The sequence below is a fragment of the Triturus cristatus genome, chromosome 1_2, assembly GCF_964204655.1.
Source record: "Triturus cristatus chromosome 1_2, aTriCri1.1, whole genome shotgun sequence".
NCBI classification, from domain to species: domain Eukaryota; kingdom Metazoa; phylum Chordata; class Amphibia; order Caudata; family Salamandridae; genus Triturus; species Triturus cristatus.
The window spans coordinates 695,699,681-695,843,859 of NC_140580.1; the positions used below are offsets into that span (position 1 = coordinate 695,699,681).

The 144,179-nt window shown below is 44.6% G+C and overlaps 1 protein-coding gene across 1 annotated transcript; it reads right to left on the bottom strand.

Annotated features, from left to right (window-relative positions):
- Positions 1 to 35,157: 35,157 nt before the first annotated feature.
- Positions 35,158 to 92,594, bottom strand: COMTD1 (catechol-O-methyltransferase domain containing 1). The gene is made up of 8 exons (XM_085608558.1): positions 92,381 to 92,594; positions 77,036 to 77,169; positions 73,106 to 73,211; positions 60,286 to 60,404; positions 56,003 to 56,057; positions 39,651 to 39,787; positions 37,094 to 38,063; positions 35,158 to 37,025 (listed from the first exon to the last, which is right to left on the bottom strand). Exons 1-7 carry the CDS (start codon positions 92,460 to 92,462, stop codon positions 37,911 to 37,913), a joined length of 786 nt encoding a protein of 261 aa, XP_085464684.1. The 5' UTR covers positions 92,463 to 92,594; the 3' UTR covers positions 35,158 to 37,025; positions 37,094 to 37,910.
- Between the last annotated feature and the right edge of the window lie 51,585 nt (positions 92,595 to 144,179).

The window sequence follows — 144,179 nt, forward strand, 5'->3', positions numbered from 1 at the left end:
CTCCAGGTTTACCATGCACCACAGGGCCACGCAAGGTGGCTTTGCGTGGCTTGGTAAAGGTCATCTAGGTTTTGAGTTGCCCTTGCATTACCTTACGTGGTGCAAGGGAGACACAAAACTTTGATAAATATGTCCCCATGTCCAGTATTTTTCATGCTGAAGATTACTAGTGAGCCCTTTTTCATTCTTCTGACTATCAGGCTTGTTATATCTCGTCTGGTTTATTCATGGCGATCGTTCTTTTGCTAATGTCATGTGTCTAGATTTGCACAACTCTTACTGCACTGTAACTACCCAAGCAAAGACTCCTTTATGTCTTCTATACACTCCTTAAATAAGCCAAATGTGTCACAAGCTCTCGTCTCATTCCTGTTCTCTGAACAGCTAGACGCAATGCTGAAAATGATAGTCTGAGACTAGAGATTGTCTAAACGCACCATTTCCATCAGGAATATGCCATTCCTGGCATTCCCAAGCATTGCATAAAATGATATTAAAAGGCCTGTGTGTTAGGCGAATACACTACCTCCCTTCAACATTCCCCCATATCTCCAGATTACCCCCTCAGCATTCCCACCATCCCACCAGGAGGTGATGCCCTTGCCATATGTTAGATAAAATGCCCCAGTATGTCTCCGAAGCAGGGTCGTACCCGGACAAAAAATAGGCCGGCACCAAAATACAAAGTGGCCCCTATTTGAGAACCAGGTAGCTAAAAAAATGCCCCATATTTGCAAATCAGCCCAGTTTTGAATTTGTAAAGACACACTGTATGGGTATTGCAAGGTATGGGAGATGAAAATCAGGGAAACTAAAAGTACAAAAATGGCCAGTCTAGTCATATAACAGGCCCCCAAACAGCCAAACAAAATGGCCTACGCCCTAACTTGTTAGACCAGCTCATAGGGCACTCCCTGATTGCCCTACAGGCCAGGCCCACCCTGCTCCCAAGGTGCCATAGGTTAAATGACCTGTAGACCTTGGTTAGGAGATGCTGTTACCAAAATGGCACTACTCCTGCCAAATGGAGCTAATGATCTTTAAAATGTGACAGGTTAGCCCACCTCACAGAAACACTAATGCCTTGAACTGAACGGGGGAGGGTCGACACCTGCAGGGCACAGCAGAGTCCAAAGGGTCACCGTATATGGAGCTAGCTGCAGGTCAATATCCTTGTCACACCTCACCTCTTTCTCCAATTGTATTGTATTATATTATAGCATTTATATAGCACTTTTTACCCTGTTGGGGTGTGCTGGCACACATTTTCAGATGGGTACTAGCCTTGGCAAATGAGTGGTTGGCAGAATGTTTTTGCTGAGACCTTAGGAAGCCTCTTGGTGTAGTGTGTGAATGTGTGGGAGAGGTGCTCTTTTCAGGTCTTGCTTTGGTGGTGCAGGGCCTAGAAATGTGTTGGAGGAGGATGTGTGAGAGACCAGTGTGCAAATAATTGTAATTTGGACTGGAGCATGTTGACAGCTATCCAGCACCGACCTGATCAGAAGGGCAGTGAGGTGCTGCAAGCACGAGCGCCAGAAAAAGGGAAGGGGTATAATAAGCGTTCCCAAATACCAACATGTGCAAGGCTGATGCTGTTAAATATGTAAAATTGTGCCTAATGCTCAAGAACGGGAGTTACTTTCAGGATCAGAAGATCCTTTTTTACACGTCATGAACAAGGAAAGAACTGGCAGAGCAATCAAGGCTGGCAACTCGAGCACAGACAACACAATCACATTTTACCTACTCATGCTAGGCCAAAGCAAGCCAACATTTTGGCCATGAGTTTGCGCCCCAACCCTCCTTGTGCGCCCAAAGACTCGCTTGTGCACCAGTAAGGTTAGTCCTTCCCATGTCATGTCCCAAAACCTAACAAGAATGGCACCCTTCACGACATAAAGAGGCGAAGCACCAGGTAAGTTGCTGCTATGATGACACAAGAACAGGCCAGCCTACACTATGTTAAATTTCGATGTTGAACCCAGTACTATTTCTTAGCTTCCAGAGACCTTTGCTGTTTCAAGTGTTGCACGAGGAGGTAACCTGCTCTTCTACAATTTCCCCAGACAACTTTTACTTTCATTATTGGAAGGTAAAAAAGAGCCAATATGGTGAAAGGAGGCCTGCCTTGCTTCCATTGTTTTAGCTAGGTCAGCAGCCTGGGGAGTTTTCTGCAGCCACTTTTTCAAATGAACAGGAGGTCATCAGAGGCACAGAACACATGCGCTTTCAGTAACTAGGAGCTAAAGAAGAGAAGAGTGAAGTGAGAAGAGTAGGCCAGTGTAGTGAGGAGGGCCATGCATTTGTGGTACAGGGCATCTTGAAGAGAGAGAAAGATGGGGGAGGAACCAGCAACAGCGAAGGCAGTAGCGGCCACCACTAACAAAGGGTGGTGGGCGGGTGGGGGGAGTGCAGGGGGGGGGGGTGTTGAGGTGTGTTAGCGCGCGGGATGGGTTAATAATAATAAGAAAAACTTACCTGACGCTGCCGGCCGCCTCCCACATCACATCGCTCCTGCTGGCCTCTTAGTCAGACTCCCATTCAATCCCCGTGCTGCAGAGCAGTGTGAGGATTGGCCTGAGCGAGCAGGAAAGAGGCTTCGCTCAGGTCATGGAGTCGGTGGGGTTTCGCCAGTCAGGCCGCTGAATACAGCTGGGCTGGAGAAACCTAAGTACGCCTGTGTGTTTTGGTCAGCCTGGGACGGCCAGCCAAACACATATGCATACTTGGGGAGTGCACAAGCACTCCTCCCACCCATGCCCCGCCCCTCCCTGCGCAAGCTGGCTTAGAGCCCAGGGTGCCTACAGTTTGAGGGGCACACAGGAGGCTGACCTCCCAAGCTGTCTTGAATACATCTTTTATTCCAGACCACCTTTAGTTCATTGCCTTCAAGCTGTTTATAAAATGATGTGTCCTTTAATTTTCTTGGTTTCCCTCGATTACCTCTCTCCCACTACGCCTTTCTTCTCCCTCAGCCCCCTCCCAAGGACTCTCACCTCCAGTTTGGCAACTGAATAGGTGATTAAGGTGAGGGGACAATTTGCAAATGCGTGCTCACAGGCTGGTCACTGCTCTGAGGTATTCAGCCAGGGGAGGTGGGTAGATGGGGAAGCAGTGGAGGACTGGGATGACGATTAGGGCAGGAATGACATTTAGGGGAATATGTACAAGGAAGTGGAGGAGAGAAGCGTTAGCCTTCCTGGCTTAACACCTCTCTCCTCCTCTTCTGAAGAGCAAGACTGCACAATATTTAGAAGAATGTGGTGCAGCCTTGCATATCCCCCTGCGATGGCGCTAAGTTCAGCAACTTAGCGCCAACGCAGGCACCCTTGCACCAGAGTGCAAGGGTGTCTGCGTGCAGGGGAGGATTTTCATGTGTAGGAAAGCGCCCCTTCCTGCACATAAACAATTCTAGAAATGCCATTCTGTCACTTTCAGGTGTGCTGCTTAATGCAGCACACATGAAAGTGACAAAATGGCAGTGGCGGCTGGTGAATTTTAAAGGTGGTGAGGCGTAAGACCAACCCCACAGGCTATACCCAATCTTAGAGGGCTCGAATTTGTAATAAGTGAAATTTATCACACACTTTAAATTCTGTACACAGGCATATCGGTTTCAACAAGTGTGTTAACCCCTTCGATGCTGCGCAGATTCCGCCGCTGTGCTGACGGAATCTTGCGCGGGTGTGGTCATGACGGAATGGTTCCGTCATGAGCACAGCTCAACCGTGGGTCATGACGGAACCATTCCGTCATGAGCACCGAAGGGGTTAAATATCACCTCGTCTAGGCACACTTAATTGAGGCATAATGTATCCCCACAATTATAAAAACATGTGACAGGCAGATGGATGCATTACACTAAGCAATGTTCATTTTATGTTCAGCCCTTGAGTTTAGGCTCTAATGTGTTTGAAATAATAGTGAGTGTGCTCTGGAATTTTATGAGCTGTTTTTATTCAGCTTTTAGTTATTTACTATTTTGAAAATAAAAGTGTAACCCTGCATTATGCGGTTGGCTGGAATGTTTGTACAATTACAACAGTCTCATCAAAACATTTACCACCAAACAGTGCATTAAGAATGTTGCGTCAACAAATAAATCTTCCATGGGAGGGTGACCAGTTTGACGAGAACTGTGCATCATTCCCATCAACACTTGGAAACACACTCACTTCCACTGTGGGAAAAACAAGACTGCCATTCTGTTGCTCAGATACAGTGTGCAAGTACTGGAAGAGCAAGTAGTCTGAACCCCTGTATGACAGTGACAGGCATTATGAGTAATTCCCATGGCTTTTAGCTCCAACCATAGCACTCTCAGTCATACCTCGCAGTGTGAGCTGTAAAAACGAGTATGTTGCAAGAAAAACAAAGCCAGAGAAACTCCTGTTCGGAGGAAATAGGGACATATCCACACCGTACAACGCGAAAAGTGGGAAAAGTAGAAGAATGCATAAGCGCGCTTTCCAGAGAGAATAAACACTGAGTTCAACACCCCTGATCCATTTCCGTCATTGGTAACAAACTCACAACCCATCATCTCCCAGAAGACAGTCCGAGTCTAATTGCTCAGCACAATGGAAACTTAAAAAATGTTTTTTATTATTTTTATTATTGAGGCTCATAAAAGCAGGCTCATATGAAGGTCTGTGGTTGCCAGAAAAGATGGGATTGGAGACAGAGAAGCGCGAGCAAACCGAATGCTGGAGCCAGGCTCAATCCAGAAGGCTGGCTTTGGCTAAGTTAGAGGTCCTTTTCAACCCCCAACATAAAACCAGATGAGCTCTCACAGGAGGCGATTGGGCCTAATAGCTACAGCTGTTGACCATATAACATGGAAACCCAGGTTCAAATCCTGGCTTCAGTTTAACATTGTGTGACTCCTGGCAAAACATATCCTCCGTCTGTTACAAAGCATCTGTATTGCCTTAGGGAAGGCCTTTGTTGCTATTTAACACTGCCAACAATAACATGTCTGCCTGTCACCCAATGCTCAAATCACATCCTTTAAGAGTTAAGGACAAAGCATTCATCTTAAGCGTCAGAGAGATATGAACTCTCGTGACTGTACTGCACAGAATGAAACTGGAAAATCTAGGATCGACCCTGGCTACCCTGCTGCACCAAAGTATGTGATCTTAGTCAAACACTTTCTTTCTCCGAGTCTCCTTTTTGCTCAATGTCACATATTAGAGCACATGACTGTGCACTATAAATAAAAGTCTCTTTTGTTTACTGTAGAAGACTGCCTCCGAGTTCGCTAACTGCACTGTCATCTAGGTCAGTCCCATCTTAGAACTCCCACTCTCAAACAACACTTATGGATAGAGAAATATAACGTGATATACCAGGGTGAAAAGCTTTCACTGCTAAAGAAATACACTTTTGAGTTTTGATGGCATCCTATCAGTCTCATCAAAACATTAACCACCGAGCAGCGCAATAAGCATGTTGAAAAGACCAGAGTTTATTGCTATCTGGCATTTTTATTGCATGATTCATTTACATTTCAAATATTGCCAAAGCTCAGCTTGTGGCCGGCTGTAAGAGCCAGAGATGTCCCTTAGCTTTCACTGGGGCATATTATCAAGCACGGCGATAAAATGATCGCTGCTTTAGCGGCAGAAAACTGCTGCTAAAGCAGCGATAATGGGCTTGATAATATGCTCTGGAGAATTCCAATAGAAGCCCATGTTGACACCAGAACCTGGGCTTCTATTGGAATCCCCAAGGGCATATTATCAAGCCCATTATCGCCGCTTTAGCGGCAGTTTTCTGCCGCTAAAGCGGCGATCATTTTAACGCCGTTTGTTGATAATATGCCCCACTGTTACTTACGTGTAGGCTCTCCCACTTCTAATTGGAGCCCTTGGAGCGGCAAGATGGAAGACAATCAGTAAGAGAAGGAATTATATTAACAACAATAAAAAAAACATAACTGTTTCCTCGCCGACCCTGAAAGAGCCACGGGGAGCTTCTGAACAATGGACATTGCCAAGGCACGCAAGTATTGTTCTCATCTTTGGCACGCTCACTTGACAGACCTGTGCGATGTCTTGTGAGGCATGAACAGTGTGAACAGTGACACTCCATGCCAGGGGATGGTCTGGGGAAAGGAGGTGAGGTGGAAGGTTCTAGAGGGGCACGCTCCACCGCATCAGTGATTGCTGCTCTGTGCTGACATTAGTGGGGAAATCTCACAGGGAGTAGTACCCCTCAACATCTACAGCCTGCATGTTTCTATAAAACTGAAACATACGCACTGTATTTGTTTGCAGCGTGTGACCCGGCGTCCGTGATGATGCCGATCACATGCCCTGCCTCCAAACCAAACCCTCGCTGATTGACACATTGCTGTGGGAAGCCCAGGCTGCAGTCCGAAGCGCCCAAGTGCAATCAGTCAAAGAGGGTGGGGTTCATCAAGGAAGAGGAGTGGCCCTTCGCTCCGGCAGGCCACATAAGCAAGGGCTCAAATCAGACAAGCCCTGCAAATCCTGCGACATGCTCATGCGCAGTAAGTGCATGAGCATGTTCATGCTTTGACTGCCTGACCCTCGCACCGAGCGAGGGTCAGAAGTTATGCTGTTTGCTGAGCAATCAACACTTACTGCAGGTAGGATATATGTAATTAAAAAAACGAAAGAGGAAAGAATTATGGGAGGCGTAGACCCCAGGCCCTTTAAAAGAAACCGCCCCTGCAACATGGCATTTAAAAAAAAAAAGTTTGTTTATGTACAGGAAGGGACACCTTCCTGTACATAAACAAACAATGGCATTTTGCTTTTTCCATGTGTGTTGCACAAAGCAGCACACATGGAAAAAGCAAAAACGAGGAGAAATAATGCATTTCTCCTCGTTTAGCCATCTTAAGACCAGTTTTTACCTGGTCTTAATTTTGGCTCTGCATCCTATGTACGCCACCCTTGTACATAGGGGGCAGCATCAAAATGAACGGGTGTTGCGGTGGAACGCCCACCTCAATACCCACTGCCCACCCCTTTCACGCTAACCATAGCGTGAAAGGGGGTCTTACATAAGGCGCGGTTTGACGTGGCTTAACACTTTCTTATACATAGGGCGCAGCCCCTATCAACACCACAACGTCACTATAGGTGATGTTGTAGTGGCGATAGGGGCTTATACATATGCCCCTTAGATTCGCCCGGGGCGCTGTCTGAGGAAATAACAGCCCTGATAATAGCCATGCCCTTTGCCTGGCAGAGGGCAAGACCGTTGTGCAAATGAAAATGTTGTTCTAGGGTTAGAGGTAAGGTTAAGATTATAGGTAAAACAAATACAATAGGGTTGTCTCACCCAACGTTTGTTCTACAAAAAAGAAATGTGCATTCTGTTTGTGGGCTGTTTACGAAGTCCAAGTGAACTATAACCATTTTTTCTTGAGTATTTTCCAACCATCCAGAAATTTCCCAGCCCTCGGTTGAAGTGGGGTGTGCCCACCCTTCTCTCCCACAGACCAAAGGAAATTTTTTCCACGACGCCCATGAAATTCCAGCAGTACCTGGACATCATGCACTACTACAAAATGGCGGATAGGGTAAAATGCTCGCCTCCAAACATTACATACACCCAGTAGTATAACCAGGGCCACGGGAATTATGCAGCAGCAGAGGGCCAAATTATGCTGTGGGGTTGAATAAATTATGCGCCATGCAAAGGCAAATTATGCGGTACATTTTTTGATAGTATGATTTCAGTAATGTGTCAATTGTAAACTTTTTGACACTGGGCATTAGTTGCACCTTTGTAGTGCCAGTATAACATCCAACAATAGCAATAAGCAACAGAAACGTGAGCAGTCAAACTTTGCAAAGGGCCTTCCCCTGCGCTGCAGCACGTGTCGCTGCGCTTTTAGTAACTTTTCAACCGTTTGAGCTAGAAACACATTTTCTTTAGTTAAAATCTGAAGAATATGCAGCAGGTGATGCATTATGTGGCAAATGCGGCAAATATATAATTATGCAAAAATCGCCGCAGCTGCACAATTGCATTATTCCAGTGGCCCTGAATATAACTGTGAACACCCGCGGATGGATATGTTTGACGTCAGAGGTCTGTACAATATAGTCAGACTGTGGTTTTACTTTATTTTAGAGGCATAGCTATTATTACATTTTTGCGGTGGCTCTGTTATAGTTAATAGCTTAGTTTCAACCGTATGAGGTAGTTATAGTGTGGCTGTTAGTATTATGTTCCCAAATTGTGCACATTCTTTTAGGCTACCACTGTGCAAGAATCATGTATTGTGCGTTGCATAGGTTGGGAGGCAGAGGTTGAAATTTCTACGGTACATGTGCACCAATTTAGTAATGTTTCTCTTGTAATTCAATATACACAGGTCGATGTTAACGTTAATTGCAGATGTAGTAGAGTGCTATTAACATGTTTACATTCCCTGCACCCCTCTTTAAGTAGAAGTAGTTCATACGTTGTATTTATTTGTACTGAGAAGGTAATGGAACAAGGAGACTCTTATTACCTTGACTAACTATGGCCATCATTACGAATGGTCTGTTAAATTGCAATATGTGTGACAACTCTTGTAATCACACCTACCAGAATTCTGAGTTCTGCGGCATGTAATGCACCCCTACAATTTTCCCCAGATAACTTTTAAAAGTCAAACTGGCACAAGTTTACTTCGAGAAAAATTCACTTCAAACACCGGGACATGATTATTTAAGTACACTAAGCACTAAAAACCCAGAGTAGGGGCAGATTTTGAGACCTTCGCAACACTTTTGCCCCACCGTTGTGTCACTTTTTGTGATGCATCGGCGGCGTAAACAATGTGCTACTTTGCGGACCATTGACCATGTGACACATCTAGGGAGATGCTTCACCTTGTAAAGCCCTGTGCCACATTACACCTGTGTCGGGTATAATGTATACAGGGTGGGCATTCCCACGCGGAAAAGCCTTGTAGAAGTGACGCAGTGAAATCTACAAGATTTCACTGCGCCACTTCTAGGATGCCACTGTGTCAAAACCTTTCGGCTGCTTGGAGTAGGCGTAAGGAGTGACGCAGTCTATTAAGAATAGGACTCCCCATGCATTGCTGGAGTCGTGTCATGCTTACAATATGACTCCAGAAAAGTGTGACTTTTGCGCCAACAGATGCATCACATCTTCAGACACATCTGTCAATCCTTGGGACATGGTGCGCCGTATTGTAAATACAGCGCAGCCCTGGTAGCGCAAGGGTTTCACACGCAGGCGCAGGGAAACTGATGCATCTATATAGATGCGTCAGGTTCTTGTAAGTAAGCCCCTATGAGTTTTGTAATAATGTCTGCACACCTGAAATTTTCACTTAATAAATTGTAGCAGGTGAAACTGAGGGCGAAACTACATTTGGAATCCGGGCTTAGATAATCATGTGTTCAGTTTCTTGGAACCAAAGAAGGTTTACAGTTAGATGAATGGGACATGTGCACGAAGGTCATTTCAGGCTTATTTACTGAGACGGGGTATCAAACATATGTGTCCCAAGGTGGAAAAGGAAAAGGGGGGTTGTTCCCCAGATGTGCAGGTGAGGCGGTCAGAAGTATGTTTCATTTCCCGATTCTGTCTTTTTGACATTGAATTACGAAGGTAATTTTTTTGATTGAGGTGTTCCAATCTTTTATCCAGATGAAGTAAATGAGAAAAAAACATTTTGCCTTTGAAGAATGGAACGGTAACATAAAATAATTACTGTAACGCAAGCAGAGAAAAACCTGTTTCAAGAGGTTATGGTGTGTGGTGTTGAGGTGTAACAATGGTGTTGCAAAGTCTCTGCGTTATTTGTTTATGTAATGAATTAAACATTTGCTGCTGTGCTAATTGGGTTGGTCAAAGTCCACATCTCTACCTGCAAGGCCATGGACTGATCCTGAGGTTATTAAGTTGTGTGTCACTGTCCACTGACAGGTCATTCTGTTGTCATGTATTCCTATAGAACATCCTAGTGCAGCTGGAGAGAGAGCTGAAGAAGGCGCAGCAGGAGGTGGCCGGGCACCTGCGGGAGTACCAGGACCTGCTGACGGTGAAAGGCGTCCTGGACAAGGAGATCTCTGCGTACAGGTATGGCCACTGAAAACTTCCCCGATGGCCACTTTGAATTCATAAGCCAAGGAACTAAAGCAGGTCTCTGCTATGAAACATGGACAGGGCTCTCACCGCGGTCCAGGAAGCGAGGTATCCACAGTGAGACGGCGGGGTTAATTCACAGTTACCCTGTATCAGTGGTACAGACCGAGAAGAACTCTCCGATCCATGGCTGCCCATAAATTAGAGGTCAACAGAGTTAGACTCTCAAACTGGGGGGGAAGAAGCCGATAAAGTCTTCCTCTCCAAATCAGAACCATGTCAGGTCTGCTCTCCTTCAGGAAGGCTCTTAAAACCTGCCTATTTGCCAATTAAAGCCTCCATCAGGCCCCATATCAGTTCACCACAAACTTAGCGCCTTGACACCCATGGCTATTTGTCATGCTCTATAAGCATTTATAACATAACATAACATAACATATTCCAGCAACACCATAATGGGTACTTCACAGGTATCGATCTGAATCGTTTCATTACTACACAAGGGTCCATGAACAAATAGGTAGTCTACTAGAGCTTTTGGTGCTGGATAAGGATCTGTCTGCCTATTGGTGGACTTTCAACAGGAAGCAGGCAGACACACAGCAGCCAGCCTGCATGTGGCATTGGCACAGGTTCTGGAGGCATCAGACAGACTGCAGCGACATCTCGTGGCCAGTTATATTATGACTGCTGCTGAGATCTAGTAAGGATTAGAGAGACACAAATATAACATCATCCAGTAGCTAGTCAGTGCGTGTCAGTGGCAGAAACATTATACGGCTCAAAGAGGCACGAGTGCAGTAGAACAACATAGAAGGCAGGGATTGTATGGTAGCCGTCCAAACCTGGAGGAGAAAAAAGACACCAGAGCAGTAGTGACACCAAGTGGTCCACCTGAGATTGCATTTACTTGAAACATTTTCTTTTAATTGTATTTTTTTTAATGTATTGCTTGGAATACAGTACAAAAGTTATGCCCAAACAATGAGCACCCACTGCCTCGAATAGTAAAAAACATTCATTGTGTGCTTACTACCGCATCTTGTCAAGAACGAATATTAACAATTACAGACACATTTATAAAATGGCAGTGTTAATACAGTACACATTTTCTCAGTCTCTTCCAACGGTACATAATACCACAAAGTATGTAAAGCAATAAAGTGACAGTGTAAGGACAGTACTGGGATATAATCGGAAATCAATAAAGTGATGGTGCAAAACTGAACTCATTACCTCAGTATTAAGCGCTGAAGAGTAGAAACAGATCGAGAAAATATTCAACAAAGTAAAATGGCAACGCAAAATTCGGTGCAAATATGAATGATTCAATGGCCATTGGAAGCAATAGGACACCCGTGAGGGAAGGGCCTAACATATGCCAGATAGCTCTTAGTGAGGCCATGGAGCAAGAAGGCAGGCACCATTGCAGTGGAAACAGGTCTGTAGTCATTTATTTGTCACTGGTAATTGCTAGAGCAGAAACACCCTGTTACTCATAACATTTGTGCCGAGTTTTGGGTGTGTCCTTGCGCATGGTTGGTATCTAGGCATTCAGAAATGAGGAATAACGTGCGAAAAAGTTTTGGACCTGTTAATACCTTATTTTAGTAATTTTCAAGGGTAATTACCACTAAAAGCTGCTCATAAATGTCATGGCAAAACTGGAGCAATTCCAGTTTAGGATCAGCTCCTAATCGGAGAAAGTGCTAACTAAAGTGGCGGCAAATAGGGCTACTGATTGAAAGGCTACTTCGCAACTGGTTCGGAGTGAAGCTCAGGTCAGTGGCTGCAATCTCCATTTCTGCAAGCAGAGCAGGGTAACTATAAAATGAAGTTTCTTTCCTACACATTTCTCACAAAAGAAATAACATACCATATCCCATAAGAGACAGTTTATCTCAAGCAAGGTGTCCCTACCTGCACATAAACAATTGCTCCTGCAACGCAGGCACCCTAGCAACATGGCACAAGGGTGCCTGAGCTATTATTATTATTATTGCAGGTTTATAATGCGCATGGCTGCCCCAGCAACGAGGCGTCCCAGCGCAGTACAAGGACCAGAGACGAGAACCAAGGCAAATCGAGGCAGTTAAATAGTAGAAGTGGGAAAAAGCCAAGTCTTCAAGGCCTTACGAAACGGCAGATGGTTAGAAATGGTTCTGATAGGGGTCGGGAGTGAGTTCCATAATTTTGCCGCCAGCCAGCTGAACGAGCGCCCCCCTGCCCTAGCCCTCCACACTCGAGGGGTGCAGACCATAGCTAGGTTAGCGGAACGCAGAGGGCGCTTGGGTGTGTAAACCTCCAACAGCTGGAGAAGGCCTGGCGGGGCCTGTTTAGACAGGATCTTGTGTGAGATGCACAGTGCTTTAAATTGTATCCGTTTGTCCACTGGCAACCAGTGGAGTTTGGGGAGAACCTGTGCAACTGAACAATGCTTGGGTAATGAGACCAGAATCCGCGCCGCTGCATTCTGGACCCTCTGGAGGCGCTTTACGCTGGCTCTTGTAGCTCCCAAATATAGGCAATTGCCGTAGTCCTGTCTTGAAAGGACAGATGCCTGGACGATAGTCTGGCGCACTGAAGGAGGGAAAAACCCGAGCAAAGGCTTTAGACCCCGCAGGAGTCCGAAACAGACCCCCGCAACCGTTTTAGTTTGTTTCTCAAAGGTTAGTCCCTGATCAAACCATACCCCAAGATTTTTTACGGTTTCCTTCGGAAGTGGGGCAGGTTTTAGACGATCCGGCCAATATAGATCTGACCACAGCTCCCTATCCTTTCCAAATAGAAGGATCTCTGATTTGCCAGAATTAAGCTGAAGGCAGTTAATTGCCATCCAATCAGAGATAGCTAACAGATCGTCCTTAAAATTATCTAAACTGGAGAAAAGGATATCACTAATTGGGTGTCGTCTGCATACGACACCAGCGACAGCCCCCTCTCTTTCGCCAGCACTGCCAGAGGGCTGACGTATAGATTGAATAGTAAAGTGCTCAAAATGGAGCCCTGTTGAACCCCCTGGTGTAGTGCAAATTCCTGTGAGGAAAAGGGGGGTGCCAGGACCTGGAAAGATCTTTCCGATAAAAATGATTTAATCCAGGCCAAGGCTAAGTCCCTGATCCCGATATCCTGCAGACGCTTGAGAAGTATATTATGGGACACCGTATCGAAAGCGGCTACTAGGTCCAAGAGGACCAAGGCCGCTGAGTCCCCATTATCAAGACTGCTCTTAATGGTTTCTGACACAGCTAGAAGGGCAGATTCAGTGCTGTGTCTGGGCCGGAAGCCGTGTTGAGTAGAATCAAATATAGCATGTTGCGCGACAAAATTGGCCATAATGGAATTCACATGAGCCTCCACAACTTTAGCCAGAAAAGGCAGTTGGGAGATAGGTCGATAGTTGGCCGGATTGGCAGCATCCAAAGAAGGTTTTTTTAACAAGGGGACGACCTTTGCATGTTTCCATGCCCTAGGGACTGATGCCGACCGCAGCGACAGATTAGCCAGATCCAGGCCCACGGCTGATATGGAGGAATAGAGCTGGTGAAAATGGGTAGGGGTTACTGGATCGGCCGGGGAGCTTGATTTGATTTTTAAACATAGTGCCTCAAACTCCTGAGGCGAGAGGGGAGAAAGTGTCGCCAAACTACGACCCTCCATGTCAGCTCCCCCCCGCAAGCCATCTTCCTCCGGCAGTGGAGCTGCCTTAGGGAGAGCCAGATAAATCAGTTCCACCTTTTTAACAAAATACTGGGCTAGCTCATCACATTGAAGGTTAGAGGTGACAGGCGAAGCCCCAAAGCACCTGTACTCTTCATGTCCCCCAACAAAGAGAAAATAGTCTTGGCCGGGTTGGAGCTACCCAGAATTTTGCTGGCCACAAAATCCGCCCGCGCTCTTCGAATACCCTTATGATATTGCTTAAGGGCCATTCGATACTCAAGTTTTGCTGTTTCATCATAAGAGCGTCTCCAAGCACGCTCCAGTCGCTTACAGCCCTTCTTTGCTAGGGACAGAGTGTCGTCAAACCATGGATTAGAAGGTCCGCGACCTTTCCTACTCCATCTGGCTGGGATATAATTATTCAAGCCGTCCGTCAGACAATCGTGGTAACACTGGTTAGCCACGTCAACATCTGAAGATATCTGAGGTAAATGGCCAGATAGCCAGGCAGAGAGGACCTCAGGATCAAGCCGATACCAAGGGTGTTTAAAAACCTTAGTAGGGCAGATAGGGTCTGTCCTAATCTGCAATAGTAAAGAGAAGGAGACCAGGAAGTGGTCCGTCCAGACCTGCGGGATTGGAGTACACATTCGAATCCGAGGAAGGTTGGAAAAAACAGGGTCCAGCAAGTGGCCTGCTACATGCGTAGCTTCGAGCACATGCTGCCTCAATTGGAAAGCTTCTAGATCTGCCAAAAAACCACCGATCTCCGCTCTCTTTTCATTTTCAAAATGGAGGTTAAGATCGCCCAGGATAGTGAAATTTGCTGCCCTGCTAGCGAAGTGTCCCATTTTATTTAAAAGATCTTCCCTAAAGCCGGTGGCCGGCCCGGGAGGTCTATATATCAGAAGACCCGTCAGTGTAAAATTGTGAGCTAGGCAGCTTTATTAGTGCCAGCACTAGGTAAACACAGGTGTGTGCCATAGTTTTGTAAATATGGAACATCCCAGCGTTTTTAAAATGTAGGAGCGCAGCGTTACCAATTTTGGCGTAACACCGCGCTTCGACATTTTGTTGTAAATATCCCCCTACATCTCTAAACAAAACAGAATGTAAAAAATAAGAGACTAGAGAAGGAAGAAAGAATAGTATGTAAAAAGATTAGTTGTTTAAAAGCCAGGTTTTAACAGTGCTCGCCATGTGAGTAGGAAGGTGTTATATAATTTAGCACCTGATACTGCAGCCATACAGCCCCTAGCCGGGCTGTACGTAACTTGGGAAGGAGAATTATAAAAGCAGTGGGAGATCTTAAAGCTCTAGCTGAAATATAAAACTTAAAAAAGTCATTGATGTCTATGGGAGCTTGAACGGTATGCGGCAATATAATTGTGGGTGAGAGTCTTAAATTGAATTCTCTTTAAAATTGGAAGCCAATGAAGGGTCTTCAATTTAGTTGCAATAGAACAGTATCTGGGAAGATGGAGTAATAAACTTGCTGCAAGTCCTGCGCTAGCTGAAGTTTGAGTATGAGTTCCTTTGGTAAAGCAAGAAAAAGATGAGTGGAGTAATCACGTCTAGTGGTTATAAGGGCATGGATAACCATTATTCGAGCGGGACTGTTACCTTTGGGCACAGGGTCAAGACAAATTTGCATATGGCTGGGTTCAAACTGGAATGGCATGGGGAGCAAAAAAACGATGGATTTAGGCCTAGATCTTTGTACTGGGGTGAATGTATGACATTGTTCTGCATTCTGTCCATCAATTGTTTTTTTTTGCATTTGTCACCTCGAGTGGGACGGGTATGCCCAGATGTGGGTCCTAGTGCTCTCCATGCCACTGGAGTCAAGCTATCCTGGCTGATGAGATGTGAAAACCTCACACCGGTCCTAGGATGCTTGTTTCCAGTCCAGGGAGGACCTGGTCTGGCAGTTCGGGCTGGAGTGTTCCCATTGGGCGCAGGGTTAAGACTGATTTGCATATGGCTGGGTTCAAACTGGAATGGCATAGGAGCAAAAAAACGATGGATTTAGGCCCAGATCTCTGTACTGGTGTGAATGTATGACATTGTTCTGCATTCTGTCCATCAATTGTTGTTTTTGCATTTGTCACCCAAAGTGGGGCGGGTATGCCCAGACGTGGGTCCTGTGCTCTCCATGCCACTGCAGTCAAGCTATCCTTGCTGATGAGGGGTGAAACCCCGAAACCGGTCCTAGGATGCTTGTTTCCAATCCAGGGAGGACCTGGCCTGGCAGTTTGGGCTGGACTGTTCCCTTTGGGCACAGGGTGAAGACTGATTTGCATATGGCTGGGTTCAAACTGGGATGGCATAAGGAGCAATAAACAATGGATTTAGGCCCTGATCTCTGTACTGGGGTGAATGTATGACATTGTTCTGCATTCTGTCCGTAAATTGTTGTTTTTCATTTGTCACCCCGAGTGGGACGGGTATGCTCAGACGTGGGTCCCGTGCTCTCCATGCCACTGGAGCCAAGCTATCCTGGTTGATGAGGGGTGAAACTCCAAAGCTAGTCCAAGGATGATTGTTTCCAGTCCAGGGAGGAGCTGGCCTGGCAGTTTGGGCTGGACTGTTCCCTTTGGGCGCAGGGTGAAGACTGATTTGCATATGGCTGGGTTCAAACTGGGATGGCATAAGGAGCAAAAAACAATGGATTTAGGCCCTGATCTCTGTACTGGGGTGAATGTATGACATTGTTCTGCATTCTGTCCATCAATTGTTGTTTTTCATTTGTCACCCCGAGTGGGACGGGTATGCCCAGAAGTGGGTCCTGTGCTCTCCATGCCACTAGAGTAAAGCTATCCTGGCTGATGAGGGGTGAAACCCTGTAACCGGTCCTAGGATGCTTGTTTCCAGTCCAGGGAGGACCTGGCCTGGCAGTTCAGGTGGGACTGATCCCATTGGGCGCAGGGTCAAGACGGATTTGCATATGGCTGGGTTCAAACTGGAATGGCATAGGGAGCAATAACACAATGGATTTAGGCCCAGATCTCTGAACTGAGGTGAATGTATGACATTGTTGTTCATTCTGTCCATCAATTGTTGTTTTTGCAATTTTCACCCCCAGTGAGACGGGTATACCCAGACGTGAGTCCTGTGCACTCCATGCCACTGGAGTCAAGCTATCCTGGCTGATGAGGGGTGAAACCCCAAAACCGGTCCTAGGATGCTTGTTTCCAGTCCAGGGAGGACCTGGCCTGGCAGTTCGGGCTGGACTGTTCCCATTGGGTGCAGGGTCAGGACTGATTTGCATATGGCTGGGTTCATACTAGAATGGCAGGGGTAGCAAAAAACAATGGCTTTAGGACCAGATCTCTGTACTGGGGGAATATATGATGTGTGTCCAGGAAAGTGGCTTTGCCGTTTGGTGTCCCACAGGGCTCTGCGCTATACCCCCTGCTCTTTCACATCTATCTTCAGCCACTCTTGGAAGCATTAGCAAAATTAGAATGTCAAGTGTTCAATTACGCTGAAGATACACAACTAATCTTGCGGATTGACAATTCCACACAGTCTAACGTACAGAACATTCTTTTGTTTACTATGAATTGGATGACTACCAACTCACTGAAAGTAAATTCTGATAAGACTGAGGTACTAGCTATTACCACAGGGAGCAACCCCTGGTCCAATGCCTTTTGGCCACAAGAGATAGGCACCACTCTGATACCGGTGCCAGTTGTGAAGAGCTTAGGTATTAAGTTGGACACCAAGCTAACGCTGAATAACCAGGTGACCGCTGTGGTAGGGAATTGTGTGGGCCTTATGAGGCAACTCCGGAAACTTGTAACCCTCCTGTCATTCTTCACCATGCGCACCGTAGTGTCGGCACTAATTGTGTCACGACTGGACCACAGTAATACACTATATATTGGGCTACCTGACAAAATATCAGGGAAGCTTCAAGTGGTCATGAGCGAGACTGATTTTCAAACTCCCTAGAAGATCACATGCCACACCATTGCTGCAACAATTACATTGGCTCCCAATCAAGCAGAGGGCTAGGTTTAAGGGTCTGTGTATTGCACACAAAGACCTGCACGGAACGGCATCTGATTACATCAAGGACCGTTTGAAGAGTTATGTGCCAGGAAGATGCCTCCGACCGTTTGAGGCAAGGTTGTTGTCATGCCCATGGTTTGACAAAGTCACCATGGGGTGGCCAAGCTTTTTCAGTTGTGATTCCCTATCTCTGGAACAAGCTGACTGAGAGTCTGCGCAGGGAAGCCACTCTACTTCCCTTTAGGAGGAAACTAAAGACCTTCTTGTTTATACAGGCTTTTGGACAAGCACCACCCTAATCGACCGGACATTGTGATGGGTAACTCTGGTTTTGATTTATGTTCCCTCACAAGCGCTTAGAGACTGCTGGTGATTTTTGCGCTATATAAATGGCAATTAACATAACATAACATAACATTCTGTCCATCAATTGCTGTTTTTGCATATATCTTCTAGTCTCTGTCCATTGGTGTGGGATATGGTGGCGAGTGCTACTGACAGATCCAACAAAATGAGAGCAGCAGTTCAACCATTGTCCATTATGTGTTTGTCTATTATATGTTCAAATACTGCGAGAAGAGTGGATTAAGTGCTAGGAGCATCACAAAAGCCAAACTCTGATGGCTCCAGTAGATTATGAATTTCTAGATACTGTGATAGCTGACGGTTAATATGCATTTCCAGCATCTTGACAGTTGCTGGAAGCATAGAGGTGGGTATGTAATTCTCCGGTATATTAGGATCAGCATTACACTATTTAAAAGTTGGTGTAACATAAACTAATTTCCAGCTGTTTAGTAAAGAGGCTGAAAAAAAGGAAGAGTCAAAATCTGATGAAGAATAAGGGCAACCATGCTACTTCCTAGACTAAGAATAGAGAGGGGGCTTGGATCCAAATGTGGTCTGACTTGCAGTAACTAATGAGAGTAAGAATTTCTGGATATGCGATTGAAAGGAAATCTGTGAGGCCAGGAGCATTGTTAGGTCATGTGCTGGCCAAACCTAGGTGAACTTTCTTAGTGGAAGAAAAAGACTTCTGGATCGCAACAAACTTATTTTTCAAAATGAAGCCAGTGTATTACACATATCTTGAGAATGTGTTATCTCATGACATAGGAAAATGGGATGGGTCATTGATTTGTCTACAGAAAATATTTTTCTAGATGAATGTTTAGCGGATTCAAATTTTGTAGCATATAAATAAGATTTTTTTCTGATTTCTTTGTGATAAACTTTGATAGCTGTCTGGTACAATTTTTATCTGCCACACATTTAATTTCAAATTGGCTGGTTTTTCTTTTCAAAGGTAGCAAGCTGGAATTAAACCAGGTAGTTGGCTTAGATTTAAATGAACCTTTCTTGTTATTCAAAGAAGCAACAATATCAAGGGCAGATAGAAGGCAGTGTTGATATAATTCAACACCTGTATCAACTGCCCCGGTCAACTGTAACTGATTAGTCTATAAGACAGAGTTACATCCCATCACATCAAGGTTAGGCCAGGCTCTGCATGCCGTGGCAGTCATAGCATGTTGCCTGTTGGTTGCTGGAGGCTGGATAGTAAAAGGGACTGCCATACGATCAGTCAAAGTAAATGGTATGGCAATGGAGCAGTTCAGATATAATTCAATAATAAAAATAAGATCTAAGATAGGTCTTGCTCTATGTGTGCCACAAATGACTACTTGATTTAGCTGGAGTGTAGACAGTTTTCAAGAAATTAGCTAGTAGGGCCATCAGATTCATCATCCACATGGTAATTGAAATACCATATGGATTTAATTGTCATTGAAATATCTGAGAATTGTGAAGTTAGAGGCATAAACAGGTAATAGCAATAATGATATTCACACAAAGGAGAGGTAGGAATGGAGAACATAGTTATGTGATGCTAGTGGGAAGTGATCTGTGTGAAAAAACTGCCCTCACTCACAATTTGTGACATGCTTCATCATTGGGCTTGCTTACTAACACCCTGTGCAGACCAATACCTGCGGTGGAGCAAAAGGGAGGGCAAGACAATACAAAAACATAAAAATAATAGCGGGATCAAGAAAGAAAAATGTGCAGCTTAGTGATATTAAAACTAGCTTGGATGTATTACCCTTTATTCCTGGATTACCCAGTCAGGATTAAAAGAGAATAAGATGGAGGTGAAATAAGCTTGTTAGTGCCCATTCACCCCTCCTAACTGCATGCGTGTCAACATGTTTCAGCTGAATTACAAAGCCCTCAGTTTGAAGGTCTGCACGGCTGTCTTCAGGACCTCTCGATCCTCTATATTTAGAAACCCCTCCTATACAACCTCAATCCAGTAGGTTAATTTGGGGGTATTTCCTTCTTTCCTTGTAGGGGGATATGTAAGTCACACCGGTGATATTTGTGGATAAAAATCAAACAGTATATCCCACCATAGGTCAAATACTGTGGATTCATACAATATATCCCCGTTATCTGCTGGAGTCTCACACTGACATCACTATGGGGCACATGCATCGAGCATTTTTGCCTTTGCAAACGGACCGATTAGTGGTGCACACAAGACCCCATGAAAAAGCACAAAATCGAACTCAGGGCCTGTGGGGGAGCACTCCAGTGATAGGTCACACTAGATGTGGCTCTTGTGATGTATGTGACCTGTCAAGAGACACAAAGAGCATAGAGTGGGGCTAACTTATCCATGGGTACACAAGTTGCACACGAACTGCAATTCAGAGAATGTCATATACTTGATAGAATGTCAATGCAAAATGCGATATGTAGGTATGGCAACCCGAAAAGTAAAAATACGCATCATGGAACACAGAAGTAACATACGCTGCCAGAGAACAAACACAAAGATCACCACACACTATCTGGAGAAACATCATTCAGTGGATGATATAGTTTGGACAGTGTTGGATAAACCCAACATTCATAACACCACCATACGTGCATTACCTGACAATGACATGCACTACAGTCCCCAGAAAGCATATGCTCCCATCGATAGGGGTGATTTGCATCCATTTCACAAATTGTGAGTGAGGGCAGTTTTTCACACTGATCACTTCCCACTAGCATCACATAACCACGTTCTTCATTCCTATCTCTCTTTTGTGTCAAAAGTGATAGTCTTGGAGGTTGGGGCAGGAATTTATCCTCTCCCCCCTTTTTTGAGTGATTAGAATGGCAATAATGAGTCAATTAAAACTTTAGTGAATGACACAGCATAAGCCGGCATTCTATACATTAACGGACCTGATGGAGTGGAATTAGGGTTTAATATAAGTAAAGAAGGGGGGAGGAGCCAAGATGGCGATCGGGACGGCAGCGTAGGCTCCCGGCTCCGTGAACCTCCACATCCCGCACAGATATCCTGCATGAGATCCTTAGCCTGCGCTATCTGCCCGTGTTGGTGGCTGAGAGCGGCAACCGATCGTGTGATTCTGAAGTTTCTGGCGGCGGTACCGCCGGAGAAATGTCCATTTGAAGTTTGCGGCCTGTGCAACCCTGGAACCGGGACCTCGGGTGGACAACATGGCCGGGCGGCAGTTCAACAACAGCGGCCATTGGTGACTGGGTGGAGTCGGAGTACCGGAGCGGTGCGAATATTGGCCTGAATTTCGCTGTGGTCATTCCTACCACTGAGCGTAGCGGAACGAGTGCATGCCCGGGGTGGTATATATTTTTGTCTGCCCCCGGAACCCTGTTTCCAGTGACATGGAACTTGATGCGCCTGTGCCTGAGTCCCGGTCCCAATCTGGGATGAACCTACCCGGCGGCCATCTTGCTAGGATGGAGTCTATTATCCTGTACACTGGGTCTCAGCAAGATTGGGAGTGTGTGCCTAAGAGGAGCGTAGCGGAGCGGGCGCCGGGAGCTGGGCTGGGGTACGGTGATCTTCTCGAAGCTCTCGGTGCCCTTCATTCCACCCTGGTTCACGGCGCCTCGGTATTGGGGAGAAAGCTTGATAGTGTTGCTTCAGCGTCGGAACAGTTGCGATCTGCCGGTCCCCGGGCACACAGGGACTTGTCACACTTCACACAGGAGGACAGTGTCGTGGCCGCCCCTGTGAATAGGGGAAAGCTGGAAACTTCGGACAATGTGCCAACGTGTGATCAGCTGGCTGTGGGTCCGGTCTGTTCTGGAGGTTTTGGATTTGAGCGGGGGTGGTGGCTTTGTCCCACGCGCAACCTCCGGCGACCCAGGCGGTATTCCAGCGGCAGTCGCCTGCTCTGGCTGGTTCCGCCTTCCTGGACCTTGTGTGCAGTGCAGACCCTGGGGCAGTACTGGGAAAGATGGTCCTCCATAATGTTGACTGTGTTGGTGTTCAGAGACGTCCACCCTACATGTGTGTGTCGCTTCCTGGTCTTTTTTGGAAGCTCCTCTTCCTTGTAACATTGGACATGGCACTGGGTGGATTCGCAAAGAGTGGCCAAGGATAAGGCTGATCCTTCAGAGGTTGTCATCTAACAGGCGGGCGGGCACAGGGGTTGCGTGCTCTCGCGACGTAACTAATAGTGTAATAGGTGCATAATGCTCCCCATTTTTTCTTTGACATGGTCGAATTTGTGTTTGTTTACTGTTTGCTTTGGGGAGGAACATATTGTGCGGGAGGGAGAAGCCGGGGGCATGTTTTGAAGGCCCTCCTCCAGTTTATTAATACTCTCTTTACTCCCCCGTCTGGTGGGGTTTCCTTTCTTACTCCATTTTCTCTGTTTCTTCTATATTTCGGGTCTGGTTCCGGGGCGACAGGCACACTGCTGGGGGGGGGGGCATACTCATCTGCAGAGGTGCAGGGTGGGGGGTTGGGGGAGGGGATTCTTTAGTTTTTTACTTTGTTTCTATGGCCTCCTTTTTCTTCTCTTATTCTTCTTTGTCTTCTTTTCTGGGGTCAGCACGGTAGGTCTCCTTTGCTGCCAATCACTGCTTTTTTATGTGTGCCTCAATTTCCGTGGTGATTTCTGGGTCTTAGGGCAGGGGACTGCAGGCGCAAATGGCCGTGATATTCCTCCACATCCTGAACCTCCTGTTTTAGCGCCATTGCCTGGATACATTGCTGTTTATTGTCGACGTTTACTATTCTGCCTGCCATTTTTTGCTGCTGGGAAATTGTTTGGCACCTGATCCTTCTATCCCTTATTATAAAATGAAAACCTTTTGTATCCTGGTCCCTATTTGGGCTGTTCAGTGGCCAAGAGTATGCTAGCATGGAGAATCTGCTCCCCGAGGTGCTGCCTGTGATTAAAATTTGCTTCTGTTACTCTTACTGCTTAGCGGCCGGCCCCGGGGGTTGTAGGCCCATACTTGTCTTTTGTTGAAATGTCAATAAAGGTTTTTACAAAAAAAAAAATATATATAAGTAAAGAAGTAGAGCCTCAGCATTAGATATATCAAAGATAGGGGAAATGGAACACAAACAGGCTTTGAAAAAAATTATAGCCAAGCCGCCTCCATTTCTCTTCTCGTGATTTGAATGAACTATTCAGAAATCATCAGGAACCGTCTCTCTAGTGCCTGGCCTGAGCAATCTTTATGCTAGGTCTCAGTAAGAAAGAAAGCACCAGGATTTAACTCTACAATGAGACCATAGATTTCATATTTGTGTTTGGGGAGCGACCTGGCGTTAATAAGATAGAAGGCGAAAAGTTTATCTTTCTTAGAGGCCACTCACTTAGGTACCCAAGGGAAAAAACACTTGGGAAAAGGACAGACCAAAGGTCGCACAGTTATGAGTCTGCCAAGGGTAAGCACTTACCCGGAGGGCGCAGTGAGAGGAGCTCTTATTTGGAGTAACGAAGGGCATCTGAAAACAGCTGACCAGGTGTGGGGGGGGTGGCACTGGACGCAGTCCCAGCATGGACAGGCACAGACGGGCTAGCCTTTGTCATGTCAGCGGCATGCCCACTGCATGCGTGAATGAAGTCCTCTGTCCTGGCAGGGGGGCGTGGCCAGAGAGCCAAGGAAACTAGAGCACTAATGCACTTCTAATATGCCAAGCACAGACCAGGGGGGGGAACAAATAAAAACTAAACTGGACCACAGCAGATCCTGTGTCTGAGGACAAGCTCCCCTTCCAATACTACAAGGACAACAACATAGTTACAATAATAGTGTAAAACATTCAAACCATAAAAAGAGACAAAATACTCATGCAGCTCTGAGCACCTCACACCATACAAGGAAAATAAAACTCAAAGGGGAAAAGTCATGCAGGGTGCAACGCCGCTTCTTGAGTGTGTGTTTCAATTTGGAGACATAAATGACACACAGCAGCATTCTTTATGAATAACTCCATCCTGGCGGGGGGAGGGGTGTGTGTCCAGACAGCAAATTAAACTAGAGTGCTAGTGACCTTCTAATTTGCTAATAGTTTATTTTGAGGTAATAAACTTCATACCAATCAATCACACAGCAAAAACATACCTAAAATTTAGAAAGGTTCAATAACAATATCGTAGAATTAATCACTTACAATAATATGTGCAATTTGTCTTTGAGTTTAAATGCTGCATAAAAACAGAGAATAAAAAATCATGACCTGCCAATGGAGTGGAACAGGAGTCCTGCAATCAAGAAGATGAACAACGGGTGATTAAACAGATTAGGGAGCATATTTGGGCATTGGCGGGCTGTAACTTGTTTTGCCAGGGCAGCTTAAAAATTTGCTCTGCTGCCCTGGTTTACTACAGTGTGTCATATTTGGAAATCTTCGCCAGGCTGGCGGAGATCTCTGTGCCTTCATCGGAGTATCTGCCACGGTAGCTCCTTTGAAGGCTCTTTAGCTGTGCTGTGTGGGTGCTTTGTTCAAAACAAACACAAAGAAAAGTTTTTTCAGTTTTACAAAGAAAAGACCCCAAAGAGCTTGTTTTCGTAAAACAAAAACAAAAACAAAAAAAAATGTTCCTGACATTCTGGGAGTTTTTTCCTAGCGTAAGAGGGTCATGTATCTCCTGTTCTGGAGCACCAGGCTTCCCATGGTGGCCCCAAACAGTAAACAAAATGACGTTGGAACGTCTGCCCTTGATAGGTCATACCGTGTCGTGTCCACTGACCGACAGCCCAGTGGATCAGTCAAAGGTTTCCACCACAGAAGTTAACGGAGGCTCTACAAGAGAACCATAACAATTTCCCTAACTACAATAGGTCCGGGGGGCAGGGGGGTCTCGTGTTTTGGAGACTGGTTACTTCTTCATTGTTGAGCGGGGTACATGGTTTGCCAAACTATAAATGAATTCCTCAATAATTTAGGTATGCACAAAAAAGTATGCTGTTTCATTTGGTAAGATGACTAAGCGAGAGCTGAGTTACTTGGCCCACACCTGATGATGCCCACCCATAAGCATCTGCTTGTATTTATCGTTAATGTCAATGATACATTTTACTACATATATATTTTATGAAAGAATCCTTATCTATTGCATAGTACTAAGACAGTGAAGGGAGCTTTCTGATGTTTCAAACTTGTAACTAGTTCAGTGGTCTAAATGCAAACACAACAGTATGGGAACTGTGATGTAGGATGGGAAGCTGTGGGGTTGGCGGGAGTGAGGACAAAGAAACAGGGTCAACATTGGTGGCACGAAGAGAAAAAACCATGGGGCATATCAGCAACAACCGGCGATAATTATCGCAGGCGCACTTAGCGCTAGGATAATTATCGCCGGCTAGCGTGGATTTTTAGCGCTGAGATAGCGTGCTATTAGCAACGCTTATCTCAAAAGCGATAAAAATCCTAGCGCTAACTGCCAAACGTGAGATTATCGCTGGAAACCCAGCGATAATCCCACGAAGTTTGGCGATAGCTTGCTGATAGGGCCTCACATACTTAGCCATGATATCCACCTTACATAGGATATCATGGCTAAATCAGTTTCCAAGCAGGCGTAAGGAAAGTAGTGATAACAGAGGTTATCGCTACTTTTCTTGTCGCTATGCTGCTTTGTGTGAGGCTTGATAATAGGAGAAATGTCGCTTAGCGACATTTCTCCCATTATCCTGGGGAGGAACGCCCACTTTGCAACTCATTAGAGATGCCAAGATGGGTGTTAGGAATTCAGGCGCTAAGGCAAGGTTTCACGCGATAGCGTGACCTTGCTGATATAGCGATAAAATTATCGCCGCTTTTTGGCCTAAAACGGCCGCAAAAGCAGCGATAATTTTATATCGCCGCTTTGTAGATATGCCCCCATGAGCTTTGGTATTCACAAACTGAAAACTATACATTTAAAACACAAAAACGACATGTACCAGAATGCAAAGCGGTGTTAGCAAACATCCAAACCTGACTTAAGGTGTCACACATGCCATGAGTTATTCTGGCAGCTTACATTGATTTTTACATGTGTAACAAACAGCCATAAGGCCTCATTTACAAGCCCAATGTCCCGCCAGGCTCTCTGGCTACGCCCCCCTGCCAGGACAGAGGACTTCATTGACGCATGCAGTGGGCATGCCGCTGACAATGTCCCGCCAGTGCGTCACTTTATCACCACTTTAAGCACCAGTAGCGCAGTGTGCTTTTACGGCCTTGGAAATTTGGGCCCCTTTCACACATTACTCTGTGTGAAAGAGGCGTTTCATGGGTGTTGCTGTGTGTGTTTCCACGCAACATCCATAGAACATGACACAGTCCCAGATTTACAAAGTGTTGTAAATCAGGGAATGAGTCAGAATCCTACGCCTCCTCAGGGAAGGCCTAGGAGTGGCGCAATGAGAAATACTTTAATTTCTCCTCGTATTTTGCTCCTTCCGCGTGTGCTGCATTCTGCACCACATAGAAGGAGCAAATCGCCTTTATTTCATGTTTTTGTGCAGAAAGGTGTCTGTTTCTGCATAACAATAATCATCCCTGCAACACAGTCACCCTTGTACCATGGCGCAAGGGTCTCTGCGTTGGCGCACCACTGCTGTTTGTGCGCCGGCCCAGGGGAGAAGGACAGTAACACGCCCTATCTTGTAGATACGGTGCATTTCTGCCCCTTTATTTTGACGCACGGAAGCACAGCAGGAAGTCTTGCTGCGCTGCCGTGTATCAAAATATAGTAAATGAGGCCCATATCTTGTAGGGAAGTGATTGTAATCCAGCAGAAGTTGGGAAATGGTAGAAAAGGCCCTTCAAGTGCAGATGTGCACATCTAAATGCTAATGGTATAACAGTTACAATAATCTGGGGGAAATTGGCTTGCTCAAAAGCCTAATAGCCCAGCACAATGAAAGACCTAGGGACTTTGACACAGCATAAGAACTTCCTGTAGCCCACTCCTCCTGTGATAATGTCTGCAACAGAAGCAGAGTGGGCCTAAGGACATATTTTTCTGTGCTGTCATCCCTTTTTCCTGGGCTTGTAGGGAATTAATGATCTGCACCTGCAGGAGTTTGATGCAGTTCTGGAACACTTTTTCTTTTTACAAAGATTAGGAACCGATCTGTATAAAAGGGGAAAGTGTAGGAACACCAATTACATGAGGTCCCACCCACTTCAACTGCTGCTTGTAATCATATCAATTGGGCACAATAACCATTTATAACTCACTAGAGTGGGTGGGTAACATGCCACAAGTATCAGTCCAACTTCTTATGGGAGATTGCATCATATATACAAGTAGCGAGTGTTGGTTTTAGTCTTCCTCCCCTAAAGCACACACTTGAAACCCAGTATGGATGTTATTGTGTTTATCCTATTTTTGCTATTCATTAAAAAGCTTTGATTTCATATTAAATGTGATGCTGTATACATGTGGGTGAATTGTCAGCAGTACATTATCAGTCTAAAGCATGTTTGATAAATGGTAAACATATCTTCTTTTTTTGATCAGAAATCTCCTTGAGCATGAGGAACAAAGACTTGCCACCGTCTCGGCACACTCCGCCACGTATTCAACACCTAAGAGACATGGCCCACCAAGGTTCACGCCAATCCGCATCCCACCGCATTATAAGTTTGTGGAGGAAATCATAACTGAGACAAGAGAGATAGCCATGTCAGAAGCTGGCGACACTGAGGAAGATGTGATGTCCGCAGAAGAACTGGATGATACCTGTAGTCCAGACACAGGGAAGCATCCTGAGGAATGCTGTGAGCCTGACACAGCAACAGCGGAACAGGTCACCGTGGACACAGGTGAGACTGTGTGTTCAAGTGTTGAAGAACAGCAACAAATGGCAAGAAGAGGAAACACAGCTGATAATATGAGAGAAGCAGAGAGAAAGGGATGTATTTCTACAGGAGAGATAAAACTTCTAGGGCAGAAGAGTAGCAATCTGGAGAAGGATGGAGAAAAGGAAGATGACAGACATTCTCCGAATACTGCCCACATACCAATGTCAATGACATTGACTAATCATGATAACAAATCCACAACAGAGGTGCTCCAACTTCAAACCCAGCAAACAGAGGTGTTAGTCAAGGTAACAACTAGAACAACTCACAGATCTGACACAGATATGCCCGAAGACAAAGATCTGGTTTCAGAAGAGGAAGAAAAAAAAGACTCTCAATTAAAAAATGGAAAGTCAGTTGAGAAGCAAGTGGAAGAGTCAGGACCAGGAAAAAGAACTAGGCAAAAAAGTATGGATGCGCACAATGGTGCAAGAGTTACAGCTACACATATAAAAACACACACAAAAGTAGAAGGAACTATGGTGGATGCCAAAGTCAAAGCAGACAAAGAGGATGGAAAAGTAGGAGACAGCGCAGATCTGTCAATAGAAACTTCAAGTCTTCTAGAAGAACATGACAATCTTAAAGAAGGAGTAGAGCAAGAGAAAACACATACTGAAGACCAAAAGAGTGTGCTTATTCCAGTGACAACCTGTATAATTCAGAAAATGGCCACACCAGAACTTATAGATATTACAGACAACTCTCAAGAGAATACTTGTGATGAGAAGGTAGCAACAAACATGGCTGAGATAGCAGATGTTGAAGACGACATTGTGGAAGAGTCAGAAATTGACAAGTACCAGTCTTTCAAAGAGGATCTAAACCAAAAAGACTCTCGGGAAAAATCAGATATTGACACAACTACTGAAAACGAAGAAGAAACAGACAAGCATGTGTGGCTCATGGATGTATCAGATCACATTAAACCTGAGGTGCAAAAATTTGTTTTTGATGGAATAAAATTAGACACAAGTGGTGATGCAGAAATCAAAGAAGCAATAGCTGATGTTACTGAAAAGGAAGAGAAGCACAGTGACAATAATTGCGGCAAATTCACAACAGATAAAGAGAGTTTCTTAAATGAAATCATCATGCCCATAGGTGATGAAAAGGAGGAAGAAAACAGCACAAAACAAGAACCTGCATCTAGCAGTCTCACTCCAGAACTGAAAACTACTTCTCCACAACCGGCAACAGAAATTAATCTGAAGGAATTTAGAGGAGGTTTGACAGACAGGATTGAATCTCCTATTATCCAGGAAGTGTTAGGAGAAATAGATTACACAGGGGGGCCAAAGAAGATTGTTTCTCTCCCAGTCAAAGGTGCTAGTGATCATACGGACTCAAAGCAATTAAAGAATGCTAGCAGAGTAATAGTACATGGTGACATGTTAGAAGACATAAATCTAGAAGTTAAGGAAGAAGAACCAAGTAAAAAGCAGAAGGTATGCGCTCAACTTCCACCTGCAGTTTTGTATATGAATGCTGGTGATTCCGTGCATGTCGAAGAGAAGCAGCAGTCTTCTGAAAAAGATGCAGATGTACCTTTCGAGTCTTCAGGCACAAGAGGAGAGAAGTCAAATGAAGTAAAGGGAACTACTGGGGAAGAGTCAAGGGAAACATGCAGTATAGAAGAACAAGGTAGACAAGAAACAATGGCTTGTGAGAAACAGCAGAGTCATGATTTATTGCCACTAACTTCAGATAAACAAGCAATCAGTGATGTATATAGACCAGCTCAAGAAGAACAAGCAAGTCATGATCTCTCTACAGCAGTTGAAGAAGAACAAGTGGCCCATGATGTATCTATACCATCTCAAGACATAAAAGCAATCAAGAATGTATCTACACCAGTTGAGCAACGACTGACACCTGATGTATATGTACAAGGTGATGAAGAACTGGACACACAAGAGGGACAAGTGATCAACAATGTATCACCTCCTAAAGAAGAGCAAGCTACTCATGATTTATCTGTATCAGTTCTAGAGGGACAAGAAACTCATGGTTTACCTACAGATGCTGAATTATATATACCAAATCAAGAGGAAAAAGCAACCAATGATGCAGATACACAAGATCAAGAGGGAATAGTGAAAAATCTGAGTCATGATTTATTGCCACTAACTCCAGAGGAACAAGCAATCAGTGATGTATATAGACCAGCTCAAGAAGAACAAGCAAGTCATGATCTCTCTCCGGCACTTGAAGAAGAACAAATGGCCCATAATGTATCTGCAGCATCTCAAGACATAAAAGCAATCAAGTATTTATCTACACCAGTTGAGCAACGACTGAAACCTGATGTATATGTACAAGGTGATGAAGAACTGGACACACAAGAGGGACAAGTGATCAACAATGTATCACCTCCTAAAGAAGAGCAAGCTACTCATGATTTATCTGTATCAGTTCTAGAGGGACAAGAAACTCATGGTTTACCTACAGATGCTGAATTATATATACCAAATCAAGAGGAAAAAGCAACCAATGATGCAGATACACAAGATCAAGAGGGAAAAGTGAAACATCTGAGTCATGATTTATTGCCACTAACTCCAGAGGAACAAGCAATCAGTGATGTATATAGACCAGCTCAAGAAGAACAAGCAAGTCATGATCTCTCTACGGCACTTGAAGAAGAACAAATGGCCCATAATGTATCTGCAGCATCTCAAGACATAAAAACAATCAATTATTTATCTACACCAGTTCATGAGCAACAACTGAAACCTGATGTATATGTACATGGTGATGAAGAACTGGACACACAAGAGGGACCAGTGATCAACAATGTATCACCTCCTAAAGAAGAGCAAGCTACTCATGATTTATCTGTATCAGTTCTAGAGGGACAAGAAACTCATGGTTTACCTACAGATGCTGAATTATATATACCAAATCAAGAGGAAAAAGCAACCAATGAAGCAGAAACACAAGATCAAGAGGGCAAAGTGACACATGATTTCTCTACACAAGAGCAAGAAGAATTATCTGTACAAGAGGAAGAATTAAGCCACAATTTACCCTCACCAGTTCAAGAGGAAGAAACAACTCATGATTTACCTACACAGGACACAGAACATGTTGCTCATGAGTCATCCACACTAAGTCAAGATAAAAAAGTAATACAGGATTTATCAACACCAGCCAAACAAGAACTAGTAACGCACAATTTAAATACACAAGATCACAAAGACCTTTCACTCCATGATTTATCTGCACCTTCTCAAGAGGAAGACATGATTGACTGTGTATCTTCCCCTCCTCAAGGGAAATCAACGAGTCATATTTTACCAACACAATCTCAAGAGGAAAAAGTAGCAGAGAATTTAGCTTCACAATATAAAGACGAACAAGTGAGCCATGATTTATCGGCACCAGCTCAGGAGGAAATAATGGATCATCATTTATCCACACAAGCTAACGGTGAGGATGAGTCCTATGACTCTACAAAACAAGTACTAATGGGAGAAGTGATGCCACAAGAATCATTGCTACAAGTTCAAGGTAAAGAAAACTCCAATGACAATCCTGGACAACTGGAAGAAGTAAAACAAGAAATATCCATAAATGTATTAGATAAAGAAGGGCCCCATGATTCACTTACACAAGCTCAAGAGAACGAAGTGCCCCAAACATTATCTATGCATGCTTTAGGAGAGGAGGTGTCCCGTAATTTGGCTATACATGCTCTGGAAGAATACGTAAACAATGATTTATTGAAACAAGTTCTAGAAGAACAGTTTATAGATGATGTATCTGCTCAACACCAGGAGGAAAACGTAACACATAATTTATCAACACAATACCATGAAAGGGGACTGATCCTTTCTTTGTCCCCACAAGGTCAAGAGGTACATGTGACCAACTTGTTATCTTCAAAAGATCAAGAATCAGAAGTCAGCTGCAATGTATCTCCTAAAGGTCAGGATCAACAGAAGACCAATGACTTAACGACAGCTGTTCAAGAAGAAAAGACAGCCAATGATGTATCTTCACCAGCCGCGATGGAACAAGACAGACATGAATTATCTACACAGATGCACACAGAAGAACAGTTGCCACCACAAACTCACGAGGAAAAACTGCACCAAGATTCACCCATGCAAGTTGTATCAAGTGGTAACGAGGCTCTACCTATAACCGATACTAGCACAACAAAGATAGAAAATACGGAGAAGGAAAGCATTGATGGCAACGTGGTCATGGTGACAAACTCTGGAGTGGAGCAGGCTCCTGGAAAAAAAGTGGAGGCGACCACACAACCTACAGATAGCAGCAATGCTTTGTTACAAACAAAAACAGAGCAATGAAGGTGAGTGATACTTGTAGTGGAAGAAAGCTACACATTGCCTGTGATGTTTCTGCACTACTGCCTGCTGGATCCTCAGAAATACTCAAGTCATTCAATGCTTCCACTGGACTTCAGAGAAGACTGTCCAATAGCTACCGCTTTCGACAAAGCTTGAGTAATATGATGGCATTATGTATATTTAGAAACTAAGGTGGAAACAATACTGTCTGAAGCAGATAATGTATATTAAAGTCAAATGTTATAATCATTTTTTTCTGAACTGGTTAACAATAAAGAAAGCTTTATAATGCTCAAAATGTTATTTTCACGTTTTCAGTCCAAGAATTTTACAGCGATGGTGTCAATTCAGCATAAACAGGATGTTTTACTCCATAGAACACATGCTACCAATGTGCCTAAGCAAATACATCTATTTACAATACACATTTGGTCAAAAAGTGAACTTTGGGCCCAAAAATCCTGAAAAGCCGAATAGTAGAGGTACAAAAGATAGAGAGTGCACAACTTGTGCTCTCCACAAATAATGGGTCACCTTGAACTGTTCTTGTCATCTCCTTCCAAACCAAGGAGCCTAATAGGAAGTCCGCCTGCCGCCATCCCTGCTGAGGTGGGACCACCCGCCATAGGTGCGCCGTTCCCGCCCGCAGTATTAGGATGCGCCAGCCAGTGTGGCGGGCGCATCCTGGTAGGTTAACATTGCAGATGGTGCTGCTAGCTGCAGCACTGTATGCAATGTTAAAATACCATATTTTGCATTGCGATGCAAAACGTGGCAGACACCGCGCGGTGTCTGCCACCTTGAGCACGGCAATGTAGGGGGGTACCATAGGTACCCGCCAAGTGCAGCCACCCCTCTACCCCCCCGTGCATCGCCGCCATGGAAAGGCCGGTTAAAGCTGGCATCCTAATCTGGTGGATGGTGCCTGCCAGGCACCGCCACCATTTTGGGCTCCCTGGACCATCCGTCAGGCAATCGGGATGATTGCTGGCGGCGGACGTTCTTTGCGCCTGCTGCAGACACATTCATGTTCCCACCACCATCCTAATCTGGTGGTGGGAAATATCCATTCAATGGCGGAAGGACCGCCGCCGCAGTGCCGGTGGTTGCCACAGCCGGCCCTGCGGTGGCGGTCCTTACGACATCCTAATAGGCCACCAAGTAATAATGTAACAGTGAGGGCGGAGTTAGCAAAACTTTTCTGGAACCACAGGCACAACTTCTGAAAGCAAAATAGGAGGCTACCCATAAGGCACTGATCTTTGAAAAAGAGGTGAACGACGTGATACAGCAGGATAACAGATTGATTTCTTTTCGCCTCATTGTGAAAGTTAATAGGAAACCATGGCCCTTATCACAAGTTTGGGGATGAATTCTGATAGGTGTGTTAACTGCTGTTACTGCAGATATTAGAATGATGATCTTTGCTGCAAACTCCACACCACTCCAAATTCCACAGAAAAAGGGGACATAAACTCCAATCATTGAAATACTTGATTCGTAACTCACCAATTCCGCCTGTAATTCATAATTTTCCTGGGGAATCTGAGCTATTTACTGCAGCTGGTACATTTCTCACACCAGGATAATAGAAATAGAATTTACTGCATGTGATAGTACCCCACCACATTCCAGTGCACTCTGGAAGTGTCATCTCATATTGGCAGTGCAAAGGCCAGGCTGTGTCTGCTGTGATGTCTAACAGGAATAGTGGAACAGGAATCAACACACCAATATCAAGGCCAGGTCTTTACATCTCCCAGAGTCTCCTGCAGAACTCAATGCATCCATGCCCTGTGCTGGCTAACACAGCTTGTCTCCCCTCCTCATCCTTTACACAATGACCTTCAGCTGCATTACACCTGTTAACATTTGTGGTACTTCAGAGAAAATGCACAACTTTATGAGAAAGTCATAAGCCCATGCCCCCTTCTGCTACCTCACCTTCTTAGTTTGTTGTTATCCATCCGTTTTTAATTGATTGCCACCGTGAGCCCCAGCTGCAGCACAATCATTGCGACAAGTCTGGAGTTGGTTGGTTGATTGGTAGACGCCAAAGTAAAGTTTATGTTTAGTTCTATAGCTCTTACCTACACTTAGTACTGACGTAGTTGAGGATAGGCTTATTATAATGAGCCCTGCTTATTTTGAAGAACCCTCACTTCTTGTCATTTCAGAACTTGCACTTCTCAGGAGACCTCTAATGATGCAAAACATACCTATTGTCACTCTTTGTACTCCCTTTCTGTCCTGCTAACACAACAACACAGACTTCTATGAGGACACTGTTCCTTTCCTCCTCTTTTCTCATTCCCAGTGCTAGTAACCGTTAGTTTCTGTGTTCAGCACCCTCTCCTATAAATTCTTTCTATGTCACCTAAATAATGATCTCCTTCTATAGACTTTGATCCCACTTTGGTATCTTTTCAGTTCCTTCAAAATGTGTCCTCTGACTTAATGGAACCGCTAATCAGAAACATGCCTTGGCCTTCTATGACACCCATTAGGCCACCTTGTATCCCATGCCTAATTCTGGAAAACGTGGATTTTCATGCTATGCTATGTCCAGGTCAGATCACCCTTTCAACATCTGCACTATTTATTTTAGCCTCTAACCACAACATTTTCCAACTCTTACGCCAGTTGCTATCTATCGCCTTGTCTACCTTAACAAGTTTACAATGTATCTATCCCCCTTTGTTTTGCACTAAGTATTTAACATGAAGCCTTCTGCTCTATACCAAGATTGACCACTAGAGGTCATCAATAGCATGTTTTACACCTTTATAAAGAAGCAGCCTTGTCTCCACGACACTAAATGTTAGCTGTCACTCCTCAGTGGGCTCACTATTGTCTCTTTTAGCAACATTTGCCCAACTGATCCCTGTGCATCCAGTTTCATAAATATACAGACACATATTTGTGCAAAGATTGTGTTATTTTTATTTTTCTATGAAAATTACAATATCATCTGTACAAAAAATCTTTAAAAGGTCGCACAGCAATTGTATCTTGCCATTTAATTTACCTGGTTGCATAGTTGGATGAATCAGTAAGACTATAGTTATATACTGCCTAGCAACAGGCTTGTTTCTAGGTGTCGGCCACTTGGGATGGCTGAAACATAAAGAACAATTCTTTTCTGATTAGCCTTTCAGAAGCGGGTAGAATCAACAACAGCCAATGCGTTGTTATCTGTAAACATAAGCATGACATGGAGTTAAGTCTTGACTAAGTGAAGTCATCTGTGGAGGAACAGAGACACAAGCCTGCAGCGACAACTTGAAGTCCCTGAAAAGCAGACGTCTTGAACAGATACATACACTCTGCTGCAGGGCACACATGCAGAACGCTTACACTTGTGTACCTGAACTCCAGTAGTAACCTTGGCCTGCTTCGAGATTCTCAGTCTGGCTGTCTGCCAACCTTTCAACATTGAGCGCAACACTTCTCAGCCTTGAAAGATTCATCAGCCCTCCTAGGCCTGATGACACCTATCGTGGACCAAGCTGGACAGCCATTCATTTGTGTGCAATAACAATGGGCCTCCCCGCATCAGCCCCCTATTTCTTCTTTATGTTTCTTTCGCTCATTTCCATTGATAAACGGATGCCAACTTTTTTTGACTGGTTCTGCAGTGCTTCCCTTAGACCATGGGTCTCGAACCTTTTCTGTAGTGAGAGCTACTTCTGCTCAATGAAAGTCGCGTTGAGCTACTAGCATATTTTATCACGGTAAAATAGTGACGACATGTGTTAACATTATAATATTAGCAGCCTAAGTAGGATTATCAGTAGTGACCACCACAGTTTTCCAAGCAAGGTTACCACTACAAATGCCATGAAAATGTATATCAATAGTAAACGCCTCCACATGGAGTAACATTTAGACCTATCTATTTCTCTTTTGTCGTATTTCATTTTGCTAATTTCTCTCATTTTTTCTTTCTGATCTCTTGCCTGCTGTTTTCATAATCTCCTCTCTCTCTGTTTGCTCCCTGCTCTCTACTGCTCAGCACGAGAGCGTCAGTACATTGTGTCTCATGTTCTTGCATTTTATATTCTACTCTATGCCAATGTGCATGTATGTAAACGTGATCATTTCCTGCACTTTCAGTAGTTGTCCCAGTGCGGCCACCTTTGTTAAGGCCTCTTAAGACATCACAAATAGTTTTCCTCTGTAGATAGAAACACATTTGGTTTGCCTACATACATTGTGGCGTCACTTTTGATACTGCAACCCTCTAAATCCAAGTGCTAAATGCAAATAAGATACTTTATATTGTTAGTTAACTGATCCTGCCTTGTGCAATCTGTTAGTGTAGTGTTTTTCTCATAGTCCTAGGTTGCTCAGATGTATTTAAATTAATATTGAAGCTTAAACAGCAATTCCCATCAATTAATCAGGACTTATAAAGCACGGCTAATCACCTGCGAGGGTATCCAGGGACCGAGACCCCTGCAGAATGGGGGATTTCGTTAAAAAGCCAGGTCTTGAGTTCTTTTCTGAATATGAGCAGAGAGGATTAGGGGATACCCATAACCATAGAGAAGGGTGCCAGGCAGAAAATACTGTGAATATCCTGCAAAATATGAGCAGGCCTCGCATACTTCTATCTACAGTGCAATAGAACATTTTACTGTCTTTCGGCTATTGAACAACTTCCAGCGAAGGCAGAAGTGATATGAATCGTAGCTGCAACATGTACTGCTAGTAAAAAGTCGACAAGAGTACAAAGTTTTCCAACCAAAAACTTATGTTCCAGGAGAAAATTCTTGCAGAAACAACTTTCTTGCAGGGATTAGTTAGTTGAAAGAAGATTTTGCTGGATGTTTTTCCTGCAACACCTACCTACCTTTGGCAATTTTTCTCTCCAGTTTTTACAACATCCCCAACATCATATGGTTCTTAAAATTAGCAGCTTTTTTAAATCGAAAACTTAGAGCATGCACATTTTGCCCACTCCTTAGGGCATGCACCAATAAACAAAGCCAGATCACAATGCTGAACTCGCATGGACGTCCAAGGTAAATCCGTGGCAGCACAAGGACACTCGAGGATGCTCCAGGAACATACAGCTGACAAGGTGCACATACATGTTCATGGCAGATATAGGTTCCCAGGAAGATGGATTGGTGGACAGGCTACCAGAAGAGTCGTTGGTGGATGAGCCTCATGGCACAAGCTACAGCCTTTACTGAAGACTAAGCAGTAAAAGAAATGGGCCACAATAAAGAGTTAAAGCACACAGGTCCTCATTAACTAAAATTCTGTGTGGTTGCCGGCTCATGCGATGCTAACGAGAGCATCAATTTACTTTACCATTTTAAAAGCTCATATGTGCAGCATCAAACTGGGATGCGTTGTGTGTGAGCCTTAGTAAATGAGGGCCATTGTGTATGACAATTCAAGCAAGCCAACAATGGCATGGCCAGTCATAACAGTTCTCATTGCCTCTCAAATCCTGTAGGCCTGTGCAAATTTATTTGTACATTTTCTTGGCTTCTGATGTGTTGGAGGACAATCCTGGATGTCACTATCACTCAGGTAATGGGGATTAGATCTCTGTTCTGGCTCCTGATCAGGACACAAGCAATGTTTATGCAAAAGAAATGTTTCTAGGTCACCCAGATCTGTTTCCTATAGCCGCACCCACAGGGGAAAGGGGCCACTCACAGCTTGAAGGCCAGAGTTAGGCCATCTCCCAGGGGGAGTATACTGATGTTCACCCGATCGTCTCGTAGAAGCTTCTCATTCAGCTCATGGATTTGTACGGCCACCACGTCACTTTTCTTTAGATGCAGCACTCTCCTCTGACATAAAACCTGATGTCAAAAACAAGCAATAGTGCCATCAGTCACTTTAAACTTGAAGAGATCTAGTTCTGAGCACTACAGTACTCAGAGATCATATTACATACAGGTCAGTCAACCTTTCCTCAGTCAACAGCGATTGCTGATACTGGCCGTATCACATACGGCCCCATTGAACTTGCAGACCCCACTGATAGTTAAAGAAATCTGGAAACAGTTCCTAACATTCGTATAGGTTTATTTATGGCATACCTAATAAAACCATTTAAAACATACAAAGAGATTTGGGTATATTTATGAGCCAGTTTGCGTCGCCCTTGAACCACGCAATGTAGTATGAAAGTGACTCAAACCTTGCATGTTATTTATGAAGCCACGCAAGGTCACTTTGCGAGTCCCCGGGTAGCTCCATAAATCTGGAGTACGACAACACAGTGAAAATCACTGCACTGCCTTATTCTGCCTTGGGAAGGCATTCCATGGGTGCTGCGTGGGTGTTCCCACGCAATTCCTATGGTTTTTGATGCATTCCCAGATTTACCAGAACTGGTGCCTTAAATATGGTATTTTCCTTCCCGTTCCCTGTAATGCAGTGAAGCGCAGCAAGGTGACTCGTATATACACATTTTCAATGGTTATTTTCAACTCCTAGACTATCCCAGAGCGAAGAATGGATAATTATCCTTAGCGTGGGGTCCAGATTAACAAAATATATAAATATGCTGAAATGCAAATTGACTGAAAATCTAAAAAGCACCCAAACATTTGCTGCGTGACCTCTAACAGCTTCAACATTTTTCTGAGAATTTAGGTTTTTAAATCCAAATAAGGAAACCCACTAACTTGGACTATCCAGTAGAAACAACTGTCGTTCATGCAGCACTAGTTGCTCATCTTTGTATATAATATAAATGTAATGTACCTCTGCCACCTAGTGGAGAGTTCGAGCATAACTGAACAATGCTGTTTCTTCAACAACCTACATACCCATGATAGTACTATCGAATGCTGCCCAGCATGCCGTTAGGGGCTTGTGTAGACATCCTCCACTCTTTCTAAGGGCTGACAATTCCTTGCACAGTATATTCATTGCGTATGAGGGCCAAGAATCCACCAACATTCCTACTGTATGATCAATAATCAATGTGCATTCGGATCTACACCCGTCATAAGGATAACTGAATAACTACTCCAGATCCTGCTCGGCATGCGGGCCTCCAAGCCTGCAAGGATCTTAAAACATGGCAAGCTATGCTGCACTGGACCAATAGGGGGCTCTGCCTCGTTGGCGGGCTTGCGAACCAACTGCTGGGATCTAATTGGCCCTGTAAGTATTACAATACACTTTGAAGTAGTGTATATAAAATGGACAAAGACATATCACCTATAAATAAAAGCAGCAAGAGAAAATATAAACAGGAGATAACATATAACAATAAATAACCAATGTAAGGCATAGTTCTTGGTATGGAGTTCCTGTACTTAATATAGCGCTTATCCTGCATTAAACACTGCATAAAGCACTCTTAAGTACTCCCCATAAAGGGCATGTTGTGTTGCATTTATTAAACCATCAAAGCCGTTTAAATGCGTACTCACGCCATCCAGAGCGATGACTCCCCCCTTCCTCAGGAGCCGTAAAGCCTTCTCGTAGCAGTCACTGGGGTGCAACACGTTGTTAATGTTGATGAAGACCATGTCGTAGGTGCCAGCTTCACCGGTCTGCAGCAGCTCATCTAAATATAAGACAAACAAGCATTCGAAATGAAATCAATCTCGCATCTGTTTGAGTTAGAGCTATTGGCATTGTAAATGGCAATGTCTTTTACCTATTTGTTATGGAGTGTCTGTATGTGGTGTGTGGTAAAATTATGTGGGTTGAATTGGATTAGTTAGCTTTGTAATTGTGTGGTGTGGAGTGGATTTCTGTAGTGGAATTATGTGGCATGGTGTGCTGTGGAATGATGTGAATAATAATTATGTGGTATTGAGTGTATTGAGTTATGTGGAGTGGGACTGTGTGTTATGGAGTGGAATTATGTGGAATGTTATTTTGTGTTGTGGAGTGGTATGTAGAGGAGTTTAATTATGTGGTGTACTGTTGAATTTTGTGGCACAATGAGAAATTGTAAGGTGTGGATTGGCTGTATGTGTTCTGTTGTATAATTGTGCTTTTGAGTTGTATTATGTGGTTTTGTATCAAATGACGTAGTGTGGATTGGAAATGTGCAGAGTTGAATTTTGTGGTGTGGAACTGTGTGGATAGCTTTGCCTTTTTGGTGACGAAAAATAACAAATAGGTGGGAGCTAAACTCAAATCTGTGTGTTTTGGAGTTAAAAAAAAAATAAAAGAAAGGTAGTTAGAGCTATTGGCATTGTAAATGTCTCTTACCTATGTCTTGCGGATTGGAGTGGATGTATTTGGTGTGTAGGTGAATTATGTGGGTTTAATTGGCATTCTTAGTTGTGCAATTGTGTGGTGTGTAGTGGATTTGTGTAGTTGAATTATATGGCATGGTGTGCAGTTGCATCATGTGGATAGTAATTATGTTTTTTGAGTGAATTGGAATTATGTGGAGTGTGATTGTGTGATGGAGTGTAATTATGTGGAATGGTATTGTGTGTTGTGGAGTGTTATGCAGTGGAGTTTAATTATGTGGTGTGCTGTTGAATTTTGTGGTATGATGTTGAATTATTTGTTGTGAATTGGATATTTGTGGTGTGTAGTGGAATTGTGTTGGAAGTGGAATTGCCGCCCCCCCCCCTAGCACTGCAATTACACCACTAGATGAGACAATGGCAAGAACACACATGGGTGAGCATAACAGAGAAGGGGGAGGGCAACAAAGAACAACTGCAGAGGGGAAAAGTATAGGAGGGAAACCACACTCAAACACACATGACCGAGCACAACAGGGAAGCTGGAGGGCGACAAAGACCAACTTAGGAGTAGAGAAGTACAGCAGGGAACCCGTTCTTAAACATATGGGGTGCTGAACATATGGAGTGCTGAATTTCAAACAATTCATTTACCTTACAGATTTGAGATAGATCCATGTAACAAAGCCAAGCTGCACATTATCCTGGGTGTTGTGTTACCAGGGATTGAAAAGATACACAATTACTACACACTGGGTCATGCAATGTGATTCAGGAATATATGATTGCATCAGGAAACATTTATGGAAACATTCCACCGTGTTGAAAGGTGACATACTGGCTAAGTAATACAACTTTTTTAGTACAACATTGCAGCCACAAAGTATCCATACTCCCTTTTCCAAAACAAATATGGTAGTCTAAAAGGAACGCTTCTCTTGTACCAAAGGAACTGAGAGACAGGGAGATAAAGTCATTTACCAGGCATGGATCACACAATGTGTTCACACAGGTGAGCCGAGATCTGACATAACTGCCTCACTGACACCACTGCAAAAAGAACAAGTGATGGACAGAATGCAGAACAACGTCATACATTCACCCCAGTACCGAGATCTGGGCCTAAATCCATCATTTCTTTGTTCACCATGCCATTCTAGTTTGAACCCAGCCATATGCAAATCAGTCTTGATCCTGTGCCCAATGGGAACAGTCCAGCCTAAACTGCCAAGCCAGGTCCTCACTGGACTGGAACCAAGCATCCTAGGACGGGTTTCGGCGTCTCATCCCTCATCAGCCAGGATAGCTTGACTCCAGTGGCATGGAGAGATTGGGACCCACGTCTGGGCATACCCGTCACACTCGGGGTGACAAATGCAAAAAGAACAATTGATGGACAGAATGCAGAACAATGTCATACATTCACCCCAGTACAGAGATCTGGGCCTAAATCCATCGTTTTTTTTTGCTCACCATGCCATTCCAGTTTGAACCCAGCCATATAAAAATCAGTCTTGATCATGTGCCCAATGGGAACAGTCCAGCCCGAACTGCCTGGCCAGGTCCTCCCGGGACCGGAACCAAGCATTCTAGTACCAGTTTTGGGGTTTCAACCCTCATCAGCCAGGATAGCTTGAATCCAGTGGCACAGTGAGCCTGGGATCCACGTCTTCCCTAAGTGGGAAGTGTATGCCCAGACGTGCGTCCCGTGCTCACTACACCACTGGATTCAAGCTAGTCTGGCTGATGAAGAGTGATGCCCTGAAACCGGTCTCAGGATGCTTGTTTCCGGTCCAGGGAAGACCTGGCTTGGCAGTTTGGGCAGGACTGTTCCCACAAGGAACAGGGTCAAGACTGATTTGCATATGGCTGCCTCCAAACTGGGGTGGTATGGTGAGCAAAAGAATGATGGATTAAACGCAGATCCTTGTGACTGGGGGTGAATGTTTGCATTGTCCAGCATCCCGTCCATCAATTGTTTCTTTTGCATATGTCGCCCTAAGTGGGAAGGGTATGCCCAGACGTGGGCTCTGTGCTCACTACACCACTGGATTCATGCTAGCCTGGCTGATGAAGCATGATGCCTTGAAACCGGTCCCAAGATGCATGTTTCTGATCCAGGGAGGACCTGGCTTGGCAGTTCGGGCGGGACTGTTACCACAAGGAACAGGGTCAAGACTGAGTTGCATATGGCTGGGTCCAAACTGGGGTGGTGTGGTGAGCAAAAGAACGGTGGATTAAACCCAGATCCTTGTGACTGGGGGTGAATGTTTGAATTGTCCAGCATTCGGTCCATCAATTGTTTCTTTTGCATATGTCTCCCTAAGTGGGAGGGTATGTCCACACGTGGGTCCCATCCTCACTACACCACTGGATTCTAGCTAGCCTGGCTGATGAAGGGTGATGCCTGAAACTAGTCCCAGTATGCTTGTTTCCGGTCCAGGGAGGACCAGGCTTGGCAGTTCGGGCTGGACTGTTCCCACAAGGAACAGGGTCATATGGCTGGGTCCATACTGGGGTGGTGTGGTGAGTAAAGGAATGATGGATTAAACCCATTTCCTTGTGACTGGGGGTGAATGTTTGCATTCCATCCAGCAATTGTTTCTTTTGCATAAGTCGCCCTAAGTGGGATGGGTATGCCCAGACGTGGGTCCCGTGCTCACTACACCACTGGATTCATGCTAGCCTGGTCGATGAAGGGTGATGCCCTGAAACCGGTCCCTGGATGCTTGTTTCCGGTCCAGGGAGGATCTGGCTTGGCAGTTCGGGCTGGACGGTTCCCACAAGGAACAGGGTCAAGATTTATTTGCATATGGCTGGGTCCAAAATGGGGTGGTGGGGTGAGCAAAAGAACGGTGGATTAAACCCAGATCTTTGTGACTGGGGGTGAATGTTTGCATTGTCCAGCATTCTGTCCATCAATTGTTTTTTTTGCATATGTCGCCCTCAGTGGGAAGGGTATGCTCAGACGTGGGTCCCGTGCTCACTACACCACTGGATTAAAGCTAGCTTGGCTGAGGAAGGGTGATGCCCTGAAACTGGTCCAAGGATGTTTGTTTCCAGTCCAGGGAGGACCTGGCTTGGTGGTTCGGGCTGGACTGTTCCCACAAGGAACCGGGTCAAGACTGATTTGCATATGGTTGGGTCCAAACTGGGGTGGTGTGGTGAGCTAAAGAATGATGGATTGAACCCAGATCCTTGTGAATGGGGGTGAATGTTTGCATTGTCCAGCATTACGTCCATCAATTGTTTCTTTTGCATATGTCACTGACACCACTGAGCATTATGGGACCTACACCAGATTCCTGTCTTTTTTTGAGCGCTTTGTCCAAGTGTTTTATATATAGTGCCAAATGTATAAATGTAAATGGCTCCGAGGAAAAAAAAAACAATGAAATTGTTCACTGAAGACATGTTTCCTTTATGAAACTAGTTTGATAATGAAGATTTTATTTGTGAGAAAGTCTCTGTGATCTTGCATGCAGGCAAAGTTATTATCATATTTATGACCACTACAAAAGCCTGAGAAGAGAAACAGGCGGGAAATGCTTGTGAAAGAGTGACTGAAAAAGCAACTTTTTAACTATCTACTGAATTACTTCAGATATTTTATTTAATGTTTCATGGACATAAACGCAGCTAAAGAAAGAGAACTGCCACACCATGCACCTCTCAGATGGTTTCTGGATAATGTACTTCACATTTTGGGATCAATTACAAGTCGTCCGTCCTATGTGTCTACAACTTTGTTGATTGGAGATGGTGCAATGTAAAGAATCTTACTGAAAGGAAAGCACAAACTGCTGATCAATAGCCAGCGTGTTAATCGACTCTCTGCTGGGTATAACTAAATCCACTTTCGGAATTAAACTGATGATTATCATGTTAGCCCGCAAAGATCGTACTAATTCACAATAAGGGATACCAAACTTGTTCAGAACTGGAGTGATACCCACTAAACTCATTTCACAGAGCGCCTCAACGTAGCTGGGTGATGATTCAAACAACTATGACTAGGGATGAATAACTTGCAACAGTGGCAATATTTTCTGATTGAACTCTACAAATATCCCCAGGATCAGAAGTCTAATACAATATTGCATTTAGGGTTACACCAAGACTGGCATCGGACTACTATGTGGCATTCTTTGAGTCAGATTAGGTCAAAGAGCACAGTTTGGGTGAACGAGTTGCTTTAGAAGGGTGTGTTACTTTATTAGGTATAGTTAATTCCAGGGTAGGATATGTTCTATAATCACCATCTCTTAATATGAATCTAAAAGCCTCCTGTGCTGGAGAATTGTAATATTTCACTCCACATCTGAGCTATTTTAAGCACCATCTGTCTCTGATTGACTGTGTCACATGCCTCTGCTTCACAGCGAAGACCAGGCTGGCAGGAGACACTAAGAAGCATCTTAAGAAGCAGAGCTGCACAGAGGTTCTGGCTTCATTATCACATCAATACCATCAAAACCAACGAATAAGAGGAACAGTGAACCACAGGCACGAGATAGGGCAATACAGATGTGGGTTGCATGAAAACACACAGCCTCATGGAGCATGGGCTTTACAGAGAAGCCCATTGTGCGAGAGAACAACTAGGGGGGGGATGTGCAGAGAAGCACGTCCGAGTAATATGGGTTGCATGAAAACACAACGCCTCATGGAGCATGGGATTTACAGAGAAGCCCATGGTGTGAGAGAACAATTAGAGGGGGGATGTGCAGAGAAGCACATCTGGGTGATGTGGGTTGCATGAAAACACACAGCCTCATGGAGCACGGGGTTGACAGAAAAAGCCACGGTGCGAAAGAACAAAAAAGGGGGGGCATGTGCAGAGAAGCACGTCTGGGTAATACTACTTATTTAATGGGGCTCAAACAGGGCTGCTCCAGCGAGATTAGACGATGGGCATTCGAGTTGCAACAAAGGCTTAACATAATAAACAAGCGTTGGCATAGCCAATAGGTCTCGCCTTGGGGACCTTATAAGTATTTAGTTATGCAGCACAATATCCTTACTGCAACAACATTAACTGTTGCATGGCTAAACACTTATAAAGTCCCAAAGGCGAGACCTATTGGCTATGTCAATGCTTGTTTTTTTTACTTCGTGGTAGGTGCTGGGTGTGTAGAGGTCCATGCAAATCATTAAAAATTGTGGCCGGCTGCACACCAGACCACGGATGCAGTGCACATCTATTGATTTAATTACACTGCTTAACGAGCCCTGTCGGAAAAGCGTGAAGCTACCACTTTCTTTCTGCAGATGTTTGATGTATGTTTGGTAACCAGGTGTTGGCTTTGAGAGTGTAACGGCGGGCAACGATAGAGTAGCTGAAATACTGACTCCGAGATATTTATTGCTATTGTGTAGGCAGTGATTTTCCAGGTTCAAGCTTGTTTATGTGCTGCACAACTGGCTCAACTGAGGGAGCAGCTTATATTAGTTTTTGTGTCTGGTGCGAAAATATTTATTTATTTTCCAGTCACGCTTGCGACTTCAAAATTTTGAGTTTAAAGTTGAATTGAAAAGTACAGTTTTTCCATTTAGATGGTCACATCCTACAGTCAATTAAAGGTAAACGCCCTTGCTTCCAAAAGTTAATTGCGAGAGAAAGGGGGAGCAAGAGGTGAGCCCGTGAGTGGTGCGTGCGCTGGGGAGAGCAGTCTGCTCTTTTTCGAAGCACATACTCGTGCTTATGGCGCACCCCTGCGCGCTCCCGCAAGGTTTATGCCGCCACAAGCATGAGTATGTGCTTCGAAAAAGAGCAGAACGACGGCTAAAGGTCCTCCTATGCAGCGCATGCACGCTGCGTAGGTGAGACCTAAAAAAGGAATGTGCGGAGAAGAAACATATGGCTGAAAGTGAAAGGATCTATGTAGCAGGGGCTGTCTGCAGGGTGGGAACAAAACAGCTAAAGGTGCGACAAAAGTAAAGCATTTACCAAACAAACCTCTTCAATTTGGAAAGGCAGGCCAAGGAACGAATGAAAGCGATGGGTGGGTGATGGGCGTGGTGAAACCCTACAGACGCAGATACAGTGTGTCAAAAGACAGCACATGCATGCTGCATAGGCTCGACCTAAAAACACTCATTTTGTAAACTGGGCTTTGTGTAACCCATGCTCCTTTATGCAAGGGAAAAAGGGTGAATGCAGATAATGAAAGTGAGATTCTATCCGGGGAGTTGTGGTGCTGTAGAACTACCAGCTCCCTGCAGAGAGGGATCTGGCTGTCTCTGACACGCAGGCATAAAGGACGAAGGACGTCTATACATTAGAGATATGGAAAAAGAAGAACTGAAAGGACTTTGGTTAAACAGAAGCCTAGTGCTCTATAAAGATGGTTCCGGGTGTTGCTGAGTAGACAGATGTGCACCACGTTTTTATTGCAGACTATACCAAGAGAGAAGGGACAGGACAGCTAGACAGGACAGTTGGGCAGACTGCTAGCCAGGGGATCTACGAGACAGATGATACCTGGCCTCGTTGCGGACACAGGAAATAACAAAAAACATATTAAAGAGTAAGGTAATTAACACAACATTTGCGAATAAACACACATAGATATAAAAATAAAAGAAAGACATCCATGATCTCATGCACTATAGAAACAATCATTGGCATAGCCAATAGGTCTCGCCTTTGGGACCTTATAAGTGTTTAGCCAGAGCGAATGGTTTTGCCAAAGTCTTTAAACTAGGTTGTAGAGCAGTGTGGCTGCTGTGCAGCATGTTGAAAAGTTATAATAAAAACGTGTTATAAGCATTTTTTTTACCTTATATATAACCAAGAAGACATTATGTACAACTGACAGACACAGACAGACACACACAGACACACACACAGGGTATAACGGACCTGCGCCTTTTAATAGACCATGATAGTAATACTTGCTTGGCCATGGAGGAAGTGAGAGTTTTCCAAAAGGATGCATATCAGCTCAGAGAATAGACTGGGTAAGAAAGCAGGCTCCTAAGGAAATCATGACACCCTATACAGGGGTTATCCTGGGAGGCCAGAATTACGAAGCAGTGTTGACAACATTGTGAAAAGAAAAGACAGATGATGGATCATAATGCGCCACAATTTGTGACAGTATTAGGATTGTCACTTCTGCACCTAGAAATACGGGCAGGACAAAATTGCACCTCACTAGTACCAGTTTAAAACCTGAACACTGCAATCAGCCACCAGCTGAAAGGACACCAGTTAACACTTGCAAAGAGTCTGCCATTGCGCTCTTTAAAAACCTTTAATCAGTTTGAGATTAAAAATATATATTTTATTGGCAAAGTCTGCTAGTGGTGCAGAAGATGCTGCATTACGTGATGAATCCATAATCATGCAGAAAAGGGCCAGTTTTGCAACATTCCAGTAGCCCGGAGTATAGTTAAATTACAGTCACGTTGCTGCCAGTGCCCGTATTACTTACTATCGATCCCTCCTTCACAACTGGTTGAAGTGTGCCTGCAGTTTACACAAAACTCGAAAATGCAGGTGTCTGAATGTTGTCGCATTAAACGATGGAGAGCGGCTCTCACAAGCATTGCTCCATGCCACACATGCGTCCAAAACCACATCCACTGTCAGCAAGTGGAGCCTGGAGCCCTGCTAGTGCTCATGGTTGTATAGGTGCAGTGAATCTGCAGGCACAGAGACCAATGAAGCAGCAACAGCAGCATTGTTACTCAGAGGGAAACTAAACACACAGCTGAAGACACCAACAGAGAGGGTAACATAAGCTCAGCCATGTTTAAAGCACAACCATTTCACTGACTGTCGCGGCCAAGCGAGACAGTGAGTGCGCAGACTGGCACTCTGTAAAACTTGTCCTGCTATATGCTGCATGAGCGCTAGTCACAAGCTGCCACCACGCAGACTCCACAGCAATGTAAACAAAGTGATGCCACACGCAAGCAGCATCGCGATTGGCGGTCTTCACTTTTGAAGCACTGCACTCGTGCTTGTGACGGCATCCACCTTGCGGGAGCGAGCAGCGGCCATATGTTTGTAATTAACGTGGCCGCGCCGCTGCTCGCTCCCGCAAGGTGGTTGCCGCCACAAGCACGAGTTCAGTGCTTCAAAAGTTAAGACCAATGGCTAAAGGCCCTCCTAGAGCAGCGCGTGCGCGCTGCCTAGGCGGGCCCTAAAAACGAGTTAGGCAGCACATATAGACATATGTATTCAGTTCTGTGTGACAGACAGTAAGGAGCAAGTTGTAAGATCTTTGGCACTGTAAGTAGTGCTAATGTACACCCACAGACTGCCAACTGAAAAATAATAACGCGCACGAGGATTGGGTGGTGGCGAGCTGGGCTAGTATTCACAGACTTGCAGGAGATGAGAGGCCCGACACCAGTAGATGGCAGTAAAAATTAGGTGAGACTCCTGTTCATTTCATCACATTGAACTGTGCAATAATGGGCCTGCTGCCAGTTGTACTACAAAGCCAGACTGTTCACTGCAGTGATGACTGAGTAGAATGGCACAGGAACAGTTTTGCGCAATGGGTAGAACGTCTTTCACGATTGTGAAGTAGTGGTTGAAATATTTTTCCGTAGAACTTTTTCAAGGTTGCAAAAAACATTTACTCTCACCCAATGACCACACCTTGGCAAAATTCGTCAACTGCTCATCCCATGGTTTCCTTGCCCAGTAGGTCTCCCGACTAAGAATGTAAATATAATTGTCTATGCTTATAGTTTATGTGACAAGTTACTCTTGGGATGGTGAATCATCCCTGGGCCACCAGGCATGGTCCAAGCAGTCAGAAAAAAGAAGCCAACCTGTCAGTGACCCCTTACCCTGTCCAAGGGCGTAATGCAGGCCCCTGCAGCTCATAAAGTGCAGGGGGGGCCGCTCTGAACCCGATAGGGGTGCCCTAACCCTTCAGGGCCCCCCATTGAGCCCAAGGCCAATGACTATTTGTGAGATTTGGGATACACAGTGACCCCTAATCACATTCTCTACCTTTATCCCAAACTTGATGTGTGGGGAGAGATTCTCTATATGTGTGTATATAGGAGAGTCGTAAAATACCGCCTACCTATTTCACTAGTTCATCACAAAAAGTATCCAACCACCTTCTTGACTCTGTTCGGACATCATTCTCCAGAAGGGAAGACATCCCAAAGGGGTTATTTATGGACCCTCACACACCCTATTGGTGTCATGCTTCATCATCGGATCTTACCATGGTCATATAAACCCCCCTTTGGTTTGCCTTCCTTCTGGAGAAGAGCATCCGATTGGAGTTAATAAGGTAGTAGGAAATAATTTGTGATGCCCTAATCACATTCTGCGGGGAATGGGCATCATTTTGCATTACGCCACTACTCCTGTCAGAGGGGTGTACAGGAGCAGGTGTCCCAGTGTGAACTGAAAAGGGACATGCCTTTTCCAGATACACTCCTATAATGTTGCATGTTGAGAATGACCCAGGCCTGAGAAGAAAACAGCAGTATTAAGGTGATTCATCATCAGGGGTACTCTAAGAAATCTGAAGGAGCCCTCATAGTAGGCTGCTATGAGCAAGTCTCTCCCCAGAGTGACTGTCAGGTCCACCCATTTAATCTTTAATGGAGAAAGAAACTCCAAGCAATGGATGTCGTAGATACTTCATAGAGTGCCCGCCCACTCACTTCATTGTCAAAGGGATGTCACCCATATAACCTCCTCTAGATTACCAATAGTTTACTAGCGCCTGTCTCCATAACAAGTGCAGTTACACTGTTATGAACCATTGTAAGGAAATCAGGCTACTAGTTGTGCATGATGTGTGGCCTGCGCAAGAAATGGGTCCAAATTTTCCTTCTCATTGAGAACCAAGCAGCACATTGTAGCACTTGATTCTCTCAGGGTAGCGAAGCAGAGCAGTTCAAGCCCTACTTCGGGAAGGTGATGTGGGCTAGTAATCACATCTCGCTGGCACCCAACAATGCCACTCAATAAAGGATTGTCCAGTCTGTGCTTTTTCTTTGGAAAAAAAAGCACATTTATTACACACACACCACTCAATACTACACAGTAATTCACAAATAATACATAACAGTGGTCGAAATATCTTTGGTTACCTTCTGAAATCACATTTGACCCCTAAAGGGTCACAACGCAAAATAATCACAGTATCTTCCCCATACCAGTAAGCATATTACTATACAGGAATACGTCACTTTAAATAATGCAGGTCTATTGGCTTTATAAGACCACATTAACAGACCAAGAATCACATGTTATAAACCATCTCTCTATTACTGACATCAATACCATGTTTTATCTGCAATCATTATTATCAATAAAGCATTACAACGTTTATGAAAAATCACTGTCAGCAATACACCTTTTAAATAAAGCACTGTCAAAACCATAACATGGGTCTTTGTCTTTATTAAACCAATTTAGTCCAAAAGTCTGTAAAACAAAAGTTCCAGCCTTGGGAGTACTTGAAATGCTGAGGAAAAGTAAACACAGGGTTACTTTTGAAATTCCTTTAGGTTGGCTACTGTGACTCCTGCAGGCCCCCAAAACTCTCTTTCAAAACGCTGGTGGTGACCATGCTATCCTGGGGGCATCACAGGAAGGGAACTTATGCAAATAAAGCCCAGCAGGGCATTACCGGGCACTCGTAGTGCAGCTGTGTTCTATGTTATATCTATGGGCGGGGGACTGACAAAAGTGAATCAACAGCATACATTTTTTTCGACCTTGAACATGCTGTGCAGACGAGGAGCACAGTGTACAGCTAGATGTGTGGAAGGCAGACAGTTCTCATGTGAAAAAGCGCAAGCAGAGTATTTACAAGAACAGAGCCATGTAGTAGCGCGTGCAAAAGGGGCAAAATGGCTGCCTAGCATCTACCAACTTACGCTAACTTTAGCAATGCCTGCAGTTAACCCCATGTCCTCACTATAATTCTCTCTCTCTATATTTTAAGTGCCCAGTCAAAGGAAGCAAGAAATAGCAGAACAGAGTGAGATTTATTAAGGTAAAGTTGCCAGAGGAGACTGGCTGGGCAGCCACACAGGAACACCACTAGCTGCATTTCCCAACCCCACCCCACTCACGTTTAGCGTGCTCCGATCTCACAGCAGTCTGAATTCCAGAACGCTTCAGGAGATAAACGTGCACCAAAGTAGAAGTGAAGAGAGTCACTTCAGTGTTCCTCACTTTCTTTTTCCTATCTATAGCTCTAACTCTCTGTCTCCCTTTAAGAAGCATAAAAGCCCACAAAGCCCTGCCCCCAACACACAACCTAATCTTTACATCTGATAGTCAAATTGAAGGGATGCAGGTCCCCGTGGTTTGCTGTCTGCTGTGGACATCAGCTTGCCTGCTTCGGCTGTTATGTCTGACAAGGAGGCTAAGCAGACCTTCTCGGGGCCCCACAGCATCTGTATCGGCTGGGAGGCTTTGGTGCTGGCCTCTAGTGGCCAAATTATGATCTAACAGGGTGGCTGAAGAAGTCAGCGGCATGCACTAGTGACCATATCCCTCCTGCCAGTGTATTGCTATGGACAAGGTCCAGAAGGCTTTTACACCCTCTCCACCAGTCCTACGGCAATTAGGTGCGGGCAGGCAGGCCGGCTTGAATGGCATGAGCTCTATGGGGCACGGTGCTTCTTTGTCATCGTTCCACCACCAGCCTGTAGAAGTAGCGGAGGTCGCGGCTTGCAGTGGTGACATGGCTTTTAATTTTACCAGAACTAGCACTTAAAAGTTTCTAGACAGTAGACTAACTACTCTCACCTAGAACCAAGGCTTTAAGTGGGATGACAGAAGTGGGGGTCTCTAAAAGGGACGTGGCCGATGTATTTAAGGGTATGGTTTAAACATGTACACTGAATTTCTGTGAATTTGACAGTCTGCCACCTGACTGGTATTTGGTGCTGCTCTGATATATAACTCAACTGACATACACGTAAAACCAGCCAGGACTATTGGCTTTGCCAATGATTTTGGCTGTTTAAGATAAATGAGTAACAAGAATGATTTTGTTGTAAATAATATTGAAAATGTTTTAATTATGGAACAGTGAATTAAATATTACTGAGGACTGGAAGGTGTCTTCAGAGTGTCTTGGTCACTACGGCTATTTTCACGCTATGTTAGACATGTATGCCCTTTTTCTCTCCACATCTCGTCCATCGGCACTTTGCACAGAATCACAATTGAAACTGGAATACATGACTATTGTGCTGAGCGCTCTGCAGAGAGGCCAAAGATTGGATGACCATGTTTTTTTAATAACTTTCTGATCCAGCCGTCAGCCTCAACTCCAGAGCTCTCAACCGGAGCCCTTTATAAACACCTGGAGGCGACTCAGTACAAAGTATGCACTATATAAGAGTAGTGTCACATACAAAAAAATACATAAACGCATCCTCCTGGAAATAGCAAACACTATTAGTGGATGCAAGATTAACTAAAACATGTGAAACATAAACATGAATTAAATCGCTGACATGTATCACCTTAAATTTTTTCCCATTCACTGTTAAAAAATCTATCAGTACTACAAAAAGCAGGTCCCAGAGGCACCGGCCTCCCGGTCTCCTCACCTTTAGAGGATAGGCCCCTAGAGGACTATATGGAGAAAATAGCGCTATCATTGACATATAGGAAAATATTGAATAATTGCGACAAAAATGGGTGGATAATGTGGGGGATATGGGCGATGAGGAATGGCAGGGGGCACTGGCGTCCCTTAGAGAGGTGGCGATACGCTCACATTTTAAATTGATACAATAAAAAATTCTACATAGGGCCTACTATACCAGCACGGCATTGGTCAAAATGGGCCTGTCGGTCTCACCATTGTGCCCCAGAGGGTGTGGGCAAATAGGGACATTTATACACCAATGGTGGGAATGCTTGATTATTAAAACGTACTAGGAACAAATAACAACAAGACTGTTAGCATTGTGTGGGAAGGATGAACGGGTCTCACCTAGATGGTGTCTCCTCAAGATATGGGCGGAAACAGACCTCACGGCGAAACAGATAACATGGGTCGCCCTGGGATGTATAGTGGCTAAACGTAACATTGCAAGAACATGGAAAGGAACATCCGATCCCAAGTTTCCAAACTGGGAGACAGACATGGACTGGTGTATGCAAGCTGAAAGGGCAGTCTATAAAGGGAGAGGTGGTCCGCATAAATGGACCAAGATCTGGGGAGAATGGAATCAAAGTAGAGGTATCAAATGTACACCGGCATCGGACCCCCGCACCAAAGGAGTAACGCCATAAAAATATATCTGTGTCTGATGGATTAACACTGTATTATCATTGTTCTCACCTGTCTTAAATAATTATATAGTGGAAACTATACACATGCATGGCACAATATTAATGTCTTATGTTTCTTTTGTAGCTTATGTTTAAATAAAAGAGTAAAAAAAAAAAAATCTATCAGTGTTTTTGCCTGTATAGTTAAGGACCATGAATATAGGGCCCGATAGGGACCACTTTAAATTTCTGTTTTTAACTGCTACCGGCTCTAAGACCCAGGGGTTCCGGTTCACCTAAAGTCATGCGTAGAACAGTATCTCACACTCCTCTTTGGCAGGGTGAGGAGCGACATGCTTGTATCAGAACTTGATGCAGTTTTGCAGAACACACATATAAAGGTTCTTCTCTTCACATGCCAGATTTGTCAAATGTGAGCATAATACAGCAGTGGGGCTCTCTCTGGCCCATTTAGAGGTGGGTTTGCAGCTTATGGAGCTGAGGGCCATGACGTTGCTTCTTTGGGACTAGGATGCGCGCTGGAGGCTAGTTTCAGTTCCAACTATGACTGGCATCCCTCCAGGGTGCATAATATCCTCAAACTGCCCCACTAGCTGGACAAGTGAAGAGAAAGCTGCAGATGTCCCAGGAGGTTTCCTGAAACACTCTTTAGAGAGAAGCAGGTTTCTGGCTCTGCTTGCGGGCGATAATTTATACAACAAGAGCAACCCTTATGTCCATGCAAACAGGGGTATCAAGTAATCCTTGACACATGCGTTCACATGGAACTCATTCAGAAAACCATTTATGAATAGCAAAGATATTACTATGCAGACTCAATCCGAAAGATAACAATGTCAAAATAAACACGTCTGGAAAAAGTACAGATAAAAAGCCGGCACGTAACACGGTTCATCCGAACCGAGTTTTATTCAAACAAATAACAACATTTTGCAAAACAGGGACAGTGAGCCATATTATTGATAATGTGCAGCCCCCAGGGTATCTGTGAATGTTACGCTGTCCTTTGGCCAGCACATTAGTAATAGACAGATGGCTGAGCACAGTTCCATCCTTTACAGTGCAGGTGGCACCCGGCCTTCACTTTCAAGGAGGATGGAGACCGCCTGTAGGCTTGTGCAGTCAATGATTGTACCCACTTGCAGAGAGATGTCGGGGTCCATGGAATCCCCTTTCCCCACTCCAGATGGGCCCTGACGGAGGGTGCACTGACTGTGTAGTGACTGTGCACCACCTTTTTGTGCTGCACAGTCAGTGCATCTCCTGACAGCCTCTTTGCCTCTGCGCCTGTGTTCACAATACTTGCAGTCATGGAGACAAAGTTTTCCCTTATTTGCATGGGGACAATTTACAACACAGATGAGGGGACATGTGTGCTGTAATATTTGTATTACAGATGGAGCCATGCACGTATATGTGGCTACTTCTATAATACTAAAGTTGCACTTGGCACAGGAAGAAAGCGCACATACCCATTGTGCTCTTGGGGCACTTTCTGTAATATGGTCCCTGAAGCTCTATTACATTAAGGGTGCAATGTCATTCTTTGCACCACAGCGCACCTTTAACTAGGAGCCCCTGGTGAAAAAAGTGTGCCCTGTTATTGATAATGCGCTACTCCAAAGGAAGCCGTGAAATTGCAGTGCACCGAGAGCAGCCCTTTAGTGGAAGACAGGCCAGCTTTTTGAAGCAGCCAGTCTGTCCTTCACAGTGCAGTAGGCTTCCAGCCTGCATCTCAAAAGGGGACAAAGATCACCTTTCAGGGGAGTGTAGGGATTGACTGCACCAGGTGGGTCATTGGTCCCTTGTTCTCTTCCTCCAGAGAGAAGCACTTGGGGCCACACTGACTGTGCTATCTCTGTGGGTGCACAATCAGTGCATCTTGTGGCAGCCTCTTTGCCCAGGGCCCATGTCCATAATATAATGCCAAAGCAAATTGTTTACCTCAATCGCTTGGGGCTATGTGCCCAAGCAAATGAATGAACGCTCCTTTATGATAGTGCATGTGCTACATGTGCACTAGGTTGCATCTGTGGACCCTTCTGTGATACCAAGGTTCTCTGGGGATGCACAAAATGGAATGCACATCCTCCTGCACCCCTAGGATACTTTATTTAATACGGCCCTGGTGCAGAATATCCAACAACGCCGAGCAGGAGGCACTGATAACATTCATTTGAAATTTGAAGGCACTATTTGCTTAGGAGTAACTGGTGGTTAATATGGTATCTTTTCACTTTTAAACATTCATTCCCTCATGCACGGAGGTCTTACAAAAAGTGCTGTGCACGAAACATTAGAGGAAGCAGGAACTTACCAAGGATTTGAAGAGTCGGCTTTATTCGCAAATCAATTTTCTGATGCACATCAGCCTTAAAGGAGAGACACGAGAAATGAGTCTGAGACTGAGTGAAGTGAACGCTGGGAAGAGATGAAGAAGCAGTGCCGGCAATTGGGAGGGCTGCATGTGGGACAGAATGTGGAGACAAGAAGATCAGAGATAGAGCGTGAAAGGGAGAAAGAAACAAAAGGGTGGAGAAAGCAAGCTAGCAGGAAGCAAGGAAGGGAAGAATGAAACAAAGAAGAAATGGAGGGACAGGAGGGGGGACAACAGAAGGTAAAAGGAAGGCAGCAGAGAAGGAAGGAAAAAGAAAGAAGGAAACAAGGAAGAAAGGAGAGAAATAGGGGAAGAATGTAAGACTGTCCCACTAGACTAATGCAAGTAATCCAACATGTCAGATCAGTGAAGCATTTTGCCTGCCCCATAGTACACAAAAGGTCACCCCCGGAAAACTGAAGACACAAAGAAGTGTACTCTTGATGGTGTAGTATTGTTTAGAGAAGATGCTTCAACAAACTGTGGGGATTATGTACCAAGAGTTGTGTGGATGGTCATGTGGTGCTATACAATAATGCCCCACCGAATTTTATAATGCTGAGTATATTGATGCATTTGTTTCTTTGCACCAGGTGAGCGCAACAACTTTAATAAATAACCTCCAAAATGATGAAAGACAGCTGTTTCAACATTCAACATTTTGCTAAAGTAGCGACTGTCAGTGACATGCTGCATTAGATATGCTATGGGGAGTAGTTGAAAGGGAAGAGGTAAAAAGGTTGGTTGGCACATATGTTAAGCAGGAAGGCATCAACAATAACAGAAAAGAGAGACGGATGTGTGTGATCTGGGGGCCTATGGGGAACTCCCTTATAATGAGGTGGTTTGATTGAAATGCAAGAGCAGAGAAGGTCCTCCCACCACATATCAGGACTTGAACTTCAGAACAGATGACTTTGGACTTGCCGCATTAAATCAATCTACAGAACCCATAGCGTGTGCTGTGCATCCCATCTTACTAGAGTAACACGGACCTGTGAACTTGGTGTTCCTACTTCTGTGGTAGGTGCTTTAGGTGTGCCAACATACCGTGATCTCAAGATACTGATGGGTACTCCACCTTGTCATCTTCTCTTGGTGCCTCCTTCATATTCCATGGGTAAGCTAAACCTTTTTTTTTTAAACTCATGACTGGGAAAAAGTAAGCTGTGTATAATTGGGATCCTCTACTGCACCTCTTCATGCATCTCTAAAAATGGGAGAGTCTCCTATTGTGCTAGACATTACTTTCTGATGCAGGGGCTGAAAGTGTCTGCTTTTTCCCTTTACAAGTGTGGGGCATATTCTCAAGGAGCGATCGCGTAGTTAATGGCACTTCATTGCAGCCTAAGTTGCGATAAATTTTTCGCCCTATTCACCAGCTGGTGTTATCAGCCGATATCACCAGTTTTCCAGCAATAGAAACCTCAAAAAACATCGCCACAGATGACCCCGGCAACTATCGCTAATGAGATGCAGAGTAGCCATTCCCGAGCAGAAAGCCATGACAACACCACACCCCAACATTCTCAATGACCAGCCACATCGGCGATACGACCGCAAAACATGCCATAAGGCACGTTAGCACCAGGAAATTAACACCTGCTCTGACCTGGTGCAAAGCCGGCCGGCAGCCGGCACCACAAAAGTGAGCCCAGCACAGAGCTACACCTGAAGGGCAAAAGACGCCATGGAGCCACTGATCATGCGGCCCGGACACCCAAGAGGGCCACAACACCCACCGTCACTACCCCCAGGACCCCAACCCCCGCCCGGAACCCCGCCCCGCAGGGCCTCTACTATTTAGTGCTTTGTGCACAATATAACATATCTTAAATCTAACCCGCTTACATATTGGAAGCCAGTGTAAACATTGTTATCGCGAGAGAGAGGCTGTTCTGGCAGGAGAGTTCGAGACAAGATGAGCCGCAGTGTTTTAAACTACCTTAAGTCTATTTAAAGAAGACTCACTAGTTGAAATCAAAAGGGCATTACAGTAGTCCAGGCGGCTTATCAGCAGTGTCTTACGTACGATAAGGGGGAGAATGGGAAATACTCTCTGTAGGAGGCGTAACATATGCAAACATGATCCCACGGTGGTTGTAACTTGCTCTTTCATTGCGAGATTCTGGTCCAGACGTATGTCTAGGTTCTTGACCACAGTCTTTGGGACCAGGACGGTGCCTAATTCGGGTGGCCACCACTCTGGGGACCAGAGCAGGGGGGCTTCTCGGAACAGCATGATCTCCGTTTTCCCAGCATTTAGCTGTAGGAAGTTAATCCTCATCCAGGTAGTGATAACAGTCATGCCTTCCGAGAAAACGGACTGAGTGTTGTTGGAGTTTTTATCAAATGACAGTAAAAGCTAAGTGTCATCAGCATATGAGATCAGAGTGAAGCCCAGCTTTCTAAGTAATCCAGCTAACGGAGCAACATAAATGTTGAACAAAGTGTGACTAAGGCAGGATCCCTGAGGTACTACTTTGGTGAGTTCCATGGTCTGTGATAGGAAGGAACAAAGATTGACGGTCTAAGTCCGATGCGTAAGAAAGCACCAGATCCACTGAAAGGCTTGTCCTTGGATTCCAATTTCTCTGATTCTCCTGAGTAGAATGGAATGGGATACCGTGTTGAAAGCCGCTGAAAAATTTAGCAGCACTAGTAGTACTGCCTGTCCGTTGTCAAGGGAGTGTCTTATATTGGCAGTAACGGCAACCAGTGCTGACCCCCTGCTGTACATAGGCTTAAACCCAAACTGAGAGGAGTCAAGGCATCCAGTGGATTCAATATAATCAGAAAGATGTTTATTAATATTTTTTTCCAATAACATACTCATAAGAGGTAGAAGAGAAATCGGGCGGTAGTTGGACAGATCCTCGAATGGGGCATTAGCTTTATTTCAGATGGGAATTATTTGTGCGGCCTTCCATTTAAGCGGTAGTTGGCCCTCTCTCATGGAGAGATTGAGGATTGAGCAGATAGATGGAGACAACTTTTTATACAGTAGAGAGGATATTTTAGCTGGAATAATATCCAAAGGTGAACCCGATTTAACTGTTTTCAATAATGTCTCCACTGTATCTACTGTAAGAGGAGAGAAACTTTTCAACAGGTGCACATTGGTCAAAGATGGAGGACAGAGAATTGAAATGTCATTCGAAGGGCTCCTGTCTTTAGTGGTTTTATCATAGATGAGCTCGATTTTTTGTTAAAATGGTACTGATTGCTATCCATTAACTTACAGGGTACCTTGCTGGCTTCCTACTTTAAGAACTTGCTATAGAATCAGAAAATGAAGAAGAAAAATAATATATATATATATATGTATAAACCAACAAAACAGCCCTCAGCGGGGAGCGCACAATCCAGCTGATGCACACTGCGAAAATAGGATCAGTTTTCGCAGTAATATTCTCATCAATTGAAAATACAAAGTAAAAGCCGTGATCAAGACCGAGATGGTCGAAACGCGTAGGGAAAGAGGAGAGTGGTGAGAGCACTTGGGCTTAAACGCTTCTCTTGCAAGAGTCAATCATGACATACGAATTGACGTCTCCCAATAAAGAGAGAGCATGCTTGCAGTGCATGATAGCGAGAAGTAAACAATAGGGATCCCACTGTAGTGAGGAACATGCAGTGGTCACTGAAAATGAAAAGACATTCCTTACAATGAGGAGGGTACTCAGGATCCTTTTGGCACTGCTTTGAGTAGCCCTTATACAGGCAAGAGTAGTCTGGGCATTTAGTTATACTGAAAAGGGTGCTCTGGGCATTCAATGATAAAGGTAAGGGCACTCAAAGCTTCAAATGATACTCGAGTGGGGAGGCATCATGGGTATAACATGATACTGACCGTGTTATTCTGGGCATCCTATGATTTTGAGAAGAGAGCTCAGGGCATCCAGCACTACTGACAACAGTGCTCTTTTCATCCCGTGAAACCAAGGAATGTAGTCTGGGTGCCCAATGATATTGAAGAGGTTGCTTGGGGTATCCCATGATATTGATGAGGGTGCTCTGAGTTTCCCATAATGTTGAGCAGTGTCCTCCGGTTGTCCCAAGTTACTGAGGAGGGTGCTTGTGGTGTCATATGATGCCCAGGAAAGTGCACTTGACTTCCTCTCATAATGAAGGATTAGTAGGTAAGGTCCATTCAAGAATCAGCAAGGTCAAGAGAGATGCATACAAGTGGTTACATTAAAAGTCGGGGGAATAAACTTTACCTTTTTCCAAAATGGCTCTCCAATCTCTGCCTCGACTGCAGCTTCATAACAGCTGAGCACCCTGACGTCATCAGGTAAAGCCAGGGCCATGCTCAATGTAAGGTAAGTCACAGAGTCACCTGCACATGGAGAGGCAGAGAAACATAAATAATAGTCACTGAGAACAGTGATATGGTACTTTAGTGAGTCAACTACAATAGATTACAGAGGCGAGGCAAATCAGAGCATCATCGTCACACCTCGAATCCATTTGGGCTACCCAAACCTGTTCCAATTTCAGAAAGCGCTCAAAAGACACCTCTTTAAAGAGCACCACATCATGCAGCAGTAATAGTCCACATTCGCTCTCGGATTACAGCTTCCCCTCCAGTCACGCGTTGACTGTATCTTTGCTTTGACTCTGTACAGTGCTCCTCTGACTTCCATCTAGGTTCCCTCTAACAAGTACCACATACATACATAAAGTCAACTGCACTGAAGAAAGGAATTAAGAGGTCACACCCTGTTCATGGCAACAAGCAGTGCTTGTGAGGAGTTATAAGTGATGCATCACGACTACAATGTCCCTTTAACGTAAGTTGTTTAAGGGCATTTCAAGGGTTTTTATGACAAACATTTTCTCTCCATAATTACAGTTCAGTATACAACCCTCACGCATATGCAGATTGATCTGGCTGGAAGTCCTGGCCTTGTCCTAGGCTGTATATCCAGAATGTGCTGCTCATTGCCAAAGTGGCTCTTCGCTAGGCATTTGGCCATGTCCCATGCCTTGTCACCATACCCACATAACCTGCAGTGCATGGCCTTCATCCCTACATCCAGTCCTCAAAGGCAAAGAGCACACTGCACCCTGCCTTCGGCCACACTCAGCGGCCTATTTGAGCAGGGCCTGCACCCAGCCCCCATGCACACATGAAACCAAATCTTTATCCATACTCTATGCCTAGCCTCCGTGTCCTCGCACCCTGTGCACAATTGGCTTTGGGTGTTGTACTTGCCCTTTGGCTAGGCCCATTCCCATCAGACCTAGAACCCAATGTGTTTTAGATTTATGTATCTCAAGTGGGATCCACAGATAAAAAATGACAATTGCAAACACTTGATTCTTGGGTCTCACAGAGTACTTTGGGATTCTCAGTGCCCTATTATTAATAAGAACAGACGACACTGAGGATCATTTTTAAAGGCCTAATCATTGCTCCCTCGACTATCCCTGAGGCCATGGAATTCTCCCCCACAAACCTTACTTTTTTGCAGTTCTAAGTCACAGACCCTATGCCTCAAAAAATGGCAGGGATAAAAGTTGTAATCCCTTGTCAAACTCTTACCGAATTTGTCCTCTCCCCTTCAATAAAAACTGATAGACAAATTCACAACAAACGTGGAATGAAACAAAGCTTGGACCAGGATATATTTCTTTTTTGGTTGGATATAAATCCATTCAGTAGTTTTTTTCTTCAACATTTGGTATTGATTCAATCCGCAAACAAGATTCGCTCAAAAGCTTTTTTCCTGCCAGCCCCCTCAATGTTGCTAAAATGGCCACACAGGCTCTGGAACCCAGTCGATGAAATAGTGCAGGCAATAGCAAGATCTCCAGAGGGGTGGTAAATACTTTTATCGCACAGAAAACACTTCAGTAATAGCCATCAAACAATTTGCAACCGTTTTCATTCAAAGCAAATTTAGGAAGGGATCTCATTAATATATCGGTCTGGTCTAGGTTGTTAATCCTAATCACCAGCCATGGCCTGTGCAGGTAAGAGCGGTGAGGCCAAGTGTTGGGGGGAATTTCGATGGACGATGGCGAGGGAAAATCAAATAAATAATTATTTATCTCTCGCCATCGTCCGTCAAAATCCCCCCACCCAGCTCCACTGCCCTACCACTTTTATCTGAACGGGTTGCGGCTGCTAATCACAGCCTTAACCTGAACTCTGCACTTGTACTAGTAAGTAGAACCCAAAGGCCAATTCCTGCCCTATGTTTAAATTACAGCTGATACGTCTGGTACTTCTGTGTACATCCGTAGAATAAACACGCAGACTTCCCAAAATGTCATACAACGCCGCATGACAAATTGCTGCGCTATGCTGCATGACAGGAGAGACAGGAAATGCGCCATATCTACTACGATATGACATATTTCTGCTGTTTCCTTGCGCTGTTGCACTGAGTTCTGCCTAGCGCCAATGCAGGCACCCTTGTTCCATGGTGCAAAGTACCTACATTACAGGCAGGATTGTTTTTATGCAGGGAGGGTGTAGAGGAAGGGACACCTTCCTGCACAAAAACAATCTTTAGAGACATTTTCCTCTTTTTTGTGCACTGTAAAATGCAGCGCACATAGAAAGAGGAAATAAGTAGGAAAATGTATGATATTTCTCCTTGTTACGCCTCTGTTGGAAAGGCATGCCATTTTGACACAATTCCAGTTCCTCAATCTGGCAGTGAGTTAAAGTCCATGGTGGATGCAAAGAAAAGCCCATAGTGGATATATGGGAACACCAATGCTCCACCCATGGAATGCCTTTCCAATGCAGAGTAGCGCATGGCAGAGATTACCTTGCGTTACTCTGGATTTACTAAACCATGCACAGCCAATTTGGCCCGCTGTGCTCATAGAAACCATACAGAGTTGACTTTGGGTGTAAGTCTGGCACCTTTCCTTATTCGCGTAAATGCAACGTGTGAGGGCTGTCGTGGGTTGGTGCTGCTCCCCCAGGTTAAGTATTCAAATGTATTTTATTATTTTGGTGGTCATTATGATGTCAGGTGGAATCACTTCTGTCTGACACCGCATCGGTCAGGGGACCGACCGACACCCGATCGACGGTCCCGACCGCCCCATTAGGATGGGACCGAACACGGTTTGGTTGCATTCCTACATTTTACTATGGTAGCATGCATTCCGGCCATAAACCGGCTGGAATGCATGCTCCCATAGTTAATGGGAGGTGCAGTTCATCCCTGCACCCTGTGGCATACATCTCAACCATAGGTGCCCCCTTGGCCTCCAACCAGAGGTCATGCACCCTAGGGGGCCCTGCTAGGGGCCCCCAAAGTTGAGTTCCGACAGCCTATTTGCATCAGAAAGGTCAGACCAGAAAGGCTGCCGAAACCCGACATTGTAATCTTAATTGCGGAAAGACCCGCCATTGAGATCACAGGCCGGATTACGACTTGCCGACAGGCTCTTTGAGCCCATCGAAAGCCAGCCAGAATGACCAGTAGGTTTACTTTACGACCAGCTCCATCGTAATGAGGCGGTCGTAAAGTAAACCGACAGGCCCATTACGATGCAGCTGTAAAGGGTCTAACCTAGGGTCTGATCCTTTTACGGCCACATCGTAATCGGCCCCCAAGTGTCTTACTCTAATGTATGTTTTCTAGTTATGTGCCATTCAAAATGTAATGCAGTTTGCTCGATGTTTGTCAAGCCTTGGCTGTTCTAATGATGGGCTGTCTAACTCTAATACAAAGGCAAAGGCAGAAACCAAAGGGTTAGAAACACTAATAGTAACCGTTTATACCAGCAAAGTTCAGTGGGAAACACAAGTGGATGTGCCCATACTATTCTGAGATGGCAGTGTGGGAAGAGGAATGGACTGAGAATAGGACACTAAAAGATTAATAATTGGGAAACTGCAAGCCGGAATTCAATAGTGAAGAATGGACTGGGGTCACACTGGTCACCTGTAAACATCGGGGAAGCAAATTGACCAAATTTTGGATACAGAGGGACTGTGTGTAGTAAGGGCAGTCATAACCTGCAAGTTTAAGGGACGTCATCAGGCATCCTCAGAGATCATCCCAAAAGGATCCTAAAATAGTTAAAAATCATCATTTCTTTGATGGGGTGAACTGATCATGCAATGTGTTCACTAGCGTTGTGACATGGACACTCTGGTCATGTCATGAATATCTGGCAGTGCTCCTCCCTCACCGAATGAAGCATCATGTAGCTCGCTGTGTGTGCCCACCCATCATCAACTTTAGGTGTTTCTTAATCAAAGCCAACCACATATTTAAATTCAAAGCACTTATAAAATGAAGCATGCAGAAATGATGAAGGGCATTTACCACGCGGCTCCACAATGGCACAGGCTTCATTGAGCTAGCTATGGCCAATGCAGGGCTTGGGCTTTTGCACACAGCATCAGCCGTGCATACAGTAGGGCTGTGCAGCCAGGCAAACACACAGAACAGGGTCCTAAACAGACATATATCAGTTGCTATGTACTTCAGAGGATCACATGTGATGATTCGCCAATGACGCTGTGTTATACATGGCTGGGTTTGAACTGGGGTGGTGAAGTGAGCTAAAGAAAGATGGTGCATTAAACCCAGATCTGTGAGGGGGGTGAGTAGCTGAAAAGTTTCAGAGCTACGTCCATCAACTCCTTGTGTTTGCAGTGCTATATACATTGAATGCGCCACAGAAGGTGGCAGGATGGTCAGGGATGGAACATGCTGGTATCCTGCAGATCTATGGGAAGCTACCTGGTCAATCTCTGCTCAGCAGCGGAGGAACATCGCCCCACCACCCACAGAGGCAAACAAAAAATTTAATTATTTAAATGTAGATTATTTTTTGTCCTATGGCCGAGCCTTGGGGGGTGGGGCCACAGTACTGCAGCAGGGGGAGAAGCAGTGGTGGGCTATGCTGTCGGTGCACATGAAGGTTTGGCCAACCACCATGCACACTGACATCTGTCCAACCCAGCTGTGTTGCTGGGTGGAGAGACCAGCAGGCACAGGCTCCCAGCTCCCGATGGAGCGCAAAACAAGCCTGCTCCACCCAAATCCGCATATGCAATTTGGAGTGTGGGAATCCTGGCTGGAGTCCAGGCGCCATCTCCTACCACCCATCCCGACATAGGGGCAGGGAGGAAAGTCCTGGCAGAGTCAGCGGGACCGCGGTGGTCTTCTCTCCCATTCCCAGCCAACATCTACATCGGGGAGGCTGGAAGACCGCCAAAAAAGGCCACTCCGTCGCGGTCCAGCCAACATCTAATTCAGGCCCTCAGTCTTTTCAAATATCTACAGGTATGTCATGTCCTTGAGGCCCAATGGGAGGTCTTTGGGAAGAATCCCAGATTATAACCCCTTAGAGGCCAAACTGACAATGCGTCAGTTGAAATGGCAGGGTATTTCCTGCTTCTACAGGTCCCTCCTACCCAATGCTCCAGAGTCAGACCCCCTTCCAAAGCTCTGTGTGAACTGAGAGAACAACATAAGGGAACTAGATGATGACAACTGGTGCAAAGCTATATTGGCTTTGCAAATGCTAACTATCCCTTCCAGTCTCAGGCTCATACAGTTTATCTACTTCCACTGCATATTCTACAGCCCTTAAAGGTTGTGGAAAATAGGGTGGTCTGCGTCAGCGAGCGGACTGCAGTGCGGGGACCCGCATGAGCCCTTCTTCCATGCCATATGGACAAGCCCCATAATCAAAGGACCTCTATACGTAACTCAGTCACACGCCTCATAAAGTGCCCTACTGTATTAGAATCCAGGGTGGCCGTCTTAGGGCTCATAGTGGTCTCAGCCAGCATCAGACACCAGAGACTGCTGGCAGTTGTAGGCTCCCTAGTAGCCAAGTGAGACATCGCCAGAAGCTGGAGATCACCTGATCCTTCCCCCATCTGTTTGGACCCCTGAAATGTACTTTTGTTGCAGAGCAGAAACAGAAATCTAAAAATGGAGGGGATGTGCCAAAAAGCATCACAAGATTTGGGCCTGTGGATTTCAGGTTCATTACACAACAACGATTAATGCACCTTAACTGTACTTCAATACAGCATACTAATGGTGGGGATTGGTTGTTATGATGTATACTGAAATTGTTAAGTGGGTGCATTGTATGTGACCTTGATATTTTGCTCTATCTGTATCTCGAATAGATCAAAATAATAAACAGATATGTTAAAATAAACTAGGAAGAAAAAAGATCCAGTAAACATTTTTGCAATTTGTTTTTGTTCATTGGTTCTAAATTCCTTTTAATTTTAATAACAGATAGACACTAAAACAATGTGCTACGTTTTGAAATACCCAAGATTTTTCATTGTGGATTTCAAAGGCTATTTAGGCTAGATTTCACAAATTCTTCACAACATATTTCACAGTCGTTTAATTTGCACTGCACTGACAAACAGTCTTCGCGAAGGAGTTGCCCATTTTATTGTTTAGGTCTGACCTAGGGACCACTTTAGCTATCTTGCCAGCCCCCTGTAATCAAATAAAAGAAAAATACAAATATACATATATAGAGCGGCTTTGGGCCAGCCCTCTTCATCCATTTGGCTGTTCAACTGTCATTCACATGCTGCTGCTGCTTTTGCCCTCCAGAGAATGCAGGGGGCAATCTGTTAGCCACCTTTAACCTCTGCACAAATGCTCCTTAATACAGGGGCTGCTGGGCCAACACTTTACATTACCAATGTTTTTTCTTTTCATTCTGTATTTTTTTTAAATGTTGTCAGGCATCCTTGGGTGGTTACCACGTCTTTATATCAAAGTTGTTCAAAGTCAATAGTATTTTTTTTTGCACCATTTCCAATCATAGTATCCTGTGTTGAGCATTAAAACTAAAAAGGAGTTCAAGACATGTTCTGAGGTACACTGGCCTCTTAGGAAGCACCATTAATGTTCTAATAAAATTACATGCTATTGATATTTTTAATGTTCTTATTTTTGGTGTAATCCTGTGGTCACCAGGTTTAGGCAACTGCATGTTTTCTTTCTTTCCTTCCCTTATATTTTCAATATAAGCATCGCACCAGCTGGTTAAGGCCAGGCCCATTGGTTTGCCAATGCTTCTTTAACAGAGGTTCGAAGGGCACAGAAAACAGTATTTTGAAATCTGACTTGTGCAGTGTTGTATAATATAAGTTATGTGTGACTGTATAAATAATAATATTGAGTGACGCTCTGCTTACAATAATTATGCACAAATAACTCTTTTCATGCTTTCATGTGTCACAAACATAGAGGGTATTGTCTATGAAAATGGCCCGTACTGGCTATGTAAATGGACAGTACTGTCTATGTAAATGGACATTATTACACTAGACAAAGTTACTTCAGTCTAAAGACACTCAGAGGCATATTTACAAAGTGATTGTGCCACCAAAACGTCCCTTTTTTTGCCATTCCGGTGGAGTGATGCGCTGCACCATATTTACAAAGCGGCGTTAAGCTGCTTTACATGACTTAACACCGCTTTGTAAATATGGTACCCTTTCACGCAGGTATCTGCATGAAAGGGGCGTGCAATGGGTGTTGCTGTAGGCGTTTCACCATGTTAGAAATGGAAATCTCTAGTTGGCTGGTTTATACCCTGTCCAAGTAGGGACCCTTCCTTCTATGCAGGATAAGGGAATTACACTTCTAAAATAACCCTTGCTCACCTCCTTGGTAGAATGGCATGAGCAGTCAGGATTATCTCAGAGGCAGTGTGTAAAGCACTTGAACATAACACACAGTAATACAGTGAAAATACTACTATAGGACACCACATCAGTTTTAGAAAAATAACATATGTTTATCTGTGTAAAATAAGACCAAAGCAATAAAAAACCAACATACAGTAATAAAGATATGAATTTTGCAAGAATAAACTTAAAATACAGTTCCTCAAAGCCGATAGCTCCATCCGGGGCTATCACAGCGTTGTGAACAAACAAATCCTAAAGTTCAGGCTGACCACGAGGTCGCGGGCTAGCTACCGTGCCGGTAAGACCCGCAAACAGTACCTTGTAAATGCAGGGCGTCAAAGACCTTGCGATGAGCTCCAAAGAAGCGTCATCGTCGGCAGGCGTCGGTCCCGGAGGTCGATGCAGGAGTCATCGGGCCCTTGAAGTCACACGTGCTCCAGATAGAACTCCGTGAGGTTACAGTCAGGAGCGCTGGCAGCGTCAGGGCTGCAGTGAAGTGGAGCGGTGTGGCATGGAGTGCCCTCAGGCCACGGTGCAGGCAGTGGCTCAGTGACGGCATCCAGCAGCGTCGGTGAGACCAGGGATGTGGTGCAAAGTGGGGCAAGGTTTGTGGCAGTGCTCGCAGGGCACAGGACAGCCAGTTGCGTCATTGTTGCGGAAGCGCTGTTGTCAGTAGACCCAAGGCTGCGGTGCAAGATGGGGCAATGCGGTGTGTGGGGCCCACAGGTTGCGGTGCAAGCCGCTACATCGGTTGATGATCTGGAGTCAATGGCGCCGGCGGGCCAAGGCTCCAGTGTGGGACTGGGAGGTGTGTCATGTAACTTACAAGTGGTGCACCCAGGCCTCGGTGCACGCAGCCTCATCGATGTCAGTGTGGAACAGCGTCGGTGGGGATCCCAGGGTGACGATGTGAAGCAAGGCAGTGTGAAGTGTGGGCCCTCAGGTCATGGGGCAAGAAGCGGCATGATGGCGGCGTCAGGTGGCGGACATCGGTGAAACCAGGGTTAAGGCGTGAAGTGGGGCAATGCTCTCTGAGGGCAGCGGCATCGCTGACAGCGTCGCAGTAGTTTTTCTTCTGTTGCAGCACAAAACACACAGTTACCAGTGATGGTAGCAAATTATATTGAAGTCTTTGCTGGTCCTGAGACTTCTTGAACAGGGAACAAGCTCTACGTCAGGCCCTTGGCGAAATTCAGGAAACAAGTTGTAGAAAGTTCAGTCCAGTTCTTACACTGCCCAAGCCATAAGCAGCAACTGCAGGCCAACCCAACAAAGCAATACATAGTAAAGGGGCAGTACACTTCCTGGCAGCTCTTCTTTGTGGCAGGTTCCTTAGTCCAAAAGAGTTCGAAAGTTTTGGGGTTTTAGGTCTAATACCAATACCCTTTTTTCCCTTTGAAGTCTTTGTTCATAATGTTTCTCTGGCTCAGCAAAACAAGGTATGTCCTCCTTGGTCCAGCCACACTACAAGGGATGAAGACAGCAGTGTGCAGAGCAGGAGCAGCCACAGACTATTCAGGTTTCAGCGACAACTCCTCCCACCACTCTAGTCTAGGGTGGTCCATCAGCATATGCAGGGTACACCTCAACTCCCTTTGTGTGAGTGTCTGGAGTGAATGTACAAACCCTCCCCTGTCAATCTAAAACCAGACGTTTATTCCACAGGCAGACAGAAGCACATGATAGTTAAACAAGAAAAGGCCCACTTTCTAAAAGTGCTGCAGCAACAAATGATGGACGGAATGCTGAATGAATCAAACATTTACCCCAAGTCAAGAGATCTGGGTTAAATCCATTGTTCGTTTGCTCATTACAACACCCCAGTTTGGACCCAGCCATATCAGCAAATCAGTCTTGACCCTGCTCTTCAGGGGAACAGCCCAGCCCAAACTGATAAGTTGGGTCAATCCCTGGACCGGAAACAAGCACCCTGGGAATGGTTTTGGGGTATCACCCTTCATCAGCCAGGTTAGCTTGAATCCAGTGACACAGTAAGCAAGGGACCCACGTCTGAGCATACCCATTCCATTTAGGGTGAAAAATGCTGCAGCAACAAATATTGGACAGAATGCTGAATGAATCAAGCATTCACCCCAAGTCAAGAGATCTGGGTTAAATCAGTCAGTCTTTTGCTCACCACTCCAGTTTGGACCCAGTCATATGAAAATCAGTCTTGACCCTGCTCCTCATGGGAACAGTCCAGTACAAACTAACAAGCCGGGTCCTCCCTGGACCGGAAAAAAGCATCCTGGGACCGGTTTTGGGGTATCACCCCATATCAACCAGGCTAGCTAGAATCCAGTGGCACAGTAAGTCCGGCACCCACTTCTGGGCATACCCGGCGCACTTAGAGCAAGAAAACAAATGGCACACAAATGATGGATGGAATGCAGAACAAATCAAACAGTCACCCGCATTCAAGAGATCTTGATTAAATCCATCTTTCTTACGCTCACCATGCCCCCCCCAGTTTATACCCAGCCATATCCAAATCAGTCCTGATGCTGCTCCCTGTGGAAACTGTCCAGCCCGAAATAACAAGCTGGGTCCTCCCTGGATCAGAAACAAGCATCCTGGTACCAGGTTCAGGGTATCATCCCTCATCAGCCAGACTAGCTTGAATCCAGTGTCACAGTGAGCCTGGGACCCACGTCTGGGCATACCCAGCACACTTAGATCAAGAAAGCAAAAGACACACAAATGATTTGGCAGAATGTAGAACAAATCAAAAATTCATCCCCAGTCAAGAGATCTGGGTGAAATTCATTGTTCTTTTGCTGAGCAAGCCACCCCAGTATAGGACCCAGCCATATGCAAATCAGTCTTGACCCTGCTTCTCATCGGAACAGTCCAGCCAAAACTGTCAAGCCAGGTTTTCCCTGAATCAGAAACAAGCATCCTGGGACCGGTTTCGGGGTATCACCCCTCATCAGCCAGGCAAGCTTCAATCCAGTGGTACCGTGAGCCCGGGACCCACTTCTGGCCATTCTGCAGCACTCATAGATGTAGCAAATCAACATTATTGATTGCTTATATGCGGGAAGGGACACCTTCCTGCACATAAACAATCATCCCTGCAACGCAGGCACCCTTGCACAATGGTGCAAGGGTGTCTGTGTTGGCGTTGGGTGCAATATTTACTGCCAACGCAAGGGAAAACACAGGGGTGCGCTGTATTCATGTAAATACGGTGCATCCCTGCATATTTGAAATGAAGCAGCGTGGTGCTGCAAACTTTGCCGCAGTGAAGCACCATTTCCTTGCACATTTACCCCTCAGACTGCAGACAAACATGAATCCAGGCCTTGCGGAACGAAATAATGACATTTACAAAGGATTACTGCCTTTTCCTAGGATCTCCTCAACGTTAGAAGCAACTAAGAGCACCTAGTGAAAACCTTCTGGTTTGTGTATCCAGAGAGAAACATGTGTCAGCTAAACATACAGGTAATCATATGTCCCAAGAAATAGCAAAGAACTGTTTATTGAATAATATCAAGAATAATTCAACTACCTTCAACAAGTTCTCTGAGCCAAATAGGGAAAACCATTTCTTTACTTACATAGTGTGGAGTAATAGTGTAATCTTTTCAAATAGGCATGGATGGATTCTGTGTACCAATGGTACAGGGAGATGGTCAACATCAACCAATGCTGTGGGCCTTAGTATAGCAAAGAATAGGTGGGATCGCTGCATAATGCGCACCAGGCACAAACAGGACAATGTCTGCACAACATTTGTGGAATTCTTCAAAATGCCTAGGATGTTCGAAACTTGCTTGTGTTCACCAACCAGGTAGAGGCCTAGTTTAAGTGTTTTTCCGATTGATAAAGGTAGTGTTTAGGGTCTGCTCAAGGAATTCAGCCTTGCATGTTTCACCTGCTAAGCCATAAGCAGTGTTTCATGTAATAAGTAAACTAAGCATAAAATGTCTTATCTCATCAAACCTGCTCTTGAATAACACGCATCTTCTAATTAAGATATGACAGTGGAACCAATGGGAGGCTTGATACTAAGGATACCTGGTTCTTAACTTACGCGGACCAATGAGGTAGTTAAAACGAGTACCAGTACAACAAGATAAGACAACAAAATAGCAGAGTGAGCCAAGCCAGAGCCAAGCCAGTAGTCTGGCTTGGATCTTAGAGCCCGTTCACGAGCTGAGCCCTAAAAGTGTTTGCATTTTAAATCATACAAACAACATGAAGTAAAATATGGTAAAGTCTCTTTAAAATTCAAAAAGTGTATTTCTTTCAAATATGTAATTTTTGACATTAATAAAGCACTGCACTGAGAAGTTCTTATTAAAAGTGATAGTTTTTAAACATGAACTTTAGTACCATTCCTGCCCCCACTGCCAACCATCTCCGCGCAGCAACGGTGCAATTAACAATGGACTGGGGTGCATCCCGAGTAATTACCAGTAGCTGAGATGAATTCAAGCATTCTATCCATTACTTTTTTGTATACTTCATTAATAAATTGAGAGGTAAAGACAATTGTCATATGAACCCTGTGTGTGACCTAGATTCTTATAGGTAAACATTATAGTCTAATAAATCAAACACAGCATGCCCAAAACTTGACAAAAAATAATGCCCCCTGGGCCCGCCATCTGGGGATCATTCATTTTCATCAAGTTTTAGGCCCACCACCCACAGGGCATGCAGCGGGCCCTGGGGGCATTAATTATTTTAATGATTCGGGCTCGCCGCCCACAGGCAAGCGGTGGGCCCATGGGGCATTTATCTTTATCAAGTTTCGGGCCCGCTGCTGAGCTCAAAACTTGATAAAGATAAATGCCCGTCATTTGCCCCTTGGGTGGTGGGCCCTTCTAATTTACAAAAAATAAATGTCCTCTGGACCTTCGGAGTGCCCTGTGTGTGCGACGGGCCTAAAACTTGTTGAAAACTAAGGCCGCATGGGCAGCGGACCCAGGGGAGCATTAATTTTTATCAAGTTTTGGGCCCGCTGCCTACAGGGCACGCGGGGACTGAGGGGGAATGTATTTTTTTGTCAAATTTTGAGGACACTATTTTAATAAGCACAGGCTTTTTACAAAACTGGTGATTTCACAATTGTTTTCTGCGAGTCGCGAACTCCTGGAGGGTCTGTTTATACAAGTCAGCCAATAAATGGGTATCTATTTGTCTGTCTTTGTCACCTTAAATATTAATACTTTGTTTTTGTCTCTGTGGATGATGGTAGTGAGGATGACAAGCAGAAGGCACATGAATGCTCTGCTCGTTATGGGCTCGAGGTTCCAGAGCGACCCAGAACCACTGCTTCAGGCTCGAGGCTCCTCAAATTTTCAGTTGCTCGCCTACCTCTACATGTTTCAAAGGCAGACATTTAATGGCAGATGTGTCCTCACCAGCTATCAGGACTGCCTTGGCCTTGATGAGTTTGGCGATGTTGGTCAAAAATTGGGCTTCCTCGGAGCTCACGGCATGCAGAGCAGCAGGATCTCTGGCAGTACTCTGGTTAATACAAAGAGAGAAAGCTGTGTTAAGCAGCACATTGGCAGTGCCCACTTTTCCAAGTGCCCCCCCCCCACCACACTGCCCAAAGGTGAGGCCAGCAACAGAGTCAGATTGAGCAACAAAAAAATCTGGAGATTTCTGAACAAAGAATGACCGAGATGGCTCTAGCATAGTCTACCACAGGCCAGAGACAGGGGTGTAGCTTGGTCCCTAATATTGGGGGGATGTGAGCTTCAGATTTCCCAGCAATCACGCTGGGATATCTTGTTAAAATACATTAAATTAGAAGCAGGATATCAGGGGGACTTAAGTGGCAGTGGAAAGAAAGAAGAGGCTGGAATTGTTAGGGGCGCTAAAACATAAAAGTTTTCAAAATAGTCATAATTTTTAAAGGTCTTCATAACAGAGACCAGAGAGTGTGCGTATGTGTGTTTTTGTCAGTGAGGGCATGTAAACATCCCTGGTGAAATCCGATAGACACTTCACCATTCTCGACTGAAAGCACTTGCACCCAACTATTTACTACAGAATACATTTTTTACGGGGGTGTAACAGCCCAAACACCCTCCCTGAAGCTACGCCCCTGGCCAGACATTGCCTCTCTGGGTATATTTTCTAACGTGGCACCCTCTACCTCAAGCCTGCTGGCCCAAATGCACAGGATGTCTTGACCATTTCCCTGATTTTTGTTTTCCACTACATCTCAAAGAATGAAAGAGTGCAATGAGTCATAACAGCATAGATTTTAAACTCAATGAGCCTTATTCAAAAATGTCAGATGAAAATAAAAAGGATCTTTAATGCCACAATGCCAAACTGTCGAAAGCTAACAAAAAAGGCTTGATGAATATTGTCTGTGAAGTGCAGTGCGTAAATTACGGCCCCAGACTCGCAATTTGCGATGCAGGGCACGCTACGAAATTCGTTTTATTTATTTAATTGTTTACTTACCTCCAATTGTCCATATTCCGGTTTTTAGTACCCCCCACCCTGCCCCTCCCCCGCCCCACCTTTCCGGCCCATGGAACTCCCTCCACGGGCCGCGGCTGCCCAGACTCCATTTTTATTATCTCTCTTTAATGCATCAGAGAATAGACAATGTTTGACCATGTTAGTGCACGAGCCAAAGGCGGAAATAGAACAAATACCAAGGACCTGTGATTAAACATGAGTTTCATTCTAAACTTTTTAAGTCACCAGGTTAACTTTAGCCAATTGTCTTTATCGTGCCTGGCAAAAGAAAATCTTTCACCCCTCAAGTCCAGCTGCGATTTAAAAAAATATATATTTTCGATCCTAGCATGATTAAGGTAAAAGCAGTTCTCCTACAGAGGAGACACAAGACCGGATTTCACATTGATTTTCTTTTTAATTTAGACTTGCGTAGCTTGACTAAGGTGTTGGCAGAGAACTAGGATTTGGTGAAATATTCTGTTATACCTGAGAAATTGGCAGAATGTTTGTGACTCTGCTTTACTCTTGTAACGTGGAGTTCCTGCCTAATTCCGTCAATCACCACGTGGTGGAATTTTCTCTCAGGTGCAGCTCCAAAATGGTAAGATGGTGAGCACAAAAGATATTTTGCCATCCCCTAGCATGATTTCCGGTCCCTAGGAGGACATTTGATTAGATTGTTAGTACGCAGGTGGTCACTACTGTTCATAGTTGGAAGGCTGCAGCTCAAGTAGAAAATCTACTTGAGCAGTAGCAAAATCAACTCGAGTAGCTGCGCCCTCTGGCACGCCACATGGTGCCATTCGCACTGATTTTTCAGTGCAGAACATGCTTCCGGTGCGAAATCACAGTGCGAGCAGCGCAACGTGCCTATTTTCACCCATTGACAGAACTCACTGAGTTTATATATAACTGCAGAATTTCGCGGAACCAAATTCCACGAGTTCCACCCATCCCTACAAAGAACCAGTAGGGTACCATTGATTTATTATGTCATTTAATAGAATAAGAAACAGTGCCATGAGAGATACACATCTTCTAGGCCTCACTGTATTGTCCCCTCAGCCACGTGCAGGGAACAACTTGGGCACCGCCTCTAGGTGGCACCTTAATGGTTGAGGTGTAAACATGACAAAGGCTCTTGCAGTCATGTCTCTGCAATGCAGGCAGTGGTAATGCTATGAGACAGGTGTTTACATCCTGTCCACAGAAAGAATGGCTGCTGATTGCCCAGCCAGAGTAAATGGGCCACATGCCCACAAAAGACAAACTAGACCCCGAATCATGCCGAATAAAGATGGCACAGGTGATGAACCAGACCCTTTTTAGGTCAAGCCTGGGCAGCGCATGCACTGCTCTGTGAGGCATGCTGTATTTGAGTATGGACGTGAAGCTCCGCCCACTCTCCACCCATATTTTTCATTGGTTTGTGTCATTGTCCTTTTGTAAATGCTGGCTTCTGATTCGTTAGTAGGCTTGTTAGTACCTCCTTAGTACCGCTGTGTCTTCATCTGTAACCTCTCATAAGGACTGGCCCTTTTACTTCTGTTGTTACACTGTATGTCTTATTTAGTCTGTAAGCACTATTTTCTATCATGAGTTTCTCCTACTGCAGGCACAACATGCTTTTCCTGCAACATTCAAAGCACCATGCACACTTTCTTCACTTTCTAAGCAGCCCGGGACAATGGCGGCCGCTTCTTTCAAATGAAATAGGTCTCAAATTTAAAAGATTTTGAGCTACTGTCATTATAAATGACAATGGCTTTTATTTATGTGTTAATTATCAAAACAGATCAATAAAAGGCATTGACATTTACAATGCCAATAGCTTAAACTCTTGCAGATGCGAGACCGATTGCACTGCAAATGCTTTTTAATACAGGGATCTGCAAATATCAACACCAGAGAGTCATAGATCATGAAGGTGTGCCATAATCACTCTTCAGCACTATGGAACACTGTTTATAGTCCACCTTCACATAATCAAACTGATTCCACAGTCATTTTACTTCACATGAATACATACTTTTCTTGATAGAACAGGAAGGAACTAGGACCTAGAAAGGTGATACTTGTATCTATACAGTTTATTAAATCATTTCTGAAACCATGCACATCAATTCATCATTGTCAACAATTGTATCAAATTATTACATAAACATACAAAAAGACTGTAGTTATCTTACACATCTGAAATATCACATTAATGGGACTAGCAACACAACACTCATACGCAATTGTTCATTTGGCGGTGGGAAATTCAGACAGAATATCACAATATAGTATATTCAATGTATTTATTTCATGGTGCAAAGATGTGTGCATGATGTCTAGTTTAGGTTTTGTACTGAAAGTATGCCATTCCAGTACAAAACCTACTACATCTATAAAAACTATGCCGAGAAAACGTCTATAATATTTCACATTGATGTGTGCTGTACAGTGACAGTACACATGCAATGTGTTGAAAGTTTCGAGAAATTGAAATATTTTTCATGCATCAAGAAGGCGTTATTTTCTAAGGCAAACCCCTTTCCTGACTATTTTAGTAGATCAGGCTTTGCATCACAAGCTATGGGTGTCTGTGCTGATCCACCCGATTTTTCCATATATACACCGACGTACATGCTGGACCAAATATTTGTAACTCTTCCCCACAGTGTTTAGTAAGTAACTGGCACAATACTGGTAAAGAAAATATAATTAAAAAAATGGGGACTACATTAATAATATTTTGCACTATTTCAGAGGTTGTTATTTTGCTTTAAATGTAAACCAATAACAGAGTTTCACTGCACAAAGTCCATGAACTGGTAGGCATTGTATACACACTTTTAAAACACCTGCTATATCTATCTACAAACCTGACGCATTTTCTTTAGCACAGGATGTTCTCGAAGTGAGTATTTCAAGGCATACGCCTTTCCAGGATCGCTCTCTTTGTCAAAGGTCTTTGGAGACTTGCTCTTTCGAAAAATTGAAATCTGATATTTTTTCCCTGAGGAATAGAAAATAAAGATTTAAGGCAGGACAGAACAAAACACCAAAAATGCAAAGCTCTTAGAATATGTTTGATATTTTTCGCAATAAAGCAACAACGTTACTAGCGAATTTAAAGTAATTGCTTCGGAAATCAAAATACACAAATCTACTTAAGAAATATAATGTACAACAAAAAAATGTGCATACACCTTTTTCACGGTATTCAGTAACAATCGATTGTAATTCATACAGAAAAGGGACAAAGGGTGTACTTTGCAGTTTTGTGTTATATACACTTTGCCACTCCCTATGTTTGAGGAATGTAAGCACCATGCACGCATAATCCAAGCAGGGATGTTGTCTCGGCCAGTCACAGCTATTGATCTGGTTTCTGTGCACATCACATGACTAAAGGTAGAACATGTCTGCTTGCCTGTCAACAAAGGACAATGTGCATTTGAAATAGAAATTAAAAGCATTTCCAAATGGTGACGCTAGTACTTTTTACTTCAACCAGAAAGTTTAGTGTGTGTAATTCACATATCTGTCAAATCCTACTGAAGTCCAAGTTGAATTATTGTCTTTTAGTGCTCAAATCCGAAGAGAAGATAATTACGTCATTTGTTAGGAGGCCTTTAAATACACACTGAATTAGCATTCTCTGTGTTTATGTGCTTGAGGCTATGATTCAATTAATCCCACTAATATGCGAGTCCCCACATCCATAATAATATATCATGAACCTCAGAATGAGGGGTTTATTCCAGTGGACAGATTTGTGATTAACACTCCCATCTTCGTTTAAATTACTGATCACATGCACGTTCCTTTAATTATACACTATGATTATTTCCATGTTTTAATGTGCTTGATGATGAGGGCCGGGGCTTGAAGTGGGATGAAAAACCTGGGGTGGCCTTTCAAAGGTGTGTGGCCGATCTAATTAAGGGTGTGGCTTAAAAACACGTACGATAAAAATCTGTGCTTAGCAGTACTTAAAATGGAAAAACAGAAGTGCAGTACTCTGTACCAGACTACCTGCTTGTTTATGAGACGTGCCGGTACACTACAATTAAAAGTATAATGTTTCTCTTGAGAAGTGAAGGTACTCTCCCTCTCACAATAAAAAAGTGCCAGTACTCAGTAACAGACAAGACTGTCCCATTTAAAGCACTGGTGCTTAGCATGGGGTGCCGCCGGACTGGTATTTTGCTGCTTCTGTCATTGCATCCACAGTAACATTACACCTACAACAAGCCAGGACTATTGGCTTTGTCAATTAGATGTTAGTTGCATAAGACAAATAATTAACAACTAAGGCTTTGTTGTATATAATATTGCAAATGCTTCCATTCTGAAATGATGAGACTGTGAAAGTACTATAACGAGCCGCTTTGAAGTTACATCAAAGGCAATGAAGGGTGGTTCTGCTGCTTAGTTAAGATTTTTTTCTCACTCTGGCGGTGAGGGCAAATATGGAGAGCCCAATAGGGACACGTCTCAACACCTGCTTTTTAGAACTGTCGGAGCTGAGCACCTGCAGGTCCCGGACCACTTAAAGCCCTGATGAGGGCCCAAAAGATTCTGTTGCTATGTGAGTACCCACTTCATATCACTGAGGCTGCTGACACCAAACCACACCTGAAATGCATGCTACTCAATTGCAAATTGGCAGTGAAACATGTGGCAGACATCGCGGACCTCATCCGTACACACAACCTAGACATACTAACCCTGACTGAAAAGTAAATGAAGCCTCCACATCTACTCTTGACCTACTAGTGCCAGCTGTCACAACATCATTAGATTAGATAGACTAAGCAGACCTGGCGGAGGTTTCGGTTGCATACACCGAAACAACCTCGAAGTGAAACAGTCACACAAAATGGACATATCCTCATATGAATACCTATGCATTGACATTTTGAGCAACAATAGTCCATTGTGAAAACTGCACACCATCTATCACCAACCAGGTGATAACATCACATTTATAGAACAAATTATGGAACTCATCTCAACCAAAGCAGGACAACACAGCACCCACATCTTCCTCGGACATTTCAACCACCACCCGAATGACCCTCATGACCCAGCAGTCAACAGCCTTAAATCCTTCCTAGCTGACCTCAACCTGACTCAATTCTGCATCAGTCCTACACGTAATTTGGATGTGACCTTGGACCTTATGTTTACCACGTGTAATATTATCCAACTGGAATCTATCATCCCTTGTGACTGGACAGATCAGCACCACATCACTTTCCTCATCACAGAATCAGTGAAGACAAGAAACGGGCAACTAAACAAACCCAAACAATGGAAAAAGAGCACACAGAGTATTAAGTGGAATGATCTGACATCCCTCAGCAATAACATCTTGACACCTCCATGGGATATGGCAGATGTCCATGACCTCACAAACCACAACAACTCCATGATGAACATTTTAGACTTAAATGCACCCCTGCAGCTAAAGTGAATGCCCACCAAAGACTCCAAACCTTGGTTCAATGGTAGCCTTAATACAGAAACACATACGTTTAGACTAGCTGAACAAACTTGGAGATAATTACCGTCCCTTGAAAACCTTAAACACCTGGGATCACTGAGGAAAATCTACAACAAACGTATCAGAAGCTCTGAAGCGCATTTCTTTAGATGCCAATTAGATAAAGCTAGAAATTGTCCCCAAAAACTGGTCAAACTGGTCAAGCTACAATCCAATAAGCAACCCAACACTTCTCCCACAGGTTCTAACCCACAGCTAAATTGTGAGGATTTTGCCTCCTTCTTCATGGAAAAGTCAAGAAAGATTAAAAAATCCAATTGTAAGCTACGAAGCACCTTCCTCTCACACCTCATTGTAGCACCCCCACACTCCAGATTGCTATGACACCAGGTCTATCAGCTCACACCCGCAAAAACAATCCTACCTGGAGCATATTCAAAACTTTTGATGGAAGCGCCATCCTCAAAATCCTAACAGCACTAAAACCCTCAAACCAGTTCAGCGACCCTCTACCAACAAGTGTCTTTAATGACATCAAAACGTTCTTACTCCTTCTCTGGACTAAAATAGTTAATGCCTCACTACTTCAAGGATCGATCTCTGATTGCCTTAAAGCTAGGCAGGTTAACCCATTTAAAAAAAATAGCGGTGGGCCACACAGACCTACACAACTTCCGACCAATCTTTACAATTTGGACACTAGCAAAGCTCCTTGAGAAATATGTAAATCTGTGCAACCACATTGACCAATTCAGTCTCTTACATCAATTTCAATCCGGCTTCCAACATAGCCACAGCACTGAATTGGCACTCACACACATATTTGATGATGCGTTAAAAATGTTGAATCAGAACGAATCCTGACTTCTTGTCCACCTTGAACCTCTAGTCAGCTGTCAATACTGTCAAACATGACAGCCTCCTAGACCTACTCAAACATGAGTTGAACTATGGGGTCTGTTCTTAACTAACTTGCCTCTTTTCTCCACAACAGAACTCAAAGAATCAATATCAATATATCCCTATCCAACTCCACACAGGTCACATTAGGGGTCACTCAGGGGTCTTCGCTCTCACCCACTCTCTTTAACGTATTCATGAATCCTCTAACCAAATTGTTGACTTTATCAAACATTCACCATCACATTTATCCAGATGACATACAACTGTACTTAGAAATCTCTTACACCAAAGATATTAGGTCTCTGAACTTAACCCTACAAAAGACACAAAACTCGTTGACTGGTAACCACCTAAAAGTAAACACTCTCAAAACGGAATTCCTCCTGAGTGCCCCACCCAAACATTCTCCGGACGTCACAGAATGGATGAAACAACTAACAGTGCTGAATGGTGTACCACACATTATATAGTCTATGAGATCTCTGGGAATAGTGCTGGATAGGAACCTGAACACGCAGCAGCATATCAGCTCTGCCACCAAAGAGGTGTTTTCCACATGAACATCTTAAGAAAAATAACACCCTTCCTACCCCTGGATGACTTCAAGTCAGCTGTTCAAGCCCTAATGATTCCGAGGTTGGACTATGGGAATGCAACCCAACCCAAAGCTAAGATGGCGCCACTAAGGACCTCCCTTAACTCTGCTGTTAGGCTCATTACAGAAACAAAACAATCACATCACTCCTCACCTGAAGTCCCTAAACTGACTTCCATATGAGGCAAGGATTCATTTGAAAATTGCCTGCATGAACCATGAAGCCCTCCACTTCAACACTCCGAGATACCGTGCACAAAAGCTAGAGCTATCTGGTGGTATTAGAGCATCTGGAGGCACTAGTTTCGTACTGCTGAAACCACCAAACTTTTATAAAAAGAAAACATATAACCAAGCCTTTTCAGGTATTGCCCCGAGAATCTGGAACACACCGCCCCCTGATATCAGAATGAACCCCTCAATTGCTTAATTCAAGAAAGAAGTCAAAAGGATACTGATGAACAGATTTCTGCTGTAGAATGCATGAACAATAATCCAGGACAAGATTCATCCCTTAGTCTGCATGCATGCTCATTTCTTGCAGACCATGGGGCATATTTACAAGTGCCTATCGCCACGTGCCTATCGCCACAGAAACGTCACTTTTTATGACATTCCTGTGACGATAGGGGCTTAGCCTTATTTAGAAAGTGGCACTTAACGTGGCTTAACACTGCCTTGTAAATAATGCCTCCTTTCATACTACACTTCGCGTGAAAGGGGAGGGCAATGGGTGTTGAGGTGGGCGTTCCGCCTGAACACCCATTGATTTTGATGCTACCCCCTATTTACAAGGGTGGCGTAAATAGGAGGCAGCGCCAAAATTAAGACTAGAGAAAACCTGTTCTTAACATGGCAAAATGAGGAGAAATGCTTAATTTCTCCTCCTTTTTGCTGTTTCTATGTGTGATGATTTGCAACTTCTAGGATTTCTTCACAATGCAGCACACATAGGAGTTACAAATCACCATTATTGAATGTTTATGTGCAGGACAGGACACCTTCCTGCACATAAACAATCATTCCCTCAATGCAGACACCCTTGCATTACGGTGCAAGGGCGCTTGTGTTGGGGCTAGGCAACTGAATTCTCAAGGACCATGTGGCTTGTTTTAGGCTAGGTTTTAATTATTGCATTGTCAGTGTGAACATCAAAGTTGGGTCTAGTTGCAGCAGATCTGCTGCAACCACAAAGTTTCTATAAATTCTATAAATTAGTGATTTCTCTATTAGGTCATCTAAAATTTCTGTCTTTATACAGGACCTTAATGAGCAATGATCACTCTTAGCTAGGCACGCAGCCCAGCATACCACCCCTGCAAGACAATAGATGAAGCCATTCTTCAAACCAAATTCTAGCCTTAAAGCTGTCACAGGGAGAGCTGAATTGACTGAAGCTAGGTTTCTAAGGAATCACCCTTCCATCATATTTAAAAAAAAAAACATAAATCAGTTCTGCTCGCTACCACACAAAGAGGCCGGGATCTGGGCTCGGTAAACCTCTAACAAAAGTGCAAAGTGCCTTCTCTCAGTAGCCCTATAAAAGGCACCCAAAGATTTAGCATAAGAATTGGCTCTGGTCCTGTTTTTTTCCATGTAGGCTTTTTCACTGAAGTTCCCACACACTATATTTTCCAGGAAAGTGTACAATTTTACAATTTCTAACTTTTGATCACCCAGGGACATTGTTAAGTTTTCACATTTCGGCTTTTTCCTCCCATGAAAATACACAACTTTGCTTTCAGATGTATTCATCTGTAAATAGTGGGCACCAGTGAATTGTTGCACTGCCTGCAGACGACTATTTAGCTCTTTTGGGGTAAGATCGAAAACTATTATGTCGTCCATGTATAATAAGCACACATTAGACTTTTCCCCAAATAATAGAGCGATACCCTCACTCCGGGCCAAGTGATCAGGAGGTCGAAGATGTATAGGGAAAAGAGAAGAGGGGCGAGCAGGCACCCTTGTTTTAACCCAGTTAAAGTAGGGACCCCTATACCAACCCAGGAGAACTCTAAACCAGGTATCAGAATGGAGGGAGAAAACTAAATCTGAAAAAGGGTACCCGGCACACGCAAACTTAAAAGATTACTCCACAGCAAAGGATGATCTACTTTGTCAAAAGCTGTAGAGAAGTCTATCAAGGGCAGTTATATTGTCAATTGTTCCATGCTTACTCCTAAACCCTGTTTGCGCCATGGGGAAGATTTTATATTTTTCCACCCATTCATGAAACTGAGTTAATAAACATTTAGCAAAGACTTTGCCTGCCACATCAAGAATGTTGATAGGGCGATTATTTTTTGGCAGGTTACGATCCCCTTTCTTGAAAAGTGTATCTATAACACTCCTCATCCATGAGGGGGGGATTTTTTGATTTCATAGCAGTCTTTAAAAACCGGGTGAATTATTTTACTCCAGAGGAGTACATTTTGTTTTATTACAGAAATTGGAATATCATCAGGACCCATTGTGGCCGAAGTGTGCATTCTACAGATTGAAAGCTCTATCTCTTTTTCAGAAGGACGCCCATACAAAAGGGAATCCCCTTTTACTGTGGATCTATTTACATCTCCCTTGTTTGTTGCATATAAGCTTTGAGTAAAATTAACCCATCTAGATAAGAGTAAAGTAACATAGAGTGGAGTGGGCTACATAGGCATAGAGTGTTGTAGAGTGGAAAACAGTGGCATAGAGTTTTGTGGACTGGCATGTCATAGAGTTGAGTGTTGTAGAGTGGAGTTTCATGAAGTATTGTGGAATAGTGTGGAGTGGTGTAGAGTGAAGTGTTGTAGAGTGTCATAGAGATGAGTGGCGTAGAGTGTCATAGAGTGGAGTGTTGTGGAGAGGAGTGGAGTATCATAGAGTGCAGAGGAGTCTCATAGAGTGCAGAGGAGTCTCATAGAGTGGAGTTTCATAGGAGAAAGGGTACCAAGAGTAAAGTGATCTAGAGTGGCCTAGAGTGAAGTGGCATAGAGTGGTGTAGAGTGGAGTAGAAAGAAGTGGCATGGAGTGGCGTAGATTGGAGTAGAGTAGAATGGCATAGAGTAGAGTGCTATGGAGTAGAAGGGAGTAGAGTGCTGTAGAGTAGAGTAGTGTGTCGCAGAGTGGAGTGGCATAGAGTGGTGTGGAGTGGCATGGCATGGAGTGGCGTAGAGTGCAGTAGTATAGAGTGGAGTGGAGCGGATTGGAGTGTCATGTCAAAGAGTGTCATCTCATAAAGGGTTGTGGCGATGACCAAAGGGGCGTAGATTGGAGGAGCTTAGGGCCTCATGTATGGCATTTTTTGCGTAGAGCAGCAGAGCAAGACACATTACTGCACTGCTCTAGGCCAAAGTGAAAGGGAAGGAACACACAGTATTTAAGCAATACCGTGCATACCTGTCCTTTCTGCCTGTGCTTGTTTTTGTGTAGCTAGGGACATCTTACCGTAAAAAAACAATCCCAAGAGGACTTTTCCTCTTTCTATTTGTGCTGCAGGAAAGAGGGAAAAAACAAGGAGAAAGAAGTTATTTCTCCTCTTTACACTTCACCTCAGGAGGCATACGGATTTGGTGCTTCCCCACGTTTACATATTTTTGTAAATCTGGAATGTGTCAAATTCCATGGGTGTTGCGTGGGAAAAACCACCACAACACCCTTGGAACGCATTCTGGGTGCAGAGTAAGGTGACGCAGCAATTTGTGCTGTGTCACCTTACTCATGATTTATGAGGACTCTCAAAGCAACAAAGGATGGCTTTGTGTGGCTTCATAAATCTTTATGGGAGCCCTGTGCCACACATGTACCACTTTGCAAAGTGCAAAAGTGACACAGGGATATCACAAATAAGACCCTTAAAATGGAATGGCTTACATTGGAATAGAGTGGAGTGAAATGTCATACTCTGGAGTGGTGCAGTGTGGCATATAGTAGGGTACAGTGGCATAGAGTGGATTAGAGTATCATAGAGGAGGAGTGACAGAGTGGAGTGGCATAGCACAGACTGGAGTGAAGTGTTGTAAAGTAGAGTAGAGTGGCGCGGTGTAGTGTGGGGGGGCATAGAGTAGTGTGGCGTGGTGTACAGTAGAGTGGCATAGAGTGGAGTACAGTAGAGTGGCATGAATTAGAGTGGTGTGCCTTGGCATGGAGTGGTGTAGAGTGGAAAGGCGTAGAGTAGAGGAGCATTGGGAAGAGTATAATGCCATAGTGTGTCGCGGAGTGCAGTGTTGTAGAAAGGTCTCGTGTAGAGGGGAGTGCAATGTCTTAGAGTGGGAAATGCATGGTATGGCAGTGCACTGCCATTACCTAAAACACATTTTCAATTGAAATGATTATTACATTTGCAAGAAGTGGAGGGCAGAAACCAGTACAGTGGCAAGAACCACCGGGAACTCCAGATGCTACTACAGATGCAACTCAGGAGCAAGACAAACCAACAAAACTAGTGGTAAATTTGTCATCCATAATTCTCACACCCTTTGAACACAAGGTATTGGAGAAGGGATTAGGCTTTGTACCAACTCTGCATGAGGACACCTTTTGCTTAACAAAGGAACTACACAACTTCTTGAGGAAAATTAAACTCCGAGCATACTTCAAGGATAAGACATGGCCTGCGACAGAAGACTCTAGCTTATGACCCCCTTCCAGATTTACCCCCCCATGAGGGGATGACACTATGTAAAATCCTCACCTTCGAACAGGCCATCATCAAAGACATACACCAACTGGATAACAACAGGCCTTTCCAAATATGACGTCTCAGGAGAAAAACCTAGTTACGAATCTGTCCAATGACGACTCGATCATGATTAAGCCATCTGACAAAAGAGGAGCCATTGTGATCCTTCAAACCACTGACTACAACCATGAATGTCTTTGTCAACTGTCTGATGGAAGATACTATCACCGTCTAACCAAAGATCCTACAGCAACCCTTATGACTAGAATACAAACTCTTGTGAATTCGGCTGAATCACAAGGATGGATTTCTCACAATGAAGCAGAATTTCTGGTGAACACCACCCCCAGAATACCATACTTCTGCACCCTACCGAAAATACACAAGGGTGTTTTCCCCCTCCAGGAAGGCCCATTGTGTCAGGAATAGTATCTCTCTTGCAACTATTTAGCAAATTCTGCGATCACTTTTTACAGCCCTTAGTGAAAAAGATTCCTTCTTACAAGATACTAGAGATGTCCTGAATCTGATCGCTGAGAGGGATTCCCTTGATGATTTTACCATTTTAATGACTTTAGATGTGGAGGCTTTATACACGAACATCCCACAGGAGGCCACACTCAATGTAATTGAGGAGTGTTTACTGGCTGAAACATGGACCTCGCCGACCCCAGTGAATTTCATAATAGAGTGCGCGACAATTGCCATGAGAGAAAGCTCCAAGACCTATTATTCCAACAGGTCCAGGGAATGTCCATGGGCAGCACCTTTGCCCCAAGTTTGGCGTGTCTGTACAAGGTGGAATTTGAATGCCTCCACATCAACAACAACAACCCTTTCCTGGCCAACATTAACCCCTTCAGCGGGGCGCGGATTTCCGCGCCACGCTGAAGGTTCCGTGCGCGGGCGGGGCCGTGACGGAGCGGTTCCGTCATGCGCACAGCGCGACCGTCGCGCATGACGGAACCGCTCCGTCACAAGCACGGAAAGGGTTAAAATATGACGACGCTATGTAGACGACATCTTAATCTTCAGGAGTAGTGACCAAAATACCTGTGAAGCTTTCTCTGAGTGGATAAATTCCCTAAATCCCTTCTTAAAATTCACAAAAATAGTTTCTGATAAAGAGGTCACTTTTTAGGGTGCCTGATTACAATAAATGATGGGCACACCACCACTTTTAAGAAGTCAACAGACTGCAACAACTTTCTATACTATAACAGTCATCATCCTTGGGACAATCTCCCGTTTGGCCAATTTTTACGCTTACGTCGTAACTGCAGTTCAGTCCAAAATTACGAGAAAGAAACAAGGACACATAGGAAGAATTTGTAACCACGCAATAACACCCGGCTTGTCATCAAGTGGGCACGCAAGAGGGCAAAAAACAATCATAGAGGCCCTTCTTGAACCAAGAATCAGAGAGAGAGAGAACTCTGTTTATTTAGACCATAGTGTTTAAACACAAAGAAGATCTCATAAACGATAAAACCATACACAAATCTAAACCACTGCACTCTACGCCAATGCACTAAACACCACTTTACTGAAAAGGAATGTACAATACCCCAACTACTCTACACCACTGCACTTAATGCTACTATACTCTAGTCAGCAACACTCGACCAGTGGCGGCTCCTCCGTTAAGACGGAGGAGCTTCACCCCGCCTCCTGCGAGCACAGCAGGTACACACAGAATAATAACATGGTTATTACCATTTTATTCTTCTGCATGTCGCCGGCCGGCATGGCACAAGCGTGATGGTGGAGGCGGGGCTGACAGATTCCTGCATATTGCAGGATGATTGCTTCAAGTACTCAGTGCGCATGACAGATTGGCCGGCTGTCTAACGGCAGCCAATCTGTCTGTCATGCGCACTTCAGAGCCTGCAAACCCAGTGCTGTAAAACAGCAGAAGGACTGAAGACACAGGTCTCCAGCCTGAAAATGAGCGCAGGGTTAGCCTTCTCCAACCAATCCGGTTAGATTTGCATGCAGGGAGTAAACCACTTCTCTTTCCTGCTCGTCGTTGACGGGAAAGGAGAGAGGCAACATATTGATGCGTTTTACAGCGTGCCTCGCCCCACCAATTTTTAAAGTTGCTAGCCACCCCTGCACTCAATTCCACTGCACTCCATGCCACGGCATGCTTTGCCACTGAAGGCTAAGCCACTCTGTTCTACTCTGCACCACTGTACTCTACTACACGGCTCTCTGCACCATTCTACTCTGCGCCAATCTAGTCTGCGCCACTCTGCTCTGAACCACTGCACTCTATGCTGCTGCACTCTATGCCAATGCACTCTACGACACTCTACTCTGCAAGACTGCACTCTTCGCGACTGAACTCAATGCCACTCTACTCTAAGCCACTGCAAACACTATGCCACTGCACACTACACCATATAACAACATTGTGCTCTATATCCCCACACTCTAGGCCACTCTATTCTAATCTGCCCCACTGTGCTCTAAGTCACTGCACTCTGCACCACTCTGCTCTGCAACACTCTACTCTGCACCACTCTAATTTACTCTATGCCCTGCACTCTGCGACCCTCTTCTCTGCTGGACCGCAGCCCGCCTCTGAACTCAGCACCACTCTACACCATTGCTCCCTATGTCACTGCAATCTATGCCACTCTGTTCTACTCTGCACCACTGCACTCTATGCCACTTCACTCTACTCTGAAAGAATCTACTCCACGCCACTGCAATCTACTCTGCACCACTTTACTCTATGCCACCCTACTCTACAATCACTGCACTTTATGCCAAAGCAGTCTACACCACTTTACTCAAAACCAATGCATTCTACGCTCCTGTACTCTGTGCCAATCTACTCTGCACCACTGTACTTTACGCCACTTCACTTTAGGTCACTCTAATACACTCTTCAACACTACACTCTGCGATACTGCACTCTATGATGCTCCCCTCTACACTCCTCTCTCTACAACTCTCCACGCCTCTCCATGACACGCCACTTCCCTGCACTCTGCCACTCAACTAAAGTCTACACCACTTTATGACAATCAGTTCTACTCCACTTTACAACACTCCACTCCATGCCACTCTTCTTTACCCCACTAACTTTTAGCCATGCTGAACACTAGCCGTGTGGTGTACACCATGGCTAAAACATACTGGCAAAGCCAATAGCTCTTGCATAGTCGTAACCTATTGGTTTTGCCACTGCTTGTTGATAAATAGCTCTTCATGCTGTACTTCTACCGTCTCTAGGCGCTACAAATAAAAAAAAATTAAAAAGATATTATTACCCAACTTTAATGTGCTCAGTCTAGTAACCTCAAAAGGATAAGAGGCTTGCTGGGTTCGGACATGTAACCTACCTCAACGGCGAACTCTTAACACACTAAGCCATCCTCTTGGTGCCATCTCAGTGTCCAGCTCCGTTTCAGGTCTCGCCTATGCAGCGTGCATGCGCTGCATAGGAGGACCCTTAGCCGTCGTTCTGCTCTTTTTCCAAGCACATACTTGTGCTTGTGGCGGCATCCACCTTATGGGAGCACGCAGGGGCGCGCCACAAGCACGAATGCAGTGCTTGGAAATGAGCAGACTGCTTTCCCAAGGGCGCGCGCGCGCACCACTCGTGGGCTCACCTCGCACGCACGCATCACTCCTGGGCTTGTTTTTTATTGCATCGGCTCATGTTCTCGTCTCCTCCCTCCGCCCCTCTCTTGCAGGTCTCCTCCCTCCGCCCCTCTCTGCAGAAGCACTCCATTCTCCCCTGCAGTATTGGTATATCAATAACGCTCCACTGCTCTGACTCCCGCTTCCTTCTCTTCCGACTCGCTGTACCACGTCCACAGACACTCCCTCCCAGTTTCCTAATTGGTAACCCGCTCTATGTTGCCTTTCCCCTCGCCTCACATCTAGCACTCACCATTTATTTTTCCAATTTCCTACAACCTCTAGTAGATCCGTGTTCCTATTCCCAGTTTCCAGCCAATTTAAAGTCTGGAGATGGTGGAAGAGTGAACCTCCCATCCAAGGAAATGCACGATAAACGTCAGGTACGAACGGTCAAGGCAGCTCAGCGGGTTCTATTCGTGCTGCAGAGATTTTAATGCATTTTACTACCGTAACAGTTTTTATTTCAATTTTGTAAAAGATACAGATAGCTTGATTCTGCATTTATAAGAGGTTATCTTTCCCCAAAAAAAGTATGTGTGGAACTCTCCCTGCGATGTTAATCACTGCAACACTTACCTCTGAATAACACAAAATGCACCCACAGCTCAACTAAAGAACATTACTGGGTCATAACATCCAAGTCAGAAAAACACAGTCACAATAGAAAGCAAAATAACTGAGACTGCACGAAGGGTTTAATTATCTGCTTTTTAATCATCTGCTGCAACCTTCTACCCTTACACTGCTTAGAAAACGAATACTGTTGAGTTATAACGCCTAGCATCCAATAAAATAGTAGTTACTTCACATATTGTAACTTTATCGCCCACCCGTAACAAGGGCCCTAGTGTTTACAACTCCATGAAGTTGCAGTGGCTGTGCCAGTAAGCCATATACAATACGTTAAGAGTATAACATTTTAACTAAACACTTAGAAATAGTCGCTTTTACCCAGCCTGCATACTGTGATGAATATATTATGCTAATGAGGCTATCACCCTTCTGTCCAATGAACTCTTGCGCTTGTTTCAGACCCTCTCTGATGAGACAGCTGGAAGGTAGACATTTTTTAAGACATGGGGATTTTGCTCAGAATCCACATATTCCAAGGGTCCCCTGGAAAAGTAAACTTTAATCTTCTAGCTCACCTCTGTCCATTTCCATACTGACCCTTTCTTTTTCTCCCTGCCTACCTCTACCTCTGTCTCTCTGCCCACGTCATCTTAAGGATTTATGGGGTCCTGGAAAAGACGTATTTATTTCATGCAGTTTTATATAGCGCAAACTTTACCCAAAGGTGTCAGAGCGCTTTACAAAAGAACCAGGTAAGTTACAAAAGGTACACAAGATAGAATAAACACGCTCTTAAACTGTCTTGTACTATAGTTAGCACAAAAGTGGGTGATTAAATTCAAAGTTGTTATGAACAGGAGGCCCCACAATATGTCTTGCCCAGGGCCCCAAAAATTCTTCAAACGACACTGCTGGCAGGACAGTAGCACAATATATTATCGCAAATAAATACATGTTTACAGCTGCCTCGCAGCTTTCTCGCTCTCCTGGATTCCACAAGAAATCCTTCTCAGTGTTAGGTCTAGCCCTGGACTCGTTCATTTTCCTTAAGGGGAGGGGGGGAGGGGGGGGTTGCATACCTAGCCGCTTGTTAACATGTTTGCCATCTCCTGCCAAAGTCGATGTGCTTTCAGGGCGTCTCTATTATTTCCGACCCCTCAAACCCGTTCCTTCCACCTCCTCCGGCTTCGTCCTTGCTATAAACTTCCCTCCCCTTGCCGTTCCTCTCCCACAAATAGCAGTGGCTGGCCGCCTCATCGCCATAAACGTTGCTCCTTAGTCTACGACTTCTGGGCCATATTATCAAGGAACGGCGATAACATTATCGCCGCTTTAGCGGAAGGAAACTGCCGTTAAAGAAGCGAGAATGGGCTTGATAATATGCCCTTGTGAATTCCCATAGAAGCCCAGGTTCACACCAGAACCTGGGCTTCTATGGGACTTCACAAGGGCATATTATCAAGCCCATTCTCGCCTCTTTAGCGGCAGCTTCCTGCCGCTAAAGCGGCGATAATGTTATTTCCGTTCCTTGATAATATGGCCCTTAGTTTGTTAGCTGTTTTTTGTCCCACTTCCTTCTTGCACATGTCACATATATCCTATGATAAGGCGAGCAAAAGCCGGATGTCTGCCTGCTTTTTTACCATAGACTATTTTAAAGCACTCGTCATCTTCTTATTCCTCCTCTTCCTTCTGTTGTTGCATTTGTTAGTCCTTTGGTTAGTTCGTAATTTATTGGCAGGTCTCCATTTTTTGTCGTTTATTGACTTTCTACCAACGTTGTTTGTTTTCAAAGTCTTCTGCTTCTTCTTTGGGTTAGAAAATTGATTTTATTTGTCCTACATTCACTATCATCTGGCTTACGTGCGTCGTTTAAAATTGTCTGTTCACCTCTGTTCTAACCTCCACATCCTCTTCTAATGCTTTAATACTTCACATTTTGACACTTTCTTTTAATTTCGAAAGCTAGCAGGGATTGCACTCTAAAAGTATTTGTATACAGTAAAAAAAAATGCTTCAGCTCTTGAATGTATTTTATGGAGTTGTCAAATTGCTTCATGTCCTCAAGACGCCATTTCCGGTTCTGGGGATTCCTTAAAACAAGCATTGGCATAGCCAATAGGTCTCGCCTTTGGGACCGTATAAGTGTTTAGCCATGCGACAGTTGATGTTGTTGCACCATTATAAGGTCCCAAAGGCGAGACCTATTGGCTATACCAATGCTTGTCTTTGCTCGTACTGTATGATTAATACCCAAGTTCCGGGGTCCAGCCTTCAGTTTTAATAGCAATGGGCACAAGGCACCGTATTCATAAACTTACCGACAAGGACGCCCGCTGCGAATGCAACACCCAACATCGCCGTCCCCACAACAGCCTCCTTAGAAACCCCTTCGAAAGGCATTGTGTCTCTCTCACAGGGCCAGGTGGCGGTACCAGACGGAGAGAAAGGGGCTCCCCTGCCGTGGCACCACAGTGACAGCGACGCTTCCTCAACAAGTGGACTTTGCTCAGAAGTGAAAGCGAAAAAGCAACGCGAGTTCAGGCAGTCGAGCCCTGCTTCCTGTATGTGCACAGGCGCACGTGGTGATGCCCCCGGGCTTCACCGGTCTAGTTCAACACAGAACACTCAAGCTACTGCGGTCTTTTGGGGCCACCTACCGGTGGCAATCTGCAACGAGCGCCCAAAAATGGGTTTTGTTTTAAAAGGAAGTTCTGTCATTATGCCGCCCTGAAAGGATGTTAAACCACCTTATTTATTGTCATTGTTAGATTATCCTATTTTGTTGACTGATTCTTTGAAGTGCTATATGCTGTATTTTGCCAAGCGCATTATTTATATGTGTCTTGCACTTCTATGTTTACACCGTTTTCTGTTCCTCCCGAAATTATTTTTTTGCTACCGACCAAACGTCTTCCATCACATGATACGTATGTTTTGTCAACCTATTTGTTATCTCTGCTTTGTGACTGTGCGGACGAGTAATCACTACATAAAATACAGAAACAAATGCATTTATATAAACAGTTTGTAAAACTGAGCAATGGTTCTTAAAATAGCTTCAATGCCTCCGCAGGGGTATTAAGCTCTATATAAATGCAATTTAAACACAATTTATATTGGGGCGATTAGCAAAGTGGGCCGGATAATGGGCGTGGCTACAGGGCCGGACTGGGAACAAAAACCGCCCCTGGCAAAGTGCTCGGCGGGTGCCGCCGAGCTCTTTGCAAGGGCCGGTTCTCGGCCGATTTTTTTACAGGGCCGATTTTGCAGCCATGCTGCAAAAACGGCCCTGTAACAAAAACGGCCCCCAGGGGCCAAAAACCGGCCCCCACCTGTGCGGCGCACCGAGGGGATTGCCCGGTGCCCGATACGGCCAGTCCGGCCCTGCGTAGCTAACAGAGGCGCAACTAGAGCCAAATTTCGGGGGGGGGGGAGGGGGGGGGGGGGGCTGAACTTTAAGCAATTAGCAGAGTGGAACTGCAGGGGCTCTTAGAAGGGGTGAAACAACAGCAAGGCCTCATTTTAAAGACCTGTGAAGTGCTCGGGTGCGGCTGCGATTTTGCCCGGGAAGGTGTCTCATCCCGGGCTGCCACACACGACGGGGGGGGGGGGGCTGAAGCCCTTTGAGTCCAATGGGTGTTGCGCGCCTGGTGGCTATCAATGTTGCAACGGCTGAAGTGGAACCTGGGACCCAGTGGCATCAAGGGCCCCAGTGGCATCATGGGCCCTGGACAAGTAGCTCTCCAAACCCTCAATAACCTATGTACCCCGAGATGTGGGTGGAGAGGCGGTGAGACGAGGTGAACCAATGCGCAGGGAGTCGGTGTAGGACGGTGGGTGAAAGAACTTGAGCTAAATATCCGGAACAGGGCTTACTTTGATAAAAAAAAATAAGTGTACGGGCTATCGTAAAGAGGCCACTGCAGCTTGCACAACACGTTGCAAGTGCCATGCTGCCAATGATAGTAACAACACAACTACTAACCTTCATGTTCCACCTACATGTGTGCCAATTCTGAGTATTTCAGGCCTCCAAAACTTTAAGAATGACTTAGGCAGCAGGAATTAGTATTTTTTTGTGTATATTAAATTAATAATTAACTGTTGTAGTGGTCATCTCCAAATGAGCCAGACAGCGCTCCTTTGTGGCAGACTGTCACAAGTGCCAGTGTTGGCAATAAAGTGCTGTAACAGAACACCAGAAACCACCAGTCCAAATTAAGCACTGATTTGCAGTGAAGCAATGTAGAAAACTTTTGAAACTAGGTATTGTGCAACAAATGAAGAGTCTTCATGGCTGATGTAATGTAATCAGGGCGATGGGGAACACATAAGAGCTGGGTTTCAAAATTCAGCTTGCTGAAGTTTCAAAAGTTCCTTGTATGGGACAGAACTGACCCTTGCCCCAATAACGCCCTTGTCGGGAAGTAATGTGCCGCCATCGCCACTGCTGGTGAATAAAATGAGTCAGCAGCCCCTTTTCACAGTTCAGTCCCTGGCTGGCTACATCAAGGCAGCGACATGCCTCTGTACACACATCTCCGCAGCTTTCCTGAATCATCCACAACTAAAGAAAGCATAAGAGGTGCAGTGTTTACCATCCATAAGGGAATGGGCAGACTGAGAGAACGAATATGCTCTAAAATGAGTGTATCAGGGTGGCAGCTGCATTAGGACATGATGTGAAAGTTTTTTTGAGGGAAATGTGGACGTATCGCAACACTACTCACAGTGTCACAGCGGAGATGCCATGTTTGGTATTCAGGGGAAGAAAGGTGTGTGGCATGCAGTCAGAGTTTGAGGTCTCTTCCTTTTTAAGTAGATCTCATGCTGGAGACTTCCTCAAATCTTCAATTCATTTCATTTTTTTATCCAAAATAGTTTTGTCCTTAAATAAAATCTTTCTTTCTCAGAACAAAGCAACTATAGAATGTTGCTTCACCACGGCCAGACAGTGATTACATGACACCATTTAATTCACAAGAAAATATGTCACACTCCAATTAGGAATGAAATATGAATTCTCCTAAATAATCATTTGCAGAGTAACTTCAATGGTACGCTATGACATAATGTGCTTGTCCAAAGTTCATTTATGGCATGATAACGGGATCCCCCATTACTGTTGGTTGCCTGCATTATCAGCGGGGCCGGACAGGCCGTAGCGGGCACTGGCATTTTCCCGGCGGACCGGAGGTTGGGGCCGGTTTTGTACCCGTGGTGACCGGTTTGGCAGCAGTGCTGCAATGTTGGCCCCTTGTTGTAAAAGCGGGAGCGGGGCTTCTCACTAGCACCCCTGCAACCCCATGCTCCCCCGCCCACTCCCAGGGCCAGTCGAACAGCAATCTGCCAAGGCTGGTTGCTGTTCCCAGTACGCCCGTGATTATCAGTTTAACAAGTTTGTGACATGTTGTTCCCCAAATCGTTTTTTAGGCTTTGAGGGACACAGGTGTGTTGTCACCTTAGGAACAAAGCAACACTATTGCCACAGCCAGGGTCAACACCTGAAAGAGGCAGATGAAGAGCAGGTTTCGATATGATGTGATTAAAGGAGTAAAGAGCAGGGCTTGGACACAAGAATTTGTACGTGTCAAAATACCCAAAACCATGATCATGTAAGGATGCTTGAGATATTGCCCATTCCGTAAGGTGGATGAGGTGAGGGTGAATGGATGTTCTGTAAAATTAGCAGATGGACGATGGTGAAATTTTGAGCGTGAGGTCAAGGTAGCAGATGCTGATGGTGTGGTTCGCAGGGAAGGTGCTCCGAAAGTAGCTGAGGTAGCTTCCATAGCCCAAAAAGTGGTGCTCAGTGATCTTGGAATTTCAGGCCTTGCCTTATCCTGGCTGAACTCATTTTTGGCAGACCGCTCCTTCCAGGTTATAGAGGGCAACCATGCATCCAAAGATACCCCTGTTCGCTGTGGAGTGCCCCAGGGCTCTTCTTTAAGCCCGACACTCTTCAACATTTACATGTCCCCCCTGGAACAGATAGTCACTTCACATGGGATAAAACTCCTTACATATGCAGATGACACGCAGCTGATAGTTTCTCTTACTCAGGAAAAAAATCCTAATATAGATCTTTACTCATGCCTGACCGACATCGTAAGCTGGATGGACAGATCCCATTTAAAGCTTAACGGCGAGAAAACGGACATCATGGTAATGGGGAATCAAGCTCACCTCCTCACAGACTCCCTCTGGCCGCCTTGCATGGGCAAACTTCCATCCCCCAAGCCCGAGATTAAAAGCCTCGGTCTATGGCTGGACAATAAACTCACTATGCAAACCCAAGCAAGAAAAACTGCCGGAGCCTGCTTTGGCCTCCTGCGATCTACCCGAAAAATCTTACCTTTACTCCCTTTCCAATCAAGGAAACTGTTGTTACAGGGTCTCATTCTATCAAGGCTAGATTACGGCAATGCACTATATCTTGGTGCACCTCTAAAAGCCATTACCAAACTTCAGGTAGTTCAAAACGCCGCTGCTAGGATTCTGACCAACACCAGGAATCGCTGTTCAGCCAAACCAGCCTTGCGTGCTCTGCACTGTTTACCCATCATGGAAAGAGTGCAGTTCAAATCACTCTGCCTCACACATAAAATTCTGAATGGCAAAGCCCCCCCCCATACTGAGAGATTTAATCACTCCCTATAACACCTCCAGACCCCTTCGATCATCCAATGCCAACCTTACTAAACCACCCAAGATTCTGCGAGCACGCTCAGGAGGCCGGCGCTTCTCCTACAATGCGTCAAAGATGTGGAACGCCCTCCCTCCCGACCTCCGCGCCCAACCTAATCTTCTGGCATTCCGAAAATCCTTGAAAACATGGCTCTTCCCATAAGCTTCTCTCCCTTTCTTCCTATCAGAATCTGTTCAGTGCTGGGACGCTCACGGGCAGCTATGCGCTCTATAAACCCGATAACATAACATTAACAATGACAGGGTAGGCATAGAGGTTTGCCACACAAGTTCAAAAATGTGATTATGGTTTAATATAAATCCCAATTTTGTGGAATTCCCTGTTTATTACTTTGGACGGGATTTTTAATTGTCTTGGGTTCAAAATTTAGGAATATTATGATCATGTAGTATTGTAATATCCTTGTGGTATTTTTTTTTTCTTTTAGTTGGCAAGTTTATAATTAGAAATGCTACTTTTTTCTTTGACTTTTTTTGTGAAGAAGGGAGCTTGGAAATAAACCCTCTCTGTACCTGCTACCAGAGTACTTTGCTTCTTTCTCTGTTCCCCACACCACAATCCCTCCTCCACATCATCTGATTTTAGCACAGGTACATAAAGTAAACCCCAGCAGTACGTTTAAATAAGGAGGACATCATCTCACCATTCTGCAGTAATGCCTTATCCTTGAATATGGTGACTCGGGGCCTCATTTATATGTTGGCTGTATGCTTACTCAATCGCAATTGCAACAGAGTATACATAACACCAACTTGAATATCCGCCTGCCCTATATAAATGTGAGCAGACCTTTGGTTTTCTACAGTGTTGAATACTCCGTCACCGCCATAGCCAATCCTCTCCGATGGCCAACGGAGTGAGGGCTTTCGGAGAAATGGCTACATGTTTGCCTGCCCAATCAGGATGGGTGGACATGTAGTCAATTTCTTTTTACCATTCATCATTATTACCAGGCAAACCATGGCAGTGATGGATAGGAAAAGTCAAATAATGCTCCCCCCACCATGAGAGAATATTCCATGGTGAGGGGAACATTACTCTTTTTATTTTCCCAAAAACGAAAATCCAGTTAAGGGATTATCGTTTTCAAAATAACAAAAGAAAACAGTTTGGTGTAGGGCTACGTGACACAACTGTTTGGTGCAGGGCTGCATGACGCAGTCCTGCATGAATCAGCGATATGCATTGACAGGACCGTGAAGGCGGATCTTGCCAATGCATTAGAAATTACTGCCTTCTTGGCTGTCATTTATAAATTTGGCCGACGGTCTTCCTGCCATGGGAGTGGAGAAATATACTGTGTTCCCTGGCAGAATGATGCGCCGTGCGCCAACATCTACATGAGGCCCTCAGTTTCATTCTTCCTATAAGTGTATGTAAACATTTTTACAGTATGAAATATGTAAACATTCAGCTAATCTAATCTAATCTTAGGCACCAGACTGAAGGGTTAAGGTGGCAGGTGTCACAGCAGCATTTTCATGCCATTTAGTTTAACAGGGCAAGCTCTAGTCTTCTCTCAAATCGATGGAGGCAACACCCTGCTGATTGGCTTCCCTGACATCACTCCGGCACCCCTGAGAAGCCTCCTACATGCTGTTTTAAGACACTGTAGCAAATCAACTGTCTCCCATGCCAGGTCCAAAGCATCACTAGTTCAATCCCTGATATTGTTGAGAATTGACCAAACTAAGGGGGAGATTTACTAAGATTTTGCGCCGTGTTTACGTTACAAAATCTTTTTTTCCAATTTACTTTCCAGCGCTAAACTTGTTTAGCACTGAAAATAACGGAAAAGTAACGCGAAGCAGCTCATAGCGCTGCTTTGCATTACTTTTGGCCATGGGGACGTACCAAGGGTGGAGCATGGGCGTTCCCATGCAACCACCCAAGGTTTATCGCGCTAAACCCAATTTACTAAGTAAAGTTGATTGAGTTTAGTATGAGAAAAGTGCACCCTTTGAATGTGTGCTCCACTGTACAGCACGCACACAAAGAGGGAAAGGGTTTGAAGTGAGTCTCAGCAAAGTATTTTGTAATCTAAGGGTACCCTTCCAGTACAAAACCTATGCTAGACTCACGGAGACATCATTGCACCATGGCGTTAAGGTGTCTCCGTGGCGCACAGCAGCTGATTTCAGCGCCGGTGCTAGTGAGAGGGGAGGAGTGTGCCTCTTTTAGTAAATAGGGCGCTCTCCTTCTCTCTCCTTTTCACGTAGGGCAGCGCAGCATTTGCGGCTGCTGCAGTGCGCTACGTGAACAGTTAGTCAATCTCCCCCTAACACTCTTGACAGGACTTCGTACAATTCAGCTTGAAAATAGTACAGCAGGCTGAGCTAGGATTTAACTTTGTGGCCTTCAGTGACACTGCATCCACAAAATGTGATCATATTTTAAGGACCGTTGCAATGAGTCCGCATGGAAACCAGAGTACTCTACAAGACCCCTTGTATTACGCCTGCAGTTTTACGTACATCCATGCCTCTGGACTTTACTTTGAAACTGATACTATCAGGTGGTCTTAGAATCCTACTTAGAAAGAAAACACTTTTCCTAGAAGTTCCAGCATTAAAATGGAACACATCGGGGCACAGTTATTTTGAGAGAATGTGACAAAAATTCTGGAATTCTCAACCAACAAGTCTACGCGCCACACCCTCACTGGAAACCTTCAAGGATGTGTTGAGACATCTTCTGTTACAAAGACACCACTTGTCTTCCAGAGGCTTAACTTGAACTTTGTTTTATTTCCTAATCTAATTCCCCTAGCTTCTTTGGCCGACAGTTCCTTGCTTCCTCTCCCTCACCCCTCTCCTCTTCTTCATGCTCTTCTATGAGCTGATTTCATCCACTTGGAATCTTCTTCATTTCACATCACAATTGGGACCAGTTTAAGCTTTCCGCAATTTTGATGTATCTCATTTTGAAAGCCTGTTTGATACTTGATGGTTTTGCTTTTTTTCTTTCACTAATATTTTTTTATCAGGTAACATCCAACTGTGGTCGTGAAAAAGGCTCTATCATCTTTGTGGCATGTTTGTGCAATAAAACCAACACTCCACAAATAAACGAAGGAACAAGTTACTAAGTAAATAAATGAACAAATAAATAAATCTTCAAGACCAATTACATCACCAAGTAACCATCAGAAACGACACCCTACACAGCTACCCTGTTTTGTACTCTGTGTACTCCTCTCCAGAGTTGCGGGTTGTGTACACCTGGTATTCCTCCCGCGAGGGGACGGTTATACACTCCGGGTATTCCTCTCCAGCAGAGTACGTTACATACTCCTGGTATTCCTTTCTCTGTTTCAATACATTTTTTATTCAATGATAACTGTGCAAGATACAATAACAGTTCAACAATGTCCCAACAACCCCACCATCCCCCATGACCACCTTGTTTGCACCTTCTGAATCCTGGGTTCTCCCGCCCCACTGTCACACACTAAATGTGGGTCCCACCAACGCACCCTCCACCCCACGTCTCCCACCCGGCTATCTGGTTAGGATTCTCATGCAGCCCTACTACTTTGACCATAGAGGCAGATCTTGGAGTCATCCAATAGCTGTAGGGTAGGTAACCATTCAGGCCAGTTCAGTTCCTGGAAATCTTCGGCCATGGAGACAATCAAAGGCTCCCTTTTTTCTGTAAGTCCTTTTTCTTCCCATGGGCTGTTTTTGCTATTTTTTCCATGCCCATTAACCAATATAGTCCACCTATCCATATAACACCTTTGGGAATTTTGGCTGACCCCAGGTGGAGAGTGTTGACTGTTTCGCCACTAGCAGTAAATGGGGTATAATATTTCCTTTCTCACCATATAAGTGGTAAGTCTCAGTCAATTGCCTGCCCAGAAGAATTACTTCAGAACATTCGCTAGACGTGAACCTGTAATTTCCCCTTTTGATGTCAAACTCTCCCTTCCAGAACCCCTTTCACATGGTGCATGCCATAAAATGTGTCAGTTGAACCAATCTACCCGCAGCCTCTCCAGCACAATGACCCACTTATGACCAACTACTCCTAATTTAGCTGTAGTGGAGATTTGCCGGTACAACATTTTCAGGAGGGCTCCTTTCCGTCTGTGTGAGTTGCAAAGGTATTAGCTCTAGTCAGGATACTGTTCCATAGACAGGCATCTAACGTAATCCACAGTTTCCTCTTCCATGTCTTCTTGAAAGGTAATTTTGTATTCGAGGGAGACACATTGAGTAGTAGGTATATTTTCGAAATTACATGGCCCTCTCCATGATATTTGCAGAGAAATATCTTAAATATATTCAGACACCGATTTGCACTGTTCTTTAAATGTGGGTATAAAATCCACTGCGAGATAATTAAATCAAGCTTTCTCATGCAAATCAAGCTATGTTCTAAGTTGGTCAAATCACTTCACCTCCCCATCTTCAAACATACTTCTAATTGTTGTAATCAGCTCCCCACCAGCTACGAAAGCGGTACCTATCCTTCCCGGGGAAGGAGTCCATCATGTTACCCAACAGTAGCATTAAAGGGAAGGGGACTGAGGTCAACCCCATTCACTGCCTGTTCTATCCCATACTCATAAACTCACCCTTGTCAAACTTGGGGTCTATCTGTGACTTGGCGTCTAAGGAACCTCCCACAGGGGTCCACCACTTGAGGTGTTTGGCGATTATACATCTGCTTTTGTCCGTCTCTCTAATTTTCCATGCAGCCAGGCATCGAAGATGGGCGGCATTGTGATAGTTTAATGGACTGGGAACTCCCAGACCTCTCTGCAAAGAGCGAGCCATGCATTACTTCCTGATGATCCTTTCCCTTTCAACTTGGCAAATATATTTCTTGCAGCTTCCTCATCATTGCCTGAAAATTATTTTTAATTTTGGACAAGATGGACATTTTTACAGCAGCTATGTGCCCCAGCCACGAAAGCACTATGGGGCATATTATCAAGCAAGGCGTTAAAATTATCGCCGCTCTAGCGGCAGAAAACTGCCGCTATTGCGGCGATAATGGGAATGATAATATGCCACATAGAATTCCCATAGACACCCATGCTGACACCAGAACATGGGCTTCTATGGGAATTCTCTGCGGCATATTATCAAGCCCATTATCGCCGCTTTAGCGGCAATTTTCTGCCGCTAAAGCGGCGATAATTTTTACGCCATTTCTAGATAATATGCCACCATGTGTTTCCAGCTTTATAACTCGGCTCCCACTGCCCTCCCAAACTTGTGTAGGTGTGCCTTCCTGGCTCTAGTGAAGGTGCTACCTAATACAATTCCCAGGTATGTGATGGTGGAAGAAGACCACTGGAGCAAGAATGTAGATTCTAATAACTGAACAGAGTTTTTCCGAGTTGAACGATTTAGACCTTCAAACTTGCTCATGTTTATTTTGAAACCTACAATTTTCTGATATTCTCTGAGTTCATTCACAAGAGGTTGAAGGGAACTATTCAGAACCACCAACAAGAGTTATATGTTGTCAGCCTACATGGTGAGTTTAAACTAATCTCCCCCCAAATGGCAGTGCATTGATTGCGCCGTTGGCCCTAATATGTCGAACCAGTGGCTCCCGTATGAGACAAAACAGCAGGGGCAAGAGACGGCACCCCTATCTCATTCCCAGATTAATATTCACCCACTGCAAGAGTTGTCCATTCAGCTGCACTTGGGCGCTAGGAGCGCAGTAGCCCACCATCAACCACTGCCTAAACCTGTCTCTCAAGCCAATTACCCTCAGGTGATCTTCCTTAAAGTCCCAGTTTACCCTGTCAAAAGCTTTTTCAGCATCCAGAGAGACTATGATAGCCTTTCTACTACCCGTGCTCTCAATGTCTGTAAGGTGGTGGGCCTTCTTTGTATTATCTCCTATTTGTCTTCCTGTGATAAATCCTGCCTGACCAGGGTGGAAAATGTCCTCAATCACCCAGTGCAGCTGGAGGGTGTCATCCTTCATTAAGATATTAGCAACAAATAGTGGCCTGCAGGAGGCACATAGGTCTGTTGGCCTCCCTGGCTTTAAAATCAGGGAAATAGTGAATGCAGCCATTATGGTCATGACAGCACTGTTGTCTACTATTTCATGGAAGACCTTGACCAACAAGGACAACAGCTGAGGCTCGAAGGTTTTATAAAACTTTTTTGTGAACCCACCAGGGTCCAGTGCTCTTGAAAGGTGAAGGCCAGCGATGAATTTGAGGTTCTCTTCTTTTGTAATTGGTCGTTCTAGGGTATCCCTATCCTGTACACATGGAAGCTCCTGGTAGATAAGTTCTCCAAAGGGCAGAGCTTGGAGGCTCCTTATCGTAAACATCTTTGTAGAATTTGTGGAAGCGTCAAGCCTTGTCCCCATTTCCACTGCACACCACCCCCTGTTTATTGTTAACTTTGACTCTATGTTTTCTGTCTGTTTGCTTTGAGGCTGCTTGCCAATAGTTTTCCTGGTTTATTGCCTGCTTCATAGCATTTGTTGTCTAATTTTGTTAAGAGGTAGTTTTCTTTTTCTATCTGTATTGCCCTGATTTGCCACCCTATGGATTTAAGTTTCCTGAAAGCATTCTGGACTTACGAGTGTTTGTAGTTATTCTCAGGCTCACTGAGTTATATAAACAGACAAAGAAGCTGAAATTCTTGTAGCCCTTTTAGTGAGTGGCTTTCTCTATAAAACATTCCTGGAGCATGGAATTCAAGGAAAGGTATCACAAACAACTATGACCATACCTCTCCTTTATCATTCTTTAGAGTGTAGACGTTAATGCTTTTGGATATGTTTGCAGTGACAACTGGACCCTTTAAGCGAAAATTATTTAAACAACAAGATGCCCTCTCTCCCTCCGAGACCTGCTTTGGTCCCTCTAAGGACTGGTGAGGCCCCGTGATCTGAACATATAATGGGTTCTTGAGAACCATCCTGCAGCTCAGGAAAAACCTCTCATCTAGACTTGGGCTAAGTTCTGCCCCCGCAAATCCTTTCTAGAGAAGAAGGGTATGTACTCTTGATATTTGTCTCTATAGGGAAAGCGTATGTACTCCTGGTATTCCTTTCCAGAGGGGCATGTTTTGTACTCCTTGTATTCCTCCCTAGAAAGAGAGATCATGCACTCTTGATGATTCGTTCCCAAGGAGCATGTTTTGTACCTGTAGCATTTCTCTCCAGAGGTGGAGGTGTATATACTCCTGGTATTCCTTTCCAGAGCTGTGTGCATTTTCTGTACTCCTGGGGCCTCATTTACAAGGCCATTGCACCGCTGGTATGTCCAGGGATTTAAGTGGATTGGAAAAACAGGGAGTCTCTCTAATGGGCGTGGCTGATGCAATTAAGGGTGTGGCTAAAATGCAGGTAAGCTCAAAATCTGTGCTTGGCATAGTGTGCCGCCCAACTGGTATTTTGCTGCTTCTGTCAATGCAACCAGATATATAATACAAAAAGTAGCATTACACTAATAAACACCACTATTGGCTTTCTCAATAGTTATTAGTTGCATAAGCTAAAGAAACAACAACTATGGTTTCGCGGTATGTATGCTTCAGTTGTGAAATTATGAGACAGTGAAAGAAGTATAATGAGTCTCTTTGACGTTACATCAAAGGCAGTGAAAGGTAGTACTGTGCAGGGATAAGATTTTTTTCCACCATGAGGATGAGGGTAAAAATCGGGTGCCCAATAGGGACCCATCTCAGCACCTGCTTTTTAGAACTGCCGGTGCTGAAGACCTGGCCCACTTGAAACCCTGGGTGCATCACTTTTTTTGACGCACTGGTGGCGCAGTGTGCCTGCCCACATTTACAAGGCTCCATAAAGTCATACTGCGTGACTTTGCATGACCTTGTAAATACGGGCCCCTTTCATGCTTTACTCTGCATGATAGGGGTGTTCCATGGGTGTTGCTGTGGGTGTTGCCATGCAACATCCATGGAACCTGACACATTCCCAGATTTACAAAGTTTTGTATAGCTGGGAATTTGTCAGAATCCTACACCTGAGTGGCACAAAGAGGAGAAATATTTTTATTTCTCCAAATGTTTTCCTCTTTCTGCAGCATGCATAGAAAGAGAAAAATGCCATCAATGATTGTTTTTGTGCAGGAAGGTATCCCTTCCTGCACAAAAACAATAATCTCCGCAATGCAGGCCCCCTTGCAAAATGAAACAAGGGTGCCTATGCTGGTGCATGGCAGTCAATTGTGCACCAGCGCAGGGGAAAGCACACACAAGTGTGTTGTATTGTTGTTGATATGATGCATCCATATGCTTTGAAAATGATACAGCTCAGCGCAGCTAAATGGCTTGCGGCGCCCAGCTGCATCATTTTCTTGTAAATGAGACCCAAAGAGTTTTGTTGATTAGATAGGGAAACGTCACCTAACATGGATAATGAAAAGAAAAACAGTAATTTGTATAGGCATATTATGAATATATGAAATAGTTAGAGAGCAACATAGCAAAACTTTTCTCAACAGAATTGAAGAGAATAATAATTTTGCAACTTCAATTTCTTCTTCTCTGCAATTGTCCAGAAATCTCTGTAATAAAGTGGGATCTTCATAGTTCGTAGCTTTGTTTTTATAAGTGACTTTAAAAAGACAAGTATAAAAATAGTCTAAATATGGTGTTGAGGTTCAGAAGAGCTGGTCACATATGTAGAAATGTATTTAGCCTGTCTGCCAAAGTCTTGGAGAAGTCTTGGGAAAAGTACAATGAAGATCCTAGCCAGGATATTGGACCTTCAAGTTTAGCCACTTGTAAGACTTTCAATAAGTCAGTATATTCCAAAAACGTAGAGGATGACACCTCGTGGCCTTTGAGAGGATGGGGCAGTGCGTGGACTATGCCCTAGTCGATGAGCTCTTTGTATATTCAATGTGGGTGATTCAGGAAGTCTGAGAACTTACGGATGAAATGACTGAAAAACGGAAATGGGATTGGATCCTTTTAAGCCCTCTGCCAAGCCATAAATCCAGAGGTTGTTCTGTCTATTGTGATTCTCAAGGTTTGCCACATGTTTTTTTAGATGGGAAGCTTCTGTTTGCAGAAGAGTGACTTGTTGAGTTGTTGCTTGAATTGAGTCCACGCTGTGCTCCATTTGCATGACTTTATTGTCGATGGTTGACCATTTAATTTCTAGATTTTGAACATGCCCATTTGTTTCCTCCACATATAGTTTAGGGGCTCTTATTTCCATAGATATAGGTGGAGGAGATTTAGCAGGGAAGGGAGGATCTTTTTTAACTCTTTTGTTTGATGATAGAAAAGCAGTACCACTCATTTTTTATGGACGTTTGGTGATAGAAATTTGTATATTTGACGCATTAACTGACAAAAGGAAACTTGTGTGGCAGGCATGTTTGAAAACATCCATTTCCCAATGACAGCATGCGCTACAGTCTTATTCCGCCCGCTGCACAAGCTGCCATTAGGAAATGGATATTTCCGACTGCCCATAGGGTGGTCGCATCCAAATCTGGCATTCGGAACCGCCATATCGTAATTAGGACCATAATCATTACAATGCCAGCATCCAGTAAATAAAACCAGAAATTCCACACACAGAGTGAGGTTCTATGTCGAAAAGCAGCCAGACTTTAAGAAAAATTACCCGCTAACTCTATCTCATCACTGTCTCAACACAAGAGGCCAGACTCTAGTGCACACCATGCAAAGAAAATGTATTCCTTCCTGAGGAAGGCATCTAGAGACGGCCACCATGCTGGCCTGTTATAGACCCCTTCACATTAAAAGCAGCCTGGGAGAGCACTTCATCCCTGTTACTAATGCACAAAACAGAGGCTCAAGCCAGTTAACGCACACAGAAGGGGAATTCCCACAGAGACCAGAGTCTTCACCTGATGTGCCAGTGTCGAAACAGAAACCAAGAAATGTGTCTTTTTGCAACGTACATGGTATTTCTTTGGATAAAAAAGTAAACAAATATGGCGTCCAGATATGTGGCAATCAAATAAATTATGAAATATAATCTCATGCATGTCTGCCCAACCCAAACTCTGTACCAAATCAAAAAAGTAACAAGGTGTCCATCGTTCTCCCTAATCCAATTCTTTTTGATACCAATAAAATAACATTTGAATTGAACCTTTTTTTATTGTATATCATTGTGCGCCACCTCGTGGCAATTGTGTAGATTTGCAGCCTGTTTCGTTGTGCGCAGCTGAATTTTTTTTAGGCTTTCACTGACGTGCCGAATGTTGTTTTGGGAGGAATGCGAAGTCTGATAACACGTGAGCAGATCACGACGCACTTACAAACGAAGGGGAGATAAGATAAATGATTTAGCGCAGAGGGGAGATAAATCTACACATGCACTGGCGAGATTACTGTGTTTAGTTGTAAGAAAACAACATCTGAAGGAGAGATAAACATGCACGTGAAGAAGTGAGATAAACATCTACATTCGGGGGTGAGATAAATATTTCAATTGAGAGGTGAAATAAGTGCTAGCAATTACACCACAGATGAGATAACTATGTGAGGAGCTGAAATAAATGCCTCTGGAGACGTGATAAATAGTCATGCCCGGGAATTAGATTAATTCGTACAGGTGGAGGGCATAAAACACTGCACGCACTGACGAATTACTAAAGTAAGACATTCACATCTAAAAGAGAGAAAGATATCAGAGGCAAGTCTACAAGGCGACGGCAGGTAATAGAAAAGCTGTTTCCAGAGGCGCCAACTGTGAGGTGTTCGACACACAAAGTATTAACGGTGGGCTTGAGCTATATATATATGGCATTTATAGGGCTTGAAATGAACCACAAAGCAACGCGGCGCTATGCAAGAGAGAGTTGTTACTGTGGCCACTGAAGAGGAGCTTGTAGGTCCTTATCCTTATCATTAAACATGGCCAAGGAATCATGAAGTGGTCCTGTAATTCCTTGCTTGTCCTCCCATCCATCTATCTGTCTAGCAAATCCATACCTGTAAACTCACCTGCATTTGGCGGGTGTCCCCCACTTCTTACTTCTATTTATTCAGCTGACAAAGCAAACGCCTCCATAGAATTTAATGGGATCACCTGCTTTTTAAAGCTAGATTACACTCCAAAAAATTGTGAAGCTCTAGCTTTTATCAAAGCCCTGTTGAGTTAAATGTAAATAGTTCTACTGTACAGAAAGTAGATGAAAAGGGATAGTGGACAAGTCCTATATTCATAGGAAGAGCAGAGACACTGGCTCCCCATTCACAAGCCCAGCCAATTCAATCTTCTCGCTCACACATACAAAGCCCTACAGAACACAGGACCAGCTTACTTGAACAGCCGCATATACTTTCAGCAACCCACCAGACACCTACACTCTGCCCCACTCTCACTCGCAGCTAATCAAAACAATAATTCTCTGCCTGTGAACAAAGTCATATAGTGCTCATATAATGCATTTCACCAAACTTGAAACACCGTCCTTCTAAAATATAATACAAAAACCTTCAAGAACCAAACATATCAAATTTTATTTATTCATTTAGTTTTTACAATGTTAAATAAAAACATAATAAGAATTATTTTCCAAGCACATCCTACATCACACTCACACATACGTTCAACCAAACAAAAACATGCCCGCACATACTCATACATCCTACAAAATCAGAGGTCAATATTTGACAACAGATATATATATATATATATATATACACAAACAAACAAATATCCCCACACATATTATGAATAAAATATAAAATCAATAAAATATAGCTTTGTAATATCAAACAGTGGATACAATAGATAAGGGCCAAATTGCTAAATAAACACAGGAAGAAATTGCATGAAAAGATTCATCAGTTGGTGGGCCAATTCATGTTTTAAATCACTGTTACTGCACGGGGGGGGGGGGACAGAAGAGAGCGTCACATTGCTAAACAGAGCTCCAACGCCGACAAGCGTTTCGGTGATAGATCCCAATGTGGGTCTCACCTTCTTCAGGGCAAACTGATAGTGTACAGACTTAGGTCCTGGTCCTATCTCATGTGTTCAACATGGTCTACGTAGCCCTCAATTGGCCAAGGCAAACCCCACAGCAGTTGTAGCCCAGACCAGGCTAAGAGAAACCTAAGGACTGTTTTACGCCAGATTGAGCAGCTCTGAACCTCACACCAATTGCAACTTAATGGGGCAACTGTGAACATCACAGCAGTTGTATCTTTAAATGGGCCACTGTGATCTTGACCACAATTATATAATCATTTGGACAAAGTGACCCTCCCAATTAGGCTGCTATGATCTTCACAACAATTGTGGCAGTTGCCCCCAGGAATGTGGACAGACCAGGAGACCCTTTACTGCACAGGTCACTCCTGGCTTCAATCCCCAATTCTCTGCCTTTTCTGGGTGGCCCTCCATACAGCGAAACACTGTGCTTCGCCCCAGGGACAATCTCTTCTATTTCAGGCACAGGCAGGCTCCTTCCCTATCTCAGCAGGCAGATAGACTTGTAGGCACTAGGCAAACCCTCAGATCTTACAGTAGTAAGTGCACACTTCAAGTGATACCCTATTACCCTTAAGAGACTGGCTGTCAGGCAGACACCAGCCCTGGTCGCACAGCAGTCTGAGTATTCTGCAGAGCACTCCCTTCCTTGGACATGAAGAACTTGAAACAAGTATAAATTGGGGTGTTTGGGTCCCACTTTTATAAACCTTTTCCAGAAAGGAGATCTAGGTCCATGATCTCTGTTATTTCAAATCTTTATTGAGTTTTTCCTATTGCTGTAACAAGAGTTGTACAATAAAAATTCAAAACCAGTCGCCACACAGGGTGTAATATCAACAAAATTAAATGCTAATACAAAGTCCAACTGTAAACCATATGTTCTTTAAAGCAAATGATAATTGATAACTGTAAGAAAGTGGGTTTCTGTTGCAGTAACCCCCCCCCTTTTTTTTGTCTTATAGCTGATGCACTTTTCCTTGTTGTGCCCTGGGCTCCTGCCAATCAGGTGCCCAGGGCCTGTGTTCCTTCCCTAAAAACTGCCTAACAGCCAAAACCCAAATTGGCAATCCCTGGCCACATGTCAGCCCCTGGTAAATGGTACCCTAGTTACCCAGGGCCTTGTGACCAGGGAAGGCCTCTAAGGGCTGCAGCACTCATTGTGCCACCCTTAGAGGCCCTGTACCCTAACACACACATACTGCTCTTGCAGGCTGAGTGTCTGGATACAAGACAAAACAGAGAGTCGACATGGCACACATCCCTGTGTGCCATGCCCACAACCTACACTGCCCTGGCATACATCAGCCACCCCTCTAGCTGGGTGCCCTATGCCAGTGGTGTGGGCACAGAGGCAGGAGCCCTGTGCCCCTACAGTACCCAGGTCCATTCCTGGGTCCTGTAAGTGCAGTGCTGCCATCTAAGAGTATATGGTGCTGGGAGCTTGTCAAACACGAACTCCACAGCACCATAATGGCAGCACTGAAGACTGAGAAGTTTGGTATCAAACTGCTCAGCACATTAAATCCACACTGATGCCAGTGTGGGATTTAATGTACCAAGCACCACAGAGGGCATCTTAGAGAGGCCCCCTGAAACCTAAACCTACAATCCACGTCTGTTCTGAGGCTGCCTAGGCTGCCACACAGCAGACATGTTGCTGGACCCCTGGGTAGGAGAGCCCCTGCTCTCCTGGGTGTGCAACAATGCACATCCTGGGCGAGGTGCTAAATCTCCTCCCCCAGGATGGGAAGGGGGAAGCTTCAAAGGCATGAGGCCTCTGGGAGCTTCCCCAGGCCACTGCAACCCCCCACTCTGGCAGGAAGCTTGGCCGGAAACCCCAAATAAGGACAGGGGATGTGCCAGCCTGCCAACCCCACCCCTCAGGTGGGGGAGGCGAGGTGAAGCACATCTCCGGGCTTTCGCCATCTTGAAGATGGAAAGCCCTGCCCAATCAGGACTAGGCTCCTGCCCCCCTCCCACAGGAGAGAGGCAGGATAGGGGGTGTACCTACCCCAGGACAGGAACCCATTGGTCCCTGCCCTTCACCTACCTGTAACGCCCCTAAATCTAGTTTTTAGGGGCACCCTGAACCTTCCTTCCCCAGATTCCAGATTCCAAGAATACAAAGAAGAGCAAGAAGAAAGAAGACCTGCCCTGTAGCTGCTAAGAAGAGGAAGACACCACCTGCTTTGGCCCCAGCCCTACCGGCCTGTCGACCCTCGAACCTGCTCCTGCTCCAACCCGGCATCTCTTGTGGCCAGCAACCTCACAAACGCCGGAGGACCTAGCTACCTCTTGACTCTAAGCCCCTGGGACTCCCATGAGTAGAGGCTCTACTCAAAACCTACTTCTAATCCCTGGCAGCAGCCCGGAACCGCGAACCCAGCACACTGTACACCAGCCAAGCCTGGCCAGTGCCGGAGTGAATAAAGACCACGAGGACGACCCCACGGCGACTGTGACCCCGAGTCCGGCACCCAAGGACCTCCCTCGACACTCCTGAAGAAGCCTGCAGCCTCAGAATAAGGTGCCCCCCCCACCGCGATCATCAGAGGGTAAGATTTCCCGACATCAAAAGGCAACCCTGCACGCGGCGCCCCGCGGCCCCCCTGTGCCCAATCCCGGGGTACCTACCTATCCTCCAACTACCCATCTTACCTCTCGAAGTGGTGGTGCCACCTGAAGAGTCCTCGTCCCCGAGCTTGCAGTCTTTTTCTAAACCGGAGATTTCCCATTGAAATCAATTGAGCGCCCGAAGTCTCAAAAGCACCCTGCACCCAGCCGCCCGAGTGGCCCTGGCAGTGAAAACTCTACACCTACCTACTTCCCCACTTGCCCTGAGTAAGTGACCAGGCGCCCAGCTCCCACAGCCGGGTGGCTTGCCAGTCAGCAGCCACCAACCAAGGCCCCCCTATCCCTCATAGGATAACATTGGGCCTAACTCTCTCTGCACCCGGCCGCCCTAGAGTCGCTGAGGGTGAACCAACTGTACCTACCTGACCCTGGGGGACCCCTGAGTCTATGCCCAGAACCTCAACTCTGCCAGTCGAGTACTTACCTTTAAACCGATAACTCTATTTTCTTCATATGGTAACATTGACTGGCTTTTTCCTGAAATTTCTTCTAAGTGTGGACTTTTCAAATCTTAAAATATTCACCAAAAATCAGCCGAGTAACGAAAACGAAAATACTCACCTGCTCTCAGGTGAGCTCCCAGTGCTGGATCTTGGTGCCCAGCACTAACTCTGAAAAATACTTACAATTGTACTTACCAGTAACCCAATTTTCTCCCACAGAAAATCATTAACTGTTTTTCTGTGAAATTTCTTCTAAGTGTCAATTTCTGCAATCTTTAAATATTCTTTAAAAATCGTATAATATCTGAAAACGTAATTACTTACCTGTGTTGTATAAAGGTCCCAGTACTGAGTCTAGGTACCCAGTACTGGATTACAAAAGTAACGAGAACATACAATACCTGTAACTTGAATTTTCTGCCATAGGGAATCATTGACTGTTTTCTATGAAATATTTTCCAAGTGTCAACTTTTAAAATAGAAAAATATTGTCTAAAAATCATCACAGTAATTAAGTCGACTTTTATCACTTGATTCCAAGTACTGACCCAGGACTGAATCTAGGATCCAGTCCTGGAATTCCAAAAGTAATCCTAAAAGTAATCTGTGGCAAATAACATGAAACTTCCATTGAACTCAATGCATTATTGTGTTTAAAATAGTGTTGCCTATTGCAACCACTTGTAACTGTTTACAAAAGTCAATTGCATATTGCAAAAGTATTTATATAAAGCATCTCATTCTGAGAAAGTATATTTTAATTCCAATTGTTGGTTCTAAAATAAAACAAGCATATATTTTTTATATATAGACCATTGGCCTAGAGTTCAGTTATTGAGTGTGTGAGACCATTTGCTGACTGAGTGTGTATAACAAATGCTTTACACTGTCCTCTGATACTGCCTTACTGCTCGACCAAGCTACCACTTTAGAGAGTAAGGTTATATCTTACTTTAGCCTCTGCCAAGCCTCTTGGGACTGTGGACACTGTACACCCTGTACCTATTTGGGAACAGTATATACAGAGCCACTTTCTCACAATAACTAAAACCAAATGAAATGAAGAAAAAGAAGAACACAAATAACAAGGAAGAAAAGGAGAAGGAAAAGGAAAAACACGCACCCGCAGATGAACGATGAAATTGTTTAACACCCATATGGGAAGAAATAAGATATGATGGCAATCTATCCACATCTTCCAACAAAGCTAGCAATAGGTTGGGAACCCCAAAAGGGAGGGGCCAGGGAGCAGAGAATAAGGGTCTGTATGAAATATGAAGCAAGACGTGTTCTATGGAGACACCTTAAATTAAGAGGTAGGCTTGACTCTTCAATCATTAAGAAAAGAGACTCAAACCTCATCAAATATCTGCAATTTGTCATTTTACTTATAAATAGGATGCTCAAAGCATGCCATATCATACATGTTGTAAAACTAGGTCTGCAGTGTAGGTATTAAAGTTGACTACCAAATACGCAAGCTACTGTCTCAAGCTTCCGTACCTGCTTGATGTGATTCTCTTTCAAGTGTCCTTCTCAGGCTCCTCTCCAGATACAGTCTTTGTGTAAGGTGATCCTTCTCACAGCAGGTATCCCTGGGGCATTCTCTAAACTGGAGAACCCTAAACATGAGCATAATTAAATGTGAGGTTTCTGCACTTGGCCGCCATCTGCCTTTCTAAAGCAGTAAAAAGGAAAAGACAAAAAGGCAGGTCTGTTCAAGAATGTTCATCCCTTTGAACAAATGACACTCCAGTACCAAACTTTACCCCTACCAACCACCAAATGGCAGCGCTTATGAATACCTAATCAGCAGCCCCATGCGAACCTCCAGCCAGAGGAGTTCAGACAATAATAATAATAATAATCCACGTTTGTAAAGCGCGAACAATCACCTGTAAGGGTCTCTAGGCGCTGGGGGCAGTCGGGAAGATTAAGCAAGCTATTGCCCAGAATCACAGGGTGCTGGGCTAATCTGCCACCGGCGCTGGGGATCGAACCGTGATCCCCAGATTCCGGAGTCAGCCACCCTGGCCGCTGCGCCACACCACTTCCACTGTCTAGCAAAATGGATCCCCCTGGTTTCAGTACACAGACTCATACACACACAGAGTCATACTAATGCCCATGTACTATGCATACACACTCAACATCCATGCAGCTTGTCAGTGCAAGGCTATGGGCATTCACATAACAGTGGAGCTTTACATAAGAGGGCCAGTAGATCACACTCTTCTTGGCTTTGAGTAAAGTTGTCGTCAACCTATCAGTCTCAAAACACAATATGCTGTCACCTTCACTTTATGTGATATGTCCAGGACAGGCACAGTAGTCCTCTCTTCACAATGAGGGTACACCTGGTCACCCATCTAGGTCATAGAACAGTTCTGGACTTGGCCTGCAACGTCACAGGCTCATCTCCTTTAATCAGTACCATATCATGTGGTCCCTTTGTCAACAGACCCTCTGGTACCGTTACCAAGTAATGTTCTCTCATTGTACAGTCTTTTGCTTGCTTTGGAACTGTGCTGTATTGTAACTGTACTCTAATGCAAATATCCATTTGAAATACACTGCCTCAAATGATGGGCTATCATCAAACATTTCTTCATCTGATATGTCTCGATTTTACCTATGGATCTGTAATTACTATTGATGCCCATTTTACTTGTCTCCTGTCAAAAGCTATCAATAATGGATAACGTGGCTTTATTTCAACAGCCTTTTCTTCTAATGTTCAACTAAAGGATCCACAGGCCTCTCTGGTCTGAACAGTAGTTCTTTTGTTATCTGCACTGCCTTTCCCATTAGTACTTGTGTATGCGATGTCAAAACATACATGCTTCACAAAAAGACCACTGTATCCAAAGGAATTGTTCTGACCAGTTGTCCCAAGTCCTCATGAGCTATGAGTGACCACATCCTTTCTGGTGTAAAACCAGGAGTGTAGCATAACATCGAACCATCTTCCAGAAAAGAGATGGTTATATTCAACATACTCATGTTAGATTTGGGCAATTTATGGACTCACATGGACTCATCTTACGTTATGATATGTTAGCATTGAGAAGGCTATGATTGGCAGAAAACACTAGGCCAGAAGTGTGCTCTAACAAGTTAAAGTTACCGTACAAGCTTAGGTTAGCATTTGCAGCGCTATTTTGTATTTAGCTGCCATTTTGTATCATGATCGAAACTAAATGTCTGTCTAATTCTGTTTGCCTCAGCAGAAAGCAGCCTCAATGTTTTATTCCTTCAAGGTTGTGTTTTGCTGTTCCCATTCCTATGAATAAACGGTTCTGCATGCTTATCTTCTCTCATAAATCCTGCTCTCCCTTTAGGAGGAGCAAGGCTCTGCAAGCAATCTTGAGACAGTGATAACGTGTACCCACGGTGCAGGTGGCAGCCCATCCTTTGTGCCTTCTTTGTTCATGTACAGCTTAGGACAGAATTTTCCATTGGTGGCGTGGTTGGGAGGTTGTCAACTTGTCAGAAGAATGAATAGGTGTTCCCAAGGGTCGGGAAACCCGACCCCTCGACAGACATCTATGGGTGCTGATCGGACTGGGCTCCACTGCAGTGTAATTTACTAATAAACTATTGTTTAAATTCTCTACTGTCCGATCGACTCTTCACTTATAGAAGGTTAATAGGTGGTCGTAAGTGACCCGGGTGGCCATTAACAGGTCACTTCCTTCAGTCGGCGCCCAACGTGGGGCCCATCCATCGGGTGTCCCATCCTCACCCATAATCGGGTGTAAGGAGGACGGGGTTGTGTCTGGTCGGATGGGTGGATCAGGGTACCCTACATTATATCGTTTTGCACTCGCAGGTGCTTGCCTGTCTGATCGGGCAGTTCCTCGTCTAGCGGTCACCCGGGCTGGAGTCCTGAGAAGGCGGAACCCTTGGATCTGACCGTTTGGCCTGAAGAGTCGGCAGTGCAAAATAATCTTTTTTGACCTGTGTGCACCAGGTGAGTTCTATCTTGAATTCTTGGTAAGTGCGGCGCCGTCTTGGTTAACTTGGTGGGTCTGTGGACTCTCGAGATAGAGTGTTTTGCGAATGCTTTACCAGGCCACTCGGAAATTTGACGTACTTTTGAAAAGGTCTGGGGCTAAAGCCTGCCTCCTTGTTTGGGTACAGTCTTTGGACTGTCTTGTCTTGGTACAGTCCCCGGACTGTCTTATCTTGGTGCAGTATGCGACCTGCCTGGTACGGTTCTTGGACCGTGTTGATTTGTGTTGTTTGTTATGATATCTGTTCAGTGTGGACAATAAGCGTGTCTTATATTAAAATGGCTTGTTTGGGTAAATTGGTGTGTTTTGGATGTCGATGTTGTTCCACTAACGCCCGGTTAGAGGAGAGGCAGCCTGCGCCTCCGGAAAGTACCCCAAATATTGACGTATACGTCAAGTATGGTATTGGCCCTATTATGTTTAGCACGCTATGGCATAAATATACGAGGGACAATGTTGACTTGCAGTGGCCACTTACAGGTACATTTGATTAACAAAAATTGAATTTCCTGCAGGACAAATTATTTGCTAAGAGAAGTAGACAGTCAATGTTTGACAATCTTCAGGTATGGCAGAAAGAAGTGAAGCAACGACGTATGAAGGCAGAGAAGGAGCTTGAGGGGGGTAAGGTGCAGACGGTGACACAGAAAGCCATGGCTTATGATAGAGAGAAAGTAGTGAAGGGTATAGAATGTGCTGATAGAAACTTTTGTTTGCAGAGTGAGAAATGCTATGTAGCCCGTGAGGTAGGTGATGTCTTTGTGGAAGAACTGTTAGATACCCGACCCCCACCTCCTTATGCCCCGCAGAGGGTGTACCCTGCCGTTCCGGCACCCCAACCCCCAGATCCTGCACTTGTCGCTGTCGATCCCCCTGTCTCGGGGTCGGCGGCTGCTGCCCGCCTGCTTCCTCTTTGTCTGTGTCAGCTGTAGGGGTGGGGGCCGCTAGCTCTCCTGTTCAGTCTGATGCTCCTACGCCTGTTGTTTCTCCTTCTCTCACCCCTTCTTCGCAGCCGTTGTTAACGCTGCTACCTGGTTCTTCATCTGTTCTGTCTCCTCTGAGTGTGTCGACTCCGGTGCTGCTGAGTGTTGAGAGCCTATGCATGAAGAGTTGAGGGAAATTGGGCAGCATTGCCCAAACGGACTAAAAGAGCATTGATGAGATCGGATGTCGGAAATGAGGAGAAAAGAATGGTGGCTGATCAGGCTGCGCAGTGGGCCCAAAACCCGATTTACAGTGTGGAGGATTTATGGAGTGTGATGAAAGGTTATGAACCGTTTATACAGCAGCATGCCCTTAAACACATGTCAGCAACGTTAATAGGCTTGTGGGAACAGTGTTTTAATGGTGTAGCACCACAGATCATATATGACATTCGCGATAGAGTGTATGTTACTGATTTGGCACCTAATAATGTCTTCAGCAAAATTGCGACCCTGATTGGTTATCATAGTAGGTTGCACCAGAAAATGCCAACTTTGGGTACGCAGTTCCCAATGAGGGAGGTACACCCTATTTACCATCCCGAGATCCCAGAGCAGCGTAATGCAGCGAACGTTGTGATTCAGCAACGGGTAGAAGCACGTTTTCAGGAACAGTGGGTTTACACTCCTTGGAAGAGGAGTGAGGTACTATCTCTTAAAAACCATTTGCCAGATCCTACGGAAGAATCCAACGGCCTATTACAAGGAGTTGACGGAGGCAGCTTCCTCGACAGTAATGATGCTGACTGATATTGAGCTATTTTTCGGTCTCTTCGTACCTGTGGATATTTGGAGACAGGTGCATATGCAGGATCATACCGTAGAGTTAGGGGGGACTTGGAATGAGATAAAGGCATGGGATAGAGACCGGAAGCTTGGCGAGAAGCCATATTAGCTTTGCCGGGTCGTATCATTACTTATATGCATTCTCTTATCCCGCCTCAGCGACTAGATTGGGACAAGTTAACAGCGTGCTGTCAGAAGAAGGATGAAAGTGTGTCTGATTTCTTCACTAGGTTCGAAGTTGTGTTCTTGGACTTAACTGGCCAAGACATGTCGGTGGAGGGTGGAGTTCGATTGTTTGTTAACAGATTTGTTACGAACCTGCTTCCAGAGACCACGGCTCTGCTGCAGGCTTCGGAGAGTACATGGACTACTTCCTCCCCATCGGTAATATTGAGTATGGCACAGTATTATGAGCACAGAGAGAATGAGGAGAAGGAGAAGGCAGAGAAAAAGTCTAAGGACCTCAAGACGAAAGTGTTAATGCAGCAACCCACGAGGGAAAATGGCAGAGGGAGAGGTGGTTTGGGATCAGTCCAGCAATTGCCTCGGGCAAAAAGAAATAGTACTGTGGGTGCACCTGTTGGACTGAATCAATGTGCGTATTGCAAATAGGAGGGGCATTGGAGAAATGAGTGTCCGGAATTGTTGAATAAGGCTGTGGCCCAGCAAGGTCGGGGTTATGGGGGACGTGGACGTGGTGGAGGTAGCCGCGATGACATGCAGAAGACAGATGCATCGGTGGGTCATCAGAATACGAATTATTTTGATGATTCTCGAGGAGGGCAATATTATCATGAGGATTATGATATGGATGAGGCAACAGGACTGTCTTACAGCTAGGATTGCCAGAGACAGGGACGAGGGACCAGTTTTGGTGCCGGTAAATCAGCGGGGACATACATGGTACGAAAAAGAAATTCCTAATTGATACGGGTGCTATGAATAGCTCTGTTTCTCGTTCGCTGATCCCAGGGGAAGCTCTATCTGGCCAACATAATGTTTTGGTAGGTTTTTCTGGCATGCCGGTTGTGAGCCCCATTTCCAAGCCCCTTGCCTTGACTATTGGCCCTTTCACGGTTGACTCCCCGTTTCTACTGACAAAGAATTGCAGTTAAAACTTGCTGGGATTAGACTTATTGAAGAAGCTGCATGCAACTATATTCTGTTCACCGGACGGTGTTTATATGACAATTGGCCTGAAGGTGGTTAGTACGAAACAATGCTTTACTAAGGATACCCCCCTCCCCCTGAGTTTAAGGATGTGCCGCGTGCTATATGGACTACAGGGGATGTTGAAAATACCACCAGTCTCTCTCAAGATCAAGGATAATGTTGTACTACTGCGTGTTCCCTAGTATAAAATACCACAGGCCGGGGAGAAAGCCCTCTTGCATATAATTCGGGATTTGATAAGGACAGGGGTTGTTGAGGAGACTGTGGCGAATGTTTGCAATAGCCCTATCCTTCCCGTCCTTAAGAAGGCTCCCTCTGATGCCCCTGATGGTCACCCAGAGGTTTATTGCTTTATAATTGACCTGCGTGCGATCAATAAAATTGTGATCCCTCAATATCCTGTGGTTCCTGACATCACTACATTGTTAACAATGATTCTTCCCACAGCAACATTTTGCTCCGTGATCGATTTGAAAAATGTTTTTTTAGCATTCCAATCCATCAAGATAGCAGATATTTGTTTGGATTCTCTCTAGCTGGCAGGAGCTTCCAGTTCTGTCAGGCTCCTCAGGGCTATACGGAGAGCCCTAGTATTTATAGTCAAGCTTGGAAGGGGCAATTGGATTCCTTGATGCTCCCCTCTTGTACCGTCTTATTGCAGTACGTCGGCGACCTCTTAGTGGCTTCTGATACTGAGGACGGCTGCAAAGATGCGACTGTTAAATTATTGCTCCATTTGGCACAGCACGGACATAAAGTGTCCCTTTCCAAATTCCAGTATTGTCGACAGGAGGTCACCTACCTCGGTCATCTACTGTCGAAGGAGGGTCATAGACTAATGCATGAACGCATTGCTGCTATAACTAATATGCCTGTTCCTAAAACCCAGCATGATGTGCGTGCATTTATTGGCATTACTTCGTACTGCCGTCACTGGATTCCTAATTACTCCCTACTAATAAAACCTCTACTCCATTTAACTACTAAGGATGTGCATGAACCAAGCCTTATCTTTGACACCTGCATGCCAGCAAGCTTTTGAACAATTACTGACTATCAGAAGCCATTTGTGCTCTATGTACATGAGACGGCTGGCTGTGTGCTCTCTGTCTTAACACAGACCTTTGGTGGTAAGCAAAGGCCTTGCGCTTACTTTTCTGCTATCCTGGATAACGTCGCCAGAGCTCTCCCGATCTGTCTAAGTGCTGCTGCAGCTGTGGCAGTCTCTATTAGACAATCAGCGGGGCTCGTCCTAGATACTGTCCTCACAGTTATGGTACACCATGCTGTGGTTACGCTCCTGATTAGAACTAAAACGCAGCATCTTAATAGTGCACGTTTAACTGGCTATGAGCTCACCCTGTTTGCACCACATATCACCATCAAACGATGTGCCACCCTGATTCCAGCCACGTTACTACCCCTCCCTTCAGTGGACAGAGATGTAGATGTACACAATTGTGTTTATTGGACGGAGGAGGAGACGAAAGGACGGGTATACTTGACTGATGTTCCTCTATCTGACCCACAAGGGGAACTATATGTCGATGGCTCTTGTTTTAAGGTACCGGATGGCACCACCACTACAGCGTATGTGATAACAACGTTGCACACAGTTGTCAAAACATCACGTGTCCATATCAGTCGGCCCAGGCTGCAGAGCTTGTGAGTTAAGTGAAGGACTGGTTGTCACTATTTATACTGACAGTCAGTACACCTTTTGGGACGCTCATACCTTTGGGCGTCTCTGGGCGGAGAGAGGGCTCTTGACATCACATGGTTTACGAATCCAGAACGGCCCCTTGATACACAGACTTTTGTCTGCCTTGACACTTCCGCAAAAAGTAGCAATAGTGAAGTATAGTGCACATAAAGCGATTACTGATGATGTAGGGTATGGAAATGCATTTGAAGATCAGACAGCAAAAGAGACAGCTAGATCAAAAATGAAAAAGATGTTCGCAGAAGGTCCGGCTAGATGGGTGCCAGACAATGGAATGTTTGAGGACACACCACAGAGCTCGCCAGATTTTAATGACGCCTTCCTGGAGCTCTTGACGGATTTGGGCTCCAGATATAAATCCCTTATGGTGGTAGGGGACTTCAACTACCACTGGGATAAGGTACCTAGAGTCCCCACAGAGGTAGAGATCGAAAACAATCTTTCCTCGCTTAACTTACAGCAACTAGTAGTGGGACCAACGCATGTGAAGGGCCATACACTAGACTTAATTTGGTCTTCCATATCCCAGACAGAAATAACTGTGGTCAGTCCCTGCATATGGTCAGACCATTTTGTGATCAAGTGCTGGGTTCCAGGAGACCCCTCACCTGCAGTGTCCAGTCAATTGTGGAGAATGGTCCGGTCTTGGAAGAAGATAGAGGCAGACTCTCTACTTTCCACGCTGCTTTCCACTTCACTTCCTAAGATGAGGGAGACGAACCTAGACTCCGATACTACAGCCCTTATGGCCTGGATCCGTGCTGTTCTGGACAAATTGGCCCCTGAGCGGCTGGAGAAGACCAGAGCAAAAGGAAAGGGAGCACCGTGGTTTGATGCCTCACTCAGGATAAAAGAAACAAGCCCTCCGTAAGGTGGAAAGAAGGTGGAGACTCAGCTATAGCCCAGCGGAGTCAGAAACCTATAAAATGCTTCTCTCAAAATACAAGGCGGATATCCTGGTGAGGAAGTCAGCCTTCTATGAGAATAGAATTAGAGGGGCCACGAATAAACAAAGGGAGACCTTTGCGATCCTAAGGGAATTGACGCAGCTGGGTGGGAAGATTCCTGCTAGTGACCAACCCGACTGTGACACCTTTCAGAGGTTCTTTCTTCAGAAAGTACAGGACATTATTAGGGACATCACGGAAATCCCAGCTGAAGCTCTGCTGTCATCTTGCCCTGCTAGTCAGGAGACGATAGGGACGTTGAACAGTTTCCCATGTATTGACGAGGAGAGCTTGGCTGAGCTTGTCGGCCAAGTCAAGTCAGGCTCCAGCACGGATCCATGCCCCCCGAGAATCTTTCAAATGGCCCTGCCTGGTATCCAAACTCAGCTGTTGAGCCTACTGAACGATTCATTAGAGGCGGGCTATCTCCCAGTCCAGCTGAAGGAAGCTAGGGTTTCTCCACTCTTAAAGAAAGCAGGAGCAGACACCAAGGCTTTAAAGAACTATAGGCCTATCTCGCAACTGCCATTCCTGGGCAAAATCCTGGAAAGACATGTTCTGAACACACTGGCTAGCTACCTGGAGGAACATGGTTTACTCCATGCCAGGCAGGCGGGCTTTCGGCCCCAACACAGCACAGAACTAGTAATGGCCACTGTTACTGATGAGCTGAGAGTCAGGGCGGACAATAAACAGCCTTGTGCCCTGATTCTATTGGACCTGTCAGCGGCATTCGATACGGTCAGCCATACCATCTTGCTGGACCGTATCGCAAAGCTGGGAATAACAGGACAAGCGTGTAAGTGGCTTAAATCTTTTCTAACGGGTCGAACCCAGAGGGTGCAGCTGAGAGACCAGTTATTTGAGGCAAGTGATGTGACCTGGGGCGTACCCCAGGGGTCTGCACTTTCTCCCTTGCTCTTTAACATTTACCTACAACCCTTGGTGGAGGAGTTAATGCATAGGAATTGTCAAACTTTTAACTATGCTGACGATACCCAGCTATTGGTCCAGCTGGGAGATACAAGGGAAGCACAGGAATCAGTAAGACATTTGCTCCGATTCACTGTAAATTGGATGACCAATAACCTTCTGAAAGTGAACGCTGAAAAAACAGAGGTGCTGGTCATCACAAACTGAGTCAATCCCTGGTGCGATCTGTTCTGGCCCCCAGAACTATGTACAACACCTATTCCTGGGGCTAAAGGTTGATGTAGACCTTTCCATGGCCCCTCAAGTCTCGGCGGTGGTGGGGTCTTGCACGGGGGTGCTGAGGCAACTGCGAAAGTTAGCACCTATTCTATCAGCCCCCACTCTGCAGTCCATCGTGTCCGCCACAGTCATCTCGAGGCTGGATCATGGAAATGCTTTATATCTTGGCCTGCCGCAGAAGTTGTTGAGAAAACTGCAGGTGGTGCAGAACGATGCGGCCAGGCTGATCTATTCCCTACCTAGGAACTCGCATGCAACCCCACTTCTCCAGATACTGCACTGGCTGCCTGTTAAGTTTAGAGTGCAGTTTAAGTGTCTTTGTATGGCTCACAAGGCAATTTTCGGCAAAGCCCCAGAATACATTAAACAGCACCTGAGGAAGTACATTCCAGGCAGAACCTTGCATTCGAGTCAGGCCTCCAATCTGATCCAACCCAGATTTAAGTTAAAATCTAAAGGGGGCAGGGCTCTTTCTGTACTTCTCCCACAATTGTGGAATGAGCTACCGGCCAGCCTGAAGGAAGACTCGCAGCTATTGTCCTTCAGGAAGAACTTGAAGACTCATCTGTTTAAAAAGTCAACATCTTCACCCTAACTGGGGCGGACGGCGGAGTGATCTAGGAGACAGCAGGTTATGTTCCTTTTCTGTGTGAGCGCTTGGAGACCGGCGGTGATAGGCGCTATACAAAAACACTATAACATAACATAACATAACATAACATAACATAACATAACATAACATAACATAACACTAGACAGTGTTAGAGAGATACAGAGTGAGGCGACCATGGATGAGTTGGCAATATGGCAGGAGAAGACAGGGCATCAAGATGAGGATGGGTGCTGGACAGATCTCTCGGGAAACGAAGATGGATGCCGCCCAAAGCATATGTGCAACCTATGACACATGGCCCAGCCCACATTAGTACGAAGGGAAAATGTAAAGTGTTAGACCTTGTATGGCAGAATGACAATAGCCCCAAAGTAGCTGCTCATTCAGTTAAGCATTGTATGATCTGCATGATGCACAATCCTGGGAAGGGCACCGCTACACCCACTGGCAATTTTGCACCGCCTTCCTTCCCTTTTGAAGTCCTCCAAATGGATTTTATCAAAATGGAACGAGTGAACAATCTGAAGTATGTATTGGTGGTTGTTTGTGCGTTCAGGAAGTGGGTTGAAGCCTACCCCACCAAAGAGAAGTCAACACTGGCGATGGCAAAGGCACTCCTGAAGGAGTTCTTCCCGCGGTTTGGTTTGCCCCCTTCATTTGGAGTGACAACGGAACTCACTTCAATGCGAGGGTCATACAACTGGTGTATGATGGTTTGCACATTAAACAGAAGTTTCATGCTGCAAATCATCCCCAATTAGCAGGTTTGGTTGAGAGATACAACAGTACTCTCAAGCTAAGTTTAGCCAAGAGAAAGGAAAGCACAGGATTGCAGTGGGCAGATGCTCTACCCCTAGCTTTGTTATCTATTAGGGCGACAGCGCATTCCAAGATGGGGCTGTCCCCATACGAGGTGTTTTTTTGCCACCTTGCAAATGTATGGGGTGTGCCATGCCCCAGACACTTCTCCGAGATAGAATACCCCTTACTTGTAGATTACCTTTATGAGTTGACTAAAGATCTACGCTCTATTCATCAACAGGTCCAGGAGACACTACGGCCAGTACCAGAGGGGCCCGGGCACTCACTGCAGCCACGGGATTACATCTTGGTTAAGAACTTCCAGAGGGAGAACTGCCTGGAGCCTTGTTGGAAGAGACCCTATCAAGTACTCCTCTCCACCCGTGTGGTAGTGAAAGTAGACGGAAGGAAGCACTGGATTCACGCCACCCACACCCGCAGGATCCCGCTTCCTCTTCCCTGCGACCATTGGGTGAGTGAGGGCATTGCAAAAACTGAGGGTGTGCCTCATTTCATTCCCTTTTCTGATGCGCGAATGAGTGTGGCACAGATGGAAGAGGAGAGCAATGCCGCATGCAGGAGGCTACACCTCTTGAGATCAGAGCTGTCCAAGAACAGCATTCGTCCCGCTCTCCAGAAATTGAGTCTCAGTCTCCTTATGCCCTTGGGTGTCAGATTCTTTTCTGTGATGATACTGTACCTGGAGTAGCTCAATATAACTTGCGTCCCCGACGGAAGGACAGTGCACGGAAGGGACAGTGAGGAGAATAGAGATGGACTTCATGGATGAAGAATAGGGTGTAGGTACCCTTTCTAAGGTACCGGTGAAAGCAATAGGTTCAGAAGAAGAGTAGTGCACTGCCCTAGACACTGGACAGGATCAGTTGAGTGTGTTCTCCCCGGAGGGAGGGTACACTACCCTGAGAGAAGCGTTCACATTTTTTCAGCAAGGGCAGGGATTGCGTAGCTCCACCGATGGATGCACATTGGAGATGAACAATAGGAGTCTACCAGCGAGGCTCTGAAGGATGCTCGGTGATTTGTGCTCTTTTGCTTACTACAGTCTTGTTGGCTCCAGTAGACGGATCTCCTCTGGCAGTTGTGAATTATTGAAAATGTATCCCTTTGGTCATCCCATTATAGAAGAAGAACAGTTATTAGCAGCCCCTCTGGTAGTGCCGAGCAGTCCTGGGTTGTCTAGTTGGTCCACTAAGAGTAGGGTAGTAGTATTCATTTTTGTAGTATTAATAGCAGTGTTTGAAGTAGTATGGTACTTGGAAAAGAAACATCCTGTTCATGCCCTCCTTGGAACAACTCCCGTCCCTCCTGAACATATCTTTGTAACTTTGGCCCAGCATAAAGAGAGACACCGACAGACGTATGTTGAAAATGCCTTTCTCCAAATGCTGTATCAAGCGCATCAGACGTCAAATGCTACTGATTGTTGAGTGTGTGGGTTAATCCCGTCTGTCATGCATAAAAATGATCTATTGGTGTCCTTACCCAGGTCATACCTAAGTAGCTGTGAGTCATGGTTCCAGTTGCTCTCGATGGTGTATATACATTATCATGCAGATGCTACAAATATTACCCAATCTGACTATGAGACGGTGATTGAATATATAGTAGAACATCAAGACGTCACACCGGGGGAAGGAGGGGAGCCAGATACTTTGCATCCTGAAGCTTGCATGAATGTTTATGAACAAAAAAAGAATGCCACGTGGCTCCAAGATGAGATGTTGGATTTCCATGGATTCAACGTCAGTGAGTATTTTAGGTCTTTCCATGTATGCAATAGTACCCAAGACCCAGCAATGCCAGTGCCAGTAGTAAATGCTACAGCTAGTTTCTGTGTTCAGGGGTTCGGAAACGTCCCAATGGGAAAAAGCAATTGCAACTATACATACCAACTGAGCACCACTAGTAGTCCTCCTCTACTCCTGCCCATTAATATATACTTTGTCTGTGGGTCTCAAGCATACGTATGGCTCCCAAGGGGCTGGTCTGGTATATGTTATGTTTCTTTCCTGTTACCCCCTGTATATATTGCACCGTCTAACTATCACAAGGATCATAGGCTACAGCGCAGGGATCTACACTTGTATCGGGTCAAAAGAGTTATCAATACAGAAGATATAGATCAAACAGATACTACCCTTCAGTAATTTACTGATGCAATGAAGGGTATTTTGCCGGTCTGGGGTCCCGTGCTTAATAGTCGTAGTATTTTCGCCTCGCCAGAGTAGTTGAAGGAGTTATTAATACTACTGCAGGTATACTGACCAATTTTACAGCCGAGCTTCAGGCCACCAGGCTTGTTTCTCTTCAAAACGGGATGGTGTTAGACATCATCCTTGCTGATAGGGGTGGAACCTGATGCGTCATTGGCAGTAGTTGCTGTGTTTACATACCAGACCATGTCCCGAATGTATATGCAGCTATACAGAAATTGCACAAGCTTGCCTCTGACATCCACCAAGAAAACGGGACCTGGTCATTAACTGAGTGGTTTGGGGATTTGTTGACTACTTGGGGTTGGAAGTTACTTCTTACTCTGGTGCTTATTGCAGGTATAATTTTCTCATCCTGCCTGTGTGTAAATTGCCTCCCAGCTTGTTGTTCTTACTGCGTGGGTAAATTGACGCCAACACCTAGCATAGCAAAGAAGGATGCCAAGACCACTAGTATAATGGTGCAGGAAGTTCAAGATATTATGAACATAGATGAGGGCATTTTTGAATATTGAATATGTTTTGCACTTACATGATTGCTTGATTTTACTAGTGAATGAATAAAATGCAAATTATAATTGTGCTTTTATGCTTAGAATAGTAAAGACCCTGCCTTTTTAGCTCTAATAAAGTTAGCCTTCTATATGCTTAAAGGAGGGTCTGTTAGATTTTGGCAATTTATGTACTCATGTGGACTCATCTTACATTATGATATCTTAGCATTTAGAAGGCTATAATTGGCAGAAACCGCTAGGCCCGAAGTGTGCTCTAACACGTTAAAGTTACCGTACAAGCTTCGGTTAGCATTTGCGGCGCCATTTTGTATTTAGCCGCCATTTTGTATCATGATCGAAACTAAATGTCTGTCTCATTCTGTTTGCCTCAGCAGAACGCAACCTCAATGTTTTATTCCTTTAAGGTTGAGTTTTGCTGTTCCCATTCATATGAATAAACGGTTCTGCATGCCTATCCTCCCTCGTAGCCCTGCTCCCACGTTAGGAGGAGATAGTGATAACGTGTACCCACCGTGCAGGTGGCAGCCCATCCTTCTGTGCCTTCTTTGTTCATGTACAGCTTAGGCCAGTAATTTTCCATTAGTGGCGTGGTTGGGGGGTTGTCAGAAGAATTAATATGTATTACCAAGGGTCGGGGAACCAGTCCCCTCAACAGACATCTATGGGTGCTGATCAAACTGGGCTCCACTGCAGTGCAATTTACTAATAAACTATTGTTTATATTCTCTACTGTCTGATCGACTCTTCACTTATAGAAGGCTAATAGGTGGTCCTAAGTGACCTGGGTGGCTCTTAACAGGTCACTTTCTTCACTCATCAAGTTTCTCCAAGAATATTGATGAGTGCTTCTGAGGAATATAACAATGATCCTTCAATCTGCATCTTTCCTAGTTTCATGTTCACTGATTCAATCAAAGGAACCCTCCTGTCAGGCGCATAAAAGCCTTGAGTGTCAACTGACCTGTCAGAAAGTGGTAGTGTTTCTTCCCTTAGACTGGCTCCAGTGTCAAATAAAAACTATAGGGGCGACCTTCTCTGGCTACCATCACAGTGGGTTCCTAATCTGATCTGTGGGTTACTGATAGGATTGGACACATAATGGTTGTCTGTGGGCTTTATCATTGTGTATAGTTGTTGGTTAATCTCCCTCTGAACATTTGGGATTGTGCAGAAAAGTGATTACCTTCTTGCACAGTTACTACCCCTAACTGGACCTATGTGGGTCCTCCTTTAGTACTTCTAACAGCGTGGGGCATACTGTGTGACATTTGCAGCTGTTGTGCTGTCCACTGAACTTGAAGGACCTGCAGGGGCTGTTGATGAGCCCATTGCATCTGTTGTGGCCCCGTCTGCCTCTGTGGAGTGAACCATCCCTGCGATTGTTTGTCATTCTTTTACACTCTACATTCCCTTGCAAAATTACCCATATTTCCACAATATTAATACTGTTGTCCGACCCTGTGTCCTCCTTGCCTTTTTCGCTGTACTGGCCCTTGGCTTCCTAAAAAACCTCCTCCTCTCTTTCCCATGTTACTTGATGGCTGCCCTCCTGTAGCCTGCACCTGCGCTGGCATTGTGACAGTCATTGGTCGTTCTGCTGCAAGTGCCCATTCTGTACTTGATTTTTTATGTTTCTGTCACACCAACTTAGCAGTGGCCCTCTCTGCCTGCTTTATCCTTTCCTTTTTTCTGCTAGAAATAATGTGTTATATGGGCGTGTATTTTCAACTACAGTTTAGCCTCTATTCCCACCACGCCGTCTAAATTTGCCTGCACATAGATTGGCAGGCCCTGTTTCAGTACATTATAAAATGACATATTTCCTCCTGTGTTTTCCCAGTTACATCCTACTTCCTGTATCTGTTGTTTTTCACTCTATGGATGAGTTCAGCAATGTCTTCAGTTGGTTTTATGCTTAGTACCATAAGGGCTCCATTGTCTGGTCTGTCTGAATATGTTTGCCGGAGCTCATCCCAGATATATTGATGGATATTGTTGAAGGATGACCAGTCCAACTGTATATTGATCAATGTTATTTGAGGGAATACTGCCCTGGTAAAAATGGTAGTTACTTTGTCTCCCACTAGAGAACCTAAGAAGCTTTTAACATCGTCCAAGGTGAGGTTTGCTCCAGCAGTGTGTTTCTCAAAGCATCCTATCCATTTTCCCACTCTCTCAGACAGCAAGGGTAGTGCTCTTTTCTTTATCTGTTTTTGGCCATGGTACTTTTGTGAGCAGTTGTCCACCCTTGAAAATGATGGGTAATAGATTTATTGGTCGAGGTTTTACGCGTCTTGGGCCAAAGCTTGGATATAATCTATTACTTTGAAACACTTCAGTTGGTTTGTCTATAGCATACTGCTCCCATACCATGAGGCACTCTTACATATAGGGATAATTCCAGTCTGGGTTGCAAGGTCCCTGCGTATACAATCTTCAGCAGTTTCTAAGTTGATGGGTTGAGAAGATCCTTCTTGGGGCCATTGCTTCTTCCCCTCCTTTTAAGTCCATGTTGCTCATTCATCTGCAAATGGTTGACAATAATAAGTGCCGATATTGTACTCTGTTACCTCTATGGGTGTTAGATCTGACCTACTCGTTTTTAAGATTTATTTTGTCCATGATTCTGATGTGTCTCTTACTGCCATAAATGACCCCTGCGGAGGACGTGGGAAGAAATTATATGGCCTACGGTTAGTGTCTTATTAATTTACATCTCTGTTACGCCTGTCAACCCACTCCTCATCTTCCTCTGTCCCCCCTATGCCTTGTAACTCATTTGGGGGTTCAGTATATTGTGGCGTATTTATGTCCCTATCCCCTCTGTCTTCTTCTCTTATCTATCCCTCAGTTGCCTCTCTCAAAGTCTCAGCAGAAGTTTCTCCCAGCCTAAGAAAAACATGTCTCGTAGTCCATTGCCTTTAAAGGGGGGCTGGACTTCTAGAATGTTCTGACTTTCTAACAGTGTGCTGCAATTCATTTATGAGTCTGTCTCTCCAGTCCAGTTCTGGACCAGCCCGAGAAGTTGTAGGGGTGGGGTCTGAGCATGTCTCATCTCCCCATTACTTTTGTCTCTTCTTTTAAGGTGGAACTCTGACGGGATCTTAGTACCCTGCAGCTGGCTGAGCAGGGTAAAGATCATGAGGTGGGGCCTTCTCTGGGACCAGTGGCTCTTCGGGTGCTGTTGGTTTCACAATTGCTTTTGTATCGCGGAATACCTGCCATAATGAAAGGGTGACTTCTCTTTTCTGTCTTTTCTTTCTATTATACTTAGAACATATATAACATTGATATAAGTCAATGTGTGTTCAATTATGTCTTCGTCAAATGGCCCTTCCGTTGGACTTGTCAGGACATGGCCCTTGGTGCCTTTGTACCATTGTTTACAATTCTTTTGTATCTTCTACTCATCAGAAGAGAGAGTTGTTATCATGTGTTCCAGAAAGGTCTGCATGTCCCCTAAGGATCTGTGTGCTTCTTATGTGTGCATAACAGAAGTGTCACTTTTGCTCCCTTGTTCATTTGCCCACTATCATTTTTCCCTTTACGACCTGTCTCATTCAGTAATATGTTTGTGCTCAATGAATATCAGTAACCATTAGCAATGTTGAACACGTATTGATCTTATGCAGTGGTGTCGGACTTCACATATACTACTGTGAAACCAAAGTGGGGAACATCAAGCACATTTATCGCTAGTCTGTAGAACACTTCTCCTATAGTTCTATCTGGATCAGATGCATTTATGGGGGGATCTAAGAGGATTTGTGCCTGACGCAATACATGTAACAATATTATCGTGAACATAAACAACTATTTGCGGTGCTTGAGGATGTGGTGTCCCATTCATATTTCAGTTCCTGAATCGTAAATGTCAGTGAGAAATGGATCAAGAAGGGCTTCTAATATAATGGGTGACTCCGTTTCTATATGAATACTATGGGCCCGATTCACAGAACTAACTTAAGACAAAATCCTAAACTTACTACCATTTTGGTATTCACAGAAGGCACTTACTCATTTTGGTATTCACAGAAGGCACTTAGTCATTTCGGTATTCACAGAAGTTAGAAGTCCTATACTACTACTAAACTGCGAAAAATCCTAATTTTAAGACTTTCGGTATTCACAGAAGGCATTTAGGAGTCCTAAAGTTAGGACTCCTAACTTCTGTGAATACCGAAATGGGTAAGTGCCTTCTGTGAATACCAAAATGAGTAAGTGCCTTCTGTGAATACCAAAATGGTAGTAAGTTTAGGATTTTGTCTTAAGTTAGTTCTGTGAATCGGGCCCTATGGGTATTACATGGACACAGGGGTTTTCCATAGTCCCATATCAATGTAAATTCTAATTCAATCTCGTCTATTACCTGCCACAGTGAATTACCAGTCTCACTCATAGGGAACAATTATTGTTCTTTAGGCTTTTTATTTGAAACCTTAGAGGCTTGTTTAGAAGTACCAAAAAGATCATAAAAATCTTGCTGCTTTTCCTCCTCGCTTATACCAGATTGTATAACAACCTGTGTGGAACCCTGCCACTTCTATATGACTGGGCCCTTGTGATTATGCAGTGCTGTACTCTTTGCACTACCCTCTTTTTGTAGTCCTTCTTATTCATGGGGGATATCTACTTAAAGCTAGTGTGCTTTTCGGATTCGTAACTAAGGGTCTTGCCGTGCTCAAGGCAAAGTTAATTGACACCAGCAATTCGCTGTCCCATTTCCCAACCGCCAGACTCTCCAACTGATGCCTCAGCCTCGGTCGCTTTTCCTTCAAGACGCCTTCTAGATATCTTAAATCTGGGAATTTGGGAGCTGGGCGACTGACTTATTCAGAGTATGGCCTGTCAGCGCTGATCGAATGCCCATCTGTTTACCACATCAGATTTCACACACCTGTTACAGAGTCCTGTCTCACTATTTCTACACTAGCCCTCCAAATGTAACCAGGGTACCTGTGAGCACTCTCCGGAGGCATGCCCCTTACCAGAAGTTTCCTTCTGGGTATTACACTATTACCTGCTAGATCACTCTGAATGATCGTCTCTTCCAGGAGCTGTCTCCTGGGTAATGCACTACGGCCTTCTAGATCACTCCCTAAAGGAGCATCTTTTCCAGAAGTTGCTCTTCTGGGTAATGCACTATTGCCTTCTCGATCACTCCCTGAAGGAGCATCGCTTCCCGTCTATTTCAAAGGGGAATTTACACTAGCTAGTCTTCAGGTATGTACCGGGAATCACCACCCTTCATTTTATTGGATCCCAAAAAAAGAAAAAGGAAACCCAATACATGCATTTCTATAGTATAGTTGCCAAAAATTCATGTGATTTAAAATTTTGAGGTACAAAGTTCGATCTATTCCCCCATTTTGAAAGCCACCTGGGTCTCTTACCTGACCATCTTTTGAATAGGCAGGCTTTAGTACAATACTCGGTGTCTGCTTATCTGATATTTGCACAGTTTCTATTCAACCAAGGGCGGGCAGCTCTTCCCACAGCTGCAGTCTGGGACAGTTAAGATGAACTCCTGGCTGGCTCTGCCAACATTTTGAAGGATGAAAAAAAAAGATGACATTACTTCTTTTGGCTTTATACTATCACATTTAATAATGCACGCAGACGGCCAGACAGCTCAGCTTCTGCTTCAACTTACAACGGGCGGCCAGTTTCTTTTATACATTTGCATAAACAATAACGCATCTGCTTAAGCACAGCATTATATCAAAATAGATACTTTCTGCAAAAAAGCTAATCATGTGTTTATGAAATGCGATACATGTGCATGTGTTAATTTCATTGCGCTTCTACACTACCACTTGTATAACCGGTTGTCCTTGGCTTGTCTCTTTGAAGTTTAGCAATGCTCTACTCCCTACATGTCTACTGCTCTACAAGGCCTAATCTCCCGCCTCTCCTGCGCATCTGTGCTGCCTTAGCTACATGTGTTCTCACAAAACGGGCTTGTAACTTTCCTTTTCTCCTATGTCTAAGTATATTTCTCTATTCTACTGAAGCTTGTCTGCGCTTCCCTCCCCCTTGGACCTGACTCCGTTTGGTGCGGCTTTTCTATTCTATCATTGCAGATAGCTTAGACCTGTATTTCTCTTTTAATACCTACATCTGCACACGACTTTCCGCTGATGCTTGCATTGACATGAGCTGGACTTCTTCATTTTCTACATTTATTTTAACAATTGAGTGCAGTGTATGTGCTTGCAGACAGTGATTTTGACATTTGGCTTCCGGTTAGTGGCCAGACAGGAAAGCAATTTGTGTTTGCTTTGCTGTAAAGCTGTTTTCAAGCAGAAGACAAGTGTGTGGAAATGCCATTGTTGAGGTGTTGAATTACGGTGTGAAGTGTGAGAAGTCATATTACCATATGGCACCTGCCTTCCTCTAATTCAGTATATACTTTTTTTAAATTGTGTCAGATTAATGTAAAATAGGATCTGTGTATTTATTTAAAATAGTGTACTATCTTTGCCCTAACATAAATGTACATAAACACTGTCCTCAGGTGTTCAATGGTATGGAGAAGAAGAAATTAATCTAGTCAGTAGGTTCCAATCTTGACTTTCCCGACTTTCCCGCATGACCACATTACATTATCTAAATCATAAAAACACTGTGCTTCACTGTGTCTAGTTTACTTGATCATCACATTTGAGGGCACCTTGATGTAATTCAGTTTAGGTTGGGCCCTGCTCAAAAAGTTCTCTTGCATATGCTTTAATAACCTGAAATATTACACCCTCTATAACAATAATATTGGCCATGGTGTGAGGGAAACCTGACAAATGTTCAGAAACTTTCACTTCAAATAAATGTCAATGCAGGAATGTGATCTAATGTACTGAATTGAAACACTTACATGTGTTAAAAAAATATATATATTTAAAATATTGTGTTTAAATATTTTGAAGGCTTAGCTCATAGGGATACGCCAGGCCACAGGTTTGGCCTTGGCTGGACTGCAAAGTCATTTTATGACATGGGCACACCCAGAGGCGCAACTAGAGCCAAATTTTGTGGGGGGGGGCTAAGAAAATTTTTCGGGGAGGGCTGAATCTTTAAGCAATAGGCAGAGTGGAGCTGCAGGGGCTCTTAGAAGGGGTGAAACAACAGCAAGGCCTCATTAACATGCAAATGGTCTTTTAAAGACCTGTGAAGTGCTCGGGTGGGGCTGTGTGTGCCCGGAAGCTGTCTCATCCTGGGCTGCCACACACAAGGGGGGGGGGTTGAAGCCCTGTGAGTCCAATGGGTGTTGCGCGCCTGGGCACACCAAGCAATTACCCAGGGCCCAACTTTCCAAGTGGTCTCGTCCCTACCCACCCTCCACAAGCACCACCACTGGACAAGTGCGCCACCAGAGTTTGCCAGGGTGTGTGCTGCTTGTTCAGCGGCTGACTGTGTCGCTTCTGTTCCTGACTTCTCTGCTGATAATACTCTCTGGGTAGGCAATACTGATACTCCTGGGGGCCAATTTGCCTGATTTGTGGCATTATTCCACATTCTTTTCTACCTTATTTGCCCAGCTCTTATCAGCGACCCTTTTATTCAGGTGTTGTAGATCTCCCATTTGATCTTGACTTTATCCTGCTGTATAAGTTTTTTTGTCTGGTTGTCTGGTCTTCTGAGATAAATGTAGAGTCCCTCGTGCACACTCTTATACAGTAGTCAGGCCTTCTTGGTGCTATTACATCCAGACACGGACAGTTGTGGGTTCCTCACATCCACATACGAGGTGTGAGACTGTCTTTCACACCATCTGCTCTTCCTTGTTTCTGCACATGCAGTTATTGTAAAGGCAGCCAAGTGTTGTGGGTTGTTGTGATAAATCTGTTCCTTTCATGCTACTGTGCTTTCTCTGAGCCCATCATGGATGTATTCGCTGCACCGTCTTGGCTGTGGGAAGCGAATAGACAATGACGCCTTAAAAAACAGCCCCGAAGATGAATTTGTGACTGCCTCTCGTCTGAATGGGATTCACTAATTCGTTCCCCGATCCACATCAGGCTCAGTACGAAAAAGTAAAAATTGTAGCCTGGTCCTGAAGATGACCTTAACTCACTGGAGGTCGAAATGGCGTTGACGTTCCCGCGCAATTCTTGGCGCAAATCTACTGTTCACGAAATTGTCCATCCCACTTAAAAACTACTCGTGAATCAGAAAGTACCATACATAGTGTTACTTTTGTCTGCTCTGCGCTGCTCCTCGCTGTGTCACTTGTGCCGTCGCTGTATGTTCCACGAGCACTCATGTGCAAAAGTTTTTTCGGGTTACGCTTGCATTTATTTTAAATAGTGCTGATACTGTTCTTCTGAATAGACTTGTTCCAAATACAGATTGCTCCTTGCATCTTCCAAAAAACTCTTGAGTCTCTCTCTTCTTTTCCTTTGCAACTTAAATGTGCATGTTTTATTAACAGCCTCCCAAATATTACCTGTTGAGCATTTTCTTTGCTCTATGTCCCCTAACATTGCATGTAATATTTGTAAGTCACCCCTACAGCAGGCCTTACAGCCCTAAGACAGGGTGCATTCTATTTCACGTGAGGACATATCTGCATGAGCAGATATGCCCCTGTGCTGGCCAGTTCAAATACTGATAGTACAAGTGAACAGGGAAGCTATCACACGGCCCGATTCACAAAAGTAATCTGCAACAAAATCCTAACTTTACAACTTTCGGTATTCACAAAAGGCATTTAGTAGTAGTAAAGTTAGGATTCCTAACTTTACTACTACTAAATGCTTTTGTGAATACCAAAAGTTGTAAAGTTAGGATTTTGTCCAAGGCTTGATGTCTCCTGCCTGGACACCAATGCCGAAGAAGACTGACCTGCATGTCGAGGGACTTCATAGACAGTGAGACCCACATCAAGAGGGGCCCAGCTGTCCTGTTTGCCCCTCTTCTGCAGATTCAAGAGAGAAGAGAGAGTCTCCCACTGCCTCCACCCGACACCTTAAAGTACCTCTGCACCCTCGCCCCACAGCCAGAGTCTGAGGGAAGTGATGATGCCAATGGGATCCTGAGATCCTCAAAGGCTGAGCCCACCCTTGGTTTGCCTAGACTGGACTTCCAGTCGCACTTGCAACCTCTTTGTGCATGCCACCTCAACAGCGAATATCTCCTGCAGCACAAACCCGACTCCTAAAGACACCACTGCACCCGAGCCCTACAGCCCTAGGAGAAGTGGACCAATGGTACCCCTATGTGCCCGAGCATCTCAAGGACCAAACTCCCCTGTGGGTTAAACCGGACTGACTTTCCAGTCCCAGCTTGCAGGCTCTTTCTAACCGGACCGTTCCCCTTTGAAGTGAATGGAGCACCTGATGCCGAAACACACTTCTGCACCTGGACACCCCAGAGCCTCCCAAGGTGACTTGGTGTGGCTTGGACCTTGCCCCATACTCACCTTAAGTCCTTGAGAAGGGTCCCGTAAGTAGCTGTTAAGTGCCCAAATGCATCATATGTTCCCCCCCCCCCCGTAGGATAATATTACCGCTCCAGACATTGCACTGTCAAATTTTGAAAATTCTAAAAAATTAATAACTCAAAAAGTACTTACCTGTTTCTGATGATCTTGGTATCATATAAAAATATGTATTATTTTTACAAATTGGTGTCAAATATCTTTATTGAGTGTGTGTCTCACTTACTGCCTTTGTGTGTTCAATACATGCTTAGCACTACCCTATAATAAGCCTAACTGCTCACCCACACTACCACAAAAGAGAGCATTTGGGTTATCATTTGTTTCTCTGTCAGCCAACTAGGGTTTACCTGGACTGTTTATACATTTTGGCCCACTATATAAAGAATCAGCTTCCCACGGGGATCAGCACAGCAACAGCTATTTAATGATTGAATATAGGTCAGCAATGACCAATACCTGCCACCCGGGCACTTCTTAGAGCTTTGGGGGCCTGGAATATTGTGAATTGTCACACTTTTTAGAGTGTGACGGGTTAGTAGTGGTGTTGCCATTGTCACTGGCAGGGGCAATGGATTCTGCATGTTGCAGTGGCCTCCTGACGAGGGCCCTGCCACTTTCCTTTCTTTTTTTTTTGTTTGTTTCAAGTTAAGCACTGACTGAATCCTCAAACGTCATTCGGTAAATATTTTTCGGACCTGGGGGAGAGACTAGCCTTAGCTATTAAGAGAAAAGCCTGAGACCTCTTTAAGCATAGCGTCCACTTCCGACACAGATGTAGGGCCCGCTCGCTGTCTCTCCCAGCGGTAAGTCCGGGCAGGGCCGGACTGGCCGTAGGGGGCACCGGGCAATCCCCCGGTGCGCCGCACGGGTGGGGGCCGGTTTTGGGCTCCTGGGGGCCGTTTTTGTTACAGGGCCGTTTTTGCAGCATAGCTGCAAAATCGGCACTGTAACAAAATCGGCCGAAAACCGGCCCTGGCAAAGAGCTCGGCGGCACCCCCCTCCCCCCCCCCCTTCCCTGCGGGAGGGCGGCCGAGCACTTTGCCAGGGCCAGTTGTGGTTCCCAGTCCGGCCCTGAGTCCGGGCCTCTAAGCGCCCGCGCGCGCCAGGCTTCAGGCCGCCCACTGCACATCTGCTCCGTTGGTTCCTACCCAGAGCCCCTTCTGGGCCCGGGAACGGATCCCTGGCAGCGTCTCGCGCGTTGTAATTCTGACTGCAGGTGGAAGAGCGTTGGCTTCAGGCTGCGGAGCGCTGGCTGCTGCGAGTGAGGTGTGTGGACGGTATCTTTGAGCGCCCTGTAAAAAACATGTTCCTCTAATCGCTGCTCGGCTTCCAAACACTTTAGAGAGGGCCATTTTCGGGGAGCGGAATGTAAAACTCCCCTTGCCATTTGGCTGATTTCGTCTCATTCTCTAATTCACGCGTCTTTTAATTCATCGCCTGCTGGTGCAACGCAGGTCGGAGAAGGTTTTGAGATAATCTGTTTACATTTGACCTTCCACCAATTGGGCAGGTCTATGATGGGGATCAGGGGGCCAAGCAGCGGGAACATGAATGGGAGAACGAATCTCACGCACTGCAGGTCGTCACTCATTCCGGATAGGGAGTAAATATGGCCTGATTGTTGCTGTCAAAAAACTAAGGGGCATATTATCAAGCCAGGCGATAAAATTATCGCCGCTTTAGAGGCAGAAAACTGCCGCTAAAACGGCGATAATGGGCTTGATAGTATGCCCTTGAGAATTCCATTTGAAGCCCATGATAGATGTGAACGACATCTAACCTTAGCTTCAATTGGAATTCCATAGAGCATATTATCAAGCCCATTATCGCCGCTTTAGCGGCAGTTTTCTGCCTCTAAAGCGGCGATAATTTTATCGCCAGGCTTGATAATATGCCCCCACGATGGAGTAACTGGGGACATTGCAGAGTATTAATATCACATTTCTGACCTGAGCTGCAGAAAAAGTGGTGACTATCACTACGATGGGAGGCAAACCCTTCTTCAACAACAGTAGACAATACCAGATGACCAGCCAATATAAAAGTTAAGTAGCAAGACGTTTTATCCAAGGTAATACAGCTTTAGAGGCCTGCTACAATTGTATATGGCTAAACCAGCCATGCTTGTCGCTTCTGGTGCACTTGGTAGTACAGAAGTCTGTCCAGTTTCCGGGCTGTGGGTTTTTAAGTATAGAATACGATTTTGTTGATCCAATTATTTAAAGCAACGACTAGTGGGTGTGAAATCAATGCCACTCACACACTAGAGCGTGACCCTATGCACAAAACAATGTAGATGAGTGCCTTGTCAGGGGAAGACCAGGCAAGCTGTCTTTAAAGGAACGGAGACCCCATTCCGCTGAGGTTGTACGGCCCTGACTGACGCACCTTCGTGGAGCTGTCGCAGCAGCCTTAAGATCTGCGAGCTGATTTGTTGCAGTCGATCCAGAGTACAATACTGTCTGTGCATCGTGAAAAATATACAGCAACACATATATTTTTGAAGTTTTGAAAGTATCATTACACAAAAACTCACCATGAAAAGTTTTTGATGATAGTTTTCTTCCCCTTTCAAAGTTCCAATTTACCACTTATTTAAACATTTTCTACACATCAAGTCATTTTTATCTAATTCATTTCACTTAATGTTTGTGTAACTGGTTAGCTATTAAAAGGGGGACAGCTAAGTAGAAGAGGTTTCAGAGGCAGGACCAACAGGAAAAAAAAGACTCGACTCCAAGACAGTACTTTTTGTATGTTAAAGACATGAGAAGGTTAGATTTCACAATCAGCAGTTATAGATCTCTTTGCACGTGCAAAACCTATATACAGGGAAAAATTCAGACATTAGCAAATTTGCAGATCTTTTTGCAAAATTATTGGTAGCTTGATGGTTGATCTCTGAACCGCTCTTCTCCACACTGCATACCCTACCCCCTTGGGCAATCCAGGCCCCATGTCAAATTTTTGAACGTATCTGTAAAGTGCACATTCACTTGGGCGTATTGGTGCTGAATAACAGGCGCTTATTGTAATTCAACTCAATGGTACCAAATCTTTCAACCTTGGAATTATGAAAGGCTAAGTGGACTTAATGAGATTTGAAACTGTTACCATGACTTCAAACACAGGTCCCTGCGGTGGATGCATCAGTCCATTGAGCCACCAGACCTGACTGACCCAGTATTTGCCCAGATTAGATTTAAAACAGGGACCGCATCACAGTGAACAAATAGAACAGGAGCTTGTGATTACCAGCCGCACACATGTGAAATTGGCCAAAGCTGCCACCGGAAAGTATGGATGGCCCAGCTGTTTACCGAAGACTATGTGGTCCCTCTCTGTAGCCGGTCAATCTCAGAAAATGGCAGGGTAATAGATACAGAATCATCAGACAACTGAACATGGGTGAGTTGTAACTGGCCACTTAATTCTGATTTTGAACTAGCCAACAATTTACCAACCCTGAATGCCCTGTAAAATGCAAGACAGAAATCTGATTTAAACAGCACGGCCTCCTAAAGAGAGATGTATGTAGATGGGAGGCAATTGATCACTTAGCCAACCTTCTAAGGTCCTGTTGATATCACTAGAGTTTCTCCGGCACTTAAAGACTGCTTGATAAACAAGCATTGGCATAGCCAATAGGTCTTGCCTTTGGGACCTTATAAGTGTTTAGCCATGCAACAGTTGGTGTTGTTGCAAAAAGGATATTGTGCTGCATAACTAAATACTTATAAGGCCCCAAAGGTGAGACCTATTGGCTATGCCAATGCTTGTTTAGTTTGTAGTAGTTGTGTGTGCTATTTTACTAACACCGTCACAGGAAATCCAATCAAGTGTTCTTGACTTCAAGCTTGGTATGTTATTGTAATGTAGACTTGACACACATACACTGCCGCCTAGGTCTGCACAAGCAGAAAGGGCAGTCCTCACCATCTTTATTCTCATTGGTCCATGAGACTGAGCCCCCAACACAAAGGTTAACCTACTGCAATGCTTACCTGCATTAAAGGTACAGTAAACACACAACCATGCAGTGTCTGATATCCCTGTCTCAGTGAGGAATGTGAGGGCAGGAAATACTACCAGAAATTCCAACCAGAATGATTCTACAGAACAGTTAAGGCACTTCATAAAAGTTGGTCGTTGTGCTAAAGGGTGTCTCTATGACAGAAATGAGCTGTACCATCTTTGGCACCATTTAAGTATCGAACTTGCCATGTATAATTAATAGTCAATTTTCACAAAGTTAAATAAGCATTGGAAAAGCCAATAGGTCTCGCCTATGGGGCACATTGGTATTGCCAATGATTTTTATCCATGCAATACAGCACCACGGCTGTAGAGCAGAACGGCTAAAAATAAAAATAAAAAATGCCTTTGATGCGGCTGCTGTGTTAGTTTGTAGATGCACAGCAACACGCATATATGCGCTTACAGAAAAAGGTGAGCTTTCATTTGCTTTTTTGCCACTCTGAGATAAATTGGTAAATAAAAAGCAGAGCCAAAAGTGCTTTTTAAAAACGTTGTGGAAAAGTGCTTTAAAAAAAAAAAAAAAAAAAAAACGTATGAGGGCTAAAGCAACATAGAGAGAGGGTAGGTTGGGCAAGAAAGACTTCATTGACAGAGAACGTGGAGTGTGATCGAAGTGAGAAAGGGACATGGGATACAGCGTTTTTGCAGGGAACAAGCTTTGCTTCTGAGAGCAAATGTTCCGAGTATAGTGATTACTCGGACAGACATCACTAATACAGTGGCGGCTGGTGACATTTGAAGGTGGTGAGGCGTAAAATGATTGCTATACTTCACCGTTGCGAGCGAGCGAGCCCGAACCCCTATAAGGTGGGTTCGGGGGGGGTTCTCCCCCCGAGAAAATTTTGAAAAAAGAGAAGAGAAATGGTGCATTTTCAAGCAAATTTGAGAAAGCAGGAAGGTTAATAAAGCAATTGTGAAAGTGCAGTTATAACATTAATAAAGAGATGTCATATAACATAGGTAGCTGCTTATTCAGTATAACCACAGAGCTTCATAACAGACTTCGAGATACAATGCATTTCTGAGTACCTCACTCACAGATGTTTTTTATTTAACAAACTAAACTGGTTGCAAAGTCGCAGCATTCAACATTGTTTACTTTTTGTAAATGAAATCAGCACGTCTCTCTTTAAGAGCAGCAAACTTTTCAATAACTTTAGTGTTAAGTCTGGGATTTTCTGAACTAGCTTGCTCTCTACAGAGAGCATTGCCAAAGCATTGAGTCTTTCCTCAAGCATGGTGTTTCTCAGGAATTTCTTAATCCTCTTTAAGGCTGAAAAACATCGTTCTGCCTCGACTGTTGTCATAGGAGTGGTTATGACAATTTTAAGTAAAGCCACTGTCTCTCCAAGTGACTTTTCCATATTAAATTTATGAATTAAAGCCAGCAAAGACAAGGCACTTGTGGCCTTCCGGTACACAGGCATTGCGTACAGTACAGTCAACTCAGTTCTCAGCTCTTCTTTATTGAGCATAGGATAAGCTCCCACAGCCTCATTCAGAGCACGCTCCAGGAAGGATTCATCATATTTGGCAAACTGTTGACTTTGCAATAATGTGGCACTCACCAAATGTTTTGTGAAAGAAAAACGCTCTTTTGCCTGCACAATTACAATGTCACAGATCTCCTTTGCAATTCGGACCATAGTGGTGATGTTTTTCCTGCGGTTTGCGAAAGTAGATTGCTCTGGCAGTTTGCTGTCTAAATTGTCAACCCCATCTCTCACTTTGCTTATGCTTTGGACAAACATAGTAGTATATACTTGCACTTTGACAGTATCTATCTCTCGTGCTTGTAACTGATTGTATAACAGGTCGACAGCTACCATTATATGATGAAATAAAAACAGTAAGAACTGAAACTCTCTGTCTTGTAGTGTTCTAGCAAAGCCATGGGCTTCAATCTGACTTTTGTAATCAAACTCATCATTAGCTTCTATGGCTTCAAAATATTTCAGAAGGTCCTCTCTATGTTCATAGATTAGGTTGACTGTACGGATGTTAAAGTTCCAACGAGTTGAGGATCCCCTTGGAACGCTTTTGTCTACAATGTCATGAAGTGCTTCTGTTCTTTTGGGGGAACGCAAGAAGAATGCTGCCATGCCTCCTATATCCTGAAAGAAAATTCATGTCTCGGTGATCTTTGATACTGCCTGTTGCATGATAAGATTAAGTTGGTGAGCGTAACAGTGCACATAATGAGCATTAGGGTACACATCTCGAATTCTCTTCTGAACTCCACTAAGGCTTCCACTCATTACGGACGCACCATCATAGCTTTGCGCAATACGTTTTTTTTTTGAGGCAGCTCTGGAAAAATTAAGCTCAGTTGAAGCAGTATAGCTGCAGTAATGGTTTCTGCACTAGAGTCTCTTAAATGTGTGAAACCATAGAACCTCTCCACAACTTGTCTGTCATTGTCAATGTATCGAAACACTAATACGGACTGTGTTTTATTGGCCACATCAGTGGTGTCATCAGCCTGAATAGCCACAAAGTCTGTGTTTTGCAATTCTTGCACAATATGGCTTCTCATAATTTCGAGCATACACTCAAGAAGTTCATATTGTATTGTTTTAGAGGTCCCCTTAAAGACTGTAGCACTTGCTAAATGTGCTTCCATATCCTTGTCTATGGTTGCTATTAAATCCACAAGACCTTTGAATATTCCAGGATTTGGGGAACCTTCCGATTCATCATGGCCTCGCAATGCCAGTTCAAAAGCACCACAGAAACGAATGCAATCAATTATTTTGGATAGAATCTGTCTGTTCCTATCAACTGCTTCATTGTGCTTCTGTATTGCTTTGCGGTATGCATCACTTATCTGCTGCTCAATCGGAGCATCTTCCCCCAACATTCCCAGTCTAGTTAGGTTTTCCATATGCTTTCTTGTGCGTGAATGCTTCTTTATTTTTTCAGACAAATACTTCAAGTCTGTTACTCCTTGATTTGTCCAAGAAAACTCACCACCAAACAGCAAGCAGGAGAAGCAGAACAGAGAATTTCTTAAAGGGCACCCTGTAAGCCAATCAGCTTTTGTGTACCAGGTGTTTGAGAATGTACGTGTGGACATTTTTCCTCTGTCCTGGGAAGTTTGCTGTAGTTTTAGGTCAGGCCGATGAGGTCCCAATTGCTTTAAATGTATTTTCTCTTCAAGTGGCTGTACCTGGAATGACCTTGTAATCATCTCTTGTACTGTATTCATGATGCCGATGCTGGCCTTACCAATATATATTAAAGAAACCTGCCAATAATCAAAGTACAACATATAAGGTGCGGTGCAATAATATCAAATTTCAGTATAAATACATATATCTTGTGCAGTATCGCAATAAATCTCCAACAGCTCCCCTTTGCACAACATGACTGCAAAAAATACAGCCTTACTGCCTGCTGCCTCTGTGTGCCATAGTGGTTGCTGAAGGCACTGAAACAGACACTGCTTGAGGGCCTTGAACAAGGCAAGGGATAGATAGTGCTGTTAACAACCGTTATTGCCCAAATCACAGGGCTAAGGCTGTTAGTAAATTCCATCCACTGAGGGTACAATGTTCAGAATGTGTGCCTACCCCAACCACCATGTACAGTGACCACACACATAGCTCTAACTCCAATCTAAATAAAAAATAGCATCAGTTTCCTTACCTTTAACTCTGGTGTTTGCTGGGTCGTAGCCGGGGTGAAAGAGCAGCAAAGGAGGTCTTGTTCTTCGCCGGAAATATGACCAAAAATTTGGTAAGGGTTGTCAAGCTTTAGAAGGTGCTGAAAATAAAAATAACGTGCTGTAACTAGACAAGTATTGCTTTTAAAATACCAGTAATCCCAATGAATTTTACCAGCGTCAGTTCTTCAAGTTAACATAAAATAACTACAGTGTTCTTAAAATATTTATTTTGTTTGATGTTCGG

What these genes read in the sequence shown, in the direction of transcription:
- COMTD1 (XM_085608558.1), bottom strand. Translation starts at nt 92,462, where the DNA reads ATGCCTTTCGAAGGGGTTTCTAAGGAGGCTGTTGTGGGGACGGCGATG. An exon ending in TGCTAAAGAAAATGCGTCAG is followed by an intron (nt 73,212 to 77,035) that starts GTTTGTAGATAG and finishes TGTATTAACCAG; the next exon opens with AGTACTGCCAGAGATCCTGC. An exon ending in GAGAGCCATTTTGGAAAAAG is followed by an intron (nt 56,058 to 60,285) that starts GTAAAGTTTATT and finishes CTCTCCTTTAAG; the next exon opens with GCTGATGTGCATCAGAAAAT.